Genomic DNA, 139,155 nt, shown 5'->3' with positions numbered 1-139,155 from the left:
CCATGAGCTGGTTTCCTGGAAGGAGCCACCAGTAGTGGAAATCAAAAGAATCTAATACGGGGGGAGTGTGCAGGGGGAGAGAAGGGCTGCCCCTTCCCTTGGAGACTTTCTCTTGGGTTTTTCACACCTGCCCGGAAGGGGAACTGCTTGAGCTGAGGACTCAGGAAAACGGAGACCAGATGGACAACAGTGTTGCCTCCCCACCCAATGTGGGCTTGCTCTTGTCCAGCCACTCCGAGCCATTGGCCAGGTCAGGGCACAGCCAGTTCATGTGGAGCCTTTGTCAGTTAGGAAAAGGATCCCTTTCTCCAGACGCTTTTATCTCTTTCTGCCAGAAGACGGTCCTAATAAATACAAAAACTGTCCACGTTCTACAGTGTGAACCATGATCCCTGCAGGCAGTGCCCTTGTGCAGTGCACACCCTGCACGAACCTACATGGCAGTCTTGGCTGGGCTTGGATATGACAGGCAGGCCCCCTGCTGCCCTGACCCCTGGCCTTCTGCCAGAAGCATGGGGTCCAAGAGACCCTTGGTGGAGCAGACTGATGGCCAGGACAAGAGGAAGATACAGGGTGGAGGTAGAGATAAAACAGAGAAAGTGAAGGTTGGGGGAGTGGAAGGAGGCAGTGAATGCCCAGGTCACCATCCGTGTCAGCTCCAGAGCAAACTTCGTTTCTAACCCATCTGAGGGGGCACCTGGCCGCCTGGTGCTCGGGTCACGCCCACCCAGAGGAGTCCACACCGTCAAAGATCTCAGGTGTGGAAAACAAAGCCACGGTAAGCAGAGGCGACCAGGGAGAAGTGACTGGGCCTGGGCGCCGTGGGAGGGCTTTTCTCCAGTTCGCGCTCCCCCGTGTGGTCTCAGCCACAGGAGTACGAGGTACCCTGGCCTGCCTGGGGGGTTCGCTTCAGAGCTGGCCGGGGTCCTGGGACCAGGTAGGCCACCCACATCTAGAGGGTCTTTGGACCTTGTGCAGGGCTTCGGGCCAGTCCACAGCACACAGGTGTGACCCGGGCGGGGAGCCGGGGAACAGCGGGCCGCTGGTCTCTCTTCTGCTTCTCTCCCAGGTGGTCGGGCTTGGCGGAGGAAGACATCCGCGGAGCTCAGGTCCTCCGTTTCCTTCTCGAGCTGCTGGGCAAGGCGCTGGAGGCCAATGAGTGGACCCGCTGGTGGGTGGACGGACGCGCGGAAGGGGGGGAAGCACCATTGGCCGTCCGAATCAGGCATCGAGACAGACGGACGAGGGGAACAATATTATCACTCCAAGGACCCCATGGGGGCGATACAGCAAATACCATATTAAATAACCCTGTGGGCCAAGCAGAGGGACACGGGGGGGTCAGAGACAGCCTAAGGGTTCCATCCCACGCTCACACGCCTCTCTTGCTGGAGATGGGGAGCTGATTTCCAGCAACACTCAGGGCTGGGGGAGTTGAGGCTTAGACTTCTCATTCTCATAGGGCAGCTGGGACACATCTGGGCTGGGGTCCCCAAAGCCCCTCACCCAACTTCCTATGGGAAAATTCAGTTGAAAATGGGCGGAGGGGATCCAGGCTGAGAGCTGGGATTTTGTGTGGGGGAAATACCTCTCCCTGTCCCTTTCCACAGCCCAAGCCTCAGGCCAAGGAGAAAAAATGCCAGGGGTCCGGGGCTCAGTTTCCCCACCAGGCCTCACCTGCCCACACTCTCCTGCAGATGCCCCTAGGCTCCGAGGGTCTCCTTCAGTGCCTTCTTGTCATGCGTGTGCTTGAACTTCCGGTGCTTCCCCTTGGGGGGCCGGCGGACTCGCACTGTCCGAATGGTCACCCGAGTTTGGGATGTCTTGGCTGCTTGAGAGAAAGAAAGGTCTTGTCAGCAGGCAGACAGCCTCTGGAGAGTGTCTATCGCTCTCAACTGACACCTGCCACAGACCTCTCCAGATCTTCTGGGCTGAAAGAAGGGGCAGCAGCCTGAGGCCAGCCCTCCTTGGGTTCAAATCCCAACTCCGCTGCTTACCAATTATTGAACCAGTCTGCGCCTCAGTTTCCCCACCTGTGATATGGGGATAGTAAGACCACCCCCTCACAGGACTGGTAAAATGAATAAATGGCAGTTCATTGGCAAACACAGAAGGGAGTAGATTGCTATGGCTTCAAGTTCTTTGTCCTTATCCCACTGACCTTCCTAATTTCTATGCCCCTTGAGCCTGGCGTGGACTTGGATCTATTAACGAATAGAAGCAGGCAGAGTGCTGCTGTGCTGGTTCTGGGCAAAAACCTTAGGAAAGCTCGTTGGCAGCTCCTAGAGCGCCTGGATGGTTGAGTTGAGGCTCAGTTGGTTGAGGCTCAGATTTCAGCTCAGGTTATGATCTTGGGGTCCTGAGATCGAGCCCTGCGTGAGGCTCTGTGCTCAGCGGGGCGTCTGCTTGACAGTCTCTCTACCTCTTCCTCTGCCCCTCTCCCTGATGACATGCTCCTTCTCTCTCTCTAAAGTAAATAAATACATCTTTTTTTTTTTTTTTTTTTTTTAAAGAAGACTTGGCAGCTCCCCTCTTCTTGCCTTGGGGAGCCCTGCGCCACTGCCTAAGAAGTCTGGCTACTCTGCTGGGGAAGGCACGTGGGAAGGAGACGCCATGGACTACAGGGAGAAGGACATGGGCCCAGCTGCCCCGCTAGGATCGCAGGAGACACCAGTGGAACCGCTGGGCAGAGCCCAGTCAACCCAGCATCAGGGAGAGATGATAACGTAGTGGTTGTGTTAAGCCACTAAGATCAGACTAAGGAGTCTGATCAGCAAAAGGGGGCTGCTCTTACTCACTTCTTTCTCATTCCCTCGCTGGACTCCTGTTGAGGTTTCCTCCCACCAGCCTCCCAGCCCCTTCCAGTCCTGTGATGGGGGAGCCGCTGGGCATCGGGCCAGAACCACACACTCCCACCGTGGAGCTGGGCCTCCTCATCCCTGTGCCTGTCCTCACCTGGCCCTCACCACTCCAAGAAGAGGGTTGGTGGGGGTGGACCAGGGCTCTGGCTGTGGGCCATACCACCTGCGCTTGAATCTGAGCTCTCCCAGGTATTAGTGGCGTGCTTTGGGACAAGTCACATAAACTCCCTGTGCCTCGATTTCTGTATCTTTAAAACTGAGCGGGCAGCAGCGCTGGTCCTCGGGTTAGGTGATAACATGCGGAAATCGCCAGAAAGCCTTGGGTGGCCCTTCCCGTGCACCTGGCAATGTTCTAAACTCATTTATCCTCACAGCAGGTACAAGTATCTACATTTAACAGATAGGGAAACTGAGGCAGGGGCACTGGGATTTTAACTTAGGAGTCGGCCTCTGGAGCCCGTACTTTCAACCACTGGCCTGTAAATCACAGCACTCATGAGCCTCAGGCAAGGTAAGCACTTACATCTCTTCCTCCTGACCCCCCAATGTCAACACCCTGCTACAAAAGCTTTTTCTGCCAATCTCAAGGCCCATCTCTTCCTGGGAGCCTTTCCCAGCACCCCCAGCTCTTCGGGGCCAAAGCCGGCTTCCCATCTTCCAGACACAAGCTCCCATGAGGCAGCCCATCTCTGCCATCAGGCAGTATAAGGATGCAGACAGGTCTCAGATCTCCCTTGGAGGAGGGACACCTACAAGGGCCATTAAAGGGCCTGGAGTTTGGGCTCCAGAGATGGGAGTCATCAGCAGGACCCAGAGCTGGGCAAGTTCTGACCAGGCTCAAGGTCGTCATGCAGCTCATGAGTGACAGAGTCAAGTCTCGAGCCCAGGAGGTCTGACACAGGCATCACACGGGCAACAGTACCAAGCCAAAGCCAGGCTGGGGCTGAAATGCTGAAACTGACACGGCAAGACTTTACGTAATCTACATATCGATCAGCTGAACATGCCTTCCAAAATCTGGCTTGAAAAATCACATGAAGCCCGGGCACACGAAAGAACACCATCCTAAACACAGAGGAGAATATGATCTTTCCTGACTAAATGATTCCATGTTCATTCTTATTATTCCATGCTATTCGCTACCCCATGTGCTCTGTGTTAACTGTATTAATTACTGTATTAATTATATGTATTATTATAACTATATTAAATAGCTGTATTAATTAACTGTAAATTTACAACCGGTCAGTTTGGAGCTGCCAAATTATCAACCCTCCCAGGGCATCCGGGCCTCAGCTTGGCTCTCAGATCAGGACAAAGAGGCTAAGAGGTAGGCCTGCCTTCAGAAGACTTCTAAGGTGTTCTTTCCTCTACCAATAGAAAGTAACTGAAAATCAATAGGTGATTTTTTTTTAATGTTCATCTAAGCATACTAATTTGATAAGTCTTGATCCTTGGGGTTCTTGGCTGGCTCAGTCAGTAGAACATGAGACTCTTGATCTCAGGGTTGTGAGTTCAAGCCCCTTGTTGGATATGGAGATTACTTAAAAATAAAATCTTAAAATAATAATTCTTGATCCTTATTGCAAACATTCGAGGGAGAAAAGGCAGCAGGACAGCCTAAAGAATGCAGAACTAGACAGTACAAGATCTAGGCTCTGGGCTAGACTTCACCACTATGCAACCTTCATTAAGTCCCTTAACCTCTCTGGGCTCTAGGAGCCCCATCAAGAACACTAAGCAACTGACTTGTAGGGTCATTTCTGTGGACCGTTCTAGCTCTAACAATATTAAATTCTTTAAAAAAAAAAAAGAAAATGACAAGGCAGGTAAGAACTGGTGACTGCTGTCAGTGTGAGGGAAGGGCCAAGAATAGAACTTCAGGATCCCTAGACTCCCGCTGCACCCCTGCCTGGGACTGGCTGTGTGACATTGGGCAAGACCCTAGCCTCTCTGAGCCTCAGGCACCTCCTCTGTAAAATGTGAACCAGGCCATTGGATCAGATCATTTTTGGGGTCCCTTGAGTCAAACTATGCTCCTGAAATTGTGAATTCATGAAGTGTAAAGAGTAGAACAGAACTCCATTTCCAATTAACCATCTAGTGTTTGAATTCACATCACTGCTGCACAGTTGCCCAGTCTCTACCTACACATCTTCAATGACAGGAAACTCACTACTGCACAAGGCATACAATTCCATCTTGGCCCCCTGACTGATCAAGAGCTTTTGGTACATAGAGTGAATCTCTCTCCAGTGGCTTTTCCCCACTGGTCCTAATCCCCTCTGAAAGCCACAGGAAATGAGTTTGATTTCTCGTCCCCAGGACAGGTTGTCAAATATCTGAAGATGATGTCCGTGGAGTCTTCTCTTGCCCCATAATTTCATGTACTCATTCAACAAAGTAAGGGGCTATGGTAGCAAGACAGGGATGGGAGCCACTCTGGACTAGGTAGTCAGGGCAGACCTCTAGGAGGAGGTGACTTCTGAGTTGAGACCCAAATGAACACAAGTAGGCTTTTGAAGAGTTGAGAGAAATGAATTTCAGATGGAAGGTGACATGTGCAAAGGCGCTGTGGCAGAAATGTATCTGGCCACTCAAGGAGGTCAGGCTGGTGAGGGGGAGTGGGTGGGCAGCAAGGCTGGTAGGCCAATCAGGGGCTAACATCTTTGTGTAAAGCCTTGCAGGCAGGAGAGGAATCTGGATTGTTCTCAGTGAGATAGAAAGTTCCAAATGAATGTAACCAGGGGCATGCCTGATCCAATTTCCACCACCACCACCACCACCCCCGCCTCGGCAGCTGCCACAAGAAAAGGGAGCTGCCCGGCTGAGCAATTCAGAGGCAGACCTTGGACCAGCGGTTACCTCGCTGCTCTTGGGTACTCCCCGGGCTTCTGGTCACGGGTCGAGTAGCCACCACTGTCTCACACTTGCATGCCAGGTGGTCCTCCAGGGTCACCGTGGCCTTCTTAAAGGTTGGCTTCTTCCGTACAATCTCGATTTTTCTCACCTGGAAGACAGAACCATCCAAGTGCCTCTGTAAGACCACACAGGCAGGGGCTGAGGGAGCCTGCCTGCCTGCTCCTCCCCCACCCCACTGTCCCCCTACAGGGATCTTTCCTCGAAAGCCAGGAGTAGAGAGGCACTGGCCCAAACAATAGCAGGACCTTGCCCTCTGCCCTTCTCGTAGCTTTTCCATCAAAACAAGCCCTCCCGACCTGGCCTCCAGCTTGGCCCCATCCCCCTTGGAGCTCCCAGAGAGGGAGAAAGGCATTTCCGGGTTGAGTCTAGGGCTTGTGGTGTCCTCATTCCCAGAGCGCCAGCCAAGGTCAGGGACTATGGCAGAGGCGGGAGATGGTTGTCTGGAAGGAAGTAGGGGGAGGCTTTATCCAGGAGGGAGGCGGGAAGGGGGAGGTCAGCTGTCAGGTGTCCGTCCATGGAGCTGGAAACACTGCGGACAGGAGATACCCTGACAGTGGGTGGTGTGGTAGCCGGTGACACTTGTGATCTCGGGCACAGGGCCCAGGCCTGCGATGGATGGTGGGCATGGGGAAAAGCCACAGCTGACCTCAGGGAGGGGAGCGAGATGAAGCAGGTGGAGCAGGTGGCGAGAGCAGGGCTCATCAGCCGGTGCTGAGCCCTAGGTGTGCCCAGCAGCTCTGCCCCTCCTGAGTTGCTGTGTAGGCGAGGCTGACCCAAGGGGCACAAAAACCTTTCCACATGAATCAGAAGACAGCTGAATCTTCTCTGGCCGGGCCCTGCCCAGCATGAGACCCGGAGCTCCCCAGAGCAGCCTCTATTCTAGAATTTGCCTTGAGTCAGACTGCATACCCTATCTCTCCAGAAAGGAGGCAGGATTCCGCATTCTGACCCTTTGCTAGGGACTGCTCCAGCATTTGCTGTGTCTGTTGCCTGGAGGGACTCTGTACCCTCCTTGTTAAAGACAGAGCAAGGAACCCAAACCAGTTTGGAGGAAAACCCGAGCAGCCCAGAACATTCTGAGTATCCAGTAAATGTTTATAGAAAGGTGTCTTCAAGGGACATTTTAGGGTTTGATCCCGGTAAAAGAGGAGGCTGCACCCTTCACTTAATGTTCCACACCCAGCCCTGCCTGGGGGTCTGTATGCGGCTTTAGCGTACAGCGGCCTGGGTGGTCTTGAGGACTCACAGGTGGCCTCGCACCTGCCCAGAGAGCCCTAAATGGACAGAGCCCAGTATCCTGCCAGGAACGCCTCTCCACCCCTGCGGCAGCCGGGCCAGCTAGTCCGGGAGGGGAGCGGGGCGGGGCCCGAGGGAAGCCCCGCCCACAGCTCACAGCCGGGGCGGTGGCGCGCCTGCGCACCTGGACGGGCCGCAGCTGCACCTGGGTGGGGAGGCACTGCACGTTGCGGTTGTTGCAGCAGCCGGAGCAGCGCTGCACCTCCACGCACGGCGGCCACACCAGGAAGTTAGCGTTCGTGCGGTCTATGAGGCGCCGCGAGATCTCGAACACCTCCGTGCGCGTCTTGCACTCGGCGATCATGGCCGGCTCGGCGACTGTCGGGGAACCTGAAGGGAGAGGGGACCTCCATCAGGAGGGTGGGCCGGCCCGGAGCCCCCACCAGGCCCGATCCAGCAGGGCAGCTCGGGCACTGCTCTCCCCGACAAACGGCCGGCCAAGTCCCGCTTCCTTCCACCCCCTGGGTAGAGAGAAGCGTGGGGCGGGGGGGGCGTCTGCGCGTCCTGGTTGTTATCAGCTGTGGGACCGGACAGGTAGGTTGCCGATGTGCCCTGAGCCTCAGTTTCTCCATGAGACCTACCCCCAAGAACCGCTGTAAGGATCCAGTAAGATCACTGAGAAGGCTGGTCTGTCGTAAATGTCAGTTTCCTTCCACCTGCCCTCAGGTTCATTTGCGATTTCACACATTTCTGGGCTCCCCTGACCCCTGGCTCCTACTGGCTTATTATTTTGTAAACAATACAATGTTACCTACTCTTACATCCTTGCTTCTTTCAAAGACTGTTTCCTCGTCAATGGCCTGGGGGCTAACAGCGCCTATACCCTGCACTTACAGATCTGAGTAATGGGAGCGTCCCACAGCAAGCCTGCTGTCCATACTGGGGCTCTGCCCTCGTTCTCCTGGAGAGACACTGAGGTTCGACTAGCTGCCCAAATTCATAGACGTCCCCCTAGCCACTGTCTACAGTGTTTGGGGGAACTAGAAGTGGGCAGAGAGGAGGAGGGACTTAGAGCAGGCTCTGGCCTTCCCTGGGAGGCCTCCATGGGACCCAAGCAGGTACCAAGCTTTGCTTGCCATCCCAGGCTGCAGCCCTAAGCCACGGAAGAGACACACACCCCACCAGGATGGCACTGGGTTCAAGTGAGAAGAGCTTCTGGGATCCCAGCCCTGCCCCTGCTAGCTGTGTGACTTGGGCCATGAGGGCTTCACCCTCTCTGGGCCCCACTTTCCAACTGTATAAAATGGGGCCAACAATCTCTATCTCTAGGGTTGGAGTAACGCACAAATGAGTTTAAAAGCACTATATTTAGGAAACTGTGTCGGGGGATGGGGCGTGATGACTCAACTCCTCAATATAGTGTTTTGAAGGACAGTTCTACTCTCTTGAGTTAGACTCAGTCCTCAGTGTGGGACGAATGGGACGGCCTGGAGCTGGGGGCGGGCGGCCGCCCCAGGTCTCCTACTCTGGCTCCCGCCCTGGGGCCATCATCATTCTCATTTGCAGCCTCACCTAGGCTCCTTCTCCCTCGGGATAAGCTCTCCTCCAGCTCGCCACCAGAATGGGACTGGGTCAAATTCAGGTCCAACTCGGCCCCGTCTTCATCTGTAAGAGAAGGCACAGTCAGATGCACTCGGTTAGCCATTGGCTGCTCCGATTGCGGGGTGGAGGCTCCCATGGAGGATCTGGGGCAGGCAGGAAGGCGGCCTCTCTCCCTCACTGGCGCCCCACTCCAAAGAACAGACTCTCCTTGCAGGTCCCTATAAAATGGAGGGTCCTCGCTCTGACAAGGGGCCCTCCAGGCAACCCCAGGGTGGTATTGGGGCTCAGGGGGTAGCGGGGCCTGGACTGCATCCTGGGGCGGCTCTCAGCCCCACTCTGGGCTCTTCAGCCACATATTTGGACAGAACCCATGTCAAAGGAGTTAAAAATAACCCTTCCCTTTTGCTACTGTAAGCGAACCCTCCTTAGCCTCCAGGGCAGGGCAAAGACCCAGAGCTCGGAAGGCCAGTTTCCAGTGCCCCTCCGCCCAGCGTTCCCATAGGAAGTGCTGAATGGAGAAATTCCCAGAATCCCCGGGGGGACCAGCATGCCCTGGACACAGCCCCTCTGGAGCCCCGGACAATGGCCCAGCTGAGCTGGAGAGAGGGAGGAGGGACAGGAGTGGGGGTGGGGGCTGAAAGCAGAGAGGGGTGGGGAGCCAGCCTGCTGGGATGGGGGCGCCCATACCCCGAGCCCTTCCAGGCCTGGGTCTTGCTCCAGCTCCCGGAGTGTCACGGTGTTTGCCTCTCCCCTCTAATCTTTGACCCGGTACCTGCCCTAAACCGTCCGTTGCACCCTCAGGTCACAGACTACAGCTCCCTTCTCCAGCCCGGGAGGCCCTCCTCTTGGTGTCATCCTTGGTGCTCCTTGGAGCCATCCCTCTCTCTAGAGGCAGCGGACACCACTGTGGGAGGTGAGGGCCAGACCGGAAGACTTTGAGTTTGACACTGAATCCTGGAGAGACCCTTCCAGCTCTCTGATGGCTGAAGAGGGAGCAAATAGACCGAGGGATGTTGGGGACAGACTCCCGCCCCCTCCACGCAGCCCTCCCGCAGCTCTTGCTGTCTCCCCTTCCCGCTGGCCCTGCCAAGGACAAAGCTCCTTCTCTTCTGTGTGGGCTCCCAGGGGTCCTGTCTGGAGGAGGACGGTCCCCACAACGGGTGCCTTTCCGTCCAGCCTACTGCTCCCGCGTCAGCGTGTCCGTCTGTCCCTCTCACTCCCCTCCTTTCTCCCCGTCATCTCTGGAATGTCTCTGGTGGAGAGGAGATGGGGGAAAAGATGTGCTTTGTGGAAAGGTTAAGTTGATTAGGAAAAAATAGCCACATGGTTGCCTCCAAACAGGCCCGCTATTGAAAACCTCTGTCTCCAAACCCGACCCCCAGCCGGGGTGTGTAGGGGCTGTCCGAGGGTGGGGGCCAAGGGCCTTGGAAAGAAACTGCAGAAAGGCTAAATTTGGAAGTTGCCCCATTGTGTTGGCCAGGGCTGGCCAGTCGGGCATGGGGTGGGGGGTGTGGGAGACGTAGGGTGGGGGGCCTAGTGAACAATAGGGGGGCCCAGCTGGGGCCCCCTCCCGCCTGCCTCGCCAGCCCCCGGCACAGGCGGGTTTGAAAGGGCCCGGGAATGCTTTTGAGAGGGAGCCAGGGGCCCAACGGGGAGAGGAAACAAAGACAGGAAATGCTGTCCCCCGTAGATAGGAGTCTGGGCAAGGATTACAAAGTGACAAAGAGACAAAACCCTAGAGGGAAGGGGAGCTGGGGGTGCGGGGGTGGGGGGGGGCTGCTGACCAGGGCTCCAGGGAACAGGCCAGAGGTTAGAATAGAATGGAATTTGCTCTGAAGACAGCGTTTATAAATACATTCCCGACCCAGCCCGCCAGCCCTGCCACGTGTGTGCCACCAAGCACGTGCCCATTCGCTGAATGCACTCTTAGGCTAGGGCATGACTGCCTGCTGGTCTGGGCCAGGTGTCCCCGGGAGACCTTACAGACCGGGCGCTTGGCCAGAGGGGCCAGGATATGGCTCCCTCGCCACCACCCTCCCTGGCTGAGTCCACACCTGGATACACTTTCAGCCTATGCCCTGGGCACCTTCTCCCTGCCCCGCCTCCTCCCGGCACCCCACCCCATGCACCAAGCCAGAGCCACGTGTGGGTACTTCTGCCACGCCCCACGTCCCAGGTACCAACCCGTCCACCTACTCAGCCCTGCCCTGGGCAGGTGTGGTCGAGCCCTTCTGGGGCTGCCACAGGCCTCTAGTTCTCTGAAAGTCAAGAAAGTGAGGCTACCCCTTGCTGGCCCCTCCCAGCTCCCCCAAGGACTTGGTGGAGGCCCAGAGCCCTGAATGAGGGTTCAATTTACCTACGGAGGCTCCGTGCAGCAGGCGCTGGAGGTCATCAAAGGAGCGGATCGAGTGGTCACTCAGCATCTCGTAGAGCTCCTCGGGAATGGGGTCCCCCTGCCAGGCAGACACCGTGAGGTTAAGTGAGCGGGAGTCGAGGCCTTTCCAGCCACGGTCCTCTTCCTGCTGCACACGCACACCATCCCACGGAAAAGCCCCACAGGGCCTCTCGGCAATGGGCAAATGGACAGCCGGGCAGGGGGCAGATTCCATGGCAACCAGAAGCACAAAGTTCTCAAGCCTCTAAGACCCAAATCAGAGGCCCATCTCCCATCCCAAATGAAGCTGCGGCTTGTTCCGAATGAGACCGGCTGGTGGACCCCCGTCTCCCGATCGCATCACAGGCTCCTGGAGACTCCAACACCGTCTTTCTGCTTTTCCTCCCTACCTGACAGCCAATGACAGCCAGCATCTGTCATAGGAGATCTAATTGTCCCCATTTTACAGATGAGAAAACAGAATCCTCTAGCCAATTATCGGCAGAAGCTACACTCAAATCCAAGGCTCTCTGATGGCAGAACCTGTGCCCCTAGCCTCCTGGGTACATGAGGGGGTTCCTAAGTGCTTGTGGAGCAGGACAGGCTCAGGGGGCCCCAGGTACTGACAGATTTATTTAGTCTCTTGCTCAAAAGAGAAGAGAAGGGAATCCTTGGATGCAGACACGAAACCTGAAAGCTTACCCATGCCCCATGCCCAACCAAACCCTATTTTTAGAGCCCCTCTGGCCTGTTACCAAAAACACTTGAAACTTAATAAGTGCTTTAACAGGCCCCACTCGGAGCCGGGCTTCCTCCAGGGAAACCGCAGGCCTCACAATGACATGAGAGTGGCCCGATAGGAAGGTCACGGCCACATCCCTCATGGTCCGGGGAGACCTAAGGGGCTGATGTCAGAGGTCTTGAGGAGGGTGGCCCAATCTGGGCACCCAGCGCCTCGGGGCAAAGGAAACGAGTGAGACCCTGCTTCATGTCCGAACTCACAGCCGTGCAAACACACACACACATGTGCCCACACAGATGCAGGATGGCGCGGTCCTGGGGAGGGAGCCCTGGAGGGGGCGCCGGCAGACTTGACTTACTTAACTCTGCTTCAGTTTCTCTGGGTGAGGAGGCGGGAGCTCCAGTTCTAGTGAGTTCATGGAACACTCCAAAGGGCCGGAGTTCTGACTGGTTTTGCAGGGGCTGAGTCTCTGCCTGATGGAGGGGGTGGTGGGCAAGGAGGTCATCTGCCCCAGAGCCAGCCCCGGGGTTCTCCCCAAAAGCTGTTTGGAGCTTGGGCATAGATCGGTTTCTGGCTCCCCCAAAGGTCCGTTTCCTCAATGGTTATCATGGCATCTGGGAACACCTCCTCCAGGGGTTCTAACCCGCCCAATCAACCCTGGCCACCTAGGTCGGCCTTAAAGCTGGGGTGGAGTGTGGGTATGTCCACTTTTAAAACAAATTCCTTGAAAGCCCTGAGCTCAGTTTTATTTGTTTGTTTGTTTTTTCATTTGAACACAGAGCTTGTGATCCTGCCTGGTGTCTAGACCTGCTGGCAGGTTCAAGGCAGGAAGGCTGGGGCCCGAGCAGTAAGCTTGTAAGTAAGCAGCAAGCGCCCTCCCCCCACCCCACCGCCAACCCCAGCAGCTGGGAACTTCCCTTCAGGGTCCAAGTCTATGAAGCTGGGGAGTCAGGGGCTGTGGGCACAAGAGGGCAGGGACACCAGCTCAGCTGCCCCTCGCTTTCCTCCCCCATGCCTCTGGTGTCCCCAAATGTGGGCACAGGGCCCTACCCACAGACAGGAAAGCAGGCGGCTGGTCCCCAGTTAAATCCAAGGCAGGCTACTTCCCCTGAGGGTTTTGCCAAGCCCAGAACTGGTAGTCCAGGGAACTAAATTCTACCCTTGTACTTACTAACCACCCCACAACCTCGGGGGGCTCACTGCCCCCTCTTTGGTCCTGGCCCTCATCTGTGCATCGGGGATCACAGACATTTGATTCCATTCTAATTCTGCCTGTGGTGGCAGGAGAGGCAGCAGAGGAAAGCCAAGGGTGACGGTGCCCAGCCCTGGCCCCCAGGCTATCTGTGTGTTAATGATCCAATTCACCACCCCCAGGAGAGGGACCAGAGGCCCAGTACCAAATGGCATAGGGCACTCATGCCAAGACCTCCTTGCCCATTGGAGAGCTTGCTGCAGCTGCCAGCCGGGGCAGAGGAGGCAGACCCCCAGACAGGATGAGCAGATGCCCCAGACCCAGCCTGAGATCCAAGAGATGATGTTACCCTCCCAAGCTGAGTGGCGAAGAGCCCAGGACAGCCTGGGAATGTGGGAGAAGTACACAGTAGGTGCTCAAGACATACTCATAAAATGCATGAAGGACTCTGCACTTCTCCCTGGGGTTCTCTCCTGTGTGGTCCTCCTACCTCCTCTACCAGGAAGACCTCCTGGGTTCTCCCCCCCCCCAACCCTCCAAACAAACTGCCTCCTCTTCTAAGCAGAGAGGCCTTCCCTGCACGTGTTTCTAGTAACTTGGCCCCTGGCTGCCCAGACTCAGTAAGAGCCATCCGGATTCGATAATGAGACCATAGCTAACTTTTATTAAGTGCAGATTATGAGCCAGGCACTGAGCTAAATGCTGTACTGTCAGTCCTAAGCAGCTGGCTCTCTATTTTTGTCCCCATCTTCCAGGTGAGGAAGCTAGAGGCTTAGAGAAGGGAGGAAAGGGTTCCAGGTCTATGCCACGAGGAGCAGAGTCGTGCCCCTCCCTCCTCCAGCCCACCATGGAGCTTTCTGGTATCAGGTGTCCCAGAGCAGGGGCTAGTCTGCAGGGGACACGGGCCATAGCTGAGGAGGTCACTACCAGAGCATAGCTGGGGTGGTCACAACCATCTAGTAGGTGGCAGCCAGTGGTCCTAATGGGCACAGGACAGTCTTCCACCATAAAGAATTAGCTTCCCAAGATGTCCAAAGGGCAGATGTTGAAAAACTCCAGAAAAGCAGCAACTTAAGCTGCCAAGGAAACCTGGCCTCTTAGATTAAGCCTTTGAACAACCTTAGCCTCTTCATCTTTTAAATGGGGCGAAGAACACCTGACCTGGGAGGTATAACTGCACCTAGCAGAGCAGCGGGCAAGTAACGGGTGCTTAATGAGCTGTCACTGGCCAATTCAGTCCTGCAGCGGCTCCTTCCTCGAGGACAGCAGCAAGCAGGACAGCAGCAAGCAGCACACACGCCCAGGGCCAGCAGGCAGGGCATTTTTGAGGAAGACAGTTGGTGGGTGGAGAGCCGCCTGCCCTGGAGAGCCTGTGGCTTTGCATTAGCCCCCCTCCCCCCCCACCCTGTGCTGGGCCCCAGGAAACGGCGCCCTAGCCCCCACTGGCACTGCCCAGGGCCTCGTGGGCTGGCGTGTCCCTTCCGGGGCTGGGGGCGGGTGAGGGATGGGGGAAATTCAGCCTGTGCTCGGCTCCAGGATGCAGCCCCCTGGGGGAGACTCGCCTGGGCACCTGCTGGGGGTCAGAGGCTCTTCTTGGTGTGGGAGGGTAAGCAGCCCGGGCCCGGGTTTCCTGGGCATACGTTCTAGAACCCTCCTTAGGTGGGCAGGGCAAAGAGCATGGCATCCAGATGAGGCTGCCCCAGATCTCAGGCCTGGGGTTCCTGACAGGGCAAGGGCGCGGTGAGAAGGCAGCTGGGGCACAGCCAGCGGTGGGAGCCAAGGCAAACAGCCTCCTCCCCAGCCCGCCCCACCCCCGACACCAGCTGCAGAAGGTAGGGAGGGCATGAGCTACTAGCGTGAGGCCAGGTGAATTACCTGCTCCCAGCTAGGCTGGCAGATCAAAGGGGCGTGCACCCCACCCTCCCCCAGGGCCCCAGCTGCACACACAGATACGCACTCCCCAGCCCCTGCTCCGCGGAGGGAGATGACAGGCTCAGCCCAAGCAGCCAGGGGCGGTGGCTGTGGCTGGCGGAGAGAGAAGCCGGCAAGGCCTCCAAGCGCCCGCCCGCCTGCCTGACAGTCTCGGGCCTGATTTAGATTCAAATGCCAAAGCCAAGCCCTTTGAAGAAGCCTTCTCTGGGCAGACCACAGAAGCCATTCAGAACCAGACTTTCCCACCTAGTATTTCCCTTCCCTGTGGCTCCTGGGACCCTCCCGCCCCTCCTGAATGTTAGCCCAGCCCCACACTGGGCTGTCCACCTCTCCCTGGAGCAGAAAAACTCTTAGTGCTGGAAAAGGGGTCAGTGTGGCAGTTACCACTGGGGCAGACCATCTCAGTCACTGCCCCCCCGCCCCCCGCCGGGGGTCCTACCCTCCACCCCAGGCTGGCCCAGCTCCCAGCACCGGGGCAGGGCGGAGCAGGAATCTGCATTTTCGAGAGGCCAGGGAATTCCACTGCACCTGGGTAACTCTGAGCCAATCCAACCTTCACATTTTGGGGAGTGGGAGAAACTGAGACCCAGCGCAAGACACACAGAATCTGTGCAGTCCGATTTCCCTTCTGTTTCTTCCTCTGTCCTGTCCGGATCTTGACAGTCCAAGCCCCAAGACATGGAACCGAAAGACAAGCTTGTCTCTCAAGATGGGGGGAAGGGCTCAAATGAGAAAGTCGGCCTGAGGGCAGAGCAGGCTGCATTGCCCTGGGGCTGACTGAGGACTAAGTTAGGCCATGTTTATAAAGCACTTAGCAAGCGCTAGACAGACGTCTGGTCTGGTCCTTCCTCGACACCCACCCCTCCCCACATCGACTATCCTTTCCCCAAATATTTACAGATTATCCACCTTGGACCAGGCACTGTTCCAAGAATGGGAGACGTGGTGACCAAGATAAACTCTCTGGAGGAATATAGACCAGTGAGGGAAGACGGACAATAAATAAACCAGAAAATGGAACAGCTGTCCTAGATGAGGCATGGGAGGAGGAGGAGACTGAAAGGGACCCAGGACGCCCATGGCAAACACCTCTTTACCACTATCACTGAATCAACCCCTCCTCCTCACACACACACACACACGTATAGGCACCCAGTTTAGGTCTTGCCCCAGAGCCTCAAAATTCTGTTCAGTCCTAAACTTGCAGACATTTCTAGGGCTGGGAGAAAGAACCCAGCAAGCTGGTCCCGCACCACTTTAAGGCCATTAGCAAGCCACTCCTTCCCGGCAGAAGGGTGCTGAGGCGGGAGGCATCACATGACAATGGGAGTTAACCTCCCCGAAGCCAGCTCAGCTGATGGAGATAGGACCTCCTAGGCCTCTGCAGACCCTCTGCCAGGCCCCCCATCAGAGCTCCCACCACTCCTGTGCACCTGCTCGGGCCTCTACCTGAGGCTCCTGCCAGGGACCAGACCAGCCCCAAGGCCATCTCCACAGCAAGCTCTCCTGTGGTCTCCCCTCCCCGACTGGCCCCCATGTTGATGGGTTTCCCCTTTATGTCTCCTCCCCCAGAGCCCCGCCAAGGCTTAGCTCGAAAGTGCTGCTTTCGGAAATTGTGGCTTCCGGAGGGCCTTGTGTTCCAGGCCTTGTGCTCCAGGCCACTGTGATTACAGTGGGGAGCAAGGCACCAGCTTCGGTGTCACAGCGTTTCCCCAAACATATCCATGGAGTTGGGGGAGGAAGCTGGAAATGAGGAGGGCAGGCCTGCGAAAAAGACTCATCCAGCTGTCATCCAGCCTCTGGCTGGGATCCGCAAAGGAGACAGAACAGCCAGGGGGAGCCCCTTCAGCGGAGAGGGTCCTCCAGTCTTGGAGACTCAAAGAAGGGCCTATAGGAAGGGAGACTGCTCTGGACATCACAGCGCCCCCAGTCGCATCACTACTTTCTGCCTCCCGGGTAGTTGGAAAAAAGCAGTCACGGAGTGGTAATGCTGGAGCGGCGGCAAACTGACCTGAGCCAGCAAAAAACAGTGGGTGCTACGGAGCCAGGACCTGATGGGAGGGTCCCGGTTTCCCCTCTCTCCTAGGGCCCAGCAAGGAGATGTGGTCCCCACAGAGACGACGAGGTTTCAGGGCCCACGGTGAGCCCACCTGTTGCGCGGGGGTGGACTCCTGGTGCCGGGTGTATAGGAGCCGTGCGTGCCCGGGTGCGTGCGTGGGTGTGCGCGCACGTGTGTTCAGGTCGCGTGTTCGGGGGCCAGGCGTACGTGTGTGTGCGGCGCGCGCGCGTGTGCCCCGCGTGTGCACGGGCGTGGCGGCGGCGGGCGCGCGACCCGGCCGCGGTAGTGCGTGCCCGTCGCTCTGCGCGCCCGCCCGCCGGAGCGCAGCATCGCCTCTGGCCAAGAGTGTGCGTGCGTGGGGTGAGTGAGCGAGTCCGGGGGCCGGGCGGGGTGGGCTGCGGAGAGCAGCGGCGGGGGCGCCGGCGTTCCCAGGACGCCCTGGCACCGGCCCCAGCCCCCAGGCCCCGCGGCAAGGCGAGGCGGCAGCTGGGGCCGGCCGGCGCCCCCCTCCCCAACAGCTGGCCGCGGCCCGGGGGGCTGCAGAGAGGAGAGGAGGGGGCGTCGGGAGGCGCCTGCAGGCTGCTGGGCCGAGCCCTGCGGCCTCCCTCCCGGTGCGGACCGCGGGGGGTTGGCCGCGGAAGGGCGGGGCCCCAGGGCGGGCGGCCGGCGGCCCTCGAGGAGCCCCGAGAACAAAAGGAGACGGCGACGGCTCCGCCGTGGTCAAAACAACCTGCGCTGGCGGCGGCCCAAGGTCTGGCCGCTGCCTCGGAGCCCTTCACCTTAACCCCTTCGCCGCCGCCGCCGCCGCCTTCCTGCGCCTCGCTGGACGTCAGGAGGGGCCGGCCCTCCTCGGGAGCCGGCGAAGTGCCGGCTCCCAGCCGCCGCGGAGCGGAGGCGGGACGGGACCCAGGCTCGCCGCGCTCCCGGCTGCCCTCTCCTCCCCCCAACCTCGCGCTTCCTCCCTGCCCCGCCCCCTTTCCCACCTGGATTCCGGGTGGACTTGCCAACTCACTGCTACGTGAGGCTGGGAGGGGTGGGGGTACTGATCCGACCTGATCGCTCCCGCAGACGCTTTTACACCCCACCTGCCTTGCAGCTACGCTTTTCCTGGCGCGCTCCGCACCCCGCAAGCGGGGGAGAGAGGCGCTCCCTCTTGCAGGGCGCGGGCGCAGGTATGGCGGAGCCTGGGGCACACACCGCCCCGAGGGCTGGATTCTTTAAAAGCCTCTACTCCTCCCCAGTTCCCGAGTGCCCAAGACCTCTCTCTGGGCAACCCCCGCACCCAAGACACAAGCTGCTGCAGGACTGCGCTCTAGGGCTGAACATGCCCTGCGCTGGCCCGAGGGCGCCCGTCCCGACCGGGAGCCAGAGCCTGGGAGGGGAGGCAAATCCCGGCGGAAGGCTGGCGTAGCTGCCGCCGGTGCGCGAGCTCACACCTCCCATGCAAGCCGGCTCCTGGACAGAACGAAGCTGCAACCAAAGTGGGCTTGGGAGAACGCGCCGCCTTCTGCACCCCGGGCGCCACCCCCACCCTCTCTCCCTTCGGGTTCCTGAGGGGTGGGTGACAGGGCCACACACACATCCTACCCCGACGCTGAAAGGGCCGGGGATCTGGGATCGCGCCCTCGGAAAGAAAGCTGCCCCTGCCCCCTCCCCTTAGAGCCTGGCACCTCCCGGACCTCGCGTCCCAGCCCTCGGAGGTCACCTCGCGCCCGGCGCTAGGCCCGTGGGCTGCAAAGGTCCGAAGTTCACTGCAGGGAGGGGAGAGAACGACTAAGGGGCGAGGGTGGGGGTAATGAATGAAGCGAACCAGCCCTGGCAGCCGTCGCAACTCACCTCGGCGCTGACCAGACGCAGGTAGCAGCAGAGAGACAGGAAGAGCGCCCAGCAGCGATTCATGCCGACTCCGGGCCCGGCCCCGCGGGGCCCCGGACGAGTGGACCGAGCGCGCCGCCCCCGCGGCCAGGGTTGGGGGCGGGGGCTGGGGAGGGAGGTGGGCTCGGCTCGGGTCTGCGGCGATCAGGCGCTCAGGCCGCTGCAGCCGCCGCCGCGGCTCACCCGCATGGCCCCCGGGCGCCGCCGCCCCCGGCCCCGGCTCCGTCGTTGAGGGGCTGGGGAGGGCCTGGGCGCGGGACCAGGGTCCGAGGCCGCTACCTGGGCGGATCCCGAGCCCGAGTGAGCATCCACGGCCAGGGGTCTGCGTCGCCAACCAGCCGAGGCGTCTAGCCGTGTGGGGGCGCCCAGGGGACTCCAACCTCCAAGAGGAAAAAGAACACGGCAGTCGATGGCTCGTCTTCACTCGCCGACTATAGGCGTTTTCCTCTGCCCGCCGGCTTAGCTTTTTTGCAACATTTTCTGGAAAGGCCCCCGAAGTCGAAAAGTGCAGAGTTGGGCACCTCACGGCCAAAGTCTCCCCCAAAAAACTTTTTCCAAAGTTGGCTTTGCAGCGGCGGCCCGAGTACCCGGGCAGGGAGAGGTGCAAACTCCCGCCCGGGCCGGGTTGGGGGGGGCCGGAGCGTGTGCGCCTTGGCGCGGGGCCCGCGCGGCGGGCACGGCTGCTCCGCGCTCGCGGCGTGCCCGCTGCGCGCAGTGCCGGGCGCGGCAGACAGGTGGACGCGGCTCGGGTCCGTCGGTCCGTCTGTCCGCGCGCTCGCCGCTCTGGGCGTCCTCTGCGGGCTCTGAGCTGCGGCTGCTCCGGCTTCTCTTTGCAACGAGGCTGGAGGGTGGGCCTTTTATTTCCCCCTTTTTTGCGCGTGTGTGTATGTGTGTGTGCGCAAAATATCTCTATCTCGGGAATGAAAGATGGGCGCGGGCGGCCAGAGGGGAGCCCTCAGGGAGGCAGCGGGGGAGGCTGCGGGCGCGCGGGGAGACAGGCGGGCTGCTCCCGGCGGCAGGAGGAGAAGTTGCCACCCTTTCAGCTGTTCCGGCCTTTATAAAGGAGAAGGGAGAGCGCTAGAGGTGGGTGGAGACTGCCTTTCCTCTTCTGGCCCAGAGTCAGCACCGGGAAGGGGGGGGAGCTCTGGGAGGGCTTGGGGTGGGGGGCGGGGCGTTCAGGGGTCTCTAAGAGCCCCGCAGCCCCTCTGTCCAGGATCTGGCCCGTGGGAAGGGAGAACTAAGGGCGACCGAGCGCCCCGCCCCTTAGCACAGTGACCGTGGCCTGATTTCTAGCCCACGTGGTTGGGGAGTTGTCTCCGGGACCACCCCCGGGAGTCCAAACCCGCAGCCCCCCAGGGCAGCACTTGCACCCTGACCCAGGAGGAGCGGTGAAGGATTCAGGCTCTGCAGCCTGGTTCCCATCCCGCCCTGGAGCTGAGCAGCTGGGTCACCTTGGGCAAGTCACTTCCTTTCCTCGCTCTTCCCTCCAGCCTCCGAGTGGCATGAGGTTCTTGGGAGGACCTGGGGCCAGAAAAGGCAGACAGCACAGAGCTGGGAGCCAGCCACAAGGTGATCACACAGACCCCGCAGCCAGTACCATTCAGCAGAAAGCTGGGTTGGTGTCTCCGCCTCCTCGCTGGTTGCCTGGCACACCACAGGCACCGCCAGTGTGTTGAACTGCAAAGTCACACAAACCCCCACCGCCCTGCAGCATCCTTGCAGGGCCGCCATCGCAATCCCACAGTCCCCCTGGTGTTTACTACCTCCCTCAGCCCCCAGGTTTTGAGGCCCAGGGCCAGGGGCGGGGTGGGGGGGGGACACCCACCGGCATTCACACGGTTAACGCCTCCCACCCCCAGCGCCAGAAGAGCTGTGGTGGCCCCGCAGTCACACGATCACAGTCACAGAGTCACACACACACGCCCGCCCAGCCCAACACCCACCACGGGACCCGCAGCCTCATTGTATCACTGGGCTCCTGGCCATAGGGCACCTTTCTCTGGTCCCCTTGCACTCTCTGTTGTCTGCCCTTGGGACCCAGACATCCGTTTGGGGTGCCAGCCTGCTCCTCACGCCTCCATCGCCCAGACAGGCACACCCGCTGTCTCTTCAGAAGCCGTCTTCTTGGACCCAAGCGAGGGGGGCCCAGAGGAGGGAGGATTTTGCCAGGCGAGCCTCTTTACAAACAGCTACAAGCACTCCCCTCCACCCACGACCACCTGGGCAGCCTGGCACAGGGGCTGGGAGGCAGGCTGGGGGCAGGTCACCTTGGTTCAAATCCTGGTGTGGCCACTTGAGCAGGTCAGGTGTCTTTGGGAAGCTTCACCTCTCCGTACCTCAGTTTCCTCTCCCTGGAAACTAGAAATAAATCTAGAATTGGACGGAGAGAAGGATTTCAAGGAGGCCTGGGAAAATGCTAGGGACAATGAGGATGTTTGTCAGCTTTGCTGGCAACAATGAGTTCACGGATACCTACCCACATCAGAACTGATCTATGCATTTTATTATACCTCAGTGCAGTTGTAGAATTCTTAGCTTGCTCCAGAAGCGGTCTGGAGGCTCAGAGGAGATAACGCATCTGGAAGGACTGAGCACGATACCCGACACATGGAGTCCATCGTTCCTTCAACACGGAGTCTGAGTGTTCCCCGGGGGCCAGGCATTATTCCAGGCGCTGAGGAGAACACACAAGGCTAATACAGGCTCCTGCCCTAGCAGAGTCCCTATCCAGAAGGACAGACAGAGGCATAGACAGATAAATCAGGAGACAGGGTGACAGGGAGATTGAGGTGTAGGGGTTTGGGAAGATAATCCCAAAACACAAGACTTGAAGTCCAAAGACTTAGACATAAAACCACAGGACACTAGGTGATGTTGACCTTGACCTTGTGGATCCTTATCCATAAAAGAGATGCGAACAGCTCCCATTATCACTGAGGGGACCGCGTCATAGGAATGTTCTTTTTACTCCGCATGTAGCCTCTCGGTGCTCTTGTTAGGTGTGCTGCTCCTATCTTAACAAATGGGGAAATTGTAGCACAGAGAGTTGAAGCAATTTGTTCAAGGTCACACAGCCAGTACAATGGTAGAGCTAGACTCCAACCCAAGCATTCCAGCTGTGGAGCCCACAGGCTTGAACCACCACGCTATGCTGCTTCTTGGCAGGTGATGACTGACGATGAGAATTAGGACACATTTTACACTTTTGTGAGCATCAAATCCATGAATATATGTCCAAGTGCTTTGCCAACTGAAAGTGCTGTACAAACAGCAGTTCTGACTTACACACATAAGTGCCGGAGGAGCACAAAGGCGGGGAGCACACGGCTCAGCCTCAGGGGAAGGATGTGAGGGGGGAGGGTATGGGACCTGCACCACTGAGCACACACGATCTGCAGGCCCTAAGAGGACATGTAAGAAAGCAGACCCAGAGCTGGGACTCTGCGACCTACCGGGCTCTCGAGTGAGCCAGACACAGATCATCACAGTCCAGACGTCTTCATTCGCTGGTTACAAGTGGCAGGACAGGGACAGCAGAGGCGGCCAGAACCACAGGGCACCCAGCCTGAATGCCTTGCTCAGGAGAACGCCTTTCCTGTGCCCACTCCTCAAGGACACCATCCCAATGCGGGGGGGTGGGGGGTGTCTTTCCACACCAGCAATTCTCTAAAGAACACCTCCTCCTCTTCCTCCTGTGAGACTTGACTTAACACCTCCTCCAGGAAGCCCCCTGGGCTTGGAACTTGCTCTGGGTTCCCACAGCATGTGCCGCATGGTATTGTCATTGCCCATTTATCGGTCTAGCTCTAGACTGAGCTCCTGATGAGCAAGGGTCTCATTCCAGCTCCCACAATACTGCAGTTGCTCAATAAATATCTGCTAAAGAAAAGAATAAATGAAGAAGTATCTTGCCTTTTTGTTCCTCTGAGTCCTGGCCTTGTGGTGCAAAGATTCCATGCCCTGCCTGAGGGGGTGGAAGGGCTTGGGGAGGGGCTTACAATGTGAGCCTCTAAACCAGACTCTACAGGGGCACCTCACAGACCTGGAAAGACCCCTGCACATCTTTTGGCAATGGGGCCCTGAAGAATCAGGCTTTCCAATAGTTCTGGAAGCTGTTTATGTGGGCTGGAAGCCACACCCCATAACTCTCACCCCCTACCCCCTTGATAGGTCTGAGTCCAGCAGAAAACCAAGTGGCCACAGCCCTCCACTAATTGCTGAGGGCCCCCCCACCTCCAAGGCCAGGCCTTTTTAGACTGTATGTCTAGAGCAGTCTAAGCTCTCCTCCATCAAAAACATCTCATACTCTGGGAGTGGGGGCTCAGGGCCAAGGAAGGAGCTGGCTTCCATCCCGGGGGCAGCGTTGGGCCCTCAAGTCCAGAGTGGGTATCCCCATTCTCCTGAGAGAGGTCTAGCAGGCCCCATGCCAGGCATGTTTGCTTTTTCCAGCTTGATGGGGGGCAGGGAGGAGGTCAGGCTCCAAGTTGGGGACAGTCCAAGGCCAAGCCACAAATGGCCTGAGGCCCCAGCCTGAGGCTGTATGATGGCAAAACAGGCATCTACCCCCACACCAGGTAGCTGCACTCAGCTGCCCCCTCACCCCTACCTGCCCTGCCCTTGCCTCCAGACCCCAGCCTGCTTCACCCTCCCCCAGGAAGGGAGCGATTTCTGCGTTGGTGCTCCTATCGTGGGGAGGCTTCCCAGCAAAGGCAGCAGGGCTTCAATGCCTGCTCTGCCATTTACTAGCCCTGTGACCTTGAACTTCACCTTTCTGAGCCTCGGCTTTCTCATCTATAGAATGTGGATAACAGTAGTGATCACGTCACGGGGTTAACACATCCTCAGTGTTGAAAGCATGGCGGATGCGCTGCACACATGTCGGTTCCTGGTGCTGGGCTGATCCTTGTTACGGCTCCAGCCCTCCAGCCCCAGGCATATGTGCACACGCACACACCCACCTGTGAGCTCCGGAGACAGGTCTTGGGGTGGAGCCCAAGGCTACTGGTCAATCACCTGGAAGGGGGGGGGTCTTCACAATGAGCCCCCCACCACTTCTTTTGGAGACGCCCACACACTGGTGAGGCTCTGGCCATTATGGATGTGAAGACCAGAGAGGCAGGAGAGAACCCCAGGAAGGCAGACAGACAGACCCCTCCCCCCCAGGCCGAGGGCAGCCTGGGGGAGCCCACCACACTGCCTCTGCTGCCTTGGGCCTCGTGTCCTGTATACAAAGGCAAGGGAAGCTCGGTGTTTGTTTTGCTGGGGCTGAGTTATGCATTTTTAGCTCCTCTAGTCTCCAGACAAGGAAGAGGATGTTTGGACGGGACAGCTCAGATCTACCTGTCCTGAAAGCTGGCTGGAAATGGAGCAAAGTCCCCCCACCCCCCCCAAACATGCTGGGAGATGACTCCGCCCCGGAGCTGGTGTTGGGCACCCCTAACCCCTGGCTGCTCCCAGGCTGGACCTCTGGTAACCAGGATGCGCTCCCCTACAGAGCATTCACCCTGAACCAAGCGCTCTGCCTGAGGAGAGCATAGCAACCGTCACCATTCTACCAGCAAAGGAACAAGCCACTTCCTGGAGGGCTGGTGCTCTTATCTTCTTCATCCCTGGGGGAGGGGGCACTGAGGCTCAGAGAGGGACACTCGCTGGCCCAGCATCACCCAGCAAGGAAGCAGCAGTGTCAAAATTTGAATCCAGAGCCCTGATGCCAAAGCCCAGACTTCTCCCGTCTCCCCATTACATCATGCCCGCTGTGGGGCCTGGATTGGAGCCGCCCAGCGTTTCATTTCACTTTCCATACAGAAAATTCAACAAATTAAGTGAGCTACAGAGAGGAAACTGAGCAGGGCTGGAGGCAGCGGGCCCCCAAGACCTGCCCACCACCTCAGGGCGGGGAGCCATTTGTGGCCCCACAAATGGGAAGTTGTGTGCTAGATCCGGGTTAGCTGGTCCTTTCCAAATCAGGATGTCCTTGCTGCCCATGCTCTGAAGATTCGACTGGGATGGTGCACGAGGGAGAGAAGGGCCAGGAGGTAGCAGGCAGCCCCTCTTGGTGGGGCTACAGCAGCCCACAGACCCTCCCCAGCTCTCCGGAGGAAGATATTTGTAACCGCAGGAAACATGATGGACCTGTCCAAAGGATGGGAAGCTGACCACAGTGACAAAGTCACAGATTCGTCCTCAATATTCCTGAGAGCAGATGAGCCCAGGTTTTTAGGAATATTCACCCAGTTAAGCTTCACAACCTGCCGAGCTGGAACTTGAACCTGGGCAGCCAGCCTGGTGCCAGCATCATCCTCTGAACATCTGTCCCTGCCTGCCAGGCCGGTCAAAGATGAAACACAGCTGCCCAGCCCACCTGGACACTGCCCGCCCTCAACACTGGTTTTGCCTTCACTCCACCCTTACATGGGGAAGGTCCACTGGTGGGCACTGGGCTGGACCCCTGGCCAAAGGAACCTCCTTTCTCTGCCTTGTGTGGTGCCGCACCACGGTGGGCTAATGCTGGACAGGGGAGGCTGCTCGAAAGGAGACACAGATGGCAAGTAATGGAAGGTCATTGTCATCCTCACTCCTTTTCCTCACCAGAGTCCCCATCTCCTCCCACTGCTATTTAGGAAGCCCTCCTTGGGGAGAAAGTCTGACACAACATCGATGTTCAAGCCCCGTCCCTGCCATACAAGCCAAGGCTGTTCGGAGGGGATACCTGAGGTTCAGAGACAACATGTGACTTGCTCAAGATCACACAGTGAGTCAGGGACAGAAATGAGCGATCGTTTTGCCAATGGCAGGGACCCCCAGCCCTCTCCTGCTGGTGGGGAGTGGGGAAGCAAGGGCTCCAGGGTGGTGAGTCTGGAAGTGTGGTCAGTGAGAGAGGGAGGGAAACAGATGGACATGAGAGAAGGTTCTGGATGAAGCTGGAGTTCACAAGGGAGAGTGGATGGCTAATTTTTACCCCCAACCACACTTTTGCTTGTGACGATGCCCCTCTCGGTTCAGCCTTCACTCTCTTCTCCAACCACCTCTTGCCCACTTCCTCACCAGTCCTGCCTGCCTGCTGGGGAGCTTTCCCTGGAGTGAGTTCCCAGAAGTAGCAAGCTGTCCCTTCTTGCCACTACCAAGAGGCTGCTTGAGGAGGCTTCCGCGTCCTGGATGTATCTTGGGACCCCACTCACCACCCCACCCCACTCGAAGACCTGTGAGCTTCTCCAGGGCAGGGACTGTGAACCTGCGTGGGGGTTTGGATCCATGGACAAGGCCCTTGGTAGGTAAGCCCTGCAGTCCTGGCTCAGAGACCCTGCTGTGCCAGTCCTGGCTGTGTGTCTTTGGGCAGGACACTGACCTCTCTGAGCCTCACTTTCTTTAGCGGCGAACTGGGATCACTACATTTGCCTTGCGCAGTTGCTGAGAGACCAGGTGTGGGGATCGGTGCCTGTGGCACCCGCCCAGGGCCTGGTGCACAGTTGCTCAGCCTACAGCTCAGCCACTCCCTTTCAATCGTTGTCCACACCCCCACCATTGCTCCGCAGTGTGGTCCCCTGACCAGCTGCTGCCGACCCTGGAGGCTTGTCAGGAGTGCATGGTGCTGGGCCCTCCCCAGACCTGTCAGCTCATCATCTGCATTTTAAGAAGACTCCCAGCGATCCATGGGCACAGCAGTTTGAGAAGCCCTGATCTAAAAGGAAGGTCAAAAATGGACAAGCTGGGGCGCCTGGGTGGCTCAGTGGGCTGAAGCCTCTGCCTTCGGCTCAGGTCATGATCCCAGGGTCCTGGGATCAAGCCCCACATCGGGCTCTCTGCTCAGTGGGGAGCCTGCTTCCCCCCTCTCTCTGCCTGCCTCTCTGCCTACTTGCGATCTCTGTCTGTCAAATAAATAAATAAAAATCTTAAAAAAAAAAAAAATGGTCAAGCAACGTGATTTCATGTGGACCGAATGAATACGTCGACCTCCTTGAGCACCCAATGATCCAGAGAGAACAAAGTATTTTATCCCCATTTTATAGACAAGAAAACTGAGTCCTCGGAAATCACATGACCTCCCTGATTCACATGATCAGGGGGGTCACCAAGCCAGATTTGAACCAGTGCCAAAAGCTTCGGAGCTACGACTCCCTGCTTGGCCGTCCTGGGCTGTCCAGTGTGGAGCCAGGAGGAGCAAAATCTAGGACCCCAGCGTCCTCATCTGTAAAATGGGGTCCCAACACAATCTGATTGCGGGCAGGGTGTGCAGACAGGCCCTGCCCAGTACCCCAGACTTGTCCTCATGAAGGATTGGGTGTTAATTGCCAACTCACCTCTCTGGAGCCCCCTACCCTTGAGGGGTATACAGGCTGAGGCAGGCAGGTGGCAGACAGACAGAAAGACGGAGAACTGTACAAACACCTTCAGGCGGTGCTTACATAAGTCAATAAGCAAACAGGGCAGCCCAGTGGGAGTGACTAACCGTCTTAATGGAAACCACCACCACAGCGGGCGTAACGCTCGTTCGGCACGGATGCGTCCCCTGACCACCAGGGCACGTCCCTCCTGAGGACACGGCGTTGTCATCAGTGGTCCCAGGTGGGAGCACGAGGCCAGAGAAGCGAGATCTCCCTCTTCCACCTCCTGTTCCTCCCCTCCCCCTCCTCCCCTCCCTCCTCCTCCTCCTCCTCTTCCTTGGGGCTCCGACGGCACCTCCTTCATTCTTCCTTGGAGGAGCCCAGAGTTCAAAACCAACCCCCACCACACCCCAGCGGTATAACCCTGGGTGAGTCCCTGCTCTCTGGGCTGTAGCTGAGGATAATTCTGGAACTAGCACATTGGGTGACGGGATTAATCTAGCGACTGATTGTAGATGCTTAGCACACAGAGGGCTCTCAGGAAGGGGGAGCTCTGGCTCTCCCTAGACTGTTCCCACTGTTGGCCCCCCGAGGAAAGCAGCACGGGAATGACCCCTATTACGGATGAGAAACTGAGGCTCCAGAGAGGAACCGTGATCTCCCTAAGGTCGTCCTGCCGGCCATTGCTGGAGCAAAGTCAGAGGCGAACTTAAGTTGTAGGACTCCCAGAGCAGTGCTCCAGGGGAGGCAAAAACAAGTAAGTCAGGAAGGCAGACCTCCCAAGTCCCGCCCACCCAGGGTGAGATCTTTTCTCCTGTGGGATCTGGTGGTGGCACGTGGGGGTGAGCAAGTGTGTCTGTGCGATGTGCGTATGAGAGGGATGGTGATGGGGAGGAGGAGGGACATGGGTCTGTGCGCGCGTGGGCATCTGTGTGTGTCCGTGAGCGTACACGGGCCTGGGAGGGAGGGGACGAAAATGTCCCTGGGTGGCCAGGGATACGCACAGCGGGGGCACCCAGGGCCAGCCGAGGGCCCGTGGGCCCTGCGTGCCGCTGCCCTGGGCCTCCCCTCCCTGAAGACCACCACAGGGGAGAGGATGCATCTCAGCCTCCACCCGTCACCTCCCCATCCACCCCCCCACCTCCCCCAGCTCCTTCCTGTTTTGATGGAAGGAAAAAATTTCAGCTTTTTCCTTCTTTATTTTTCCAGACGGGTGACTCGCTCGGGAAAGGAATTCCCCCCTCCCCAAACCATCATAATACCTATATATCGATGCCATAGATCCAGGCCCATCCTGTTGTGCTGGGATAGTCACGGTTATTTTTGGGTGTTTTACGGGGGTGGTACCCCAGGGGAGGTGATACGGGGGGTGCTCAACTGCCTTCTCCCAGTCCACATCCCCCCCCCCTGAGATTCCTCCCTACCCCCTCCCAGTCCTCCCTGCCTGAGTTCTGGGAGGAGGGAAGGAAGCCTGCTAAGCCAGGGTATAAATAACTCAGGTGGTTACTCAGCTCCTGAGAACATGATAACATGAGTCATGATGTGAAATCAAGAGGAGCAGCGAACAGCCTTGGGCCACCGCCCGGGGCAGGGCAGTGGGGCTCCAGGGAGTGGGGGTCTGGAGCCCGGGCCCTGGCAGCAGGCAGGGCCCAGGAGGACAGGCGAAGCTAGAGCCCCATGTATGTTGTGAGACAAGCCTCATCTGGGCTCAGACACTCTGATTGCTCACCTGGAACTGTGAGCGGGGGGAGGGGGTGCCAGGGGGACCTGGGCTTTGTTGCCAAGGCCCTCCCTGAGCCGCGAAGAGGAAAGAGGGCTGGGCCCACAGTGAGCATCCTTGGTCCTCTCCTCGTGCCTCTCACAGGTCAGTGGGAAGGTTGGGTCCATGGCAACGTCTAGTACCTGCCCCCATGTCCAAGGGCAGGAGGCCCAAGGAGTTCCCTGGGCCCCAGTGGGACTTGCAGGAAGGACCCACAGCCTGTAAGGTGGGGGAAACAACTTCTTCTCCGTCCGGGGAGAAGGCCTCAGATCTAGGACGATCCCCACCCTCTTTTGGCTGCCTGGCCGCTGTGTGGGCCTGAGGTGTGGGTGTAGAACCAGGACACCATCAAGGAGCACTGGCCTAGCGTAGGCAGCTGCACAGGGCTGCTGACCCAGTCTTGGGCTCTGGCAGGCAAGGGTCAGAAGCCCGCTCCAGCCCCTGCCCACTCGCCCAGGGAAACCCTCTGCTTCAGGCTCGCCTCCAGAGCAGGGCAGGCTTGGACCCCGGGGTTGCTATGGCAACGGGTTCTGGAGCCTGCCTGGGCGGAGCCACCCTCCCGTCGTGTCCCCCTGCAGCTGCCTGGCCTTGCAGGGAGCAGGCTTTGCCAGGGTGAGGGCCCGTAGCACCTGTCCTGGTTGGGAGGGTGCAGGGCTCCAGCACAGCTGACAACTGCCGCCCAGAGCTGGGCATCAGGACACGGGGCGTCTGTGTGGCCCAGGGGTGGCTCAGTGTGCTGGGTCTGAGCCTCAGGCTCCTGGCCTGTAAAATGGTAGACCAGGGAGGGGGACTAATGGCTGTCTTGGCCATTGTGAGGGTCACACAGCTGAGCAGTCACCGCCCAGAGCCCCGTTCTTTCCCTCGAAGGCATCCTCCTTCCCTCCTTGGGCCTTAATCCCAAGGGCAAAGCCCTCAGAGCTGGCACCCACTCCGCCAGGCTCTGCCCCTGGGACCCTTGACCTGGCTTCTCCCCCAGCAAGGAGTGGGTCACCCCCCCATCACCCTCCCACCTCCCACCCCCCATCTTGGCTTGCCCAGACAGCCTGGCACGGCTCAGACCCAGCCATTCAACGGACAGCCTGCCCTCTGGCCCCTCACGAACAATGGGGACTCCAGGAATATTGTCCCGCCTCAGCTGAATCAAACGCTCTAAATTTAGCCCATCTGATGCGTCCTCGGCTTCCTGCCCCTGCTGCCCTCCTTTCAAGGCGATGAGGTCACCCCGGAACTGCCTGCCCAGCAGCAGGACCCAGGGGGTTTCCAGGTCCAAGGCCAAACTCCTGCTCTTGGGGTGTGGGCGGCCCGGGACTCAGGGCCGTGGGTCTTCCCGCCCTGCCTACCCTGTCCCTCGGGCTGCTGGGCCCTGAGCTGAGTTCCTGAGAACTTCAGCACCGGCCTGGGTTCTGGGTTCGGGGAAGCCGCAGAGGCAGGGGTGGGCCAGCTCCCAGGGAAGAGCACATGGTGAGGAACCCGGGGTCTGGGACGTGTAGGAAGGTGCACGAGGTCTCTAGTCGGTCACTGAGAAAAAACAGGCTGAGTTCGAGCTGCATGTCCGGCCCAGCGCTGGGGACAGAGTGGGGCTGCCCTCCCGGAGTGGACTGTGCCGAGGACGAAAGATAGTCAGCAAGTGAGCAAACAGTCAATGACCAAGATCGCGTTCGTTCTGACACATGTTATGAAGGACATAAATCAGAGAGACGGGATCACGACACCGGGGTGGGGTGGTGTGGCTGGCCCTGATTTAGAGAGAGGGTCAGGAGAGGCCTCTCCCAGAGAGGTGACATTTGAGCTGACACTTGGATGGCTGCAAAGAACTATTCGAAGGGTTCGGTGTGGCTGAGCCCTCCAGGCCAGAGGAGGGGCAAGGGCAGACTCCAAGGAGAGAAGGAACGTGTCAGGTTTGGGGGCAGTCTGGAGGTCAGGAGTCCACTCCCAGCAGAGAGGGGCAGGAACGGGGGTCAGGAGGTGGCAGGGGCCAGATGGGGAAGAAGCCAGGGTAGCATTCCCTGAGCGAGAGGAGGTGGTGCCCTCCCTGGGGGGGTGGGGGGGGCAAGCAGGAGAGTCCCAACCTCCCTCAGATTTTAGAGGCTCTGTTGGCTGCTCTGTGGAGAGGGACCCACAGGGAGCCCAGGGAGAGACTAAAGTCACAGCACCTTGGGATAATAAACACTGTTTGCTGGAGGGCACCTTCAAGATTTTCCCACTTCAGCCCTCTCATGAGTCTCTGAGGCCCAGAGAGGGCACATGTCTGCCCAAGGTCACACAGCGAGTGGCAACTCTGCCTGGAAATCCTTTTACAGAAGGTAGGAAGAGGAACTTTGCCACGTGAAAAGGATGTGTCTTTTCAAGAAAGCCGCGTCTGAGATGCTGCCCTCAGGGTGGTAAGCAGGCCAGAGATGCACAGTCCCTGGGAAGTGGCCAGGGGCGGGGGGTCCGCCGTGTTTCTGTTGCGGGGTCTGCCCTGTCTCTGGGGGGGGGGGTGTCTGCCCTATCTCTGGCCTGGTTCCTCTCACCTCCTGTGGACAGGTGTTCTGACTCCGGCCCCTCCCACAATTTTCCCTGACCGCAACCTGCACCCCCCCCCCAACCTGGCTCTGCCAAGAATCTGAGGTTGGCAGGGAGTTGGGGGGGGGGGGTGGCCTCTGGAATGTCGCTTTCCGGAGCCAGCGCCAGAGTGCCAACCTCGCCAGAGGCCTGGGGGGCGGACGGGGGATCACCGGATCTTGTCTGGAATGGTGAGGCTGGCTGCCGTGAGCCTTCGGGGAAGGGCAGGGCCCTGCCAGTCCCATCTGAGGTGGGGGCACCCTGGACTATGGGCCTGCAGTAGCTACTGACCATCTCTCCAGGAGGGGGGAGGTGGTTCCCTGGCAGCAGCGCCCCCCCCACCACCACCCCCATCACGCTCTTCCCTCCAGCTCCTCAAACCCTCAGTGCCTCCTGGTTTATAGTGGAGCCCTGCTGGGGGTGGGGGGGAGGTAGGGCTCTGTGCTGGAGATTCCTATTAACCCTTCAGGCACTGAGTGTGAGGAAAAATGTTTTGGACTGAGGCTGACCCAAGTTCAAATCCCATCTCGACCATGACTGCCTCCCTGGGCCTCAGTTTCTTAATCTACAAAATGGGGATGTTCCTCCTATGCAAGGGCTTAGTATAAGAATTGAATAAGGAGGGGCGCCTGGGTTAGGGCCTCTGCCTTCCGATCGGGTCATGATCCCAGAGTCCTGGGATTAAGCCCTTCTCTGCTCGGCAGGGAGCCTGCTTCCTCCTCTCTCTCTCTCTCTCTCTCTGCCTGCCTCTCTGCCTACTTGTGATCTCTGTCTGTCAAATAAATAAATAAAATTAAAAAAAAAAAAAAGAATTGAATAAGGAAACACCAAGCCCACCCCCGACCCAGGCCCTGGCACACCCCAGGGCTCCTGTCTGTCGGTTGCCTCCTCCCTCTACTTCTCCCTGGGAGAAGTAGACTGCTTCATGCTTCTGCTGCCCAGGATGGGGGGTGGGGGGCCTGGAACCTGAGCCTGGGAGGAGGTGGAGCCCTGGAGTGGCGAGGGACAGTGAGGCACCTGCTTAGGACCCTGACTGAGGAGTCAGACCTGGGTTTGAGCCCTGACTCCTCCACTGGCCAGCTGTGTGGCCTTGGGCAAGTGACTAAACCTCTCTGAGCCTCGCTTTTCTTAAATTTCTCATTTGCTTAATGGTAGTATCAGTGCCTTCCCCACCAGGTCTATTGGGACACAGCTATTATTGTTAGTATTATCAGCTGGTGGGGTAGAGAGGTTGCTAGGAGGAGACTTGGGTCTCCCCAGGGGCCCCAGGTTGTTGGAAACTTCTGCTAAGTGTGATGGGCAGCCCTGAGTGGCCGAACTGAAGACAGGACAGACAGCACCCAGGTATCCTCTGCCTGTGTCTCGTTACAGAAGCTGAGGAGCTGGCAGTTCTCTGGGGACCCCCCCCCCACTCCCAGCTATGCTGGTGGTGAGCTGGGTGAGGCCTCCTTTTCCAGCCAGATGCCCTTCAGGCCTGGGGCAGGGCCACCCCCTCCCCTGCTCTGCCAGCAGGGCCCAGGCCAAGATGCCTTTATTTTTAAACCTGCGAACAATGCCTGGCCGTGCACAGCCTTCTACAGAGGATGGGGAGCGCGAGAGGATGGGCTGGGAGCCACACTTCCTGGGCCGACATTCCTCATCTCCAGACAGGTACCCTGCTTAAGGTTTCCCTCGTCCCTGGCCTTGACCCTGCTCTCCCTGGGGTTGTGCGGGCAGGTCTGGATGCTAGGATCCCTGTCCTCTGGCTGGGACAGGCACGGATGAGGCACGCCTGCTGTCCTCAGCCCCTTGGAGGGGACAGTCCCAGAACACCGGGCCCCTCAGACTGCCCCTCCTTCCCCTTAACTCCTCCAAAACTAGGTTGGCTCTTCTGCCTCCTCGGGAAGGCTCCTGGGCCTGCACAGTGAGGCACTCTTGCCTCCTCCCACCTCCCCCTTGTTCACGGCTCTCCAGAAAATTCCTGAGTCTATGCAGCAGGAGAGCAGTGACCAGCAGCTCAATATCCCTGGAGAGCAGGGCAAGATGGGGAGACTGGGAGTCACAGATATGGGGTCTAATCCGGGTTCTGCCATCAACCCCTGTGTGACCTTGAGTGAGGCCCATCACTATCGCATCTCAGGAGGGGAGAGAGCTGGGTCAGCTCTGAGGTGTTAGGCACACCTGGGGCACGGGGCTCCCCAAGAGCAGGAGACACTGCAGACAGGTGTCCCCAACACCTGGTGATCTCCATGGAGAGCCACAAACGTCAGAGTCCAGAGCCAGCCAGCCTGGCTCCAGATCCCGGCTCTCCACTGTCACTGCAGTTTTGGGGCAAGATAACTAACCCCCCTTAGCACCTCTGTGTCCCCATCTGTGAGATGGGGTCACGATGGTGCCCACCTCGCAGGGCTGTGGGGGAGACAGAGACAGAACTTGGGGCAAGTAAGCCCGCAGCAAGCAGCCGCACTATCCACGTGTGCCACAGAGCCAGGAGGTCCGCGTGCGCGTGCACCCACCTGTGTTTGCCCAGAGAGCACGCTCCCGAAGAAGGTGGAAGCCGTCGAATGGGATCGAAAAAGAACAGACACCAAAGTCGGGGTGTGGACTTACACGCAGGCCAGAGTCCCGTGTTCGGGTGTGTGCACCAGTGTCCAAGGACAATGTGTGCGCCGGAGCCTGGAGCATGTGTGTGCCGAGGGCGTGCTTGTGAGGACTTGAAACGCCTTATGTCCCCTTGTCCTGCCATTGAGGTGGGAGCACCAGGACACGTGTCCCATTCCACTGTCCTCTGCTGGGGAGACAGGAAGCACCAGCCATCAGGCCCCCCTCTCGCAGAGCCTGGCCCCACTGGGGCTGCTGGGGAACAGTCTGAAAGGGAGACCTCTGGGGGGGCGGCGGTGGAGAGGGGACAGGTCGCTGAAGGCCTCCAAATGAGCTTGGTCCCTCCTGGTTCCTTGGCCGCTTTGATTCTCCCCTCACATTGCTGCTTGTTATGTCCCCTGTAGTTCTAACCCGTCTGCCCCCAACCGGCGCACACCCCCCCCATGAAGATGGGGATCTCCTCTGCCTCGACCCCCACTTTGTGCCCCGCGTCCAGAACAGTGCCGGCCACACCGCAGGGGCTCGACAAGCGCTCAGACAGATGAGGACCCTGGGAAGGTTTTGCTGTTGTCGGCTTAGCACGGTGGAAAAGTCAGCAGGTGTCAAAACTTGAACAGATGTAGTCGTGTCACTCCCCACCCGGAGGGGACACGGGGCGTGTTCTCCACCCCAAACATTCCTTCGTGCACCTGGCCCTGGCCCTGGCCCTCACTGACCTGACTTCTAGCTCCACAGTGTCGCCCTTTCTAGAATTCCATGCCTGCACCTGGGAGGGCTCTGTGCCCACATGGGCCCTGGAGAAGAGGCCCAAGGAGGATGGAGGGACCCAGTCAGCTGGAGGTGGCGACCACGACAGTGCTGGCCCAAGAAAGGTCAAGGGGGGCGACCCTGAGAACTGGCTTTGAGAGGAATTTTCAGGACCAGATGAGCATCTGGCCACGGCAGACAGGCAAGTTTTCCCGCTGGAGCAGCGGCTAGAGGCTGAGATGCCCCCACAGCTGGGCTGGGAGAGGGACGCCCTCCCAAGCACTGAGCACATGGGTGTGCATACACAAGCACACCCGTACACATGCACAAGCACCCCCGTGCACATGCACGTGCACAGGAGCACACGCGAGGAAGGTGGTCCAGGCCCAGACAGGTGGCGTGGGGTCAACAGCCGCCCCGAGGCCCAGCCTCTCAGTGTCTGCTTCTGTCGTCTCCGTGGACCGGAGCCTCCCTGCGCGGCAGAGTGGAGCCTATGCGGCCGGTGAGACGTGGGCAGGAGAAGCCCACGGTTGCCGAGCACATCCCTGGGGGTGGGGGTCCACGGCTCGCATAGAATCCCAACCTTGGGGTGTCTCTGGTACTCACGCCCCCTTACAATCGAGGAAGCAGAGGCGTGAAGAGGCCGAGCACTTTGGTCACGTCACCCAGTGACAGCACCAGATCCTGCCTCTGCAGTCTGTGACAGGTTGCGTTTTCCAGAGAGAACCACAGCGGTGTCTCGCATCCTACACACTCTCAACAGCGCCCTGACAATGCTCGTCCCGTGTTCCTCTTCTTAAATCTGGATAGACTTGATTTTGCAAAAGGGATGCTCTGTGGCTTCCGAGCTAGGTTAGAAAAGGCAGCGGAACTTCCGCTTGGTGTTCTGGGGACCCTGCCTGAGGGCTCTGGGCCGCCATGCTGGGAGGAAGCCCAATGAGCCCACAAAGACCCGACAAAGAGGCCGCGGCTGGACCAGAGGAGGGGACCGACGCCCAGCCCGCAGACGCTGCCTCCACCCTGCCATCCCAGATCCAGCCGCTGACTGCAGCTGCACGCGAGACCCCAGGCCAGACCACCAAGCCGGGCCTGTCCCGAATTCCTGAGGTACAGAAACCATGAGAAATAATGAAATGGTTCTGATCGTTTTAAGATGCTTTGGGCCTTTGGTTGGTTAGACCACGGTAGTTCACGGGAACATAACCCATTACAAATCCTGCTGGACCGATATTCAGAATAATCTCAGAAAAATCCAGGATCTCGCACGTCCACCCCCGACCCTAATCCGGGCCACCGTGATCTCTTGCCTGGATGCCTGCAGTGGCCTCCTGACCCATCTCGCTCCTTTGGCCCTTGAATTGTGGTTCGTCTCTGCACAGCAGCCAGAGAGAGGACTGTGTAACAGAGATGCCTCTGTTCAAGTCCTCCAGGGGCTCCCGTCCCCCCCAAGTCCTAACAGCAACCCACAGGCCCTCCACGATCTGCCCCAGGCCTCTCTGAGCTCAGCTGCCTCCACTCTCCTCTCGCACGCTGCTCTAGCTGGTGCCCAAACTCAGAGGGCTCTTACCTTAACCAATGCTGTTCCTTCTGCCTCAGGTTTCTTTTCCCTGCACACCTGCCTAACTCAACCTGGCTCCCCTCAGCGTCCAGCTCAAATGTCATCGATTCAGTGGGGCTTCCCCCCACCCAACTCCGTGCCCCACAGACTCCCCCATCCTCTTCCTGTTTTATTTTTCTCCACTAGTTCTCCCGCTCCTGATGCTGATGACCTGTTGTATCTCTCACCCATTCCGTTCTGTGGGTTGCCGTCTTCCATTGTCAGGCAAGCTTCCTCCCGACAGACATGCTGTTTTGACTGCTCTGTCCCCAGGGCCTGGCCCATAGTAGAGCTTCAGATGTCTCTTGAATGAATGAATGAGTGAATGAATGATGCCAGTCCAGTAAAACCCCTGATAGGTGAGAGAAGGGGCCTCTCAAAATGGGCTGCCCTCCAGCCTGTTCAGGGTACCTCTTCATGCTCCAAATGGGGGAAACTGAGACCCCAAGAAGGTAAATCATTTGTTGAAAGCTAACCGGTCATTCACATATTCGACAGATGATTTACAACATGCAAACCTTGCAGTCTTTTAGCTTGAAGCCCCAGCCCCACTCACGCTCATATCCATTCCAAGGCCCATGTAAAATCCCTATTTTATATTCTTAAGCATATGTGTTTTCCTTAAAGGTCCCAAGATTAATTCAGCTTCAGGCCTCACCAACCCAGGATTGGCCCCTGCCCACAGGGTTTCCAGAATTAAGTAAGTTACTGCCCATAGAGCTGTGTCTAGTACATAGTGAGTGCTCAGTGCCATGCTGTTGGGGGCCCCCTGGGTGCCAGGCACTGTCCCCAGGAGCTGGGATTCTGTCATGAACCAGATCCACCAAGCCCCCGATCTCTTGAGCTTATGTCCTGAGATGGGGACAGACAGTGAACAAGTAAGCAAGTGGGCATGAAATGGCACACGGTGACGGGCAATAATGAACATTGAAGTGGTATTGGGGACAGGAAGATGGACAGGGAAGGTTCAGTGTGGTTTAGAAGCCTCAGGAGACTTCTCTGGGGTCTGCCATTTGAAGAGGTAAATGATTAAAAGAAGAGAGCCACATCAGGTGGAGGGAGGAGCAGGTACAAAGGCCCTGTGGCAGAAATGAACTGGGTATATTAAAGAAACGACAAGGCCAGTGAGGAAGTGAGTGAGGAACAGAGCAGGGAGAGGTGGTCAGAGAAACCCAGAGGCTACATTTTCTTCCTTCTCCCCCTTCCTCCCTCTGAGGGACTGGCACTTTGCAGAGCTGCCCCCAGGCCACCGCTGGGATGCTGCTCTACACCACCCCTCCTGCCTTGTGACCTCAGCCCCAGCCAGCCCAGCCCCAACCCTTACTTCCCCTTCTAGTTGTGACCCAGGAAGTCAGGAGCCACATCCTTTCCCTAAACTGGACCTCCACTTCCTGCACTCCCTCCCAGCGGGTGGACCTCAGACTCCTGGCCTGGACTCTGGGTCAGTGGCTGACCCCCTTTGGACTCCCAGCTGCCTTCCCCCATCACCCACCCTCCGGCCCGGCAGTGTCAGGCCCTAGCAACCTCCTCCCCTTCCCCTTCACCAACCTCCCAGAAGCCATGGGGTTTCCCCGAATGCATCAGCCGCTCCCTAGTCCAGAACCCCCTTTCTTCCCTCCTGCCTCTGACCAAATCTCAGCTGTCACCTCCTCCTGGAAGTCCCTGGGTTATGAGCAGCAGATGGGGCTTGCTCATCGCTATCCCCCCATGGCCAGGCATAGGGCTTGGTACCAGGAAGGATCGCAGTGGATGGACGAATGAATGGAGAGTTAATTGGGTCCAGTGGGCCCATTATCCACCGATCTGCATGGCAACAACCACGCTGGGCCCAGGAGCCAGGAATGACAGACCCGCTCGCAAAAGAGCTCTTACCCCAAGTTCAGGGGTCTGAAGCAGTTCTGGGCTCTGCACTAGTTTGCTGTGTGACCTTGGGAAGTCACTGACCCGTGCTGAACTTCTCATTTGGCAAAGCAGCAGCTGAAAGAGACTGCGTGATCTCAAAGCATCACAGTCACAAGTGTGGACTCTGGCCAGACGGCCTGGGCTCAAATCCCGGCCCTGCCCCCCCACCCAGCCGACTGCGTGACCTTGGGTGAGATTTTTAACCTCTCTGAGCCTCCGAACCCCCATCTGTAAGTGCTGGACTGCCAGGACTTTGTGGGAAGCCTAGTCTGGGGGGGAGCACCAGACACGTGGGAACCTGAGGGTAATTAGATCATAATGAGGTTTGTGGTCCTCAATCTGCATCTTCTGGGGACATGATTGGTTCGTGTGAATGCAGCCGCTATGTGTCAGAGCAGAAGGCCAGGAACGTCCAGGACTGAGGTTCTGAGGGTCCTTGTGGCACCAGGACAGGGAGACTGTCCCCCCGGGGCTGGGAGTGTGGTGCAGGCTCCATGTGATCAGGTGCTCTGTCTGGTTACACACTGTCTGCCCGGAAGCAGCCCCACTGCCCTCCACCGGGGGACCCTCTAAGGAGCCAAAGGCAACAGAGAATGTTGAGGGAAACTGAGGACTATCGTGTCACGGCAGACTGAGCTTCCAGAGACCAGCTGGGAAATGTCCTTCCGACTCCCCACTCCCCTGGGAAAAGACTGTAAGAAATGAGGTCACAGGTCACCCATGGGAGCTTCTGGGGACCCCGGGCTATAGGGGCTGCTTCTCAGACTTTAGTGTCCTTGCTTCAAAGGTCTGGGTTCAACAGAGAGAGGTCAGGAACTGTAGTATTCTCTGGGTCTAGAGCCTAAGGCACAGGGGAAACTGAGGCCAGGAAGGCTGAGCGACTCTAAGGTCACCCAGCTATGGGGGAAGAGCTGGGACCAGATCCTACACCTCTAACCCCCAGCTGTGCTTCTCTCCCACTTGGTGATGCATTTCTGGAAATCACCCCAGTTCTACTTTCCAAAGTGAGTCAGGAACATCTGTACCTCTGGGGGCTGAAAATATTCCCAGGGGCTCCCCGGCAAGAATGCTAACATTTTCAAAGGTATCTTAAAGCAGAGCCGGCCTTCCCAGGAACTGATAAGGACGGTACCGTTCCTGTTCATTCAGTGAGAATTCCCAAAGGCTTTACAGGGCCTTGTTCTTGTCCTGTTCTCCTTCCACACCTATGAAGCAGGGGACAGGGCCCTATTTGATGGGGAACACCACTGAGCTGCCAAAGGGCAGAGAGATTTGCCCAGGGTCACACTGGTGGCGCTGGTTCTGATGCTCAGGGTGCCAACTCCAAGCCCAGAAACCTCCCTGATACCCAGGAGGCGAGTTTGACCTTCCCTGCCAGAGACCTGGGCTGATCTTAGACAGCATCAGCTCCCGCCCCTGAACTCTAATTCTTTCTCATTTTTTTATCCCCTGACTATAAGAGCAACAATACATGTTCACTTACGAAAATCTGAAAAATGCAGAAAAGTCAAAATAAGGAAGAAAAATCACCACCCACAGCCCCGCCACCCAGAGACAATCATTGTTAAGGTTTGATGTATTTCCTTCCATAGTTTTTTGTTTGGGGACTTTTTTTAAACGTGGCTGAGATCATTCTGTATATTAAAAGGAAAAAGAAAAACAAAACGGTAGTATCCTGCCTTTCGGACCTGCCATTAGAGCGTGGGCGCTCCCGGGCTAGTTTCCCTCTCACCTTTCTGTTCCCTCTCGCCTGACCTCAGTTTTATTGGCCGCCTCAGTATTTTGTCCGGTGGAAGTTCCATAGTTTACTTAGCATTCCTTTTATTATTGGGCAGCTCTGTGATTTCCAGTTTTTCAGCACCATCTACCATATATTTTGGGAGATCTTTGCACAGGAAGCTTTCCTTTTTTCCGTATTTAGGGATATCTCCTTGGCTGGAATGGAATTACTGGGTCATTAAGTCATACACGTTTCTGGCATAGTGGAAAGGGCCTGTGCTGCGCCCACTCTCCAGATGAACAAAGAGAGGTCGCAAGAGATGATGTTGAACTGTGCAGTCAACTGAGCCGGCCCGCATGCCTTCCTCTGTACCTCACTGACCTCCGTTATTACGGGCCCCTCTAATCACTCCCTCCTTCATTCACCCAGGTGCAGGCCAAGGGCGCGGAGATCCTGAGATGAACAAAACGGATAAAACACCCCTCCCGCAAGGCGACTCCATCCCAAAGGCATGGAGGGAAGGGGCAAGCAGGAGGAAGGGCAGACCTACTGCTCAGGGGCTCTATGCAAATCAAGGTGCTCATCTGCATATCCGAGCCTTGGGCAGGTGAGAAGGCAGAAGGCAGAGAGCGGTGACATCGGTGACATGGGGCAGCCCCTCCAGGCCCGTCTTCCTGGACCCTCCTTCGTTTTCCAGAATTTGGCCTTCCCTTAAAATGTGGGAGATTTCACAAAAGTCTGGATTCCTGGCATCTTCCGAAAATGCTGCAGATCTAGCCAATTCCCAGGTGCCATTGCTCAACCCAGCGCACCCACCACCACCATCCAGCCCCTTGGTTGTGCTGCCTGAACACACTCAGTCCATGAGCCTTGTGTGATGTGAGCCCAGCTGGAAGCATTCAGCCATGAGACCAATGACAGTAGTAAGGCTGGGACACTCAGGCCAGGTGTCAGAGCCGCAAGGGACAGAGGCCAGATCTGAGCAGGGCAGTCAGGCTCCTGAGTTCAGTGGGGAAGACCAGTATCAGAAGGCCCCCGCAGTTAAACAGACAGCCCTGCCAGAGGAATTTTGGAGGGGCTCCCCGGGACAGCAGAGGCCCAGGCAGCCTGAGAAAATGCACCGGGGAGCTGGAAGTAAAAAGTCAGACACTAGAGAGCTCCCAATTCTATGCGGGTTTTTATTTTGTTTTTTTCAGTAGGCTCCATGCCCAGCCTAGAGCCCAACGCAGGGCTTGAACTCACCACCCTGAGATCAAGACCCTAGCTGAGACCAAGAGTTGGACTTAACCGACTGAACCACCCAGGCATCCTTGTGTTTGCAGCTGGCCCTGGAGCCCAGACCATCCAGAGCGGGAGGGAGTAGAGCTCAGCAACATCCACGTCCTCGATTCTGCAAGGAGACCCTCGCTCCTCAAGCTCCAATCTCTGATCCAGCTGTCCCCCCTCTGCTGCTGGGGCCTGGGGTGGGGGTTAGAGGGCAAATAGGAGAGAAAGGGAGAGTAAGCACTGAGACAGGACTGTGGGTGTGGCCGGAGTGTTGGGCGCCCAGCAGTCTGATTCCCGGGCATACCTCCCAGCTTCGTGCTCGGTTTGGGTGACCTCGGGCATTCCTGAAGCTCTCTGTGCCTCCGCTTCCTCACCTCCAAACACACTGTAAGGGGGTGCCTTGCACGCCTTCAGGAGCAGACCTGGCGTGGATGCCCCGTGAGCATTTACTATGTCTTTGTGGATGAACAGGGCAGCGCGTACCTGCCGGGTCAGAGCTCCCTCCCACCCCCGAGAGTCCCCCCCACCACTCTCACTTTACATGCAGAAAACCCAGCCCAGAGAGGGAGGAGGCCAGACCTTCAACAAGAGCCCCTGATCCCCACCCCAGGTGCTGACACCAGCAGTCCTTGGTCCTGGGGTACCCCCACCCCGAAGAAAGGGTTTCTGATAAGGAAACCCCTAGCACTCCGCCCCACCCCAGCTCCTCCCTTAAAGGACCAGCTTGTGCCTTCTGGCCTGGGCCCAGTAGGGGCCTGCTCCCTGGGCATTCACCGATCAGGGAAGGAACTTTCCCCCCATAGACCGCCTTCCCTGGCCATCAAGGGAGGGGGTGGCTTCCTGGCCTGAACAATGGGGCTGGGATATCCCTTGGCCTCTGGCATGCAGGGGTGCGGGGACAACTGAGGAGGACGCCATTCCCATGCTGGGAGCCCAGAGAATGTGGACACGAGGGCAGGAGAGGGGAGCTGGAGGCAGCAGCCGCATGGGAGAGCATTCCCCACCCTCGTCCTTCTGACCTCGGGCAAGGACGGCGCCTCATTGTGCCTCTTTTTTCCCTTCTGTAAGATGGAGAATGACAAGAACATCTAGTCTATAGGGTAGTTATGATGTTAACCCACTCGTCTGTGTAAAGGGCCTAACACGGGCTCAGCCCTGACACACAGGGTGAAGCGGGCAGTGAGGGCAGAGGCCACACACGTGTGCAGTCATCGCCCGCCCGGCTGAGCGTCCCACTCTGCCCCATTCAGCTGTGTGGCCTCGGGCAAGTTATTTAACCTCTCTGGGCCTGTTTCTTCACCTAAAAGGGGTGAAGTTATCTCTCCGATAATTGTCTGTCTGCTAGGTGTTTGAAGAGGGGTGTTTGAACAGTCACTGAGTTAATGTGTGTAGTCCGCTTCAAGAACGCTGCCGGGCCCTTTCTGAGGGCTCCTTGGCGGTGGCAACCGTCACTGCAACCTCCTTACCGTCCCCATGAGTCTCCCGTGGCCGCTGTAACGAATTCCTACAAGCGTGGGCTCTTAAAACAACACAGTTCCTCTTTTGGAGATGCGGATGATGGCAGGGTTGTGGCCCTTCTGGAGGCTCTAGGGAAGAGTCCATCTCCTTGCCTCCTCCAGATTCTAGAAGCACCTGCAGGCCTCGGCTTGTGGCCCCTTCCCCCCTCTTCAGAGCCAGCAACATAGCCTCTTCTGAGCTCCATCAACAGTCAAGTGCTCTACCCCTGAGCTATGCCCTCACTGACCTCCTTCTGATCTTCTGTTGTCACGTCTCTCTGACTTTGGCCCTCTTCTCTCCCTCCATTCTTTAACCTTTTCATTTAGAACTCATTTGAGGCTTCTAGAAATTATAAGGGTAATTCCAAGAGCTCCCACGCGCTCTCCACCCAGATCCCCCTAATGTTAACATCCACCATAACTGGGCTGCGTTGGTCAGAATGAAGACGTTAGCAGGGGTACAACCCGGCACACCACGGACGACCTCAGATGTCACCAGCTTCGTCACCGATGTCCTTTCCCTGCTCCAGAACCCATCTGGGATCCCACGGGGCATTTGCCCTTCGGTTCACTTTAGTCTCCCCCATTCGTTGACGGTCTTCGGTCTTTCCTGACATGGTCTCTTCGTTTGGTTTTTTGAACATTATTCAGGTACGATTCACCAGCCATACGATTCCCGCAGCTGAAGTGTGCAAGTCACTGATGAGGGGTTGATCACATTGTGAATTTCCTCAGATTGTAATAAAGTATATCTAACACAACATGTGTCATTTTCACTAGTTTGACGTCTCCCTCTTCTAGAGCCCCTGAGCTGACCTGGGCTCCACCTGGGCGATCCAGGCTAACCCCCCAGCTCAAGAACCCCCACTTCGGCCCACCAACTAAGCCCCTCTTGCCCTATAGGATGACACGGTCACCAGGTCCAGGGCTTTAGGACATGGCCATCCTGGAGGGGGGGTTCTCTTATTCATGTGCCACGCTTCCTGTGGAGCCACCAGCCGCCACACGCCAGTGGTCACCTGTCTTCCGCCGGACAGGGGCTCCCTGTGCGGGCCTGGCCAGCCCTGCTCCCTGCTATGTCCCTAGTGCCTAGAAAGAGGCTTGGGAAACCCAAAATCCCCCATGCATCTACGCTCACTGCAGCCAAGAATGAGAAATGGCCATTTTTATCCAAGCTGGTCAAATAGCTGCACTTCGACCCTCGCTAGCACTGGGAGCTTCCTGGTCTTTGTTTCCCCCTCATCGATCTGCGCAGCAACAGTCACTCACAGGCCCATTTTCCAGACAAGAACTCCAGGCGCCTCTGTCCCCAGGCCCCTTACCACGACCCAGCAGGCCGGGAGGTACCAGGACTTAATAGGAAGCTAAAATCCTGAAATAAACCCAAGTCAACATACCTAGCTTCTGCTCCGGGCCTCCAAACGCCCCCTACCTGCCCAAGCCCTCTCTGGGGACCCCAAGACCTCCTCATGACTAGTAACTAGTGTACACCCCATGTTCCAAAAGAGGATCCCGGGTCCCTCCCCAGCCCGTCGCCTGATTGGCCAGTGCCTGGACCACACGGGGTATGAACTGCTTTAACTTCCCCCCACCCCTGCTCTGGCCCATGGCGAGTGCCCGGTGAGTATGCAGTGATTGAGCGAAGACTGAGGTTTGAAAACCCTCCAGGCCCCCCTCGTTTCCTGCCCGGTTCTCTGGTCTGGTCCCGCTCGGCTTCATTTCTTCTCCCCTCCCTGCCCATGGCCTCAGGGCGGCATCGGTGCCTCCCGGCTTTCCCAGGGGCGGGCCAGTGGGTGTGAGGGGGGCCAAACAAGAGGGTTTTGAGGCAGCCCTATCTCCGGAGGGAAGTGGAGGAGATAACACAGCTTCTCACTTTCCCGGCCTGTCCAAGACCAGAGATAACCCTGGGGGAGATGGGGTACCCGAGCCCTCCTAGCAGCGGGCCACCCACCTGCCCCCCGGGTCTCCCACGATCCCACTATCAGAAACCCCAGGCCGAAATCTGAGAAGCCGCTCGGAAGAGCTGCCCGAGAAGGCGGATGATAAGTGGGGCCAGAGCTGACTGGGGGGGGTGGGGGAGGACAAGTCTCCAGTGTCCCTGGAAAGTGACCCAACGGCTGCAGCCACCCTTCCCCAAGCCCGGTTTTACCCATACCTCGTCAAGGAGCCACCTCAACCCAGTCCATGCTCTCTAGAGCTGCCCTAAGACAGAGCGCCTTCAAGAATGTCCAGCCCAGCCCTCTTGCTGACCCAAGGAAGAACCTGGAACCAGAGCAGTTGGGGGCCTTGCCCAAGTCACAGTGAGGGGTTGAACCTGGATCTCCAGGCTGCTGCAAGTTTCTCGGCAACACACCGGACAGCCATCTCAAACACTGGTCAGAGACTGTGAGGTAGGGGGCAGGGGGGACAAAGCATCAGGTCCGAGTTCTAGAGGGTGGGGTGGGGACGAGAGGAAGGGGCTGCAGGATGGGAAAGGGACCGAGAGCTGGGAGCAGGACACCAGGTTTCTGCCCCCAGCTCAGCAACTAACTCACCGGGGCCCCTTGACCCAGTCCCCTCCTCCGCTCCTAGCCTCAGTTTCCCCATCTATAAACAGAGATGATATTGGGTTTGTCACAGAGTCCTGCATCGTGAATTAAATGACTTTACTGGTTCAAGCGCCGTAGGGCGGCACCTGGCCCCAGCAAACGCCGCAAGGAATGGCTGTGATCCCACATTGGCTTCTCTTTCTGTCTGTCCTACTCAACCAGAGCTCCGGGGTACAGGGCTGGGGGTGTGTCATGCACAGCACGGGTCCCAGGCTCGCGGGGTCCAGCCCCTCTGCAAGTCTGAGATGATGACCGTACCATGCTCAGACTTCCAACCAGAAGGCACCGAGGAAGGCCGGCACCCAGGGCCGGACAAAGAGCTGATGAGTGAACGAGCAAGTCCAGCCTGACCCTCCTCCTCCCCTTCCAGCTTCCGGCCTCACCCCCGCCCCCCTACCCCTCCCCAGGTGGAAGCAGCAGGTGGACAGCAGGGAGGAACATTCAGCCACAAATGTGCTGCTTCCCACAGACTAGAGCCCAGGCACCGACCACCTGCTCTCGGCTCACCACCAGCCTGAGCAAGGTCTTCCCTGCAGCCCCAGACCTCCCAGCATCTGCAGCCCAAGGGCGCGGGCTGGCCCAAGACCCAGAACAGAGGACCCACACGCAGCCAGCCCCAGCAGGCCAGGGACTGCGGGTGACGGCCCTGGGGGTTGGAACCTCCAAGCCCCTCATGTTGTTCTCCATGAATTTACCTGTAGCCCTGAACCTGGTTCTCGCAGCAGAATAAATGTTACATAGGGAAACTGAGGCCCAGAGCAGGAGGTGTCTTGTCCAAAGCCACAGAAGGAAACAGACAGAAATAGAACTCAGGGCTGGGTTCTTTATTCTGCAGCCCCCGGGTGCAGTGTGCGGGGAAGGGAGATCCTAATATGCCTTATCCCTACCATCAGCTCTGGCCTCCACTCCAATAATTTTGTAATGCATGAGGCCCTTCTTCCCCAGACTCGGTACCCAGCATGGTGACCCAGAGCTTGCCAGCCCTGTCCCCACCATCTCTCACGAGATCCCCTGAGTCACAAATCTTGTGATGTCGTCATGAGGGTTAAATGAGATCCTGCCATTTGGGTGGACGCTTCTCTGAAAAATAGGTATGAAAGATGACCACCACGATTCATGGTTAGGGAAAGTGAAATCAGAACCGGGGGTGCCTGGGTGCCTCGATCCGTTGAGCATCCCACATTCGATCTTGGCTCAAATCTTGGTGTCAGCGCTGTGGGTTCAGGCCCTGCGTTGGGCTCCGTGCTGGGCATGGAGTCTGTTTAAAAAAAAAAAAAAATCAAAACCACAACGAGGTACCGCTTGACACCTGCTAAGATGAGTGTAATCAGGAAGACGGACTGGAAACAAGTGTTGGTGAGGATGTAGAGAAACGGGAGTCCTCGTGCATGGCTGGTGGAAATGTGAAATGATTCAGGGGCTTTGGAACATGATTTGACAATTCTTCAAAATGTTAAACACAGTCACCGTCTGAGCCAGCAGCTCTCTGCCTAGGCAAACACCCAAGAGAAATGAAAACATATGTCCACACAAAGCCTCGTGCGGGAATGTTCATAGAAGCATTCATCATAATAGCCAAAAAGAGGGAACAGCCCAAGTGTCCACCACGGATCAACGGGTAAATCCGATGGGGTCAATCCATGCAATGAAATATTATTTAGCCATAAAAAAAACACAAAAGGAAGGGCTGACCCATGCCACAGCGTGATGCTCAGTGAAAGAAGCCAGTCAAGGGAGACCTTCTGCTGCGTCCGGAATAGTCCAGAAGTCCAGAATATCCATAGAGAGTATGCAGGGGGCTCCCGGGCCTGGGGGAAGAGCAGTGGGGTGTGCCTGCCCGAGGGGATTGGGTTTCTTTCAGGGACGATCTAAAATTAGATTCTGGTGATGGTTGTACGACTCTGTAAACACCCTAAAAACCATTGAATGACACGCTTTAAATGAGTGGGTTCTACGGGATGCAAGTTAGGTCTTCATAAAACTGTTTTGACAAATGATCGGCAGCAAAGGGTTGGAGCTCAGGAAGGGGTAACCCGGGTTCGGATCCCTGTGATTGGCAACGGCATCCCTTTCGCCGCTCACAGCAACCCTGGGAGGTGAGCATTTGGTAGGTGCTGCTCAGTGAGGTTTGGAGAAATGGGGTGTCCAAGTCCGACCCAGGAAGCAGGGAACAACTCCCTGGCCTTCTGGTCAAACGAGAGCAAGAGGGGGTGCTGTCGAGGTTGGCTTTCCTGGGGAAGAGGGCTGGGCCACCGCATGCCGCATTCTCACATGCCAGGCTCTGGTGTAGACTGGAGATGGGGGGTGGTGATGACAAGGTTGCCCCTGCTCTGACCCTCCCCCGGCTTCCTCACCCCAGGCCTCTGTTTTCCATTGGTTCAAAGGGCTCCGTCTGTGGTTTTCAAACTGTATTTCAAGGCACCGCAGGGCCGAGAAGAGATTTCAACTGCCCTGGAGAAAGGATGCCACGGAGGTCCCCCCGGGAACCCACCCACGTCCTGCCTCCCCTTCAGGCCGGGCCCAACCTACAGGATGTGGCTGCCAAACGTAGGTGGGGAAGAGGAAGGCGTGGGGGGCGGCGTCCAGGAATCTGCATCCTGGGGACCAGGAGATGGGAACTCCAGGTGCCTGCAGCCTAGGGAAGAAGACTTAGCCGCTGCCTCTTGGGACACAGCTGCCTGGCGCGGAGCCCGGAGCCGTTCCCAGACTTGGTGCCAGCCCTTCCTCTTCCCTTCTGCTGGGGGAGACGCTCTGGAGCCTCCTGCTCAGGGCCTGGGTCCCCGGGCCCCCACGAGCCGAGGCTCCAGCTACCGAGCCCCAGACACTTTGGAGGAAGAAGCTGGGCCTGTGGAGAGTGCCGACGACCTTGAACTTGGGGAGTTCACAAAGTCCCCATCATGCTTGCACAACTCTAATGCCAGCTGCCAAAGACCACCCAGCCCCTGATGGAGGTCGCTGACAAGATCAGGCAGGAGGGAATGAAGTGGGCAGTGGGGTGTGGTGGGGCTTGTGGCCAAGCAGAGAGCAGCTTCCCCATCCAAAGCGCCCTAGCCCCCCAGTTGCCGGGCTTGAATTTTCAAAAGTCAGGACTTTACTGTGACATCTCCAGATTTTGGAAAACTTGGGGGAGCCAAACTCTCCACAAACAAGCCACCAGTTAGCAAATTATCTCAGTGCCGGATACAACCCCCATCTCGCAGACAAGACAACTGAGGCCAAGAGAGGAGAAGCAAGCCACCAGCCCCCCAACCCTGCCACCCACGTGGTGTGTGGTGGAGTCCACACTCAAACCCGGGGACCCCACAGCGGATGCCAGGAAGGATGCTTTCCTTAAGGCCTTCCCTTGCTTTCCTAAATAAATAAGTAAATAACACTTGTGTCCACAGTCTTGTGAAAGAAACGATGGGCCACCTTATGTCTCAGCCGTGGAGAAGGATGAGGAAGCCCTGTGGGTATTGGTGGGGGCCACTCTCCAAGGCGCAATGAAGAATCTGCCATTTAGGGATATGGGCTTAAGGTGGAGAACAAAAAGATAATATATATTCAAGTGTATCTGCATAGGCCATCGCTGGGAGAAGCTTCCAGAAGCCGACTGAAGGGGTGGGAGGGAGACATTTCATTCCATACCCTTTGATGTATTTTGATTGTTGGACATTCGTGAGCCTGTTAGCAAGCATATAGGATATTTGTTTGTTTTAATTGTCCCCTCTTCCCCTCTTTGTGTCATTCTCTGAGCCTGGGACCCAGGAGGCATTTGCAGGTGTCCTGGGGTCTGGGAGGCAGAGAAGATGGGGGAGGGGAGGTGCCCCAGATGAGGCCCACTGTGCGCCAGACCGCCATGCGCACGACCCGCTCAGTCCCCCAACAGCTCTCCGAGGTGAAGCAGTTTTGACCACATTTTACAGATGAGGAAACCAAGTCACGCGACCAGAAGTTGGGGAGGCTGGCTCAGAGCTCTGGCCCAGCCAAAGAGTCCTTGCTCCTCCTCTAAGTCCTCCCCTTTCTAGGCTGAGTATCCACAGCCTGGGGTATGTTAGGGCTCCTCCCACACCCCAGGCCAGAGGCTCCTTCTCTAAGTTCCTTCCTGAGCTCGTGAGGCAGTTCCCGGTCCCCCGGCCATACCCTCACTCTCTTGCCCATCCCAGCTGAGCTCAGAGCAGCTGGATTCCTTCCGGGAATGGCTCAACCCCAGGTCCAGAGACCATCTGGGTTCCAGGCAGAAGCATTTCCATCCCTGAACCTCCGGTCCAGCTGGGGGCCTCAGAGCCCCCGATAGAGCCCATGTCAGGGGATCCCCCAGTCCATACTGCCCAAGGTGGGATTTGCAGTATATCTCAAGATTTCGTGGTGTCCCCTTACACAACACACGGCATCACCAGGAGGAGGTCCGCGCCCCGCTGAGCCTTCTGAGAAAGAAACCAGAGACGTTAGGCCATTAGCCTAAAGTCACACAGTAAGTGAGGACTTTGGACCAGTCACATCTCTTGGCTTCCTCCCCCATAGAGGACGGAATGATACCTCCTCCCAGGCCGTGATGGAGAAGGGTTGAGGGACCACAATGTGAACACAGAGATGGAAAAGGCACGCTTCCCTCCAGAGAGTGAGCAAAGGGCTCCGAGGGAGGGAGCAGGAAGCTCAGATGTGCCCCCAGGGCAGCCCGGGGGGTCAGCGAGGACTTCCGGCAGTGGGGGGGGCGGTGCAAGGCCCACCCCCGCCACCCCCGCTGGGGCAGCGCAGCTAAACCAGGAAGCATCCTTGCGCAGGGTGGGCTTCCGCCCTGTGGATGCCGAGGGGTATGACCAGACCCAGGCAGGAAGCCCACTAGGGGCCTCCGAGAGGGGCTTTCTGGGTGGAAGCGGAGGCGGCGTTCGTCAAGATGGAGAATGAGGTCAGGGCTTGACCGACACCGGCAGGTGATTCCTCCTGGCCAGTTCCTGCCCTGCCGGAGGAGGAGAGCCTACCCCCAGGCCTTCCCTGCCGCCAGCCTGTGGTCGGGTCTGGGCTGCCCGATGCCCCCCGCGCTGACTCATGTCCATCCGGCTGGCCCTGGCCGGAGTGAGGGGGCGGACCCCACGCCATGCTTGACCTTATCAGGCCTTGCTGGAGTCCAGCTGCCCAGCCAGGGACAGGGCCTCTGCACCTCCCCGCCTCCTCCCTGCCCTGGGCTAAGCAGGGCCTGCATGAGCTCATGGGGGCCTGAGGCGGGCCAGACGAGGAGAATGGTGGCCCAAGAAGGGAGGAGGCAGCCAGCCGCCTGGCTCGGGTGCCTGGTGGGGCTGCCCATCGGCCCCCTGCCCGCCAGGACAGAGCTGGACACAGGCTATTTTTAGTTCTCAAATGAGGAATCGTGGGATCTGGGTGCAGCAGCTGCTCAGTGAGGCTTTTCACAGCAGCTGCCTGGCCTGGAAGCTTGCTCAGGGGGGCGCACACACGCACACGCACACAGACACACCCATGCACACGGCACTCATGCAAATCCATGAATGCACGCGAATGAACACGTCCCCCCGCCAGAGGCGGGTACGGGGGCGCACCACATACAGAGAGGTGCCCCCGTCCACCTGCAGACACGCACGCAGGTGTTCACGTGCACACAGACACGCACACACACACAGCACACAGGCCTGCCCAAACTCCCAGCAGCCTGTACCCCAGACCCGCCCAAGGGCACAGCCTGGCTGCATTCAGCCACAGAAGCACCCCAGAGCCCCCCGCCCGTGTGCATACGGACCTTGCCCTGACACTGGACCCTTCACCACTCGCTGGCCCTTCTGAGGGTGCCCTTGAGGACCTTCCAGCCTGGCAGCTATGGACAGGCAATGGTCACACAGGGAGGGGGACCCACACTGTGGCGGGTGTGGAACAGGGGGCTATAGCTACACAGAGGAGGTGGCGGCTTAACCTGGTGTCACCAGGGAAGGCTTCCTGGAGGGGGAGGCCCTGGAAGTAAGACACCTTGAACAATCTACCTGTTTTACTAAAGCCTGGAGGAATCTTCCAGTGCCTACAGAAACAACAGTAGCCGCCAACAGTCTGAACGGCTACCACCGTTCACCGGGTGCTCACGCCAGGCCGGGCCCCTCCCTGCATCAACCCATTTCACCCCCTCAGGGCCCCAGGGGGCGAGGACCAGTACAGTCACTATCTGCAGAGAGAGGTCTTAGCACATGGCTGGTGGGTCTGAGAGCAGGGCTGTTCTCAGGCACTGGCAGTGACTCTCTGGGCCCTGGGGAGGAGGGGGGGGTTCCTGCTCTCTGCCACTCGGTAACAGATGACGCCAGAGTTCAGTGGCTCGGACAAGAGCAAGCACTAGTTTCTCTCACACGCTGCGAATTAGCAGAGCTCGGCCGGGAAGCCACAGCCCCGCTCTCGGTAGCATCGGCTGGGCCAGCTCAGCTGGGACCTGGGTGACATGTTAGCTCCCTCATGCCGAGAGCTGGGGCCTCTGCTCCTCCCCGCGTGGCCTTTCTGTGGAGCGGTTGGGCTTCCTGACAGCATGGTGGCAGAGTTCCGAAAGCAGGTGTCCCCAGACATGTGCGTGGAAGTGGTTGTTTCTCCCCGGCGGGGTCGAGGCTCTGATGTAGCATCACTTCTGCTATATTGGGGCGAGCAGATCGGACTCTGGAACAGAGGGCTCTCTCCTCCTCCAGCCCATCCTGCCCTCTCCACGCACAGCTTCTGAGCCGCATGTGCAGAGGGGTCATTGTGTGTGGCTCCAGGGGCCCATCTGGGCCAGGCACCTCAGCTTGGAAGGTGTGGGGCTGGGGGGCTGGGTGCCCAGGCTGGGCACTCCATGCCAAGCTCCCCTGGCCCCCCGCCCCGACCCAGGGCCCCAGGGCCCCAGTACTATCTCCGAGGTTTTCTCCTGCCCACCCCAGAGGGAGAGAGAACCCACAGAGGGTTTGGGAGAGGTTACTCAAGGCTCCCCCTGAGTGAGACCTCAGCACAGATATCCTTTCCAGGGCCCCTCTCCCAATGCCTTCAAGCCTCCTCATTCTGGGTTGGGAGAATCCAACACCATAAAATCCCAAAGTCTACTTCCAAGCTTCTCTCCTTCTCAAGTGTTCCTTCCTTCCTTTCTTCCCTTCTACCTTCCTTTCTTGATTTTATTTATTTATTTGAGAGAGAGCAAAAGAGAGAGAGAGAGAGGTTGAGCACGAGCAGGGCAAGGGCAGAGGTAGAGGGAGAAGCAGATTCCCACTGCGGGGGAGCCCAATAAGGGGCTCGATCCCAGGACCCTAAGATCATGCCCTGAGCCAAAAGAAGACACTTAACCCACTGAGCCACCCAGGCGCCCCAGGAGTCTGCGCTTCTACTACATAGTCGTAGTAACTCCCCTTCTAAGGAAACGTCTGTGCTCCAGGAACCACCAAGCAGGTGCCAAAGGGACGGGGCAGAGACGTTCGTCGTGGCATTGCGTCTGAGGGAAAAGTGCTGGAAAGGCCCCGCGTGCCCATCAGCCGGGCTCACTGAGGGAAGGACAACAGAGTCTCACACGGACTAGTGGAAAGGATGGAGTCAGCTGGAGAGGAAGAACCTGGACCCTCTCCCAGATACACGTGGGCGGGTGAGCGAGTGCCATTTACGGAACATCCCGTGGGGCGTGTGCTTATTTGAGTTTTAAGGGCACAAGCTCTGTCTACACGAGACAGTCATGTGTGGAGAGCAGACAGAAGTCCCGTGGGACAGACAGCAGACTGTGAGCGACCCAGGGACCCGGACATGGACCCTGTCGCTGCCGTAACACAGCGCCACAAACTGGGTGGCCTAAGACAGCCCATAAAGCTTGGCGCCCTCAGTCCCGGAGTCCGGAAGTCTGAAACAAAGGTGTCATCAGGGCCACGCTCCCTGCGAAGGCTCCCGCGGAAGATCCCTTCGGCCTCTTCCGGCTTCTGGTGGCTCCAGCCCGTGTGGCCCGTTACCTGGTCCCCTCCGTCTCTGCTACTGTCTTAAATGTCTCCTTTGCTCCTGTGTCCTTATTTCCAAATGTTGTTCTTTCTGGAGCAAAAACACTCTTGGTGGGTTTAGGACCCACCCAATCCTGCTTTGATCTTATTTGAAATCCTTATTCCAAGTACATCGGCAAAAAACTTTATTCCAAATAAGGACACATTCAGAGGTTCTGGGCGGACCTGAATTGTGGGGGGACTCGGCGGATCCCCGACAGGGTGGGAAGGCCAATATGCCTTCCTACGATGAGTGTGTTTATGGATATATGGATTAATTGTGTTATTTCCTTTTAATTTTCAAGAACTTCTAAAACCGCAAAGACCGGGACACCTGGGTGGCTCAGTTGGTTAAGCAGCTGCCTTCGGCTCAGGTCATGATCCCAGCGTCCTGGGATCAAGTCCCACATCGGGCTCCTTGCTCGGCGGGGATCCTGCTTCTCCCTCTGCCTCTGCCTGCCATTCTGTCTGCCTGTGCTCGCTCTCTCCCCCTCTCTCTCTGATAAATAAATAAAATTAAAAAAAAAAAACTGCAAAGACCATGTGTCTTCAAAGACCACTTGCCTCCCGGGGTCAGGGTCTTGGGCTCTCAGGGAGGCCTGAGAAATGAGGTAAAAATGGTCACCATGAACGGGGCTGATGTTTCTCCCACATGCCTTGGAGGACCGGCTGAAAGTCACCTGGGGTCCTCAGAGATCTGGATAATGGGTCGTCCCCATGTCCGTGGAGAGACCTGCTGACATTCACAGCCCAGCACCCCCCTGGGGGATTGAGCTGAGCACCCCGGGACGAGCTGGGGACAGGGAGGGAATGGTAGGCAGGGGCTCTTCATGGCACCAACGACCCATTCACCCATTAGTGACCCCCCCCCCGCAAGGTCCTGGGCATTCACTGATCCCAGCCCCTGGCCCCCCAGATGTGGAAACAGAGACTCAAAGAGAAGGGAGGATTTGGCCAAAATCACTTCCTGAATTAGGAGTCCTGTGTCCTGTTCTACTGCTTCTCAGCAAATCTCCTGCCCCCATACCTCCTCCACATCCACCATCTGCAGCCCCAGCATTTCCACTAGAGAATCATTCTGTTCGGTTGCACCCCAGGAGGCAAGCAGGACAGTCAGGCAAGTGAGGGAAACTGAGGCTCAAGCTGGTGAAGGGGTAGAGGGGTCAGAACCCACCCTGGGCCTGGCCTTTCCTGTCCAGTCAGCAGGCACCTGACAGGCTCAGAGGGTCCTTGGAGCCAGTGCAGTGCTGGACACCAAGGGCACAAAGATTCGGGAAGCTTCCAACAGAAGCTTCCAAGACCCTATGTAACTGAGGCCAGGAGGAGGCCCCAGCAGCCCTCCTCCCCCTGCCTGGCCTCTCAGGCTCTGTCTTCCTTCTTCCAGAGGCCCTGTCCCCTGCCATCTGCAGGCCATGCTGCGGCTGGGGCCCAGGACAGAGCGGGTTTGGCCCCAGCTGTGACAGGGCTGCCCTATCTGCATCGGGGAGTCCGACAGGCCTCACCTGTGCATCTCTCTCCCCACACTGTGGCTGGGGGACAGGGGGCTGGGGAGAGGACGCCCTGGTCCCAGGCAGCAGGTGCACTCAACCGAGCCCCCATGGGTTTTGGTAATTAATTAATCATTGGGCTGCTTAAAGATTAACAACAGCAGAATGTTGGGGAGAAGACTTAACCCGTGTTGGAGGCAGAGAGGAGGAGCTCACTCTTTCCCTGGTGACCCCTGGACCCTGTGACACAGGTGGGGGGTGTTTGAAGGGATCTGGCTCTGTACCCCCCACCCCTCCCAACCTCCCTTGGTCTCAAAGGAAGTCAGGGCTGAACTCTCAGTGGAGGGTTGGGAGTATAAGATGGGGTCAGAAAGTTCCTCCAGAAACAAATTTCCCAGGCTTGGGTCTGATCTCTGTCCACGGGCACTTCCCCAGACAGTGTGACCTAACGTGAGTGACTCCCGGTGCCGGGCCCCAGTCTCCTTATCTGCAAACCTATAGTATTTACCGACAGGTTGGCCTGAGGATTCTCTAAGCTGATGTCTGCCAAGAGGATGCCAAGAGCCTGGCACTTAGTAGGTGCTTGGGGACTTCCTTCAGGGACCTGACTCCCTAAATCCTTATGTTATATCTGCCCCCCCCACACCCCCAGGGTCAGAGTCACTCTCTTCTGCAATTAACAGTCAAATTCAAATTTGATTCCAACCCCCAGGGAAGGGAAAGTGGCCCTTTCTCCAGGGCCAGGTGGGAAGGTGAGTCAGCTTCCTCATCTGGGCTGATTCACACCTGTGTTGGGGGCGGAGCCGGGAAGAAACAGACAAGGATGCTTCTGTCCCTTCACTGTACGGCAGCCACGTCACAGCCCCAAGCTGGTCAGTTCTCCCAGGCCCGAGCTGGAATGGGGGGCAGGGGGATGTAGATGCACCCCCCCCAGAGGGGGTGATGTTGTCCCTGAGACCCCGGAGAGGGGCTGAGATGCCCCCTCATACAGCACACCAGAGACAACCGCACAGCCTTCCTCCCCACTCCTTCCCCTGCACCGTTAGGTAACAGAGACCAGCCCTCCCCACCAGCCCCACCGCCCCCCTCCTCCCTCCAAAGGTGCCCAAGGGGTCACTGAGAGAGTAGTGGTGACTCAGGATCGGGAAAGGCCCATGAAGTCATCCAGCGGCCACCTCAGGAGTTGGGAGTTCAGGAGGCTGTCTGGACCCTGGGCTCACCGGGGAGTTCCCCAGGGAGGGGCCGTCTGCTCCCCGGGCTGTAGGACAAAGATGACCCACTGACAGACAGAGACAGGGAAGCTCCCAGCCCTGGCTCCTCCTGCCCTGACTGCAGGCTTTGGCAGAGCCGTCCCGGCCCACCCAGCCACCATTCCCCACAGCCCGGCCCCAGGGAGGAGCGGAGGAGCGCCTGCCCCAACCCGCTGGCCCGGAGCCCGGGGCCTGGCCGGACGGAGCTAGCGGGCAGGACTGATTGCTCTTATTTCTTGCTGGGCACGCCACCCGAGCATCCCAAGCTTTTAACACTGTGGCCATCAGAAAAGCTGAACATCAAGTGTTGCCCAAGACCCAAGGCCCCGGATGGCAAAGTAACAGACCAGGGTTCCAGCTTGGACATTTCCCCGGTCTCAAGGCTTGGAGCCGTTCACAGAACCTTTCTGGGCTTCAGTTTTCACCTCTTAAAATGGGGATCATGAAAGCCACCCAGATGCTGGCCCAGTGGTTGGGAGGTTAGAACGAACACATGGGGCAGCGTCCTGGCAGGAAGCAGAGCTGGGAGGGGTGTTAGGAGAAGCGAGCCTGGACAAGGGCCACTCTGAGCTGGACAGATGAGCTGTGCAGAGGTGCAGGGGAGGAGCTTGGAGTGTCCCCAGAGCAGAGGGACAAGGAGGGGCTGAGGGGGAGAGCCAGTGAGGGGGCTACAGGAAGGAAAGCCACATGGACAGGAGCGGGGCGGGGGGGGGGGGTGTTGGTTGGAGAAGGAGAGCAGGGGACAGACACCCTCTCATCAGCTGAACCCACTAGAAGCTGCTGGAAGAGAAACCGCTGTCCCCAAAACCCGCGAACAGGACAACGGGACAGGCAGGATGAGAAGTGCAGAGAAAGGACCTTGGGGGGGCGGGGGGAGGGGCAAGCCAGAAAATGATCCGAATGATAATGAAAATGACTTCATTCAGCAAATGTTTACTGAGCCGGAGCCATGGCCACGCTTTGTTCTGGGCCAAGGGACAACATGGTTGACCCAGACAGACCAAGTCCCCACTCTGTGGAGGGAGAGGGAGGCAGAGACAGGGAGGTGATGGGGCCACGAGAGATGTTTTAACGCAAGAAAGTCCCCACAGGGCCATCAGAGACTATTTATACACATGGGGAAACTGAGGCCTGGAAGGAGGCAGGGACTCGCCCAAGGCCACCCAGCGAGCCAACAGCACGGGAAGCTCTGCGCGCCCGCCCCCACCATTCCTCCAAGGCCCGGGAGGTTGCTCAGGCTTGCAGGGAACGGGGACCCAGGAATTCCCGCTCTGCCCGGGCCCTCCTTGGCCTTTCCAGGCTCCGCCGAACCACGTGTGGCAGGGTGGGCGCGAGGCCACGGTGGGGGAGCAGGCCACGAGGGAAGCGATGGGCTCACACTCCCAGACAGGCCAGCACATTCCTGCTGGGGTGCCACCGGGCCACCCACGCCGCCCCACCCCGCTCCCCCGCACACAGTGCCCATTGTCTGCCCTAGACACTTTGAGCTGCCGCTGCCCCTGGCCTCCGACACCACCCCACACCCTCCTGTTGCCGGGGCGGGGGGGGGCGGGCTCCACAAGCCGAAGCACCCCTGTCTCAGCCCCCAGCCCCCCAAAGGGCAGCCACACCAGCTCTCAGGGAGCCAAGCAATGACCAGAGAGGGAAGGCAACTTGCCCCAAGTCACCCAGGCCAAAATCCAAATCCCTGGACACCAGCCCCCATGCATTTCTCTTCCCTAAGAACTCCCCTTCCAAACCCCTCTACCCAGGGAGGCTCTGGACACCCCAGCTCACAGCTCCTCCCTCGGGCCGGGCCTCTGCTGGCCCATTGGCGACCCCTGTCTTCACGTCACCCTGCCTGGGTGTGAATATCCCCATTTTACAGTCCAGGAAGCCAACTCAGGAAGGAAGGCGCTTGCCAAGGCCACCCAGCGAGGAGCAACCGAGATGAGATCTAGCCCAGGTCGTGAGTCCCAGCCCACGCCCTCCACCTCCTGCAGGGAACAGCTTGGAACAGAGCAGGCCTGGTGGGCGGCACGGAGAGAACATCCAGGGGGAAAGAGGAGTCCAAAGAAATCACAGCAAGGGTGTGTTTGTGGTGAACAAAGGCAGGGCCGTCATCAAAGACGTTCACGCGTCCCTCACGCGGGTCCCCATCCCACGATCCAGGCCAGGCAGCCGGGAGCTGGGACGCAGGGCGAGGGCTGCGTCGGGGAGAGGGGAGCGTGTTCCAGGCGGAGGAGTAAATGCAGGTTGGGGACATAGTAGGGGCTCTGCCGGCCATTAAACCAGGGGCCTTCCATCTAAAATATCAGCCCCCAAATATTTCAACCTCCCTTATCCACCGCTAAAATGACAACTTCTGATCTCCATTTTTCTGCTTTCTCTTTCTCCCTAGCCCCCACGGTGACTTCTTCTAACCCACGACAGTACCAATCTGTCTACCGGTCCTTGGTTCCCTCCCGAGGGTGCTGACACATGCTGTCGCTGCCGGAAACACCTCGTAGGAGCCTTATGACTCCTTCCCTTGACGGCTCACTCCCTGGCCGTGTCCTTTGGCTTCCTTGCCACCTCTTCCTGCTCTCAATTTACAACACATTTCCGTGTTTTCTGGTTCAGCAGCCGCCCACCCCTCCACACCCCTGCCCCGTGTAGATGGGAAGGTGTGCCACAGCTGGGATTTTGGTCTCCCGCGGTACGAAGTAGCCAAGGGAAAAGAAGAATCCAGACTGATGACTAGAAGTTTTAACTCAACATACCTGGAAAATGGGCTCCAAATCGAGCGCCAGATTGCTTCTGGCCCCGAGAAGCTCCCGTCTTCTCCTTTGGTCAGCACCCAGCACCCCCACCGCCAAGGAGGACCATCCTGCCGCCTCGCCCCTCCCCGCACATGCACGTGCAGCCGTGGCCCCGGGCTCCTTTGCGTGCGTGACTTTTTGCTCCCAATGGGAGATTTGTCCGTGGTGTTGTGGGCAGCGAGGAAGACCCATGGGTTTCGAGCTTAACAAACTAGGTGAGCAGTGGTGTCCTTTGCTGAGCTGGGGATGACCAGAGAGAACATCTTGTGGCGGGGGCGGGGGCGGGGGTGGGGTCTGGTGTTCTGTTTGGAGCCACAGGAGAGACCGCTGAGCACAGGCTGGTGATGAAGGCAACGTCAGCTTGTTGGCACCCTTGAGGCTGGAGAGTAGGGGCACGTTCGAAAGATCCACACGACGGAAGTCCTCTCCCTGCCGCAGACCCAGAGCCACGTGCTCTGGGTCAGGCCCGCCACCTGCTCTCCACTGACTCGCCAACCTGACCTGTATTTCAGGGGCGGAGTTGAAGCCCAGAGAGAGAGAGTGACTTGCCCAAGGCCACACAGCAGGTAGGGTTGGGCCGAACGTCCCTGCTCTGCCCTCTGGCCTCTGGTCCTGCCAGCTAGGCTGAGAGAGACCTGACTCGTGCCCCGACGAGGGTCTAGCCCATGCGGAGGGTCCGGGTTAGCTGCGAGGAGTCCGGAGTGCAAAGTAAACTGTGAAGGCTCCCCAGGCAAAGCAGGGCTGGCAACAGGCCAGAGGAGCCTGGGGCAGGGTAACCCCCACCTGAGGTCACCGTCTCCCCAGCAGTGACATCACTGCTCTGGGCCGCACAGCTGGAGGACCAGGCAAGCCGAGGCGGGGCCGGAGAAGCAGCTGGAAGGACGTCACAAACCCTGGGGCGACACCCCAGCAGCCAAAGCCCCCTGGAGCATGACTGGCCCTCGTGTGCCTTGGAAACCAGACCGAGAGGCTGTTGGGGTGGGCGCCCACTGCCTCTGGTTCCGGGGGAATCATCTTTGCAGATAGGGAAACTGAGGAACGCCTCACCCAAGGTCACCTAGCAAGGGAAGGGCACATGCCCTTTGGCTGTGTTCCCTGGGACAGTGCTGTGCCCAGCCAAGGGCCACAGTCCTGAGAACCCTGCGGGGTGAGGGCCGGAGAAGCCAGAGCAATGGGAGGGGGCTGTGCTCGGGAGGAACCACTGCCTCCAGATGCTCACAGGAGCCCAGCTCAGATGGGATCTGTGTTTATCCACTGTCGTTGCACAGAATGTTGACCTGTATTTGTCCCTGCCCCACATGGCTGTGTCCCCAGCCCCTAGCATGATGCCTGGCACATGTTAGATGCTCAGTAGACGTTTGAATCAGCAAACCAATCTATATAAGGGCAGAGAAGGCCGCTAAAGCTGTCATCACTGGCGCCCATGACGGGACCTCAGACAAGGTGGGAGGGCGTGGTCGGAGCTCAGCCACGTCGAGTCTCCCCCTCCACCTGCCTGTCCTACCTTGGGTGTCCATGGGCCGGGGCTCCCTCCCAACCCCCCACTCAGCCCCGACTTCCAGTATGTTCCCTGCCCCTTCCCACAGCTCCTTCTTCCCCGGGGGCTTGTTGGGAGCCAGCGGGAGGAATGCCTGGCCCCTAGTCAGGGGAGGTGCCCCGGCAGGCGGGAGGCCGTGCGCACACGCCGGGGACTGCTCCGAATTCCAGCTCCCACGAGCCTGCTGGGAGCATGCCAAAGCGGGGCCGGCAGCCCCGGGGAGCCCCTTCACAGAAGCCAGGGGAGCTACAGGGGGAGCCTGGGGAAGGGCTGGTGTGGGGGGTGGGGTCCCGCAGCAGCCGACGGGCAGAGTGGACGTGGGCGGGGTCCAAGGGGCAAGAGCTGGCCACCTCCGTGCCCAGATGGGAAGACTGAGGCCCCCTGGTGTCAAACTCCTGACTCTTGGCAGGCGGCAGATCCGGGATGGCCAGTGTTCTAGGGGCGGGAGGTGGGGGGCTCAGCCTGTGAACAGACACCATACGTCCAAGGAAGAAGAGGGGTGTCTGAGCGGCCGGTTAGCATGAGCCCTTGTAGAAAGAGCCCTGGACCAGCGGCGGGCGAGAGGTGGACGGTGCCTGGGGCTGTCCCTGCCCTCTGTGGGACTGGCAAAGCCCCTCCCTCCCTCTGTCTGGAGTCTCCCCTCATTCCCTGAGGAGCGGCCCTAGGCGGGCTCAGCACCCTCAGCCCCTGGGAGTTGAGTGGGCACCAGGAGGGAGGCCCAGGAGGGAAGGAGGTGGCAGAGCTTGTAGAAGGTTCTCAGCCTGACCTCTTCTGGCTCCCCTTGTCCCATTCCATCCTCTCCTGGTCCTGGGTCAAGGCCAGGTATCAAGAGCTCAGGCTGCAGCCCCTGCCCAGCTGTCAGCGCCCGAGCTGCCGCCAACGCCCACGCTGGTGCACCTGGCCTGCCACTGCGCCCCCTGCCACAGCCCCCTCCCCAGGCTCTCCCCCCACCCCCGGCTCCAAGCTCCCGTGGCACCGGCAACCCACGGTGTGACACTGGGACTCCTCCAGACAGCTGGATCCAGATTTCCAGAACCACAGAGCCTTTGAACTAGAAAATTCTAGCGCCACGGGTTCTTACAACCGGCAAATTCCAAGGCCATCGAATGTTGGAACATTTTCTGTTCCAGGCCCAAGGTTCTTATAACCAAATAATCTCAGAAACGCAGCGTCTCACAACCAAAGATCATAACCATGGAAATGGATTTAGGGCACAATGCGAGCGGGCTCTGAGAAGCAGATTCCCAAACAAAAGTCCCATTGTCCCAGAGGACACCAGCCCGCGATCTTCCCACCCGCCAGACACACAGACATCCCGTAAGGGAATGAGCCCGGCCCTGGTGGGGGTCGTTCCTCTGGCTCCTGCCTTGGAGCTGTGTCTCTGGGTCTGAACAGCAAAGGCGGGAAGGGAGAGGGCGCTTCTGAGCAAACATAAGGAGCTGAGGACCTCACCTCTGGGCCCTGGGCACGTACCTTTGCCAAGAGAGAAGAAGAGAAAGAAAGCCGTTGGTGCCCCAGGTTTGGGCGGCGGGTATGTGGTCACAGGGGGTGGTGGCAGGACCTACCCCCTCCCCGGCTGCCAGAGCTTGGAATTTTCTCCTGGCAGGAAGGGCCCACCCTCCTAGGAATGGAAAACAATCCTTGGCATCTGGCCCCTGAGGCATGCAAGGTCCTTGACAATCAAGCATTATTATCCTCCCTGGCTCACCCAGGGAAGAGGGGAAACCGAGGCAGGTGGGGGTCTCTGTTTAAACCAAGAACCTGAATGACCTCTGACAGATTCCATGGTCCTCCTCTCTGATGGAGGAATGTCAGAGCTGAGAGAGCCGCCGAGGAGGGGCCCGGGTCAGCCCAGGCAGGGCAGATGGGACCAGAGACCAGAGAGAGCAGTGACTTGCCCGAAGTCGCCCAGCGCGCCACAGCAATCTCTTTCCCTCCACAAAGGCTCACTTCCAGGACCTCCTCCTCTAGGAAGTCTTTATAGATCAGCTCTCCTGAGCCCCTATGCTCCTTAAGATTTTACCACTCCATGCCAAGCAGTGTGCTCTAACTTCTGTGTTGTTGTTGCTTTTTTACAGGTGATGTTTTCTAGGTATTCTGTGGGGAAACGTCTCAGCTTTCTAGCCTGGTGCTATGGTAGTTTCCCCTTATTGTCCTGGAACCAGAAGCCTTGGGTTGAAGCTTCCATGCCGCCGCTCAAACACCAACCACGGCTCCCCGCTGCCCCGACAAAGGCAGGAAGGCACTTCCGGGGCAGGGGTCCGGCGGCCTCATTCCTTGGTCCCACTGGGCAGAGCTCTCACCAACTTCCTGGCAGCCGCCCCGGGTCATCTCTCTCCCTCAATCCCTGCTCCCTGGAGCCCCTTACCCACCCACCCCCACCCCCCGCCCAGCCAACCCAACCCTCATCCCCCAGGCCTCAGCTGAGACCACCTGCTAGGGGCACAGGCCTCCTCTGGGCCACCTTGGACTTCCCTCTGCTGCCCTCACTCCTTGGCAGGGGACGGCCCCACAGTGCCTGGAAGCTTTGGGGCGTCCAGGACCTCCTAGCTCAGCCCACTGAGACCCCAAGAAGGCCAGTCCCCTGTTACAGGACCCCCACAGACACCATCCACACCCAGAGACACACAGCGCCTCTCATTCTCTCTCTCTCACACCCACACGCACACACAGTTCACATGTGCACACATGCTCTGGTGCACACGTGCTTGCAGACACACATGCGCAGCTCAGCTATGCACACACGCACAGGTGCACACGTGTGTGTGGACGCACATGCGCAGCTCAGCTATGCACGGACGCACATGCGCAGCTCAGCTATGCACACACGCACAGGTGCACACGTGCGTGCAGACGCACATGCTCAGTGAATGCAGGCACACACATATGCACACCCGCACACTGACGCACACCCACGCGCCCAGATGCACACGCTCATGTGCGCACACACGCCCGCCTGCCCCTGGCCCCCGAGACCGGCTGCAGGAAGCCCTCAGCTGTCCAAGCCTTTTTCACTTCAGCTTTTCCTAAATTTGCTCTGAGGAAGTTGTGGCCGCCCCTGGGTTCTCCTCTCTGTCTCATGCGCTCCAGACCACATCCCTTCCCTCCCTGGCTTCCCTAGAACCTGGAGCAGGACGACCAGAATAAGGTCAAGACAGTCAACGTGATGAGGAAGACCATTCGACCTATGGTGGCAAGGGGTAGCGCCGAGGGAAAGGGAAGAGGTGGGCGCAGGGGGACATGGGGCGAGCGGGCTGCAGTTTTTACTACGGTGCTTGAGAGAGGCCTCGCGGGGAAAGTGCCATTTCTGCCGACTTCTAGAGGAGGAGCATTCCAGGACACGAGGAGAGCCGGTGGAAGGGCCCTGAGGCAGCAGTGTGCCTGCCATGACAGAGGAACAGAGAGAGGAGGCCAGTGTGGCGCGCAGGAGTATGGGGAGAGAGGGAGGTGAGGTCAGGGACGGGGCACTGGGGCGACGCGGGCTGGTGTCTGCATCCGGTGGGAGCTGTGCAGGGTTTGGAGCTGAGAAGGGAGGCACAGTGTTTTATTACTGTGGTAAAATCCACATCCCATAAAATTTACCACTTTAAGGATTTTTAAGTGTACACGTTAACGGAATTAAACTCCTTCACCTTCTGTAGCCCGCAGCCTGCAGCCCTGCTCCTCTTCTGAACTGGAGACTGCCGGGAGGGGTGTCGTTCGACGGGGGCTCCAACAGGATCACCCTGGCTGCTAAGCGGAGAAGAGACACGAGCCTCCAGAATGGAAGCAGGGAAGCCAGTCAGAGCGCATGCAACCTCGGGTTCCACCACGGCCACGCGACCATGACCATCTGGGTGACTCTGGCAAAATCGCTTCGTTCTTCAATTCGCGCGTTCAGTCAGCTCCTTATTCAAAAGGTGTTTATTGTATTGAACACCTACTATGTGCTCAGCGCTTACTGGGTGCACCGGGCACGAGAGGAGCAGAGCAGACAGACACAGGAGATTGCCCTCTGGCTGAGAATTGGACATGGAGCCAAAAGAAGCAAGAATGGGTAATGTGATGGCCGTCGTGAGTGGTGGTGAGCGAGAAGCTGAGACGGCGGGAAGAGCCGGCATCAGGGCACCCTGATGGTCTGGGGAGGCTTCCAGGAGGAGGTGACTTTGGAACCCAGCCTCGAAGGGCAAGTTGGGACTACCCTCTGCAGAAAAGAGGGGAAAGCATTCCTGGTAGGGGAGCAGCCTATGCAGAAGCCACCTGCTTCTATGAAAGGCTTCCTCCCCGTTCACTCCTCCAGGTAAAGGGGTCCAGAGGAGCCTGTGGGTTAAGCCTGGGTTCCTCTTCCATGAAATGGGTGTCCTCTTAGCGCCTGCCTCCTGTAGATGGGAGGAGTAAATGAGCCAATGTTTGACAAGTGCCAGATGTGGTGCTTGGGACACAGTGCGCGGATGGACCAAGGTCGTTAATGTTCCCGAACCCACCCGCCCCATCATGGTCTGGAGAACAGGGGCCCCTGGTGCAATGGAGGGTCTCAGGGAAGACCTCCCCAAGACCCCCATCTAAATCTCTCCCCAACTTGCTTCTTGCTGTGCCTGACATTTCTCTATCAGAAGCTCGTTCCTTTGAATTATGCTTTCCCACCTTCCAGAACAATCCATTCCATTGAGGTGAACTGTGGGCAGGTTATTGCTCAGCCTTCACAGCTCATCGCAAGCCTCCCTCTTTCGGAAAGCCCTCCCTGATTGCTACAGCCAGGGAAGTCCCCCTCCTCACTCTGCACTGGCCTTTGGCCTTCTGAGTCCCAGCCTCAGAGCTGAAAGGGCGCTGAGAAGTCATCCCTCCCTGAGACCCCAGCTTCAGAGGAGGAAATGGAAGCCCAGGCCTCGGGGGAAGCAGGGACAGGAGCTGGGCCACCACCATCGCCAGGCTTGTTGCTGTCCAGGAGGCCCTGCGGCCTGAGCAGATCAGATTTACTACTTGCCTTTTTTAAGTCATTAATCTGGGATGCCTGGGTGGCTTAGTTGTAAAGCATCTGCCTTAGGCTCAGGTCATAATCCCGGGGTCCTCAGATCGAGCCCCGCATCGGGCTCTCTGCTCAGCGGGCAGCCTGCTTCCCCCTCTCTCACCCCCCTTGCTTGTGGTCCCTTTCTCGCTGTGTCTCTCTGTCAAATAAGTAAATAAAATCGTTTTTTTTTAATTTAAAAAATTTTTAAAAAAATAAATGAATTATCCAATCTTTCACCCAGACCGCAGGAAACGTGAGGGCGGCCTCCGCATCACCGGAGGGACTGCTCGGCGGCCCGGGTGCCCAGAGCTCCTTCATCCCCCGGGGAGGCCTCACTTCCCATCAGCGCCTCTCAGGCCACTGGCTCTTCAGACCACTTCCAGGTTTGTGCTGTTGATCGGATTTTAAAGACGAAAGCCAAGCTTTGAACTCCAGAAGTCAAAGTCTCCATGAAACAAGCCCACTCAGAGGCCACCCCAAAGAGCTGGGGACTGATTTGGCCCTTGGAGCGGTCACTTGTCACCTCCGGCTTAGTGGTCCTTGGGGACCAGAACAGGCAGAGCCATGTGGGGCAGCGGCCCTGTCTGAGCCCTGGGGTTGCCATCTGTGAAATGGAAGCAATATTGCCTGGTCGCACATTCAGTATTTACTGACCGGGAGCGCAGGCCAGACACTGAGCGAAGACTCGGGTCTGGAGCCAGGCGGGGCACATCCTCCACCCAGTGCTGTCGAATCTTCGCTGTGGCCCTCAGAGGGCTGTCACGGCACTGGAGAGGAAGAACCAGGATCCAGCCCTGGCCAGCTCTTTCCTGTGTCCCATGTGAGGCCATTACAGCACAGTCAGAGGCCTGGGCCACACGACTCCGGTGGTCCCCCACTGCCGAGACACAGCAGCCTGTGATGAGCTGGAAGGCAGGCTGGGGCCAATTGCTGAAGAGCCTTGAATGGCACACCAAGGTGCCCAACACATGGTTCCTAATATGTCTGACATACGAATAGGCGATTGTGCCACGGGGAGCCATGGAAAGCTTTTCAGCAGGGGTCGGCCGGCCTTTGATTGACTATAAATGTTTGGGGCTTTAGATAGTGCTGGTCCCAGGAGCAAAGCGTTAGGCCCAGAACCAGATCCCTGTGCTCGTTCCTCCAAAGCCTCCAACCACCCTCCACCCCCTGCTCTGGGCCCCAGGACTCTGACGTCTGGGTGACGTCTGGGGACAGCCTCAACCCAGCGTCTCTGCTGGCTTCCCCTTGGGTTCGGCCGGCAGGAGATCCAAAGGTTGAGGATGGTGGTGTCCTGGCAAATGTTCGGCAGCCAGCTCTCTGGGAGAAAGGCCCTGATTTGTGGTGGTTACGGATTTCCCTGGTGTAAATACTCGCAAGCCGGTGGAGATGGACAGACAGACGGATGATGGGCAGTGTGTGTCCTAGTGGGCCCCGGGGTTGTCACACCAGTGTGATCACGGGCCTGGCCAGGATGGAATGGTGTGGTTGTGTCAGTGTCGAGGTGTGTCGGGGGTTCAAACGAGGGTGATGACAGCATCCTGCCTCCTGTCGAGGGGACTTTCTAAGTGGCACAAGGTGCATCCCTGTCTTACCCAGCGCCCCTGCCCGGAGGTCTTCCCGGGATGACCATTGCCCGGGTCCCTGTGTTGTGCCTGTGGCTGGGAGACCAGAGGAGTGGCCTGCCATGGGGCCGGGGCTGGCTGAGAGCCCTCGGGGTCGAGGTGGTGGCCCACGAGGATGGGGAAGTGGTGAGCCGGCTATCTTTAGCGTCCTCTCTCGGAGCCCTTTTCCTCTGCGTGCTGCTGGGGCTCCGGCGGCAGGCGGGGCGGGGGGGAGGCACTTCTCCAGAGTCATATGAAGCCTGGGCGCCCGGAGGCCAGCCGGGGGGCCAGGGGGCCCTCCTGTCTGCCGTAGACCTGCAGCAGCATCTCCCGCACTCCCATCTGTCAAGGGCTGCGCTGGGAGTCGAGGGGTAGGGGTGGCTGCCAGGGGACAAAGGGACATGAGAGCTGCCGGTGCTGCTGGGAAATGCTGCCCGGCCCCTTCCTCACCTGCAGCCTCCAGGCAGCTGCTCCAGACGGCAGTGCAGAGGCAGGTGCTCAGGTCCTGGATCCTCGGTTTGAACCCCTCCTTCGGCACTCCGGAGAGTCCCACGCGAGGGTCCATTACCCAGCTCGTATTTTCTCATTGTGAAAACAGGAGTGAGAACAGGAGCCATGGCTCCCAGCTCCCAGGGCTGTGACGACCCCGCAGGGACACAGCGTGTCAGATGCCCGGCAGAGAACAGCCCAGCTCTGTGACCCCGCCGGATTCCCTGAATGTCTCCAGCCCCCCAGCTTCCCATCTGTACAATGGGAAGAGTGGTTGTAAGGATTGAAGTACTTCAGAGGGTCTAACACAAGCCTTGGCACGAATGGGGCTATCGCCAGGCCTCAAATCCCAGCCCTCCCCCTTATCCACTGTGTGCCCTTAGACAAGCTGCCCAGCCTCTCTGAGCCTGTTTCGCCTCTGCAAAATGGAGTAAAAAGGGAAGTTGCGCAAGGGCCGATCCTGAAGACTGTTTCTCTGTGTAAAGTACTCAGGACAGTCCTGGATGGAATAAGGTACTCACAGCTAGTGCCACCTGTCCCCACCGGCCAGTGCCCCCTAGAGGCAACATCTGAGGGAGCATTGCTCACTGTGGGCCCTGGGGGCCGCCGAACCTGGGCCCTGGGCCTAGCTGTGTCGCAGGTCCATGAGACTGATGGACGAAACATGGTCAGGATTCTGCATTTTTGGAGTTCTGTTGTGTCCACAGGACTTGGAAGGTTCCTGGAGGCTGCCTCACTCACTTCTAAGCCCAGGGCTGTTATTTCCTGCCTCCTACGGAGTCTGGGTCTCGCCCCAACCCAGGCTTCTGCACTTACTGGCCAAGGGGCAGGGGAAGCTCCCTGGGCTCCTGGGAGCAGGCCAAGAGTCTGGCCCCAGGGGAGGGGACGTGATGCTGGAGAGGTTGGCAAGCCTCGAATACCAGCCTATGCAGTGTGACACCGCGTGGAGGGCAGGCAGGGACCCATGGAGCTTCAGACAAGTAGCTGCATGCTGAGAGCCCATGGGAGGAGGGCGAGGCCACCGGTAGCGCAAGGGTGGGCTCCCAGGGCTGGGTCGGGGCTTGGGGACAGGAGGACAGAGGACCCAGCCGTGTGGCCTCTGCTGGCAAGGCTGTCTGTGAGGCTCCGGGGTTGAGGGGGGGAAGGGGGCAGAGTACCCTGGGGGCGAGCCCAGGAGGCGCAGTCAGCTCCCCCCCACCCCCGCCCCCTCCAAGGCCATCCCCAGGTGAGCTCAGCAAAGTCACTGGCTCTGTCCTGCCTTTTAAGGCAATGGTGGCTCCCACCACCTCCCTGTTCCCACTTGCTCAGAAATTCTCAGCAGGTATTTTCTTTTCTTTTTTCCTTTTTCTTTTTTTTTTTTTTTTAGGAGGAATGGAATGAGACTCCTTGTTCTGACACCACAGGATTCCAGCAAGGCCTGAGGGCTCTGGTGACAGGAAGGGCATGGCGACAGACAGCAGGCACAGATTGCAGGAGACCGAGACGGCGGCCCCACCCACCGCAGGCCCACAGCAAAGCCTGGAGACCCCTGGCTGGGGCATGCAGACACACACACACACACACACACACACACACACAGGCATGGGCATGTCTCAGAGACACTGGGCACATTTACTGAGCATCTACTCTATGCCAGCCCCTGGTTGGGTAGGCAGGGAGTATCCAGTCCCAGCTTCACGGACCTGCCTCCCTGAGGAGTGCCAAATCCAAGCATGTTAAGCCTCCCCTACCTCAGGGTCTTTGCACCTGCTGTTCTGCTCGGCCATGGGTGGGGTGGTCCTCTCTGTAGAACTCACTTGGGCTGGATTTTTAACACTGTCTCCTAACGGCCCCCCATTGCTCTGCAGCCCACTGGCTGGTTTTATTTCTTCATGGCATCCATCGCTTTTTTTTTTTTTTTCTTTATTTGAGAGAACAAGAGCTCAAGCAGAGGGGAGAGGCAGAGGAAGAGGGAGATGGGCTCCCTGGGAGCCTGACACAGGGCTCGATCCCAGGGTGCTGGGATCATGACCGAAGCAGAAGGCAGACACTTAACTGACTTGAGCCAGCCCCACATCCGTCACTACTAAAACTGCCTTGTTTACTCCCGTTTACCATCTGCGTACCCACCTAGATCAGCTTCTGGAGAGAAGGGCCATTGAGCTCCCCACTGCTCCCCCAGCCGCTGGAGGAGTGCCGGCTCCGCAGCAGGTGCTCAGGATTTGAGCACAGTTGACCCCACGCACTGGTGGTTGGCCTTTCCCGCTGCCCGCCCACCCCCAGGAAACCCTATTATTCGTCCTGTCCTAACAACCCCAGCTGTTCTGTGCCCCCCGCTGGGGAGGACTTGCTCATTTGGTCCCACTGACACCAAGGAGGTAAGTGTGTTGTGTGTCCCCCCCCCACCCCTCCCAATGAGGCTGAGACTTGAAACTGCTCAAGGTCACTCACTGGCCAGAGGCAGGCAGAAACAAAGAGGATGGGAATGGGAGGGTCAACAGCCAAGTGCTCGCTCCTATCAAGCAAACCTGCCCCTGAAAAGGGCTGTGTACATGTCACGTGGGTGGAGACAGAAAAGGGAGTGGTGACCCCAGCACCTGGAGGTGTTTCTGTGGCGTGGGAGGCTTGTGTGCAGGTCAGCCTGGGGGCACACAGAATATGCTTTCCTCCCTTAGGAGTGAGCCTTTGTCCGCTGGACCCTACATCCCATTATTCTGGCCATTACCAACTGACTGGGTGGGGAGACAGCCAAGAGAATCCCAGAGGTAGTGCCCAGGTCCCATGCCTGCCTCTGCCAGAGATGCCTGGCACCTCTGGTGGCCCTGGACCAAGTCCTGACCCCTTCTGCCTGTGGGCTTGACCTCCAAGATCGCAGGGAATCCTGGTTCGGAGAGCCCAGTAGGAAGAGGGAGAGGGAGAGATGTCACCACCACTCAAAGCCTGGGGCCCTCCAGCAGGATGCTGCCCACCCACCCCCTGGTGGCCAGGGCCTGAAGTGCAGCTCCAAGCAGCTCCGGAATCCAAAGGACCCAAGGTTGGGGAGGCACTGTGGGGGCCAACAGGGGTCTTCTGCATTAGCCCAGAGCCAGCTTTGAGAACCACTCCCCCCAGAGCCCAGAAGAGGCTCCAGAAATGCTAGTGTCAGACATCATGGGAGGGTCCCCAGCTTGGGACTCCTCTGTGCACGCCAGACCTCGCCCTGCCTGTCAAAAAGCAGGACCCTTGTCTAACTTCAGCAAACTGTTCTGGGCTTCCAACCTGGGCATCAGTACCCCAGCCCACTCACTGCGGGGACCATGCTAACTGGGAACCAGAGGGTCTCAGGCCACCTCGAATGTACTTGGTATCCACACCAGCCCATCCCCAGCTAGCGTGAACACCGCACGGGGTGCCAGAACCAGGCGGCCAGTGGCTCCCCAGCTGGGCTGGGAGCACCTAGAGCCGCCCTGGCTGCAGCCTCAAGGGCTCGGAGGCAGACCACACTACAGAACCACAGGCTGTGTGATGCCGCTCCCGCTGAGGATGGGCGCCGAGTCTACAAGAGCATCAGACACCTGGAACACCAGGGTTGAATCCCACTTGGTCTCAAGGGCATCAGTGGGTCAGGCTGAAATCAAAGGCTGGGGTGTTGAGCTAGGAGCGATCCAACCACTCAGCAGCATCACGGTTGCCCAGGCCCAGAGGACAGTAGATGCCCCCTATGCTGGCCAAGAGAACACAGGGTAGAGGCTGAACAGTCCCAACCCAGATGGGAAAAGGGGCCCAACGGCTTCACCCGCTGGCCGAATCTCACTGGTGCACTCATGTCCCCAACCTGTGATAGCTCCGAACTGGCCCCTTCCCGTGTCAGCACCCCAGGGTCCTCGCAGGCCCAGGTGCGTCTGCCAGGCAAGCCCACCCTCTCCCAGTGTCACTGGTGGCCAACAAGCCAGCACTGGAACCCAAGCCTATGTGGATTAGTGACTCAATTATTCTTCCATTGAACAGACCAGGGTTGGTCCTGCCATGCCCATCAGCAACTCCAAAGACCACAGGAACAGGAACATGAAATCCCCACTGCCTCCCTCCAGCCGGGCTGCCACCCACCCTGTGCAAACACACAGGAGCTCTACAGCAGAGCCAGCGCCGCCACACCCCCTCCGCCAGGACACACGCCATCCGCACAAAGCCTGCTGCTCCCAGGGCAGACCAGGGCAGTTCGTGCTGCCCTTCCACCCCATGGGCTCCGGGCACTGAACCACACAAGTGGGTGGGGGGTGGTAGGGGGAGGAGACCCTTAGCGAAGCCAGAGGCCAAGGGCAACATCTCTCAAAGAACACGAGGCCCCTGTGGCCATGGCGGCAGCAGCCGGGACCAGGAAGCAAAACCAGAAGCAGACGTCACTGGAAAATAGTTTTTATTGAGATCCCACCAGCTACACAATCTGCTCCTGACATTAAGCTCCTTCTTCCTTTGCAATTCGGTCTTTCTTAAGTGGTCCCTGTGGAGAGAGGGCAGAGGGCAAGGTCAGAGGGAGGAAAGCAGCTAGGCACAAAGACTACCCTGCACCCCACTGGGAAGAGAGACTGTGTGGGCTCTGGAGTCGGCACAAGCTCAGCCCCCCTCTCCTAGCCAGCCAGGCTGCTCACCATGAATGCTTTCTTCTCCTCCACCGTCTGGAATCGGCCATGGCCAAACTTGGAGGTGGTGTCGATGAACTTAAGGTCGATCTTCTCCAGGGCCCGCCGTTTGGTCTGCACCAGCAAGGACTACAAGCCAAGAGAGGAGGGTTAGTTACGAACAGCCGAGCCTTCCTCTGCCTCATCTTGGTTCACAGGCTGCCTCAGCAGAGGACCGGCAACCTCCATCAGCCCCTTCCGCAGCCCCTCCAGGCTGGCTGCTTCCCCAAGGATCTCGTCCTACTGCCCCCCTGAGCGAACAGCTGGAGCATGCCAGACAGGGGATTTCCTCTTCCCAGGACTTCAAAGCCATTGCTGGAGCGGCAAACACCCCCCTCTTCCTCTGAACTGCCCTCCACAAAGACCCGCCCTGACGCAGAGGGCCCCAGCCTCACCTTGCGGAGCGTAAGCACTCGCTTCTTGGTTCCCACCACACAGCCCTTCAGCATGACGAAGTCATTGGTCACTTCACCATAGTGGACAAAACCACCCTGGAAAAACCAAGGTCAGGTCAGATTAAGCACGGGGCCAGAGATCGCTCAGAAACACACGAAAGACCCTTCAAGTTCAAGGTGGTCCTTGCCACCTGATGACCACCAGGCTGTTCTCAGAAGGAAGGCAGCAAGGAATGTTTCCGCAGTGTGACTCGGGCGCTGTGCCCAGCGCTCATTCCAGAGCCTCATCACCGAACAGCTGGGCCCGAGACCCCACTTCTCACCCATCAGCCCCAATAGCTGGACTGAAGACCCAGCATTTCCAAGCGACAGATGACCGACCAGGTGCAGTCTATGCAGGGCAGTTAACAGACTCTGGAAACAGCCTCCATGTGTCAGCCAGGACCCAAAAGCACTAGGGTCCCAGCCCACAAGGGAGGCCTGGCACAAAATCCTGCCAGAGCCAAGAACTTGGAAGCTTGCAGAAGACGGCTCTCATTACTCACCAGGGGGTTGATGCTCTTGTCAGACAGATCGTAGTCGGTGGAGGCATTGTTCTTAATCAGCTTGCCGTCCTTGATGAGGTAGCCCTGGCCAATCTTGTAGATCTAAGAGGGGGAACAACCCTTTCAACACTGGGAGGGCACAGTTGTACATGGTCCTAGACGGCAGGCCAGCCAATGGGGGCAAATAAAACCTCAGCTCAGGGGAGGGCAGAGGGCTCTGGATGGAAAGCAGCTACCAGTCCTACTGATGGGGTACCCCAGGCCGGGGACCAAAGGAAGCCGGCTGGGCCTGAGAAGCCTGCCACTTGGCTGAAACAGGGCAGAGGCCTCCCCCAAACTCTCAGAGAGAAAGGAAGGGACAGACAAGGCTCCAATCCCGGGTCCCTCTGGGAGTCAGCTGAACCACAACCTCCTTCGGTGGCACCTTACAGATCATACCCCAAGACCCAAACCATGCCTGTCAGACCAGATGAGCACCTTGGATCCATACGCTTTCCAGAAGCGCCCCCACCGCAGTAGCCCCAATAAGAACCAGAAACCGCACTCCCCACAAGGGCTTGTGTCTCCCTTCCCCGCTTGTCTTCACAGGGGCCCCCTTGGCACCTCACCTTCTTGTTGATCTCCGTGCGGTGATGGTAGCCTTTCTGCCCAGCCCGAGCCACAGAGAAGGCCACGCGGGCAGGATGCCAAGCCCCAATACACGCAACCTTGCGCAGGCCCCGGTGGGTTTTGCGGGGTAGCTTCTTGGTGTGCCAGCGGCTGGTGACACCTGGAGGAGATGTGAGCTTGTCACAGGGGAGTCTGGCACTCGTGCCATCAGCCCCTTTCCTGCTGAATGCCTGATGGGAGTTTACTCATTTGTGGTACATGCACAGAACAGCATTTGACAGCCACTGAATCTAAGGAACGGGTGGGTTTAATGTCCTCTCCCCACTCCTATGTCCTCAGGCTGACCACCAGCCTAGACATAAAGAACAGGTTTTCTCAACCTGTAAAACAAGGTCTTGGAGAATCGGCCCTGAACTAGAGGGGGACCATGTGCATTTCACCGCATGCAGAAGCCCGCCCAACTTCCCAGAACCCTCTGCCTTCTGCAGTGGGCGCCAATGGGGAGGGTTCAGACGGACAGTGAGGGATATCCCCCACTCCTTCGTGCACTACCCCCCAACCTGACCACAGGGCTGTTCTCAGAAGGCAGGGAAGCAAGTTTCTGGAATCTTACTCAGGCCATGTGCCCACGCTCATTCCACAGCCTCAAAGATCTGGCCCTGAAACCTCTGAGTTGTACAACTTGGGTCACTGCAAAGCTCACCTTTGTAGCCTTTGCCCTTGGTGACACCAATGACATCGATCATCTCGTCCTGACCAAACACCTGGTTCACAGGCACCTGCTGCTCCAGCCTCTCGCGGGCCCAGTCCAGCTTCTCAGCCACTGTGCCTCCGTTCACTTGGATCTCCATGAGGTGGGCCTTCTTCTGGCGCAGAGGAAGCAGGCGCATCTAGGAGGGAATCAATACAGCTCAGATCCCGAGCTCCAAGCTCCAAGCTCTCCAAGTTTCCTTCCATTGCAAGGAAACTCAGGGTGGAAGTCTGGTAACTCTGAACCTCCTGTCTCCCTACTGGCAAAAATGAAAAGACTCTTTTCCGTGTCCTAACTCCCCACTTGGTACAAGTCCCCTTCTCAATTCTGATGCCCAAATTCACCATGAGCTGATCCTTTAACAGACATGTAAGGGCCACGCCAACACAAGCAGACTGGAAACAAATCCTAGGACCAACAAGCCCCACGTTCCTGATCATCAGGGTTTTGGCCGGTCCCTTTGGGGTACTGCCTTGGTTTATCCTGGCCATCTACCTTAGCCTACTCACTGTCAATAAGGCATTTACACGGTGGAAGAGTAGAACAGCACCTCAGTCAAGGGCAAAAGCTGCAAAGATTAGGGCGAAAAAGAATTTAAGGCAAAACTTCTTAGAACAGCCCAGCACTGTCCTACAGAACTTTCTTCAGCTTCAGTAATGGGCTTACTACAAACGTGAGCCGATGGTCACAACTAACCACAGGGAAACTGAATCTAACTAAGCAATCAACTAAAACCCTAGGATGGCGGCTCAGAACAACTGTACACAAGAGCAACTCTGACCAAGTCAAGAAAAGGCTCATTCAATTCACAGCAAGTCAGATTTAAGCACAAATGGCCAACATCTCACTACTGACTACGGTTTTCAATTAGATATTTCACAGCATCTAAGACTCACCAGTTCCTTCCACTGCTTTTCCTAAAATGGGGCAGTTTTCCTAATACAAAGCGCATAGAAACCGGGCGCCCTCTGCTGGCAACAGATAAACCAACACCAGACTGGAGGCACTGCCTCCTCAGACCAACGAAGGTCTTAACCTGGTCTTCCCCTGCCCCCAGAAATCAAGGAAGTGCAGGTTCCCCACTCGGCTCGCTGGCCCATCCATTCAGACAAGTAACCGGAACCGGTCTTACCACCCCTCTAAAATCCTGAGACAAAGTCAGTTTGGGCTGAGGATTAACTCAGCAGGTAACAAGGTAAGCACCTGATAACGTGCAGTGGGGCAGTGGCCCACCTTTTGTGCCCCTCACTGAGTTCTCACCTGGGTGTGGGCGATGACCCGGATCACCTGGCAGTACTTCTTCATGCTGTTGAAGTCCTTTTCGAGTTGCTTTTTGCCATCATCATCCTGCCACTTCTTGCAGTACTTGGTGAAGGCCTTCTTCTTAGACTTATGCCTTCAGGAGCAGAGCAGAGTTGGGGAGGGGGCCGGGTGCAGGCCTTCATCACCCCTCCAGGGGGTGAGCGGAAGGCACACTGGCACCACTTGGGGATGGGGCTCATTGCCGGCTTCTAAGGAGCCTTTTCCACCGGCAAGCGGAGCCTGGATGGAGCTCATCGGGCAGAGCCGAGCGGAGCTGAGCAGAGGTCCACAAAATTAATGCAAGTCACAAGCATTCAAATACACACTAATTCTTGCTCCGGCTGAGCCATTAACCCAACCACACTCCCGGGCAGGACTGGGGGAGTTACACTGTTCTCTCAGGTTCTAATCAGACTCCCAATACTTCCTAGCAACTAAGAGAACACTGAATACTGAGTCCTCAGCCAGCACCAACTAGGATCAACATGAAGGTCCAGAGGTGCTCAAGGTGTGCCCTCAGAACTGTTTGTTCAGGAGGCAACAATTAAACCAGACACCAGAGCAGCTCTCCCCCAGCTACAGGGGCCCAGCACAGGGTACTACTCTCTTCCCTGCTAATCCAGAGTGCATGGCCTCCTTGTCCCTTACCAGTTCTTATAAAAGCGCCTTTTGCATTCATCACTGATGTGCTCAGCAAAGATGGTCTTAAAGGTACGGAGGCCTCGAGGGGTTTCCACGTAGCCCACGATGCCCACAACCACCATGGGTGGGGTCTCCACAATGGTCACAGCCTCCACAACTTCCTTCTTGTTCACCTCTGCCAAGAAGAGAGGGGTCAGACTTGAGTGGGATGGCGAGAATCCCCAACAAGGAATCACGATGTCTTGCAGAAATGTGAAATGCCCGTTTAGTTCAAGAGGACAACCTGCTTCGGTAACAGGCAACTTTGCAGAAATGAGGCCTTATCAGCAGTCTGGACTCCCAGGCCTGTCCTTACCACACACTGCAATTCTTTTTTTTTTTTTTTTTAAGATTTTATTTATTTATTTGTCAGAGAGGGAGCGAGCGAGAGCGAGCACAGGCAGACAGAGTGGAAGGCAGAGTCAGAGGGAGAAGCAGGCTCCCTGCGGAGCAAGGAGCCCGATGCGGGACTCGATCCCAGGACGCTGGGATCATGACCTGAGCCGAAGGCAGCTGCTTAACCAACTGAGCCACCCAGGCGTCCCGACCACACACTGCAATTCTAACTCAAAAAAATACCAGGACTCTAATACACGCTTCAGTTCTCACCTATCATGAATCTTTCTAAAAGCAAATTCCTGTTGCCTAGATAATACAAGTACGACATATAATGGGATGTGCTAACAGATCTGAGCACAAGGTAGGTGTTCGATGCCTACATTAGAATGTACCGTGGCGGGGGGGGGGGGGCACCTGGGTGGCTCAGTGGGTTAAGCCTCTGCCTTCGGCTTGGCTCACGATCCCAGGGTTCTGGGATGGAGCCCCATATCGGCAGGGAGCCGGCTTCCTCCTCTCTCTGCCTACATGTGATCTGTCAAATAAATGAATAAAATCTTTAAAAAAGAAAAAAAAGTACCATGTGGTACAGGAACCAGTGCTGTTTTACTGAGTAATTTTTTTTTTTCTCCATTGCACTTCATAACCCAGAAACATGGACAGCATTAAAGCTTTCAGGTTAAGGTACACAAATACTCATTAGAGCACTCTTCGACACTTTGGCTCGAATAATTTACTCAGGTAATGCCCTGACCTCGATACATTCCCCCCACCTAAAGCAATAATGCCAGCCACCTGTAGCCTTCACTAGTCACCAATCCTAATGGAGACTTCCATTCTGTCAGGAGGCCAGCCTGCCCTCTTCTGACCGCAGTCCAGTCCAGTCCACCCCACCCTCAGCTCCTCACCACCACCACGCCCAACCAGCGTGAAGGGGGCTGCCTGTACTCACTGGATCCTGGCCTGTCCACCTCCCGCACGATGTGAGTCATGCCGGCCTTGTAGCCCAGGAAGGCTGTGAGATGAACAGGCTTGGAAGAGTCATCCTTGGGGAAGCTCTTCACCTTCCCACGGTGCCGGCTGCTGCGTTTCCGAGGCAAGAACCCCAGGGACCCGTGCCTGGGAGCGGAGAATTTCCTGTGAGACTGCGAGAAAAGGGTCAACGTCAGCACTCAAGCTTGTCTTAAGGAGCTCACGTCGGATGACCGGCTTGCCTCAGTGGTGCAAAGGTCCGCCACAACACGGCGTCCACACCAGAAACCCAGCAGCTCAGCCTACATGCTTACGTGCTGGGCTGGGTTCGGAGATGGGTCACTGACCCTTAATGCCTTGAACCTTTGCCTCAAAACCTCATTTTGTAACCAAAAAAACAGCCTCTCCTTTCTTCTCTAAACAGAACAAAAGCACACCAGGTGATGTCCTTAAAATGACCTCACAGGTGGCTGTCAAGGCCACATTAGCACAAAACGGGCGCAGGGACCAAGAACTGGGTAGCAAAGGCCACCACACCACAGGCTCCCCGGCTGGACGGACACCAGAAGGCCCCTAGAACTCGACAGAGCCAAATCAGAACCTGACAATCAGCACGGAGCCTCTGTCCGCCCGTCAGTGAGTTCATCATCTATGGTTCCTGGGAACTCCAGAGGCCTTACGTGGGGCACCGACGTGCCACCCAGGTCAGCCCAGGCTTCCCCACCCAACCCCGCGCTGGTTTTCCGAGGTCAGCACAGGAAGGGGCCTAGCGCCCCCACTCAAGCTCCCCCTGGCCCAACGCGCTCGCGTACTCTCATCTAGATTAACACTGAATGGGTGAGCTCGAGACCCAGAAGTGATCAGTGCCTCGAAAATTTCCGGGCTCGGGACCTCCAAACCGGAGCCCGCCCCACCGGCCTTCGCCAGCCGACCCGCGGGCCGCGGGCCCCAGGCCCCCGGCCTCCCAGATTTTTCAGAAAATAGCCCTCGCTGGGGATCTCGCTAAGACCCCCGTGCTCTCGGAACAGGCTCCGGCGCCCGCGGAGTTGAGATGGCGCCGATGGGCCACGGATTGAGCCGCACCGCCGCGCCAACAACGAGAAAAACACCGTAGCAACACATACCATTTCGCCGCCGAATCCTGCCGGTAGAGGTCGGAACAATCGCGACGAGCCATTTATAAAGCCCCACCTGGGCCCGCCCTTCCGGCGTACGAGCGCGCGCCCGCGGTGGACGACGGGTCATGGGGCGGGATCGGGCCGTCATTTCCACGCATGCTCATCCTCGCCGAGCGATTGCTCTGAGCGGGACGTCACCTTTGGGGGCGGGGATTAGAGACTAAGGCGAGCGACTGGGCTCAAAACTTCGTACTCTGGCAAGAATAGGAACGCGGTGGCTGGCTTTTGGGACTTCAGGTAGCTGCCAAATGTGCTGGAAGACGCCGTTACGCTGAAGCTAAATAGCTATGTCTTTTTTCACGTGAAATGCAGTCACCTCCAGGATTGAATAACCCAGCTGCGGGTTTCAGATACAACGCGCCTTCGCACGTGGTGTCCCATTTCCGTCCCACTCAGTAAATCCGCGGTGTTGCCATTTGTCGGGCACGCCGGGTTGGGACGAGTTGCCCCGCTGCCACCTGCGCAGAGTTGGAGAGAAAAGACCGAAAGCCTGGTTTCCTGGCTCCCGATCCAGAGCCGCTTCCACATCAACTTGCCGTTAATGCATTGTTTTCGGACGTGCCGTCCCTTAAGCCTCATTTCAGCCACTTCTCCCGGTGTCCAGCTGCTGTGGCCGGGCTTCTGGCTAGCTGCCCAACCTCGAAGCCTGGCCCTTCTGCCTCGGGGACCCTCGCTGATCTCTGCTTACACCCCTATCTCCCACCCCCACCCCACCTCCGTGACCCAGGAGGCTCCTAAGTGCTCTCCCTGCCTCCAGGCTTGCCTCCCCAAATCTTTTTAAGAATCAAATGGCCGGGGCACCTGGGTGGCTCAGTGGGTTAAGCCGCTGCCTTCGGCTCAGGTCATGATCTCAGAGTCCTGGGATGGAGCCCCGCATCTGGCTCTCTGCTCAGCAGGGAGCCTGCTTCCTCCCCCCTCTCTGCCTGCCTCTCTGCCTGCTTGTGATCTCTGTCTGTCAAATAAATAAATAAATCTTTAAAAAAAAAAAAAATCAAATGTCCTGGGCGCCTGGTCGCTCAGTGAGTTAAGCCTCTGCCTTCTGCCTTCGGCTCAGGTCATGATTTCAGGGTCGTGGGATCAGGCTCTCAGCAGGGAGCCTGCTTCCTCTCCCCCCCATCTCTGCTTGCCTCTCTGCCTATTTGTGATCTCTCTGTGAAATAAGTAAATAAAATCTTAAAAAAAAAAAAGAATCAAATATCCTGTTACTTCCTATAAAAGTAACCCCCTCACTGAAAAGACAAGGAGGTCGCAAGTCATTCACATTAGAAATTCTTACTGGGAGGGACGCCTGGGTGGCTCAGTTGGTTAAGCAGCTGCCTTCCACTGGGGTCGTGATCCCAGCGTCCTGGAATGGAGCCCCACATCGGGCTCCTTGCTCAGCAGGGAGCCTGCTTCTCCCTCTGCCTCTGCCTGCCTGTGCTTGCTTTCTCGATCTCCCTCTCTCTGATAAATAAATAAAATCTTAAAAAAAAAAAAAAAAAAAAGAGAGACAAAGAAAGAAAGAAATTCTTACTGAAGGCCTGCTGGGTGCTGGGTGCTGGTTCCTTGGGATTAGGCATTAACTCCCGTGGCTGCCACCCAAGGCTCTATTTTAACTGGCTACTCCTCCACTGTTTTTCCTGTGTGAGGGCACGCACATTCTTTCCCATATATCACTTTGCACCTCCATTCCACCCAGTCCTGTTGTTTGATTCTGGGCCTGGCCATTGCTCCCACCATCGTTTTAAAAAAAATTCTTTTAATCTTCCCACCATCCCTTGAGGGGCAGCGCTGATGGGTCCTCAGTCCCTTACTGGAAATCTTTGGGGCCAGATGTGTTTCCAAACTCAGTGTTTTTCATGTTTTAAATAAATCATGCAATATGGTGCACACACTTATGTAATCCTCCCCAAACTCTTTAATGAAACACATTAATTCTGTTAAAATATATATATATATTCTCATGGAGTGAGATAAATATAAACGTCTTCACATCAGTGCCAGGCTGACTTTGCTGCCTAAAGAGTTCAGATCAGTTTGATTCTTGCTAACAAATGATTTAAGTTTTTAATTTCAGAATTGCAGACAAGGGATTATGGCCCATATTGTCTGTCCCCTCTTACGGAGAAAACAAACCCTCAGACCAAGAGGAAATAATTTGACAAAAGTCACACAATCAGTGAAGGACAGAGCTGACTCTAGCTTGGATATTCAACTCGGATTTGGTGTTCAGTAACCACCCTGCCCCCAAGAAACGCTTCTGGGGTCCCAAGTCATTCACTCAGTAAGAAATTCTTTGGGTGCCTGGGTGGCTCAGTTGGGTTAAAGCCTCTGCCTTCGGCTCAGGTCATGATCCCAGGCTTCTGGGATCAAGCCCCACATCTGGCGCTCTGCTCAGCGGGGAGCCTGCTTCCTCCTCTCTCCCTGCCTGCCTCTCTGCCTACTTGTGATCTCTGCCTGTCAAATAAATAAATAAAATCTTAAAAAAAAAAAAAAAGAAAGAAAGAAAGAAAGAAATTAATTCTTACTGAAGGCCTGCTCTGTGCTGGCTTCTGCACCAGGCTGTGGGAGTGCAGAGAAGAACAAGACAGCCACTATCACCCACCAAATAAGACTATTTAAAACCAGGAAGAGAGTTTTTAAAAGTTTCACAATGTCACTGAAGGTGCTAGCCAAAATATTCTAAGAGAAACTCCCTCTTTACCATCCAGAGAAAAAAGAGCAGGGCCGCTTAGGTGGCTCAGTCGATTAAGCATCTGACTTGGGCTCAGGTCATGATCGCAGGGTCCTAGGATTGAGCCCCACAACAGGCTTCGTGCTCAACAGGAGTCTGCTTGAGATTCTCTCTCCTTTCCCTCCGCCCCATCCCAGTTTTTGCACACTTGCTCTCCCTCTCTCTAAAATATATACATAAAATCTTTTTTAAAATTAAAAAATAGGGGCGCCTGGGTGGCTCAGTGGGTTAAGCCTCTGCCTTCATCTCAGGTCACGATCTCGGGGTCCTGGGATCGAGCCCTGCATCGGGCTCTCTGCTCAGCGGGGAGCCTGCTTCCTCCTCTCTCTCTGCCTGCTGCTCTGCCTGCTTATGATCTCTCTCTGTCAAACAAATAAATAAAATCTTTTTAAAAAATTAAAAAATAAAATGGAACTTCTAGTAAGGAGCAGAAAAGGGTCGCAGGCTTTGCTCAAATACCTAAAGGGCAGATGTTCTCTACAGCAAGACAAAACCCAAGGTGTGGAAGGTTAGGAGGACGTGAGGAGGAGCTGAATGGGGATGACATGAGGATGTTTCAACGTTCATCTCTCTCACTAGACTGGAAGCTTCTTGTAAGCAGAGACCATGTCCTGTTCCCATGTGCTCAGCATCCAGTGCAGGGCCTAGCACACGAGGTTGGGGCACATTTGTCAGATAAAGGCATGAACGCTAGGGACCCAAACTAGAACTCCACAGTTTCACTTTCAAAGGCTGCCTCCCTTGTCCTTCTGAAGCAATAATGCCCCCTCTCTGACATGAATTCACATCTTGATCTTTTGTGCTGTCATTGACTGCAAAACCACCTGGCCCAGATGACAAGAGTACTGGGGCCAGAGGATCAGTTAAGGTGAGCTTGTGGCAGGAGTGCAGCCCAGTGCCCCTGGGCCAGGAGCCTGGGCCGGAGCCTCTGGGTCATGAAAGCCTCCCATCCCTGCTCCCCCACCACCAGCTGCCGGGACGATGCCCCACAGAATGGGAACTGCCTGGCCAGGGGTGCATGGCAGCTCCTATTCCTGATCCTGTGTGGCCCAGGCCTGGTGAAATTCTCTGCCCCTCTGTTGGGGCTGCAGGCGGCCATAGCAAATATGGCCTCCCACTGCCTCTCAGTCTACATACGGGGCCTCTGTATCCTGTGGTGCAGCAGCCTGCCGGTGGGCAGAAGGATCCCCCTCATCCTGGCAGGGAAGCTGTGCACAGAGGCGCTGCTGCCCATCCAGCGGGCCTTGTGGCAGCCACTGACCATCACGTGGGGCTGGGCCTGCAGCAGCTTGCCACCCTGAGGCATGGAGCCCACCACTGCGTCCTGCAGCGGCTGTGGCCCTTGAAGTGGGAGGCAAGCCTAGTCTTGCTCTCCATGGCCCAGTGGGCATACCACAGCCTGGCCGTCTTCCACCATGAGCACAGCAAGGCCGTGGAGCTGCTGCTGCAAGCTGCCCTACAGGAGGTGGCTGTGTCCCTGCTACTCCGCCACCTGGATAGGCTGTGGGCAGCCATGCGATGGGCGGCCAGGGCTATGTGGGGCAGAGGTCTTCAACCCCCAGAGTGGGCCAGGCTGTGCTGCGCAGACTCCAAAGACCTGGACACAGTCACCACCAGCCTCCCAGTCACCACCACCCCTGTTAGCCGACACTTCCCTGGACCGAGCTCAGTTGCCCTGAGCAGGGTCGCCCCAGCCTCCATCAGCCGGTGCCTTGTGGCTGGGGATAAGGATGCCAACGAGCAAGAAGGAGGTTGGGGCTGTGTGGCCACCGAGGTGCCCATCAGCATCAGGTTCCAGAGAAGCAGCACAAACAAGATGACCTTCAGGGGTTCATCCAAGCAGGCCCTCGCTCTGCAAGTCAAGGTCACCTGTATTCTCATCATCCTTCTCTATATCTATGCTGCATCTCTCTTCGCGCAGATCTTAAAATAAATGATCAGGTGCCAGCCAGCCTCTCATACATCCTCGGCTTTGCTTTGTCCATGAGAGATTGGATGGTACCAGGTCTGTCCACCTAGGTCTCTGCTGTGCTGGGGGCAAGGGTCGGTGAAGCCACATGCATACCTGGGACTAGGTCCGGGGACCCAGTCTCAGCTCCGTTACCACTGTGTGTCTCTGGGGAGGTTCCTTTATCTTTCTTAGCTTCAGCTTCCTTTTTTGTAAAATGTAGATAATCGGACTCCAGGGAGAGGGATTACATACAATTGTGCCATCTGTAAATTGCAGAGTGCTCTTCCTTCTGTACTTAACCCCCAGAGAGTGTATAAGACCTCCTTGGAGAACACTCTCATATTCTATTAAAGGATATAAAAAGAAGACCCAAATAACAGAGGGACATTCTGAATTCATGGATCAACCAGCCTTAAAAGTGTCGACTGTCTCCAAACTAATCTATAAAGTCATTAGGAGTCCAACCAAAATCCCAAGGGATTGTGGCAAGGCATAACGGGAACCTGATTCTAAGATGTATAGAGAAAATCAAGATCCTTGAAAATTTAAGGCATTTTTGGAAAAATGGAACCAAGATGGGGACTTATTCTGCCAAATATTAAGACCTATGCATTACAAAAGCACAGCAGTAAAAACAATGTAGTAGTGGCAGGAAAAACAGGCAGGTGAATGTCTGTAGAACCCTGAAGTTGTCTACAAATGGAAACTTAATACAGGAAGAAAAGGGACATCCCAAAGCAGTGTGAGAGCATGGCCTCATTAGCGGATGGGGTTGGAGAAATTGGTTGACAATGTGAAAAAATGAATACGTGTGGGTCCTGTAGTGAGTTGAAGGTGTTCCCTAAAGACACGTCCACCCAGAACCTGTCAATGTCACCTTATTTGCGAAAAAGTCCTTTGCAAAGGATTCTTTGAACCCAGGGTCTTCAGACTAGATCATCCTGGAGTATGATGGGCTCTAAACCCAATGACGAGTGTTTTTATAAGAGCAACTAAGGGATGGAGAAACACAGAGAAGGCCATGTGAAGAGGGACACAGATTAGCCAAGGCATGCCAAGGATTGCCAGCAGCCACTGGGAGCTGGGAGAGACGCATGAAGAGTTTCTTCCTCAGAGCCTCCAGAAGGAGCCAACCCTGCCAGCAACACCCTGATTTCAGAATTCTCCAGAACAGTGAGAGAGAAAAATCTCTGTTGTTTGAAGGCACCAAGCTTTTGGCAATTGTCTACAGCAGCCACAAGAAATGAATACAGTTCCTTACTCTGTGTCTCAGCCCTGTACCTAAGGTCCAAAAACATTTGAAATGCTATATCAATGCAAATTGGTACTATCCTATTATTACAAGAATCCCTATGTGCCCAATGAGTTTAGTATCCTTTGGGAAGTAATCTTAGCGGCCCTTTATTGAGGGCAGAGCAATATCGGGCAGAGCAATCTTCTATTTCATTCAATCATCCAATCAACACTTTGAAGAAAGCACTCTTTTATCAGAGCCATTTTGTAGCGAAAGAAATTGTCTCTGGCACCTGGGTAGCTCAGTGGGTTAAGCCTCTGCCTTCGGCTCAGGTCATGATCTCAGGGTGCTGGGATGGAGCCTGGCATCCCATCAGTCTCTCTGCTCAGTGGGGAGTCTGCTTCCCGCCCCGCCCCCTGCCGCCTCTCTGCCTGCTTGTGATCTCTCTCTCTGTTCAAGAAATAAATAAAATCTTAAAAAAAAAAAAAAAAGAGAAAAGAAAAGAAAAAAGAAAAAGAAAAGAAATTGTCTCAAAAGAATTTAGGAACTTCCTGAGGTCACACAGCAGAATTCATGCCTTCAACCACCAGCCCTCACATCCCTGCTGAGAATGAGCTCTTTCCAGGGTTTTAACTCCTTTCCTGCCCCCACTAGCACGGAGATGGCAGGAAGACAGGCTCTACTGAATTCCCTGCTCTGTCTCCAGGCCAGGAGCAAGCACAGATCCTATGAGTGACATCAGATGCCAGGGTCCCCTTTTAGACTTTTGCCCGCGCTATCCCCATCTGTTTGCTGTTCACAGAGACTGTTTGCCTCCTCAGTCCTCAACCCACAAGTCAAGGCAACAGTCCCCTCTTGCCTGAATTGCTGGACCAGCCTCCAGGAGCATCCGTTCGTCCCCCATCCTGGGCCCGATATCTGTTCTCTGCCTAGCAGTGGGGTAAGATCTCTCACACCATGAATCAGACCAACTCATTCCACTGATTAAGACCCTTCAATGGTTCCCCATAGTATGAGATCTGAGGGGAGGGACTACGACCATGATCCCGGCACATCCCTGGGTCCCCCAGGGAGCCCCCCATGAAGACCCCTCCCATTCCTCATGTGGTCCCCCCTGCGACAGAGCCTTGGCACCTGCTTATCTCCCCGCCCGGAACACGGGTTGATTTCTACTTATTCTTGTTAAAGCATAAATGTTAAGAGAGGATAAAATCACAACTCTTGTACAGATACAAAATGAACATATGTCAAAGATTTTATTTAGCTCATTAATTAATGAGAGAACTAGACAGATGCCACACTGGTTCAAAGGAAAAGATGCAGAACCACACATTTAAATGGAGCAAAGGAATGTCAAAATGATTTTAAACAAGTAGATATCAGACTGGCTTTTTCTGTTGGGGAGGAATGTGTCCTTCCACCAGAGACAATTTATTTGTGTTTGGATAGATTAGGGTTGTTTGCATGGCTACACTTTATCTACAATCCACAAAGCAGTAAAACAGTTTAAGGGCAAAGAGGAATCTTTTAAACTACGCCCAACTAGATAATCCCCAAGGTTCCAGCATGTGGGCAAAAAGAGAGCTCTTCTCCTTCTTCCAAAATCTTCCCCTCTTCAGATTGTACCTTATATGTTACCACTTGGGAAGTCTTCCCCAGTCGCATCATAGTACAAACTGGTCTCACTCCCCTCCTCAGGTCTTATGCCCCATTGTGGAATGTATGTTATGTATGTATGTATGTATGTAAGCTTTATGCCCAACATGAGAACTCCCAACCCGGAAACCAAGAGTCACCAAGAGTCTCATGCTCTACTGACTGAGCCACCAAGGCATGCACCACCCCCCACCATTGTGAATTTTAAATTGTCAATGTCCGTTGCTTTAAAGAAGGGACATCTATCTCTGATTTACATAGTGCCAACCACATAGGTGGGTTTCATAAATATTTGTGGGTGAAGGTAAGGGTGAGCCTGCTTGTTTGGGGGGATATGTAAATATTGTCAGTGGAGCCTCAGGTTTGGACCTTCTGGATCTCTCTAACCAAAATGTGTTTCTCTTCCCTGGGGGAATGTGAAGATGAGAAGCCCGTCCTCCCAGGAGCAAAGGTGCAATTCTGTGCCCTGAACTTCACGTCTCTGGGAAACTTTTTCTCTTCCTGTCCATGCCAACACCAGGCCCAGAACCCCCAGCATTTTCCTAGTTTGACCGACTGACCTAATAGCCACCTGAGCCTTTGTTTCCTTAGGTGTAAAGTAACAATCACATCTTGGTCAAGGGTTCATTCATTCATTCATTCATTCATTCATTCATTCATTCGGTAAATGTGTAGGATTGCCTACTCCATGCCAGATTCTGTTATGCTGATGCAAATCAAACAAACCTTTTAAAATCTCTAAGACTCAGAATTTTATTTGAGCCCAAGGTAGGACAGGTACCGGGGAAACAGGCTTTTCACAAGGAAGAAAATGTTTCAGAGAATGAACAGTTATTGCAGGGTTACATACTTTCTTATATCTTGTAAAAGCTCAAAAGATTATAGGTTAGCATGTCATCAGGAATCACAGGTTTTATCAGAAAAGAATGCAGAGAGTAGGAGCATTGATCAATATCTCAAAGACAAGATGGTTTTCCTTCAGGCGACTCATTCACCACGCGGCTGTCCAACGCATGTGTGGCGAGCCTTAAATCGGGCTTCTGGCTTGAACAAAGTTTATATACAGTCATGATGGCTTGAAAGGAAATCTAAATGGCTTCCCTCGTATCTCAGGCCTTCAGAGAGTTTTTCCTCTCATCAGTTATAGTCATGACATATAATTTATTCTATAATTATAATATCCATTATCTCAGTCAATCCTCAAACAAATCACCAGGCAGCTCCCTAGAATGTGACTCATGAAGACTGGATCTGCTACTGGTCCGCCAGAGCACCCTTTAAACAGCAAGGCCCTAAACACACCTTATTAACCACCCATTATGTGGCGCAGATCAATGAGGCTCTGACAGATCGAGAGTCCCAAAGCTGGCAGATGTTGGAGGGGTTTCAGGGACAGAGTAAAGAGGAGGTTCATCAGTGTGGGCCGTGCCTTAGAATCACCCCAGGGAGAATTCAGAAATTCTGACTCCCAGGCTGAATCTCAGAACTGTTAAAAAGAAAACCACAAATCCAAAATGGCATCCTTAAGTCACGTCACCAAACTTGGGTTTAATACCTAAGCTAATGCAGTTTCAACACCCCCAGAAATGCAGTCTTCACTGGTCAGGGATTTTCTGATTAGCACCAATGAGGTAATCTATGAAATAGGCCCTCTCCATTCCGCAAAGGAAGAAGAGGTCATCATCCAATAAGACCTCTGCCCTTCCAACTAAAGGAAGATGATCTTTCCTGGAACAATCCTTCCATTTCTTTTGCTAATAACTTCCTTGACTTGTCCCCCTTCCTATAAAACCTTCTACTTCGTACAGCTCCTTGGAGCTCCCTTCTGCTTGCTAGATGGTATGCTGCCTGTTTCATGAATTATTTCAAAAAACCAATCAGATCTTCAAATTTACTCGGCTGAATTTTTTTTTTAACACAACAAATTGCAGTTTCTGGGGTGAAACCCAGACATTAGACATTTTGAAAAAGGCGCCAGAGGACTCTAAAATGTAGCCAAATTGAGAGCTAACAAGACTAAAGATTTCTGTATGAGAGTCGAATTGGTTGGTTTCAACGTTCACCCATCCAACCAACCTCTTCTAGAGTTGTAAAGTGTGCCAGGTTCTGCCCTGGGATTGGAGGTTTGGAAATGAATCTGTTTGGTGTTCATTCAAGTTACCCGAAAGGTGGGAGAGGGCTGGAGATGGAAGATGAGTGTCTTCTAGAAGGAGGCAGCTCTCCTCTGAGGCGAGAAGGTTTCTGTGCCTGCCTTACAGGATCCTGGGCTGGGTGACTTCTGCTGCGGTAGGTCTCCTCAGGACCTAAGGTGACCCTGGTATTCTTCTTGGGCACAGAATCTCCTGAAAAATAATAAATACATGTTAGTCATGACCCACATTATCTGACATTTAAATCCCACAGTCATTCATTCACTGAACATTTATTGTGCACCTGTTGTTTGCAGGACTCTGTTCCAGGCATTTGGGATACATCAGTGAATGAAACAATGTTTCCTGCCCACTGGGAGCTTATATTCTAGCTTCATTGATAAAAAAACAAAAACAAAAACAAAAACAGCATGGAAGAGAGGCTGGCACAGAAAATAGACCAAGGAAATAAAGAAAGAGCGCAAGGGGCGCCTAGGTGGCTCAGTGGGTTAAAGCTTCTGTCTTCGGCTCAGGTCATGATTCCAGGGTCCTGGAATCAAGCCCCACATCTGGCTCTCTGCTCAACAGGGAGCCTGCTTCCCTTCCTCTCTCTGCCTGCCTCTCTGCCTACTTGTAGTCACTGTCTGTCAAATAAATAAATGAAATCTTAAAAAAAATAAAAATTAAAAATGATAAAAATTTTAAAAAGAAAAGAAAAACATGCCTAAACTTCTTTGCTGCCTGACGAAGGACTTCCCGAAAGAAGCCACCATAGATCTTCAGTCTGGGTGACTCACAGCCAGAAAGGAGACTAACCATCGTCACCTGAATAATTGCGTAAACAAACTTGATCCTAAACTGTCACACCTTCTATCCACTCTTCCAGGGAAGCCCTTTCTCCCTGCTCCCTATCCTCTTATCAAGTGGGTATGGAAACACTTATCTTCCTTTTCTTTTCTTTTTTCTTTTAGGATTTTTATTTATTTATTTGACAAAGAGGCACACAGAGAAAGAGGGAACAGAATTAGGGGGAGTGGGAGAGGGAGAAGCAGGCTTCCCACTGAGCAGGGAGCCGATATGGGGCTCGGCATAGGGCTCGATCCCAGGACTCTGGGATCATGACCTGAGCCAAAGGCAGACGCTTAACCAACTGAGCCAACCGGGCACCCCTTTCTTTTCTTTTAATACAGTGGTTCTTGAAGCAAATGAGAACAGTGGAAATAGAGCAGGGGTTGGAGATGGCTCCAGTGCCCATCGCCCTCCGGATGGGTAATAAAATGTGGCCATGTGCACAATGAGACACTGGGCACTACGGGGAAAGAACAGATCAGATGTTCCTATCGTAAGTGGATAAGCCTTAACACCATTAGCTTGAGTTGAGAAAGGGAAGAAACAGCAATATTTACGGCCCGATGCCATTGACTATTTAAAAACATAAACAGGGGCACCTGCCTGGCTCAGTCAGAGGAGCTCGTGACTATTGACCTCGGGGTCATGAGTTGGAGCCCCACATCGGGTGGAAAGATCACTTAAATACTTTTTTTTTTTTTTTGAGAGAGAGAGAGAGAGTACATGAGCAAGGGAGATGGGGCAGAGGGAGAAGGAGAGAAGAATCCTAAGAATACACTGGGCTGGATTTCATGACCTTGACATCAGGACGTAAGTTGAAATTAAGAGTTAGATGGTCAATGGACTGAGCCACACAGACACCCTGAGAGATTACTTAAATAAATAAATAAATAAATTTATTTTTAAAAGTAAACATATTTTAAAAAATAAAAACACAAAGAGTAAGGCATATGTAATTAATTTACAATGGTGGTTTGCACATTCGGAGAGATCTACCAGCAATGGGCAGCAGAATCAGGTGGGGAACTTGGTAGAAAAACAAGCATGCAGGCCCCACCCGTCGTCACTCTGGACCTCCATGTTCTTTCTGAGGGCTCCCTGGGACACTGAGGCACACCAGCTGAGGGAAACTCTGCTTTGAAAACGGTCATGAGGAGGGTCCTGGGAATGAGGGGCTAGGGAGAGGGAAAGGAGATAAGAGAGGAAACAAGAGAAAAGGAGACAAGAGAGGGTGTTTGTGGGCGTCTGGGTGGCTCAGGGGGTTAAAGCCTCTGCCTTCGGCTTGGGTCATGATCCCAGGGTCCTGGGATCAAGCCCCGCATCAGGCTCTCTGCTCAGCAGGGAGCCTGCTTCCCTTCCTCTCTCTCTGCCTGCCTCTCTGCCTACTTGTGATCTCTGTCTGTCAAATAAATAAATAACATATTTTAAAAAAAGAGAGAGAGGGTGTGAGATCATAACATGTTCCAAGCTGAGGAGACCGATAAACTCAGCCATTTGCACTTGAGGTGCACAAACAATAATTAATATTTATCATGATAGGGGCACCAGGGTGATTCAGTCAGTTAGGCATCTGCCTTTGGCTCAGGTCATGATTCCAATGTCCTTGGTTCAAACCCCATGTTGGGCTCCCTGCTCAGCAGGCAGCCTGCTTCTCTCTCCCCTCTGCTCCCTCCATGTCCCACTCATGCTGGAGTACTCCTTCTCTCTCAAATAAATAAAATATATATATATTTCAGATTTTTTAGATTTAGATTTTATAATATATATTTTAGATTTAGATACATATATCACTTATAATATTTATATATACATAATATATATATATATATATATATATCGCAATGATAATTCTTTTTCCTTCTATCTGCCTTTCTAGGTTCTCAGCTGGATCTCTGTAAGAAATGACAAATTAACAGGAGAAAACAAACAGAAGTCTGTTAACACTGTGTATTTCATACATACATGGGGGAAATCCGGGGATGAGGAGCTCAAAGGGGTGGCTAAAACTTGGGCTTATTTGGCAGCTTCCGCAAACAACACATTTGTAGAGAATGACAGGGCAAACATGACAAAATGACAGACCCATTTTAGACTTCCAAGGATGGCAAACTGTGTGAAAGTAAATAGATGGGGGAAAACTAACAGAATGCATTTGTTTTCAGACTCCTCTGGTGCTGCCACTGGGCTTCTTAGAGTCTAGAGTGGTCTCCAGTAAAGGAAAATGTAAACCCTAGAAAGGGAGGAAGGAAAGAGAGTTTTTCCTACACTTGCTACTTTTTAATTGCCTCCAGCTCAAAATAATTCTTATGTCAAAGAAGCATATTTTGGGGTGTCATATTCTGGTTTCCTTCAATGATATTTCTGTACAGTGAAATAGTTTGCAGTCTGTGAACCAGAATTAGGTAGGTCTATATATAGCGACATGAAAAGACTTTCAAGACACATCGGCAAGTATAAAAAGCAAGTCACGGAACAACACAAATGCTATAATCCTATTTATTTAAAAATCAGATGCGTGTCCACACATGCAAAATGAGTAAATTCATAGACAGTCAACCAGAAGGTGGCTGAAACTGTGGGTACTTTTGAGGAGTGCAGGGGGCCTGAGGGGTAGGTATGAAGGCGGTTTTCCCAGATGGTTCTCTATAGCCTGCTGGATTCTTCACAAGAATGTACTCATTGTTAATTACTTGGGCAATTTTTAAAAATAAAAATCAAAGTGAACTTCTGAGAAGAAACAAAACGGGAATCATCTGGACTTTTTTCAAAATATAGATACCACCCTGGGGCCTGCTGGATCAGAAGCTGGGGGAAAGGGAAGCACAGCCAGCCAGAAAGAACCCCAGGTAATTCTGACGGGCACAAACCCCTTAAGCACCACTCAGCCAGGGAAAGTTTGGGTAAATCACTTGAACTTGAGATCCAAGTAATTGTAAAACGTTTTCTCTGTGCCCCCAAAAGCTCTTCTGGGACATGACAAAGCTCATGTTGGAAGGCTTCGAGCAAATCTCTTTCCATCTCTGGGTCTGAGTCCCTCCTTTTTGAAAATGAGGAGGTTGGACCAAAATCTCTTTAACAGATAGTCCCAGGTCCCTTCCACTCACTGTTTAGGATTCAAGGTGGGCTGTGGTTCTAATCCAACCAACCAAGACCTACTACTGCCTTGTTAAAGACAAAACACCAGGGACGCTTGGGTAGCTCAGTCCATTAAGCGTCTGCCTCTGGCTCAGGTTATGATCTCAGGGTCCTGGATCAAGTCCCGCATAGGGTTCCTTACTTAGTGGGGAGCCTGCTTCTTCCTCTGCCTACCACCCCCCGACCACCATGCACACTGCTTGTACTTTCACTCTCTTTTTGGCAAATAAATAAATAAAATCTTTTTAAAATTAAAAAAAACAAAAACAAAAACATCAGATAACTGTCCTGCTAATGAATACAGAATAAAAGTAGAAAATCAGGGGCGCCTGGGTGGCTCAGTGGGTTAAAGCCTCTGCCTTTGGCTCAGGTCATAATCCCAGCATACTGGGATTGAATTCCACATTGGGCTCTCTGATCAGCAGGGAGCCTGCTTCCTCCTCTTTCTCTCTCTGCCTGCCTGTGATCTCTGTCATGATCTGTAGATCTCTGTAGATCTCTGTGATCTACTTGTGATCTCTGTCAAATAAATGAATTAAATCATAAAAAAAAAGAAAGAAAAAGTAGGGGCGCCTGGGTGGCTCAGTGGGTTAAAGCCTCTGCCTTCGGCTCAGGTCTGATCCCAGGGTCTGGGGATCGAGCCCCACATGGGCTCTCTGCTCGGCAGGGAGCCTGCTCCCCCACCCCCACCCCGCCTGCCTGTCTGCCTACTTGTGATCTCTGTCGACTAAAGAATTAAAATCTTTATAATTTAAAAATCTTTTTAAAATTTAAAATCTAAAAAAGAAAAATAGAAAATCCCTCCTTTGTCATCCTTAATTGAGTCAGGCAAAGATTTCCAAGAGATGTTAAAAACATTGGATGAAACATAGTTAGAAAACAGTATAGTCGTGTATCACATACAGATTACTAACTAATTCTGAAGGGAAAGTGTGCTTCAACAGTGGGGAGACCCCTTCAAGCAAGCAGCAACACTCAGAGTGGGACAGCCTGGCGTGGTGTCCCTCCCCATGGTGTACTCACTAAAGTGTATGACATCATCTGTGAACTAAGGTCCAAATATTCACTGTAAGTGCAATCTGTGAGAAACAGACACATCAGGCCTCTCTGGCCCCCACTTTCACCCCGTCTCTCCTCCAACTGTCCCTTTCAACCCCTCTTGATTTACTGCGACTCCCACAGCTGGGTTTCCACCTGATCCAGGGGTGATAGTATAATTACAGCATAAAGCAGGAGGGGGCAGGGAGAGTTCATTTTCCATGACATTAGTCAGGGTTCTCCAGAGAAACACAACCAGCAGAACCAATCATGTGTGTGTGTGATACATATGTAGGATATCTTAAGGAATTAGTTCATGGCCAACAGGTTTGAAACTCAGGCAAGAGTTGATGTTGCAGTCTTGGGTGCAAAATCTGCAGGGCAGGCCGGCAGACTGGAACCTCAGAAAGGAGTTAATGTTGGAGTCTGGAGTCCACATTCTCTCCATTCTGGGAGGATTCTTTTCCGACTTAAGGTCTTCAACTGATCAGGTGAGGTTCACCCATATTCTTGCTGGTCACAGCCTTTATTAGTAATCTTTTTTTTTTTTTAAGATTTTATTTATTTATTTGGCAGAGAGAGAGAGAGGGACCACAAGTAGGGAGAGTAGCAGGGAAAGGGAGAGGGAAAAGGAGGCTCCCCGCAGAGCAGAGGGAGCCTGATGCAGGACTCCATCCCAGGACTTCTGGATTCATGATCTGAGAGCGACGCTCAACTGACTGAGCCACCCAGGAGCCCCCATATTTTTCGTTTCTTCTACCTCTGCTTGATTCATTTCCTTATTTCTTTTTCTTTGATATTGCTAATATCATCCCTTATCTCCACATCATGCTTATTTCAAATTCTTGATTTGTTTGTCCTAATGCCCCTACTTCAAATGGCATATGTTAGGCGGTTTATTGAGTTTATTTTCAGGGAGTTTTACACCTCAGATATCTAGTTGCTTTAGCCCCTGAGCTCCTTTCCCCTCTGCACAGAGATCTCAATTATTCACTCTGGTTGTGTGTATTTTTTTTTTAAGATTTTATTTATTTATTTGACCTACAGAGAGCACAAGTAGGCAGAGAGACAGGCAGAGAGAGAGGAAGGGAAGCAGGCTCCCTGCTGAGTAGAGAGCCAGATGGGGGGCTCGATCCCAGGACCCTGAGACCATGACCTGAGCCGAAGGCAGAGGCTTAACCCACTGAGCCACCCAGGTGCCCCATGGTTGTGTGTAGTGAGAGAAGAAAAAGGCCAGTTCCTGGTGTGTGTTAGTCCCAAGAAATTTGAGTAGAGGGGAGGAGGAGCCCTGGGGACAGTGGGGGACAGAAAGCTCCAGGGTCCACCAGACAGCTCCAACTACTCCTTCTGGTTGCCATGGCCCCCAGTTAATCATGGTTTCACCTTGAACCAGCTTTAGTAGTCTCCAAGTTGGCTTCCTGATTCCTGCTAATTTGGAAAAGTGGGTGGATGAGTGAATCCTGAGCGCAACTGTCTTCGACTTCTAGCCGGCCCATGGAATTCATTTGGGTGAATGGTGTGAGGTAGGAACCCAACCGCATTTCTTTCCCCGTATGGAAAGCCAATGTTCCCGGCACTGCTTAGTTACTAAATGGCTCATCCTTCCGTTTGCAATGTCACTTCTGTATTTCACATTTCCAAATGTTTTTCTTTCTAATTCTGGGCTCTGCATTCTGTTCCATTGTTCTTTTTGTCTATAATCTGATTTACTACAGCTTTATAATGAATCTTTACATCTGCTACGTCTATCTGGTAGAACTCGCTCTTTGTCCTCAATTTTGGATTGGCCATTCTTGGCCCCTTCCTTTTCCCTAAGAATTTTAGAATCAGCTTCTAAGCGAAATAAGTCAGTCAAAGAAAGACAAATGCCCAATGATTCCACTCATATCTGGAATTTAAGGAAAAAAAAAAAGAATATAGGGGGGAAAAAAGAGAAGGAAACCAAGAAACAGACTCTTAACTATAGAGAACAAACGTTCCTGGAGGAGAGGTGGGTGAGGGATGGGTGAAATGGGTGATGGCGATTAAAGAGGTGCCGGTGGATGGAAATATTGAGTCACTGAATTCTACCCCTGAAACTACTATTGCATGGTATGTTAACTAACTGGAATCTAAACTAAAACTTCAAAAAATAGGGGCGGCTGGGTGGCTCATTGGGTTAAGCCTCTGCCTTTGACTCAGGTCATGATCTCAGGGTTCTGGGATCGAGCCCCACATCTGCTGAGCAGAGAGCCTGCTTCCCCCTCTCTCTGCCTATCTCTCTGCCTGCTTGTGATCTCCCTCTCTCTGTCAAATAAATAAATAAAATATTTTTTAAAAACTTAAAAAAAATAATAGATAAGTAAATATTTGTTTTGTTTTGTTTTAAACAGCATAGAGAATTTTTGTAACGATTTTATTTATTTATTTGCGAGAGAGACAGAGGGTGAGCTCGAGCAGGGGGAAGGGAGGAGCTGCAGAGCCAGAGGGAGAAGCAGACTCACCACTGAGCAGGGAGCAGATGTGGGGCTTGATCCCAGGACCCTGGGGTCACCACCCAAGCTGAAAGCAGATGCTTCACCGACTGAGCCCCCCAGGCACCCATTGCAGTAGCAATCTTTTTAAGATTATGGTTTTTCCACTCAAATCCAATGAAAGAATTGCCCCTCCTCCCAGGCAACCCCATGCTCTCGGAGAAAACAGACCTAACACCTTCCATATCAAAGCAGCCTCAAGGGGGCAGGAGAGAGTGAGCAATGGCGAGTTACAGCTCAGCTGGGACCGGAGCTCAAAATTACCGTGCAGAACCGGGCAAGATCAGGCAGCTCCGGGTCGCAAAATCTTGACCTACAAAACACAGTCTGACTTCCTCCTTTGGCCCTGCCATTAACAGGGAACACATAAACACAAACATAAAAACAAACAATCTATTTTAACTGATTTAAAATAATTGAAATTGTTGGATACCAGTAGAGAGGAGGTTTCTATACACCTGCAATGCTAGGTATTAAGTAGAGGTTCTTGGGGAAACCTGGACACCTCTAAGAAAATACCTCCACCCCCTGCTGTACATACCTACCTTGAAAACCAACCGGGGGGCGCCTGGGTGGCTCAGTGGGTTGAGCCGCTGCCTTTGGCTCAGGTCATGATGATGAGGGAGCAAGAGGCTGGCTGAAGACAAAGCAAAAGCTGGCGCCTTGCACCCCCCCCCCTTCATCTGTTCCCCTCCATATTTGTAGCATTCCTCAGGCACCCCTGACCGCCATAAAACGATAAATAGTTAACTTGCAGAGATCACAGTCCTGCAAGGTAGGAGTCTCCTTTGGTTTGCAAATGTCCTTGAGATTTAGAACAAAGAAGTTACCTTATCAATAGCCCTAATGTCACCCTCCCCTCCATGAGAAACGGAAGGAGGCGGAGGTAGAAGGAAAAGTAAATAAAGTTAAATTTCTTCTAAACCTAAATCTTATTAACAAGGATGCTTGATAGCAGGAATGGAACATTCCACCAGACTTCCAATTGTCTTTACTCGATGACAACTAAGCCTTCAATATCCTGATAGTATTCTTTGCCCCAATAGCCCTTCTGAACACCCCTTTGTCCTCACCTACCCAACCGTGGGGTATATAACATGCCCACCTTCACAACCCGGGGCGGCCGCATCTCTGCCTGCCCACGGGCCCTGTCCCCGTGCTTTAATAAACCACCATTTTGCACCAATGACGTCTTAAGAATTCTTTCTTTAGTCGTCGGCTCCGAACCTCCTCACCCCACCGAACCTGACTTAGGTTCTGGGACTTCATCAATGATCTCAGGGTCCTGGGGTCGAGGCTTGCATCAGGCTCTCTGCTCAGCGGGGAGCCTGCTTCCCTTTCTCTCTCTGCCTGACTCTCTGCCTGCTTGTGATCTCTCTCTGTCAAATAAATAAATAAAATCTTAAAAAAAAAAAAAAAGAAAAGAAAAAAGAAAAAAAGAAAACCAACCGGAATGGGAAGGCCAACAATGTTTACTAAGCTCATTCTTTGTATCAAGCACTATTCTAAGTACATTTTGTGCATTCTCTCATTTTAATCCTGACTATAATCCTCAGGGTTTTTGTTGTTGTTGTTGTTGTTTTAAGAATTCATTAATTTATTTATTTGGTAGAGAGAGAGAGGGAGAGAGAGAGCAAGAGCAGAGTGGAGGCGCCGAGGGAGAAGGAGAAGCGGGATCCCAGGAGGAGGCTGATTGGGGGGGGCTGCATGGGGAGGAGGGGTTCAATCCCAGGACCCAGAAATCATGACCTGAACCAAAAGCAGACATTTAAGGGACTGAGTCATCCAGGCACCCCCTCAGGTTTCTTTATAATAAAGTACTATGCTTATTTCTATTTATCATATGAGGAAGCAGGCCCCAAGAGGTGAAGGCATTTTGTCCAAAGTGATTCAGTGACTGTCAGAAGGAACCAGGACTTTTACGCAAGAATGTCTCCGTCTACAGCTCAGGTTCCTGAACAACACCCTTTTTGAGATTTAAATTCATCGGTGTGATCAAATCTTAATGCTAAAGGCTAGAACATTCTCTAAATTCTTTACCCCTTAGGCCCCCATGTCTAGCACAAAGTCTTAGGTAAGGTGGGTTTCAAATAAAGATTTATTGAGGGGTCCCTGCTTCTCCCTCACCCCCATCCCCTCCCCACCCTGCTCATGCTCTCTCTTGCACTCTCTCTCTCTTCCTAATAAATAAATAAAATCTTTAAAAAAATGTTTAGGGGCGCCTGAATGGCTCAGTGGGTTAAGGCCTCTGCCTTCGGCTCAGGTCATGATCTCAGGGTCCTGGGATGGAGGCCCGCATCGGGCTCTCTGCTCAGCGGGTCCCCCACCCCCGTCTCTCTGCCTGCTGCTCTGCCTACTTGTGATCTCTGTCTGTTGAGTAAATAAATAAAATCTTTAAAAAAAATTTTTTTAAGTAAAGATTTATTGAATGAATATGTCAATGAATATTACTGTTCAGCCCATCACACTCACACAGATTTATTTTCCATTTTTAAAAAAATGTGTATAATTAATATACAATGAAAATCACCCTATTTTTTTAAAGCTTTTATTTATTTATTTGACAGAAAGATCTCAAGTAGGAAGAGAGGCAGGCAGAGAGAGAGGGTGAAGCAGGCTCCCCGCCGAGCGGAGAGCCTGATGTGGGGCTTGATCCCAGGACCCTGAGATCATGACCTGAGCCGAATGCAGTGGCTTAACCCTCTGAGCCACCCGGGCACCCCAAAAATCGCCCTTTTTTTTTTTTTTTAAGATTTTTATTTATTTGTTAGAGAGAGAGAGAGATACAGAGCGCAAACACAGGCAGACAGATTGGCAGGCTAGAGGCAGAGGGAGAAGCAGGCTCCCTGCCAAGCAAGGAGCCCGATGTGGGACTTGATCCCAGGACGCTGGGATCATGACCTGAGCTGAAGGCAGCCGCTTAACCAACTGAGCCACCCAGGCGTCCCAAAAATCGCCCTTTTTATGGACAAACATATATTGTCAATTTTATAACTGTCACCACAAACAAGAGAGAAAAGGATTCCTTCATCCCCCAAATTTTCCCATGCTCCTCCCTAGGAAATCCTCCAACGTGCCCTCCAGCCACACTCTCAGTCCCTAGCAACCACTGTATCTGTTTTCCATCCCTATAGCTCTGCTTTCACAAGGACCCGTAAAAGGAATCAAGCTGTCTGTAGTCTTTTGAGCCTGGCCTCTCTTACTTAATATAACACATGCTATGGAGCATATCCATTGTTCGTTCCTTTTCATTCCGGAGTAGTAACCCATTGCAGAAAGGGTCCCACAATTTGTTTCTGCATTCTCCAGTTGAGGGACATTTGGGTTATTTCCAAGTTTAGAACTATTACAAATAAGGCTGCTATAAACATTCTTGTGCAGGGTTTTGTTGAAAATAACTTTTAATTTCTCTAGGGCAAATACCCAGAAGGGAGATTGCAGGGTCATATTGTAAATGTATAAGCTACCTTTATCCGAAGCTGCTAACCTGTTTTCCTAAGTGGCTATACTGTTTTGTAATTTCACCAGCAAGGGGCAAGAGCTCCAGTTGTTCTAAATCCTCTCGAACACTTGATATCATCAAATTAAAATTTTTAACCATTTTCATAGGTCTGTGGAAGTGTCTCATCCTGATTTGCATTTGCATTTCCCTAGGGACTAGTGGTGTTGAGCAACTTTTCACGGGCTTAGGTGCCATCTGTGTATCTTTTTTGGTGAGATATATCTGCTCAAGTCTTTCACCCATTTTCTAAAAACCAGGTTATTTTCTTATTATTGACTGTAGAGTTCTTTATATATTTGGGTCTTTTTTTTTTAAAGATGTATTTATTTATTTTAGAGGGGGTCATTGAGAGCACGCAAGCAATGGGCGAGGCAGAGGGAGAGGAAGAGAGAAACTTCAGCGGACTCCTCCTTGAGCTCAGAGCTCAACTCGGAACTTGACTTCAGAACCCTGAGGTCATGACCTGAGTCAAAACGAAGAGTCTGACACTCAACCGACTGTGCCAGCCAGGGGAACCTGGAAGGCAAATTCTTCTTCTTCTTTTTTTTTTTTTTTTAAACAAAAGGTTTTTTTTTTTTTTTTTAACGATTTTATTTATTTATTTGACAGAGATCACAAGTAGGCAGAGAGGCAGGCAGAGAGAGAGGAAGGGAAGCAGGCTCCCTCCCTAGAAGAAAGCCTGATGCAGGGCTTGATCCCAGGACTCTGGGATCATGACCTGAGCCTAAGGCAGAGGCTTTAACCCACTGAGCCACCCAGGCGCCCCGAAGGCAAATTCTTTATCAGTTGTATGTTTTGTAAAGATTTTTCTCCCACATTGTGGTTTGCCTTCGTTCATTCCTGTTAACAGTGACTTTTGAAGAGTTTTGACGAACTTCAATTAATGGATTGTTTTCTCTTAAGGATCATGGTCTTGGCGTTATATCTGAGAATTCCTTGCCCAACCCAAGGTCACAAAATTTTCTCTTGTGTTTTCTTCTAGAAGTTTTATATAATCATAGCAGCTAGTATGAGGTTGTTGTATTAAATAGGGATAATATATGCAAAGGACTTAGCACAGGGCCGGGCACAGAATGAACCTTCGGTAAACAGCCTACAATGGACATTTGCCAAGGTGATATTTCTAAGACGTGACCTCACACCCACCACACATTTCCTCTGCACAGACCTGTGTCCTTTCGTCACAGAATGACAACACAGCAGCAAAGCATATCCTTGTCCAACCTGATCCTGGAACCAATGGAGGTACCTGGGCCATGGAGAGAGGGCCCTAATGACTGTAGGTCATGTCAAGGGCCAGACCTGGAAGGTGTTCTCCCACTGCAACTAGCACTCCTCCAGCCTACCTGTTCCCATGAAACCTGGTGGCCTCGCCCAAATTGTAATGCGGTTCTGGAGAGTAGGGTGTATTTATTGTGCACCTACTGTGTGCCTGGCCATTGGCGCCACAGACTAACAGAAGCAAACAATGAACAAATAATGATGTAATTAATTACTGAATTAAGGAAAAGGGTAGTGGGGAGGGGGAGGACACATTCATTAAATTTTTTTTTGCTTTTCCTCAGCCTCCTCCTCTGTACCAGATGTCTTGGGCCCCTCCAGGCGGGGGGGGGGGGGGGGGGGGATACGCAGACACAGGCGCCCACGGCGTGATGTCAACCTAAAAGCAAGGTGGAAACTGAAAGGTCCTTGGGGAGGTGGATGCTTCGGAGGTTCCGGAGAGAGGGGTTATTCATTCGTGGTCCATTCATTCATTCGAGAAATCTTCCGGTGGCACCTACTGTTTAGGAAAACAAACACGGACCCTGCCCTACTAGGTTGGGGGACAGACAGCGAGAGAAAAACAAATAACGCAGACGGTTTCAGTCAGAGCCTCAGGCACCGCCGGGCTGTGATGGGGCCGGCACGGCCCAGGAGAGCGACCGCCCAGGGGTGGGGACGTCCTGTATTTGCGGCACCCGCCCTGGCCCCGCTCCGCAGAGAGGTCACCACGCCAGCGACGAGCGCGCCCTCCACCCGGTCCGCAGCACGCGCGCCCCCGAGAACGAGCGCGCGCGACCCGCCGCCCGCCTGCGCCGCGGCGCCCTCCGCGCACGACGCCCCCTGGCGGGAGCCCTCGACCACACCAGCCGCGCGAGCCGGGGAGGGGGGCGGGGGCGCCGCGCACGCGCAGGGCCGGCGGCGCGCACCGAGCGGGGGGCACCGCGCGGGTGCAGCCACGATGGAAGGGGGTGCGTACGGAGCGGGCAAAGCCGGGGGCGCCTTCGACCCCCACACCCTGGTCCGGCAGCCGCACACCATTCTGCGCGTCGTGTCTTGGGTAAGGACGGCTGGGGTGGCCCGGCCGCGCTGGGGGTGGCGTGTCGTGGGGGCGCGGGCAGCGGCGGCGCGCTCGGACTGACCCCAACCCCGCCGGACCCCGGGCAAAGGTGCCGCAACCGGCGGGGAGCCTTCCGGACAGGGTGCCGGCGGCCGCCACCCCCCCCCCCCGCTCCTTCCCGGGCCCCGGGCGGGGGTCCCAGCGCTGGCGAGGGGCTCCCGCTCCTGCTGCCGGCGCCCTTGCTCCCCGGCGTCCCCGTTCGCGTGCGGCCCCGCATCGCCGTGACCTCCAGGCCGCGGCTATGCAGCTCGCGGCTGTGGTTGCGCGCTGCCGCCGGGCGGATCAGCGGCGGTGGGGATTGAGCCCGGGTCTCAGGTGGCCTTTTTTGGGGGGTGGATCAGGGCGTAGATCAACTCACGAGTGCACGCCACGTCTGCCGTGGACGTTCAAGGAGGAGAGGGCCGGAAACCAGGTTTGATGGCTTAGCCCGGAAGGTATGGAGCGATGCGCCGGGAGCCGGGGACCTGGCTTCCCCCGGGGAAGTGCCTCTCCTTCGCGGCGTGACCTTGGGCCGGGAACCACCCAAGAAATGTTTATGGGAAACGAGGAGTTACATTCGGAGGTGGGGAGAGGCAACTCTTCTCTCATGCCTCGGTTTCCCGATTTGTAGAGAGGTGGGAGGAGCTACCTTGGGCTCTGATATTTCCTGAATCCATGACTGCCCCCCAAGTACACCTGAATGCTTGTTGGGGGAGGGGGTTTGGACCTCAACCTGGTGCGGTCAGAATCCCCCAGCAGTAGGGGGGGTCCCTGCTCAGACCTGGGGCTCTGGGGGAGGAGGATGGGACAGAGACAGTGAGCACGGGGTGGGGGGGGGGTTCAGATGGTGTGGGCAGCACCCCAGGAGAAGAAGGCCAATGCGAAAGTGGGTGCCTTTGGCCCCCATAGGGTTTGCTGGCCATTGCCCAAACACCCTCACTGGAGGGTTGTGCCTCTGTGGGCCTGGGGCCTATTCCTGTGGGCCCACAGGGGGCTAGGACTGGAGACACTGGCCAGGGTCACTATCAGCGACCCCAAAGGACTACACCTAAGGCCAGCCACAGCCTCAGGGTGCTCAAGTGTTCAGGGTTTTCAGGGCAATATTAGGATCTGATGGGTGGGACAGCTTGGGTGTTTATCTCTGGCCTCCCAGAGAGAAAGGAAGCTAACTGTCCTTTGTCTGAAAATGTTAAAACCTCCTCCTGGCACCACAAGAACCCCCTTTCTTCTTAAGATGGGGAGCTTGCTGAGGGCAGGGAAGCCCCACTGGCTACATAGGGCCTGGCAGTGGGCCTGGCACCCCGGGCACATCCAGAAGGGTTTGTGGTACTGGATTCATTCATCTGTGCCAGTCTACAGCTCCCCAGCAACCCTGACTGGCCCTTGGCAGAGACAGAACTCCGGTGGTGGTGGTGGTGGGGACACACCTGCCCCATCAGGCGAGCCAGCTGTGTGCTCTGCTCCCCTTTGCCAGCCCCACTGGCTTTGTGAGGGGGTGTGGGCAGTTTGCCTGCTTGGGACACTTCTGCCTGTGATGGCTTCATTTAGCAAAGGTTCACCAAGTCTGCTGGGCGCCTAGGGAAGGCAGCATGACTCAGACGCAGCCGATAGTGCTCGGGGATCACACAGTCCCACTGGGAAGGGAGCCAGGTACCCCCCGGGCAGAGGCCGTGAGAGCCAGCAGAGGGGTACCCCCTGCCATGGGAATCAGAGAGGCTTCGTGGAGAAGCCTTTGATATCAAATTGGGCCTTGAAGGATAAGCAGGGCTTACCTCTGTTCATCACGTCTGGGTGCCAGAGAGACATTCCAAGAAGGAGGAAGGAAAAGTAACTATGGAGAGGCCGCTGGGTGCAGGGGGCCCGCGTGCAGTTACCCACCACTCATTCCCCTACGGCTTCTGCATCACTTGAGGAAGCAGGCTCAGACCCAAGGTTACTGAGCAAGTAAGCAGCAGACAGAGGATCTGAACCCAAATCTTGGAGTATCCAAAGCACATTGATCGCTTCTCCGGAAGCTGGAAGGGGTCAGAATCCTGGGTTTCAGGACTGGCCAGGATAAAGGTCATCTGGGCCAAGCACCCATCTAATCCCCAACCCCAACGGCCTCCTAGCTGTGCTTACTGCCTTTGTGTGAGCAGAGACAGCTGATAGAGGCTCATTGTCACCTTTAAAACATATATATATTTTTTCTGATCACAAAAGTAACGCCTGCTGATATCTGGAAGATAGAAACATCACTTGTGATGGTCACACAATATTAATGTACTGGGCATAATACCACCTCGTACCTAAAAATGGTGATGATGGTATATTTTATGTCCTGTCTATTTTACCATGATAAAAACAATCAGGAAAAAAATCACGTGTGATCCCACCTCTCAGAGAGGCCCAGTGCCTGCCTTCCAGTCTTTTTCGGAAAATGTGTGGTGCGCCGACATGTTCTAATGCGTTCGTGAGTGTGCGAGGGATGTAGCTGGAGACCTGACCTTGGCCCTGGTGTTCCATGGCGCCCCAAGAGGTCAGGGAGGCCGTGGACTTCACCTTGAAGCTAAGGAAGCCTGAGCTCCGGGCTAGGGCGACTGGTTCAACCTGGTTTGCTGGCACTTTCCCAGCTTTAGCCCTGAAAGTGCTGTGTCCTGGGAGCCCTGTGAGTCCCACACAAACCTGGACACCTGGTCCCTCCATCCAGGACCACATCTGGGTCCCTCCCTTGCAGCTGGGATACAGCCCTAACCCCATGTGTGCTCGTGGGCTGGGGATTTTGTGCCATTTGTTTCTGAAAGAGGGACCCCCCTACCCGGATCTACCCTGGAACCTGGGGTGGAAGCAGGTCCCCCAGCGCCTTCTCTTTGGCTTCCTCAACTGCCCCCTTCCCCACCCACTGGCCCCCAGGCCCAGGAGGGTGATTAGGCACAGCAGGCCTTGAACGCTTTGGCTAAATGGGGAGGAAGCTGGCAGCTGGCTGGCCCAGCTGACTAGGAGCCAGACTAGAACCTTCCATGTCTGGGGTGAGGCAGGGGATGGCCGAGGTGGGGCAGCGTTCAGGGAAAGCTCTGAGGGGCTGCTTCTGCCCCAGTTGTAGGGAGACAAGGCCGGTCCGGCTGGCGGCCAGGAGAAGGCTGCCCCACAGACCAGCTACGACCACCCCTGTGCCTCAGTCTCACCAGCTCATTGAGGAGGCTGAGCTAGGTCATAGGTGACCCAAGACTGCGGCCTGTCAGGGGACACCTTTCTTTGTTCTGGGCCCAGGTGGGGGCCCCGGAGCTCTGGCGGGGAGCTAGCTGATTTTATATAAAGGATCCCTCCTCTGTGGCCTTTGCGGTTTTACTTTTAGTGGGTCCTACTGCCGTGCGGGGAAGGAATATTGGCACTGGTGGAGAATAGGGTGGTTCGTGTTCTCATGTTCATTTGGAGCAAAACAGAACGCTAAAGTGTTTGAGATGTTGGTGTTTCTGGGGTTGATTTCCTGAACAGGATTCTGTGAGTAGGGCGGGTATCACCCCCCCCCAAATGACAGAATAAGGCACAATCTGGAGGTCTGTGGGGTTCATATTCAGTGTACCCCTTGTGGTCCCCCATCTACATTGCCATGGCACAAGGGGGGCTCGACGGGTTCTCGTTTTCATCCACACCCTCAATCACCCCAGTGAACGCTGACAGTAAAAGCTGAACTTGGTTTGGAAACACAGCAGCTTCGAGATGAGACACCCCCCCCCGTCCCCCCTCTGGTCCAGATCACGATTCCCTAGCCATCCTGCATCAAAATCCTGGAGGTGTGGAGTGGGGCAAAGGGGTCCGGGGTGGAGATGGAGCCTCTGGCCAGCTCTGGCATTCAGTAATTCATTCCGCAAATGCCAAGTCCCTGCCTGGTACCAGCCTGTGTGTCCCACCAGAGACACTCTCAGTCCAGTGACACGTACTCCTAGGAGGCCCGAGACACCACAAGAAGAAAATCCAGTAGCGGGTAGCTGCCTCTGCGAGTGGGATATGGAGGACTTCCAGGGGGAGGTGACTGCTGAGTTGGTTCTGATAAAGATGCTGGGAGGGAACATTGCAGGTGGAAGGAGCAGCAGGCGCAAATGTCAGGAGCTTGAGGTCCGAGTGGGCTTTAGAAATGATGGGGAGCTCTTGGGGGTCCCCGGTGTGCGAATGAGAGTGCCATCATACTCTGTGAGCAGGCCCTAGGGTGGCAGGCAGGGGGTGCTCACCAAAGACCTCGGGTCACAGAAAGGGATTTCAAACGGAGAAGAGCTCCCCGTGGCTGCCAGGGGGAGATGGGGCTTAAGGTTCTGGGAGCGAGTGTTCTCATAGGAATTGGGTGGCCTCATCCCGCCTGTGCTCTCCAAGCACCTGGCACAGCCGGGTCACTAACTCAGGGAGCGCTGCCCGGCCAGAAGTAGATCACATGCTCCTTTGTCCTTTATCACTAGCAGTCTTGGAATCTTCCTTATCTTTTAATCTGCTTGTGGCTGACCTTTGGCTAGTCCAGCTGTCTTAGGTCTAGGAAGGAGGCAGGGGCAAGGAGGTCTTCAGGAGACGTTGGCTGGTAGGATCCTGCCTTGCATCTTGGGCATTTCCTCATGCACAGGGGCAGTGCAGGAGCTTGGGAGCCTGGGGGAGCCTGGTACTTGGCGTGGGGAGCAGGATTGCCTAAGCAGGACGTTGGAAAATCCTGGCCTCTCCGAACCTCATCTGTGACCTGCCATTGGAATGATTAGCTTTGGGGCAGACTTGAAGCTTTGCAAAGATGGATATTTAAAGGGCCTGCCACACATCCGTTCTTTCTAGGCCTGTAGCGTCCTGGTCAAGTGAGTTTTGTTACCCCACTTCAGGTGAGAAGCTGAGGCCCGAGAGGTTAACTGGAGGGGCTGGGATCACGGCCAGCAGCTTCTGCTTCAGGGAGTCCCCAGCCACATGGGGGGAGCCCCATGACTGGCTCCTGCAGGGCCCTGCCCCTGCTCCTGAGAAGCTGTGAGGCAAGCCCGAGGGGGGGGGGGGGCGGCGGCAAAAGCTGGGGGAGGAGGGGCGGAGAGGAGGAAAAACCAGGAGGAGAGGAAGGGCAGATGGCAGAGCTGGCGAGGGAGCCGCGCTTGGCAGCCAGACCTGGAGAACCGGCTGTCCGGTGGGAGGAGAGGCAGGACAGGCCGCTGGGAAGTGCCTGCAGCCTCGGGGCCTGAGGCCACGTTCTGCACCCCCTCTGACCCTGACTGGTGGTATGACTTGAGCAAGATGCTATATCCTCTGGGCCTCAGTTTCCCCACCTGTCAGATGGGAAAAAGAGAGTCAAATTTGGCTCGTGGTTGCCAACCTTTCTATCCTCAAAGAACCCCCACTCTTGCTCCTGGTGGTCTTCAGGTTGGGGACTTTGGGACCGGTCAGTCTTTGAAGTGATATCAAGAACCACACCCCCATAACGCTTGTGGGGGTCCTGGGCCCCGGGTCCGAGTATGTGAGCAGAGCGTCGATTAGATCCTGGCCTAGTGGCTCATACCCCTGTGTGTCTGGAGGACGCCTCCCTTCCAGGAATGGAATTATGTTCAGCTTCCCTTGTGGGGGCAGGGGGCGGTGTGAAGGGGACCGTGGGGAGGGTGGGTCGCTGTTTGGCTGGGGCAGCCCTAGGCTGCCAGGCCCAGACTACTTAGAACCCCAACAAGCCGGGGCTCCCAGCTCCCAGTCCAGGGGGGAGCGGACATGGCCCCGCTCTGAACATCCCTAATTGTAAATTGCAGGAACCCAGCCTCCCCGCCTCGACCCTGCTCGCCTGGCAGCCTTCTTAAAAGAGCTCTTCTTTCCCTCATACCCACCTCTGTCGAGCCTGGAGGCGGGACATGGTCCTCCTGGCTCCCGAGGCTGCCTCTAGACCATTCTCCCCCAGCTTTGGCTTCCGTGCCGGGCTGGCTGCCCTCCTCTTAGGCCAGCCCCAGGTTGCCCCCCTATTCCGCGAAGGCGCCCACCACCCGACACTTGCTCTGTCTAGCACAACCGCCGCCTTCCTTCCAGGCGACTGTGGCGCCCACTTCTGTGACCCTGCTCCCGTCGGGCCTCGCCTCCTGCCGCAGGCCTCTCCGCGCGGCCCGGAGCCCCTCTGGCCTGGCCCGCCTTTCCCGCAGCCGCCTGCTCTCCCCCGCTCCTGTCTCTCCGGCTCTCTGTTCACCTCCTGACCCCAGCATCTCTGAGCTTGGGACCTCTGAGCCGTCGACCCTCGGGCTGGGCCCTCGCCCCGTGCTCCCTGTCCCCTTCCAGCTGAGCTCCTCTGGGTCTCACCCACCTGGCCCCCTCCCCAGCCTCCTGGGTCCGGCGCTCACCCGTCCCGGGTCTCTCCGGTTGTGTGGCCCCGGCCGGCCTCACTGCAGCCCCTCACTCCTGTCTGGCCACAGTCTTTAAGGGGTCTCCCTCCGTTTCTCACCTGTACCCCACTCAGGCTTTCTCCCCCTTCTCTCCGCCATCTGTGACCTTCTTGCCAGACCCAGGGTCGCTGGTCATTAACGACCGCCTCAGCCGAACCTGGCCAGCTGTGAGAGGCTCATCCATGCTCCCCTGGGCCCCAGCAGCCGCAGGACACACACACTGTCGTCTCCCGTTTAACACACACGCAGCGCGTTGCTGGGGGCCTGCTCCTTGCCGAGGGCTCATGGTGGGAAACAGTGGAGGGAAATGTGATGATGAAACCAGTAAAAAAACACAGAGATGAGCACACAGCCAGAGTGAGGAGACGCTGAGGTCAGGGACAGGGAGGGGACAGGACAGTGGAGATGAGAAGGCTGGGGCCAGCCAGGCGGAGAGGCGGGGAGGAGGGCTTCCCGGCAGGAGGAGTGTCATGGTAAAGCCCGACAGGTGCAGCAGGTCAGCGAGGAGGCTGGGTTGGGGGGAGGCTGTGTCTGTCATGTCACTGTTGTGTCCCTGGTGCTTGATGGTGCGTGGCGTCTTGTAAAGGCTAAACGAGGTGCGGAACTGCGCTGCTCTACCTTCCTCTCTCCACCCTCCGTCCTTATTCAGGGTCTCCCACTCGGCCTTCAAGGCCCAACTCAGATAGCGCCTCCTCCTTGAAGACTTCCAGGATCTGCACCCCCCCCCCCCCCAGCTTGCTGTCTCCTCCCTGCTTCCTTTGTGCTCTCTGTGAACAGCTGTAAGAACTCTGAGAGCAGAAGGCATTTCCCCCTTTGTGTCTTTCTCCTTCTCTAGAAAGTGAGGCAGGGCCTGGGACACGATTACCTCTCTGAAGACCTGGAATTGCCCCAGAGGGGAAGAAACTGGACCTTGTCAGGCTTGTAGGAACTGGCAGGGCAGAGGCAGGCACTGAGGTGAGGAAGAGCTCACGAACCGGGGAGGGAGGTTATCCCCATTCTTCTTAACCAGTGGAGAGACCACAGAGAGCCTTGGTTTCCCCATCTGCGAAATGGGGAGAGCCGTGCCTGCCTCCAGGGGCCACTGGGGCAGAGCGCGATCCTGCCTAGGAAGGGCCCCTGGTGCTTGGTTGGCCTTCACAGCACTTTCCCAGGGGTGGCATCGCTCCCCTCCTGACCTCAGAAAGTTCCGAGGGGGCGGGACCCGGATGAGGAAGGACCTGGGCTGTAGAAGGTTGTTGGTGGAGGGGGTCCTCCGCCCCCCCCACTCCCTTGGTTGCACAGCCGCAGGAGGCTGAAGCTCTCAGTGCCTTGGGGACAAGGGTCTGCATGCTCAGGCCCCTGCCCCATAGAGCCCCCTCCCCACCCCCACCTCTGAGAATGTGAGGGACAGCTTGCGGAAGATTATGGCCTAATCCCCTGCAGGTCACATCCAAGGCTTCGGAACAGGGTGCCCGGGCAGGGGAGGAGAGAAGGGACCCTAGGAGCACCCCGACCTGACCCTGCCTCAGCCCTGCGGCTCGACACGAGGCTCTCTGGGAAGCAGAGTGGCCGCCTGGTGCTTGTCATGTGCTCCTGCGTTGGCTTCAGCCATTTTCCTCATATGACCCCGTGGGAGGCAGGGCCCCACTCCCATGAAACAGGGGAGGGGGGGCTTGGCAGCCTGACTCATCCCTCAAAAGCACAGCTCCTTTTTTCCTCGCAGCCTTTGCCTGCGGCCCAGGGGCAGGAGCAGGGACTTTGGTATGGACACTGACAGGAAGGCAGGTTCAGTCAGGGTAAGGGAGAGGACGCAAGAGCCCCCCCTTACTAGAGAGTGAGCTCCCCATGTTCAGAGGTATGCAAGCAGAGGCCCAAACTAGGGGTGCTGAGGAGAGAATGCTCCCTTCTCTTGACTCCCATGCTGCCTGTGCCCCTACCTCTCTCAGATTTGCTGTTTTCTCCCCTCTAAGCTTTTCCTGACCCTCCCTCTGGGTCCCAGGAGGGAGATGTTCACCCACAAATGAACCAATAACTAGGGACATTTGTGTATAATGATGTTATTGAGGAAATGAGGTGGAGTATCAGACTCTTAGTATAGATCTGGGAGTCAGGTCTGGAGGGTTTCTCTGAGTAGTTTGTCTTGCCCTGAGGTTTGGATGTTGAGAAGGAAGCAGCAGGAGCCTGCCTGGGAGATCTGGGGATCTCTGGGTATTCCAGGCAGAGGGAACAGCCAAGTGCAAAGGCCCTGAGGCAGGAACGAGCTTGGGGGAGAGCTAGAGGACCGTGGTGAGAAAGGAGTCTGTGAGGAAGGCAGGAGACCTGGGTTGCAGTGGGGGAGGGATTCACTGTGGGGGTGGAGGTGAGCAGGACAGAGCAGAGCAGTGACAGTTCTGAAGGGCCCCCTCCAGCTGCTGCAAAGGGGAGGGTGCAGGAGCGGGAGAGGACACAGAGAGACTGGGAAGCTGCTGTCATCGCCTGGCAGTAGGTGGTCGTGGCCTGGGCTGGCGCGGGGGACATGGGGTAATTTGAGTTACTGGGGGGCAGGAGGAAGCAGTAGGCCCAGTGCCCCGTTGGATGGACTTTGAGGATGAGCCCGGTTTGGGGTTTGAGCTCCTGGGTGGGAGCCAATGTGTGGAGGGAGGAGGGGCACTAGAGGTCACCGGAGGTCACTGGAGCTGGAGAGGTCAGATGTGAACCAGCAGCCCAAGTAAGGGGGACCGCAGAACCTGCCTAGGGAGGCAGTCCTCAGACTTGGGAAGGACTAGGAAGAGTTGGGGTGGGGGAGCAGCCACCGGCAGAGGGGAGGAGGCTGGAGAGGTGGCTGTCCTGGGCCAGGCAACGTTGCAGCCTGGAGGTGGGCAGCAGAGACCGTGGAGCAGAAGGCTACATGGGAAGATGTCCCAGTAGAGGGTGAGACAGTACCATTCACAGCTGGCAGGACCCAAGAGCTCCTCTCTACAGTTTCTCTGGGGGTGGGGGGAACCCAGCAGGTGCCTAAAGATGGTTAAGGCCACCCTCTGGGGAGTTCCCAGCAAACAGCAGCGACCTCTGGCCCTCAGGCTGGCTTGGCCCAGCTCTCCTTGGAGCCGGCTCAGCCTGATGCCCGGCAGGGGTCCAGACACGGCCTGCCTGCTCTGGGTGTGGATGTGGAGTAAAATGGGTCCCGCTGCTCTTGCCCTGTGGGGTGGTGACACAGCTCCGAGGGCAGGTGTCCCTCCTGGAACTCATCCTTGTCCTAGAGTTTGGGATCTGGAATTCACTGTTGGGTCAGCAGCTGAAGGTAGAGATTTGGCTTACATTCTGGAATGGGGCAAAAGTGGGGGCAGACTTGGGCTGGGAGCTGGCACCCTGCTTAGCCGCTGTGGGCCAGCCCGTATGGGCCGCCCGCTAGAGTCTAGGCATGTCGGGCCTCAGCTTCCTTCTCTGTGAAATGGGCTCGATGAGCCTGATTTGTGGAGATGTTTTTAGGTTTATATTTTCTTTCAAGGTTTTAAAAATATTTTAATTTATTTTATTTTATTTCTATTAAAAACAGAGAAGGAAGGGCAAAGGGAGAAGGAGAGGGAGACTCTTAAGCAGGCTTCACATCCAGCTCAGAGTCTGACTCAGGGCTCAATCCCACGACGGTGAGATCATGACCTGAGCCAAAATCAAGAATTGGCCGCTTAACCAACTGAGCCACCCAGGCGCCCTTCCTTAGAGGTTTTGGTGAGGATTAAGTGATGTGATTTTTGTCAGGACCTCGCAGTTGATGCGGAGCCCCTGCAGAAGCTGTGGGGTTAGCTCAGAGTCTCCTGGGGGAGACAGACCCAGAAATGAGTTCCCAACAGGAGCGTGTGCAGGGTCGGGGTGGAGGAGAGTTTTGAAGAGTGAAGGATCAAAGGAGTTTGTTCCTATTTGAAAGATGGAAAAGGTGGGGAACGGGGCGCCTGGGTGGCTCAGTGGTTAAGCGTCTGCCTCCGGCTCAGGTCATGACCCCAGGGTCCTGGGATCCAGCCCTGCATGGGGCTCCCTGCTCAGTGGGAAGCCTGTTTCTCCCTCTTCCACTCCCCCTGCTTGTGTTCCCTCTTTCACTGTCTCTCTGTCTGTCAAATAAATAAATAAAATCTTAAAAAAAAAAAAAGGAAAGAAAAAGAAAAAGGTGGGGAAGGGCGTTCAGGGAGTGGGAACAGCAGGTGCAGACTTATCAGACAGCCTGTGACGATGCCAACGTGGCCCTCTGGGATGGCTGAGCCAAGTGGGGGAGGGGGAGTGGTGAGGCCGGCATGGGGGGGTGGGGTGGCCTGGCCCGACCTGGGTCTCCATTTCTATGCCTCTGAATCCAGTACCCCAAGATCCTGAAATTCTGAGGTACCCCTGATTTGTTTTTCTGAGTTCAACCTACCTCTGTTCCAACTGCCATCTGGAATCCATTTTTTTAAAATGCATTTTTAAAAAGACCCAGAATTGGATTATAAAGACAGCAAAAAAACAGCCTTGGCCCATTTACATTGGTGCCTTCTTTTTATAGCATTTTCTTTAGTTCAAGGCAGAGGGGTGGTTTATTTCCTGAGCCTTCCCTTGACCAGTGGCCTTTGTGGGACACCTCCCTCCGCCGCCACGCCACCTTGTCCTGTTTCTGAGGCACTAGTTCTGCCACCGTGGACCTGAATCCCATCACTTCAGCTGATCCGCCTGTCAGGAAGAGTTCAGCCACAGCAGCGTAGAATTTCATTCTGGTTTAATTTCCGGGCCGCTGGTGGTGGCTCTGTGTACTCTCGCTGCAGATCCAGCCTTAGCAAGTCCCCTGGAGGCCGCCTGACCTGATGCAGAGCCTGGCATGGGGCTCCGAGAGACTCGGGTTTTAGTCTGCAGCTGCCCCCACCAGCCGCGGTCCCAGGCAGGTCCCCGGACGCTGGGCTCGTCCAATTAGGAGGATGCATGTTAGTCACCTAGCAGTTCCTGAGGGGGCCCCCCCCTTCCTCCCAGCGGGACGGGAGCGCTGGGGGCAGAAACCTGAGGCCCATCCCAGCTCGTAGGGGGGCTCCCTCCCACTGGGGTAGAGGAATGGCGGCTAAATGGAGAAGTTAACCCAGGGCTTGCAGGGTCCTTGAGGGAGTTCGGCGGCCCCAGGGGAGCAGTTGTGTATCCTTGGCAACACCTTTCCATGTGTAGACTCTCCACCCGGTCTGGGTGAGGCTCCGTGCCCTAACCCAGCTCTGTGGCCTACAGGGGATGTGGTGTGCACATCTGTGTCCCCACTGGTCATCAAGCCACACCCCTACCCCCAACCCGCTGCCCTTTGCTCTTCTCCCATCCCCCACGGCACGCCTGTCAGCAGATGCTGGAGGCTTTACCTTCCACATACATTCGGGACCCACCCCGTCCCACCAACCCCCTGCCGGTGCCAGCCCAGGGCACCCCTTAGCCCCCGGAGGGTCTCCCAGCTTTCACCCTAGCCCTGCACTCTTCAGTGCAGGCAGCAACCAGGTCCAGAGAGGAAATAGTCTGGGGGAGGGGAGCGGGGCATGGGAAGGTGGGGAGGCACTGGCCGGTGAACCGTGGAGGGAGGTGAGGCCCCAGGGCCCTGACCACCAGCCCTGGAAGGTTGGATCGTGTCTGGAAGGCGGTGGGGAACAGCTTTAGGGCCCTTCGTGCTGCAGGGTGGGGATGGTGACCCACAGGTCTGGTCACCCTGCTGTGACTTCTCACCGTGTCCCACTGTGATCCTTCTGGCCTTGTCACCCCCCACCCCGGAAGTGCGCCTGCTCTCCCACCTGCAGCCTCTGCCTTTCCTGCTCTGCCTAAAACAGGCTTCCCCGCTTCCCCTCGCCTCGGCCGAGCTGGCTGCTTCTCATCCGTGCTCCGGAATCGCAGCTCCGCTCCCCGCGGCCGTGGCTGCCTCCTCCTGCGATGCCTCAGTCTCTGTCCAGCTGTTCAGCATCAGGCTGGCGTTTGGGGACGCCACCCCCACGACACGTACAGGAGCTCATTCCTTCCTTCGCAATGCGCCATTGCTTTACGGATGAGGGGACTGAGGCGCAGAGAAGGCAAATCACTTGCCTGAGGTGACTTTGAGCTGCAAGAAGGGCCTGAGCACGGAGAGCCCTGCCTGCCGGAGCCGTGGGCTGGAGAGGAGGACCAGAGCTGGCACAGAGCCTCCTCTCTCTGCGCTGCCCTTGGGCCCCGCCGGTTCCCTGGAGGATGTTGCGATCTTGTTCCTTACCCTGTTGGGGACACACTGTCTCCAGCACGTGCCTCCTGGCCTCCCCAGGGTCTCCCTGCTTCTCTCCCCAAAGAGGGCCCTGTCTTAATGGTTCCTCCTCTACTGTCCCCAAAGCCCCAGCTTCCGCCCGCCTGCTTCCCCACCCTGGCCCCCTGGCCTGCGGGCGGGGGTCCACCCTTGTCCCCACCCATGGTGGAGCCTTTCAGGAAGTGCTGCCCAAGAGGACCTTCCTGGTGCTCTTCCTTCTTTCCTGGGGCCTCTGGAGAAGGGAGTTAGTCCTTGCCAAGCCCCTCCTGTGCACTGCCCTGCTTGGGGAGCTTGCTTGTAGTTCTCCCATTAGCCCTGAAGGGAGGGTTAGTTTTTGCAGAGGACGGATCTGAGGCTCAGAGAGGTTGTCATTACCTGAGGCCACATAGCATAAGCCACAGGCCTGGGGTTTGACTCCAGCAGCTCTGTGGGACTCCTCAGTGTCTGGAGCATCCTTGAATCAAGAGGCTTTTCCATTCTGCTGGATTGGGGACAGTGGGTGACATCCGGAGCTGGGCCTCAGATTCCTGACCTGGCAGGTTCCTGGTAGGAACCGTGGACTTATCTTGGCGCACAAGTCCGAGGGGCTGTGTGAATGGCAGTCCCGAAATGGTGCTGTGCACAGCTCTGGCAACCAGCCGTGGGAGCCTGCCTTCGTCTCCCGGTGTCCAGCGTCTGCCTTGCTTGTTGCCCAGACTGTCGGTAGACCAGGAGTCCCTTAGACAATTCCTATGAAGTCCAGACTTCCTGCGTCTCCCCTCCTGGGCCCCTGAGTGCCAGATGTGGCACTCAGTTACACCGTGGGCCCCTCAGGTGTCTGGAAAGACTACCCATCCCTCAGGGCCCACCTTCTAAGGCTGAGAGTCAGCCTGGTCCGGGGGGAAAGAGCGCAGGGCTGAGAGTCGAGAGACTTGGGTTCAAGTTCAACCCATTCTGCCGACAACAGTCCCACCTGCTGTTTGAGGCTCAGTTTTCCTCCGCCGCTAATTGGGAGAAGCACCAATTGCCCTCTGTGCCTGGTGGGTTGATCCTAAGGATGCAGAATGTGTGGCATGCCTGCACGGGGCTGGACCTTGGCTGTGTGTACATGCTCGAGTCTGGACTGTCAAATGTGTGGCTCACAAGCTACCACAGGGTGGTCGTGGTTGAACCAGAACACAGCCCCACAGTCTCCTCTTCCTTCCTTTTTTTTTTTTTTTTTAATTGCAGAAAAACCCACATAGCACACAATAAACCATTTTAAAACACGTAGTTCAGTGGCATTTATGTTGTGCAAAGATCACCTCTGTCTAGTTTCAGAACCTTTCGTCCCTATAAAAAAACACCCCATGCTCATTCAGTAATCACTGCCTGTTCTCCCCGCCCTGGCCGCCTTGGTCTGCTTCTTGTCTCTGTTTTGCCTGTTGAGGATACAGGACATAAACGAAATTATGTAACATTGACCTTCTGTGTTTGACTTCCATCACCTCTTTTTTTTCTCTTGTTTTAAGGTTCATCCAGTTATGGCCATGTCAGAACTGTTGTGTTGTTTGTTTTAATGACTGAAAACTATTCCGTTATATGGAGATGCCACGGCTGTTTCTCCATTCATCCATCGACAGACATTTGGTTTCGAATTTTTCCTAACACACAGTGCCGGGCACCAGTGGTCTCCACACTCTTGGTCATGCCCTCCTTTAGGAAAAACTTCTGAATCATTCCTCCCATTAAATGTAGATTTCTTCATTTTATATACATTATTACTCCACAGATGCAGTACATTACAAAACCCACGTAAAGTATGGACATCTTAGGGACACCTAGGTGGCTCGGTTGTTAAACATCTGCCTTGGGCTCGGGTCATGATCCCAAGTTCCTGGGATCAAGTCCCACATCGGGCTCCCTGCTCAGCCGGGAGTGGGGGCGGGGTGTCTGCGTCTCCCTCTCCCTCTCCCTATGCCCCTGCTCATGTGTGCTCTCTCTCGCTCACTCTCTCTCACATAAATAAATTAAATCTTAAAAAAAAAAGCGTAGACATCTTAGGAAGATGAGATTAAAAAAAAATAATACTTCTCATATTTTTTCCCACACCTGGCATGGAGTTACTGCCCATCCTATTAGCTGAGGATGAAAATGTTCCTGAAATTAGTTTCTTCTTTTAGAAAAATTGGAAAACACAAAGAAGTGGAAAACGGGCAGTAAAAATCCTTCTGGCCTCTGCCTCAGGCTCACTGAAGGCCACACACCTGAGGCTCTGAGGTGAGAGGCAGGAGGAAGATGCATGAACTTCTCTTTTTTTAAGATTTTATTTATTTATTTGACAGAGAGACAGCATAAGAGGGAACACAAGCAGAGGGAGTGGGAGAGGGAGAAGCAGGCTTCCCACCGAGCAGGGACCCCCATGCGGGGCTGGATCCCAGGACCCTGTGATCATGACCTGAGCCAAAGGCATTTCCTGGTTTTATTTCCTTGGTTCCTTAGTTTCATTTCCTAGTCATTTCCTAGTTTCTGATGTCAGGAATCCGCTTAGCCAGGGACCAGTGCCTCGGGATCCCTCACAGGTTACCACATGGGTTCAGCCAGGGCCGTGGTCGTGTCTGAAGGCCGAGGGTGATTCCATTTTCAAGCTCACTCACACAATGCCAGCCAAGGACTCGATTCCTTGTGAGCTGAGGGGCTCCGGGCCCTGTTGACTGTTGGCTGGAGGCCTTCCTCGGTTCCATGCCACGTAGGCCTCTCCCCAGGGCGGTTCAAAACATGGCAGCTGCTTCATTAGAGCGAGCAAGTAGGGAGTGGCAGAAGAGGGCAAGCAAGGTGGAAGCCAGAGTCTTTGCAATCGCCTCACAGAGATCTTATCTCTCCCTTTTTGCAATATTCTGTTGGTTCGAAGTGAATCACAAGGCCCAGCCCACACTCAAGGGAAGGAGGTTGCACAAGGCTGTGAATACCAGGAGTTGGGGCCGGAGGGGAGGCGGCGTGGGGCGGAGGGCGGCCATCTTGGCTGGCTGTCTACCCCGCTGCGTAGACCCGTCACAGAGGGCTGCTGGGTTCAAGTAGGTACCATGTGCACTGCACTTGGGGGAGTACAGATTGCCCTATAATTGGTGGGATTGTGACTGGTGTTGCTTTTTTTTAAATTAATATATTTATTTGAGAGAGAACGAGTGATGGGAGGGGCAGAGGGAAAGAACCCCTGCAGACTCCCTGCTGAGTGCAGAGCTGGCCACAGGGGCTTGATCCCAGAACCCCGAGATCATGACCCGAGCCTTTAAAACCAAGAGTCGGAGGGTTAGGGGCACCTGGGAAGCTCAGTCGGTTAAGCGTCTGCCTTCGACTCAGGTCATGATTTGAGATTAGGCTGGGCATGTGCCAACATCTAGGGGAGTCGGCCTAGGGTCGGGGCTTGACAGGCCCACCTCCCAGGACGTAAGACCACTTGTTCTAGGAGGCCAGGTCCAGCTCTAGAGGAATCTTGGTGTCAGGGCCCAGGAAGACCTCCCAGGACCTGGCTGGTGGGATGGTACTGCCAGATCTGTGGTCAGAGGCTCCTTAGAGTCTGGGGCTGAGGAAGGAAGTGATCGTCCCCCCCTGCGCCATGTGACCCGAAGCAAGTTGCCCTCCCGTCTCTGGGCCTCTCCTCTGAAATGCCTGCTTCACAGCAGCCTTGTGGCTGTTTGGGGTGAAGAGGGCTCACGGGGGTGCGGGCAGGCAGCAGGCTGAGGGCAGTAGCCTCCCCTCCTCCAGGCCTGGTGCTGGGTGAGGCGGGCCTGGGTCTCACACCCGGCCCGGCCCCTCCCCCGCCCCACAGGTGTTCTCCATCGTGGTGTTCGGCTCCATTGTGAACGAGGGCTACCTCAACAACAACTCGGGGGGCGAGAAGTTCTGCATCTACAACCGCAACCCCAGCGCCTGCAGCTATGGCGTGGCTGTGGGCGTGCTCGCCTTCCTCACCTGCCTGCTCTACCTGGCCTTGGACGTGTACTTCCCGCAGATCAGCAGCGTGAAGGACCGCAAGAAAGCTGTCCTGTCCGACATCGGGGTCTCAGGTGAGTCCCCCGCCCCGCGGGTCCATCACTCCTCAGCTATGAGGCAGCTGAGGGGATGGACTTGGGGATGGACTTGGGGTCACCTGGCTGGCAACAGGGAGTGGTGGGACTGGGGCTGGGCCTGAGATGCTGCAGCAGCAGGGAGGGGACCCGGCTTCCCGCCCTTCAGAGGCCCCTTCTGTGCCCTCTCCCTTGGTAGAGCCTCGTGAGAAATCAGGCAAGCCTGACAGCCTGGTATGCAGTCCGGGCCTAGGGAGGGTCGGGGTCCGACATGACCTGATGCCCCTGCCCTCCAGAAACAGCCTTTGGCAGAGATGCCCTGACCTCTGTCACCAAGAGTTCTGAGAGTCTGATCGCTGGGTGCTATGGTTGAAGGGCAGTGAGACTTTGGCTGTGGTCTCAGGTCTCTGGCTGCGACCTCCCCCCATTACCCAGCCTGGGACTCTCAGGATGAGTCTGGCTGGCTGTAAGCAGTGAGGCCAGTCCGTTCGACCTGGAAGGGAGCATGAAATTATTAGTTCTCAAACTATATTCCACGGAGCCCCAGGGTTCCCCAGCAGTGCCTATGAGCCCAGCCCTTTGGCACACACACGCTTCATCGGAGCAGCTCTGGTTCTCCCTGGGTAGTCTCTGAGCACCCGCAGATCTCACTGCCACGAGGCTCCCGCTACTGAACTCCCCAGGCCTCTCCTCAAGAGGGCCCGCCCGAACCTCGGGCTTTATAAGGCTGCGGGTACGGAAGAAGTCAGTGCTCAGACCCGGCCAGCCAAGCTGCCCCCCTTGCCCAGCCTCCTCCTCCTCTCTCTACCCTGTTAGGCCACTGTGGGGCAGTGGTTGGGCTGGGGGTTCAGATCGCTGCCCCTCCCCCACTGCTGCAGGGGCGGGCGGTGGTCCCCAGGCGGGGATTCAGCTGGGAAATCTGTGTGTGGCTGAGGTGACAGAAATGCCCGCCCAGGCTGACTGACTTTTCTCTCTGTCTCTCCCTCCTTCCCTCCCCTCACCGCCCCTGGCTCTCCCCGGCTCTGCTCGTGGCTGTGCTGTCCCCACGGGGCCGGCTCCCTTCTGTGGTCTCTGTCCCACTCCGTGTCTGACTGACCTCCCTGCTCTGGCCTCGCCTTCCCTGTGCGCCCTTCTCTGCCCACCCCTGCCCCCGCCTCTCCCTCTGGGGGTGGGGGAGCGTGGGAGATGTGCTCCTGAACCCCTCCCTGGCCCTCCCCACTCACCCTCCTGCCTGGCCCCGCTGAACACCCCAGCCTTCTGGGCCTTCCTCTGGTTCGTGGGCTTCTGCTTCCTGGCCAACCAGTGGCAGGTGTCCAAGCCGAAGGACAACCCAATGAATGAAGGGACAGATGCGGCCCGAGCCGCCATCACCTTCTCCTTCTTCTCCATCTTCACGTGGGTGAGTACGCCGCTCGCCCAGCACGCACCCTCCTACCCCAGCCAAGGCTCCCAGGCTGCTGGCCTCAAAGCTTAGCCAGGGACTCCTGCTTCCTAAGGCCCAAACGGCCCCCTGCGTCTGTCCTTGACGCCCGCATGGGGCTGCTTCCTGAGGAAGGAGACTGTTGCCCGTGCCAGCGAGGACAGTCCCCCAGTGACGGGAGACCCTCGCTTTGGTGCAGAGCAGCCTCCAGGGATCGATCATGAAGGCCCTCCCAGCTGCTCTGGGAGTTGGGTCGTGGGCGTTTACCATAACCTTTTACAAACACAAGCAGAAACCTAGATGGAAAGACAAGGTTTGCAGTTCTAAGGGAAGGAGCTCAGGCCTCGGCGTCAGGAGACCTGGGCCACATCTTGGTGCTGCCTGGAATTTTCCGGGACTCTGTCTTCCCATATGTAAAATCAGGCGATTGGATTTGGGGTGGGAAGTTGTCATAAACTCAGATGCCCACGGGGCAGGCAGCACATGGGAAGTTCTGAGTGGGCGGGTGGCAGGTACGTGCTCTCCAGAAGGGCACCCTCGGCCCGTGTTCCAAAGCAGGAGTGGGGATCCACACAGGCCAGGTCTTCCCACTTTCCAGAGAAGACAGAAATCTGAATTTCTGTGTGAAATCTGATCTTTATATGTTAAAAATTAATTCAAGTTAAAAAAAAAAAAAAAGCCTACTATGTAGGTCAAAGAAAGCATGTCTCTGGGCCCCCCTGGCCAGACAGCACCCCTTGGCAAGCTCTAGACCTAGGCTGGGCCCTCTTTCCCACTGGTACCAGGTCACCTTGATGTATTTCTTCTCCGGTCGTCTCCCTGCTGCAGATGTCTGGGTCACGTGGGCTCCAGGTCCCCGTCCGAAGGGTTTCCCTACCCTGCGTACAGCTCCTTCCCCTCCATGCCTCCCAGGAGTCCTGGGGCTAGATACAGGCCACCTAGCCCCTCCTGCAAAGCGAGCTGCAGCCAGCCCTCCCTGTCCTGGAGTGACTTCCTGCTCCTTATGAGAGGCCTTGAATATTCATTTTCTCTAGGGACCCCCTGACCCCCATGCAATATTAGGAGCTACAGTTTGGAGGAGAACACCTGTGGTTCGGGCCCCAGCTCCCCAGCTGTGGTCACACCAGCCCTCCATGTGTCACACCACACCCTCCATGGGCACACCATGCCCAGGGCTGGGCAGGAAGAATCAGATGACCCCAGGGCATCTCAGACCAGAGAAGGTGCCCCGTGTACGGAGACAAGCCAGCCCACCCAGCCCTACAGGGAGGTGTTTGGAACAGTGAGCCCTGCCATGGGGATGGGGTTCACAGAGGAGGAATGGGTGATAGGCCGGCAGGACTTCTAGGGGCAGATCCAAGAGCCTGACTGACAGGAGCCCGCTGGCCCACTGCCGCCAGCCTCCCTGCTGGCACTTCTGCCTTTCCCATCTCATCCCCGTTGGCCTCACCCCTGCTCTCTCCTGCTCCTGGCAGAGCCTGACCGCAGCCCTGGCCGTGCGGAGATTCAAGGACCTTACCTTCCAGGAGGAATACAGCACACTGTTTCCCGCCTCAGCCCAGCCGTAGGCCTGCCCGGCTTCCAGAGGCTAAGGGGCGCCCCAGGTCATGGCCAGTGGCAAGGCCACGGGGGCGGCCTGCTGCCAGGCGTGGCCAGGATACCAGGGCCCCCAGGGCAGGGGAATGCTGGCTGGCAAGGCCAGTTCCGACCCTCCACTTTATCGTTTGTTGCCTCCTTTATGTTTCATTTGTCCGTTCATTCAGTAAACATTTATTGAGCTGTTTTGTGCCTGGTGATGAATCAGACGGGGTCCTTAGCATTAGGAGCCCACGGGCTGGGGAGGGGAGAACAAACAAATTGCAGTTTCCCCCAAATAGACTGCCGGGGACTCTCAGAGGACGGGAGGTGGCTCATACACGGGCTGCCGGGGTGCCGACTGTGGACACTGTGAGAGCCTGTCCCTCACGGTAGCACGAAGGCTGATCTTACTCCCCGGGGAGACTGGCTGCTCAGGAGCGGGGTGCGGGGGGCCTGCCCGAGGACGTCAGAGGACACCTCGCCTGGCTCTGCTTTCATATGCTGTGTGACCCTGGGCAAACCCCTGCACCTCTCTGAGCCTCCGTCCACTACCCAGTGGACCTACCTCTCAGGGCTGTTGTGCGGATGAAACAAAGGCTGACGCAGGGCCTGGCACAGAGATGCTCAATAAATGTAGGCTCTTTTGTTCTTTCATGCATGCATTCATTCATTCATTCTCTCCCAGGAGTCAGGGACACCTCCCTAATCTCTACTTTGGGGGCAGTTCTCATGGGGTGCGTCCTTGTTCTTCCAAAAGACTCTGGCCTCCAGTTCTTTGTAGCCTCCAGCTTCCTGGGCAGGAACCACTTTTCTCTCCACCCTCTACAGGAGCTGAGGGGGTATTAAAGCAAACAGGCCCCCAGAGCAAAGCACAGAGAGAAGGAGCTTCCTAACACTAGAGGCATACAAGTGCAGATGGCCGCAAACAGTGCACCTGCTCTGGAGAGGGGGCCGGGCACACCACCAGGTCCCTGGGCTCTGTGCACAACTCCCAGCATCCCCTTCGCACCCCAGTCCAGCAGGGTCCCCTGCCTTGTGACACAAATCAAAAGTCAGTGCCTGGTCACTGGGCTTCCAGAACGCTCCAGAATAAAATGCCAAGCACACTTCAGCCCCTGCCTCTCACCAGATGGGCCTCTGGGGTTCCTCGTTGGTTTATGGCCTTGTCAGGGGGCTGCTGAAAGAGTAGGAGCTGGAGAGGGCCCTGGCCAGGAAAGAGGAGCACCTCTGTGTTCAGGTCTGGCTTCTGGCACGAATTGCCATGAGGTCTCCTGTAACGAAGCCTTGAGGTCCCCTGTAACCCAGCCCAAAAGCGGGTTTTTTAGGGCATTAGCCTCTTTGGATCACAGACAGACTACCTGCTGGAAAGATCTTTGGAGGAGGCTTTCAATGTAAACCTGAAAACTTTTTTTTTTTTTTTTAATTTATTCCCTCGCTTGCTATGGTCAATGTCATTGTCCTTAATAACAATGCAGTAGTTTTTACTGAAAAAGAATTTCCCGCCTACATACATATGCTGTAGAAAAGTCGTTCCCAACAAGGTCTTGTGGGAAAAGGGCTTTGTTGGTCAGATAAGGTTGGCACATGCTGCTTGCCAGTTTTCCCCTTGGGGGATCCCAGCATACATTAGTCAAGGCTCTGACAAGTCCTGTGGCCCTGACACTATTTCACTCTGTTCCCAAACTTGTTTGATCAAATATTTGAGTTACAATTAGGTTCAGCAACAAGTGAAATTGTAAATTGCCGCCCAAGTCTGTGAAGACACTGCAGGACTGGCCTAGTGGCTCCAGAGGACTTTCATGACCCAGGCCTCTTCCATCCTTCCAGTTTGGCTCATGGACCTCATGGTCCCTTGTGGCAGCTAGAGCTCCAGCTACCACATCTGCATTCCAGGCATCAGGTCAAAGGGTGGGACAAAGGACTTGGGGTGACGTGCTGGCCAGAACTTCGTCACATGCTTACACCTTGCTGCAAGAGAGACAGGATGGCTTTTAGGAGACACCAACAGTTCTCTCTCCCACCGAGAACCTGTTTTCCCCATTCGACATAACACGCCTGAGGACACGGTTTGAGAAGGATGCTGTGGCCTTTGGGCCACTTTAACACTACCCCCAGGGAGGATGTTTGGTGGACCGTTGTGACCTCTGGGACATGGGGGGGGGGTGACTTCTGAAGGTTTCTGTAGCTAGATGGACGGTGTGGCTCTGGCTCTCTTGAGGGCTGGCCGCCAGCACAGACTCCCCCACCCGCCCAGGCAAGCTTAGTTTCGTCCTTGGTGCTTTGAGGGTACTTAACCCCTATTGCGTGTGTCGCGTGAACTAACTGCCACTAACCCGCTGTTCTTGTCTGTCTGTCCCCTAACCATCCCTTCCCTCCTGTCCTCGTCCTCGCCGGCACCCGTCACCAGGCGGGCCAGGCCGTGCTGGCCTTCCAGCGGTACCAGATTGGCGCCGACTCGGCCCTCTTCTCCCAGGACTACATGGACCCCAGCCAGGACTCCAGCATGCCTTATGCCCCCTACGTGGAGCCCAGCGCCGGGCCGGACCCCACCGGCATGGGCGGGACCTACCAGCAACCGGCCAACGCCTTTGACACCGAGCCCCAGGGCTACCAGTCCCAGGGCTACTGAGCTGCCGTGACCACCTGCCCCTTGCCTGTCCCCGCCCCAGTCCCAGCTGCCCCTCCCCTCCCTCACCCCTGCCCACACCCAGACCCTTGCTCCCTCCCAGACTGCCCTGCCCAGCGCCTTGGCAGCCTCTGCGTTGTTCTGCTGTGGTCCAGGGCAGCTCGGTGGGATGGGGCGGTAAGGTGTTGGGGGTCTGTCTCCACGTGTGTGCAAGGCTGTGTGGCAGGGGCTGGGGGGCGTTTGCACTCGTGCGTTGTGTCACTGAGCGTTCATCACGTGCCTACTGTGTGTCACGTATGGGCTTGACACAGGTAGGGAGAGACCAGTGGTCCAGGGAAGGGGGATGACAAGGTGCGGAGGAGCCCCGCTGCTCCCGGAGGTGGGAATTGGCGTGAAAGCCCGGGATGATGCCAGGAAGGTTTGGCTCCGGCGTGTGTGGGGACATGTGAAGGACACTGGGGGCTGTCACCCAGCCCTACTACGAGCGTGGGGGCGGTCTCCGTTTTATGGTTGAGAACACTGAGGCCTGCAGAAGTCAAGGTCCCTTGCCCAGGGTCACTCAGGCAGCCAGTGATAGAGTTGGGCCCAAGCCCAGGCCACCTGACCGGAGAGCCCCTGCTGTCTCCTGTCTAACCTGCCTTCCCCGTCCCTGGGGCGCCACCACTCAGTGTTCCTATCACTCTGGGAGGCCTTGGGGACCTTGGCCCGTGAGAGAACCCTGATTCTGCTGCAAGCCAAGGGCCTGCTCTGCCTGGCTGCTCCCCACAGTGGGACAGCCCAGCCTCCAGGCCCTGCTCCCCACATCCCCACGGCCCCTCGCCCAGCCTCTGGTCAGGGTGGGGGGGCCAACGGGGCTCACCTCACTCGCTTGTTTCCCCATGTGCTGTTCCATGCTGTGTGTGCCCCACAGGGAGCTCTAGCACCCTCTCTGTGGCCTCCCAAAGGACTGACCATTGTCCCTGCCCAGGGCTGGGTGGATGAGGAGGCCCAGAATGGGGAGTGACCGGCCCAAGGACACAGTGACTGAGTGGCAGAGCTGGGCTTGCTGCCTGGGTTTCTTGGCCCCAGCCACCCAGCAGGTGCCCCGATTCCCTGCCCTGCCCTTGTGACCTCCCAGGAAACAGAAGTGATCTGGGACACTGTGTCATCTGTCCCTCAGCCGGGGTCAGCCAGGGGCTTGGAGCCTGGAACACCCAAGGACATGGAGAGTCCTTCCACTGGCCTTCCAGAAGGCCCAATGAGAGGACCATCTCCCTGTGGGAGCAGGGGAGGGGGGCAGGGGCTGTGGAACCCGCAAGGCTAGCCTTCAAGCTGCTGCCATGGGTCAAACCGCTCCCAAGATGAATGCTGAGAGCCCCTGGTGCGTGGTAGGCTGGGGGAGGCAGTGGGCTCTTGGAGACGGTAGCAGGTGTCTCCAAAGGCACAAGGAGGATTGGGAGGAGGAAGGGATTCTTCACTGAACCTTAAAGGATGGGGAGGCCTTAACGGAGAGAGAGAGGCGTGGGGGTGCATGGGGCCCCGCATCCACTGGCCCGTGCCCCAGGGAGCAGGACTGGGGTATCGTGGCCTGGCACCATGCTGGCTGTTCCTACCACTGGCACCCCATGCCCCCACAAGAATCCTCAGAGGCAGGTCATACCCACCTGCCCATTGACTCAGCAGCTGTCTCGTGCCAGGGTTTCAGAAAACATGCGAGCTGGCCGTCCGGAGATGTGTTCCAAGCCAACCACTGTACCCAGGGTCTACCAGGGGGGCAGAGTGCTATCCGAGTGCTTGCCAAGGGATGCCAGGGCGGGGGCGGGGGGGGGGGCTCTAGGAGGGGCCGGGAGGATGGGCAGCAGTTAGCACGGTGATGGGGGAAGGAGGAGGAATCTCCTAGGTTGAGAAGTAGCATCGTTGTCCCCACTCAACAGAAAGGGAAACTGAGGCTCGGAGTGTAAACAAGTTAGCAGTGGAGCAGGTATCTGAACTCGAGCCTGTTCCAAGTCCTCGGGAGGGGCAGCAGTGACAGGAGAGATCCCCAGACAGCCAAGCAACAGCTGGTCTTCATAGACTCCAGTTTCCCACATCTGAGGGAGGCGCTCTGTCTCTGGTAACCCGCCAGTGGTGTAAGTGGGCATGGGATGGAGTGGTGGCATTTACCAGGCCGAGCAGCGGAGCCTGTACCAGACCAAGTTTGAGAAGCAGGTAAGGGGCACGGGTAGTTGTGGGTGCGCTTCTGGCAAAGTGAGGTTCTGTACGCATGCAGGAGGATGAGAGAGGTCCTTCCCCGCGCCCACTCCCTACCAAACAGCTCCCCTGCTGATGGACACCAGGAGACCCCAGGGTGCTGCTCATCCATTTCTCCCTGGGCACCAACCAGCTGCTGTAATACGGAGCTGGAGGGCCGGGTACCACTTGAGCTTCGTTGATCCCCTAGGTGTTTCTTCTAGACTGTCCCTGCCACCCCAGACTGGGGAATTTTACAGAACCCCTGCCACGAGGAAGGGGCGCAGAATCTTCTCACTTTGCATTCTTCACTCGACCTGGGGTACAGCCCAGACATGATCCCACCATCAAGCTGGGTGTTGGCAGGGGCCCAAAAGTGGTTCAGGTGAGAAATGGGGAGAGGGCGGGATTCGGCTGGAACCCAGGGCTCCTGACTCCCCTTCTGGGGGGTTGGTAGGGACCCCCTGCTTCTTCCACTGACCGAGGACAGCACCCAGGAGGTCCCAAACTTAGAACCCGTGTTCGTGGACCAACAGTATCCTCTGTCTCCCTCCCTGCTGCCTCCCTCAGCTTCTCCCTTGCTTCCAACCCTTTCTTTGGAGAAGGCTGCCCCCTGCAGCCTAACCTTGCCGGGTTTGGGCTCCCTCCTTCCACCAAGCACAAGAGAGGGCTCAGGAAAACTGGGTTCCACACAAGTTTAGAGTTGCAAGGACCCTTAAGAGAAGGTAGAGTAGGCCAAGACGACAGTCATTTGTCCAAAGTTATGCACAGAGAAGTTGAGGACCTCGGTCTCCTGCCTCTGAGTTAACACTCACCCTGCTCAGTCATGAGCTGTCTGCCTGGGTGTGGCGTCTGGTACCTGGGGGTGTGACAGTCAAGGGTCTAATTTCCCAGGATTTGGCATCTGCTCCCCTACTCCAACCTCGCCTGTGATTTTTGATCTTCAGAGACTCTCGGGGGCATCAGGCTCCCCCCATGTAACTAAGAGCCCCCACTTGTTACCCCTTGAGGGCCCCCAACCTTGGCCCAAGACCCCTTTGATCCTCTAAGGAGCAGGAAGGGGGAGCACCCCTCCCAAGAGTTTGTGGGAGGATGGGCTGGTCCAGCCATCTCCCAGCGCTGCCCCCTGATGTGACATTCCCCATCCCCTGGTGCCCACAGCCCTTGTCTGGGTGTCCCGGCCCTCCTGCAGCGTAACTGCCTGTGTATAGTATAAATATATATATTTTCTATATATAAGATGTATAATATAAGGCTCCACAAATATATCTCTGTGTGTGTGCGTGTGTGCAGTGAATGGCGGTCCCCATCCTGGGCCCCCACTCTGGACTCCCCCACCACCTGGTTAAGTCTCAAGAGTGAATCCAGTGGCCCCGTGACACCCTCCATTATGACATCTGTCCATTTGTGGTGAACCAAGTGAAGGTGGTGACTTATGGTGACATAGTAATAAAGTGAAGACAAACCCAGCAGCTGACTGCCGCGTGTCCCGACGTCTTTGTTCTTCCTGGGTGTGGCTTGGGGTCGCATTCCCTCTCCCCCCTGAATTGGCACCTGCTTTTTTTGTTCTTACTGCTCAATACAAGTGAGGTCATGACCGTTGAAGCCAGTGCTCCCCAGCTTTACATGTATGCGTGCAGGCACACAGGCCTACATGTGCACACACACCCCTGTCACCATTCCCTACCCTGGTCCCTTTCCCAGTCCCCAGAGGTACCTAAGCTTCCGTACAGACCTACACGTAGGTTTGCAGGACACTAATTAAAGGTTATGGCCCTGGTGCTGGGCTGTAGGAGTCAACACTGAGCAAGGTAGTCAGCCCCCGTCCCCAGAGACTAGTCCTCCAGCAGGAGGCATGGATGCGAAACCAACATGCAAACAAAATAAGTTGTGACAAGTGCTGAAAGACCATTAGAAGATGCCGTCTAGACCTGGGCTCAGATCCAGACCCCTCTGAGCAGATGACCCTTTGCCGCGATGAGCAGGTGTTCAGCAGCAAGGGGGTGAGCGATCTGAAGAGAGGAACTGAAACGCAGCGGTCCCTGCCCAGGAAGAGCTGGGAGAGGCAGAAGGCAGGCGAGGCAGACACACAGGAGGAGAAGGAGGAGGGACAGGCCACAGGGTGCTCAGGGGTCCCACCGCACAGGGTCTCCAGGCTTCCATCAGAGGTCTGGTTCCTGCTGGGCGACGTAGAACCCATTGAAGGGCGGATGACCATCCTGGTACGTGTTCAAAAAAGACCACTCCTGGGGTCAGATGGCAACCAAGAGGTGGCTGCCCATTGTTCAGACAGGAAGGTCACCAGGGACATAGGGAGAATGGAAGAAATCCAGATATATTTGAGGAAAGAGCAGATCGGTAAGGGATGGCTTGGGTAAGAAGGCCTGAGGTGGGTGTGAGGACCACCCCCCAGCAGAAAAGCAGGAGCTCAGGTGGAGGAGGAGGAGCAGGGGAGTTCCGGTCTCTGTGTCGGCCTGTCCATCACAGTGCTGGCCACGCCCACACCATGACCGACAACTCTCGCCTTAGTCCAGCTGCGGGGCCTCTGAGTGGACAGAGGTGAGCACCTGATCCACGGGCCGCCCCTCCATAGGCTGAGAGGTCCCAGAGCCGAGGTGCCAAGGCCGCACTAAAAGGCACCGCCCTCCCTCCATAACTAAGCCAATCAGATTGCCTCCCTCCACGATGGGGCAGAAGGATTGGTCAATCGGGAGGAAGCTGGAGGAGACCCCTAAGGAGGCGCAGTTAAGAGAGAAAGTGCCGGGCAGGAGTGCCGTACTACCTGGGTCTACCTCCCTCCTCTTGCTTTAAGGAGGCCTGGGGGCTGCAGCTGCTTCCAATCACAAGAGCTTCACTACCTCCAGAAGGCTGCCTCACCTGTAACCCCCTCCCTGCCAGGCTTCCAGAAGACTAATGAACTGTGAACCAACCGGACAGCAGAGCGCATGCGCGGAGTCACTGCTAACAAGACCGATCACCTCGTTATTATGACTTAAGAGTCACGCGGCCCTGCGTTTGCCTTTTCTGTTTTTGTTATCATTATTCACCTATTTCCTTCACTCTGGAGTAACCAAAGTACTTGCCACATACCTTACCTACCAAAGGACTTCAAAAATTAAAATCTGAATCCAAAGGACTCGGATCTGCCGTAGGGAGTGGGAGCCAGGGGGAGGACTGCTCAGAAGAATGACCCTTAGCTGGAGAAGATGGGTCCCAGATTAGGATAAGGAGGACATCACAGCGGTCATCTCTGCCCTCAACAATGACCAGCCTTCCATGCTGTGATGTGGTTTTCAAAACGTGATAACATGATGGCTTTTCCTTGGACTTGACAGAAATCAGTAAAAGCCTCAACAGGCTTTAACAGGGTAAGAATAATTTGGGGAAATAGGAAAATCCTTTCAAAGAAATACTAGCTTTCAGAATCAGAGCCCCTACATAATTTTCAGGCCTCTTAATTCAAAAAGCAGTAAAAAGGAGTGCCTGGGTGGTTTAGTTGGTTAAGCACTCAACTCTTTTTCTTTTTCTTTTTTTTATGGCACCATTTTATTTTATTTTATATTTTTTAAGCTTTTATTTATTTTTTTAAAGATTTTATTTATTTATTTGACAGACAGAGATCACAAGTAGGCAGAGAGGCAGGCTCCCCGCTGAGCAGAGAGCCGGATGGGGGACTCGATCCCAGGACCCTGGGATCATGACCTGAGCTGAAGGTAACGGCTTAACCCACTGAGCCACCCAAGCGCCCAAGCTTTTATTTATTTTGACACCACACGCAGGAGCAGAGCGAGGAGCAGAGGCAGAGGGAGAAGCAGGCTTCCCTCTGAGCAAGGAACCCCCTGCAGGGCTCAATCCCAGAACTCTGAGGTCACTACCGGAGTTGAAGGCAGATGCTCAACCGACTGAGCCACCCAGGCACCCCATAAGCACCCAACTCTTAATCTCAATTCAGACGTTGATCTCAGGGTCCTGAGTTCAAGCCCTGAGTTAGACTCCATGCTGGGTGTGGAGCCTACTTATACAGACACACAGAGATACACACAGCAGTAAAGAAAAAAAAAGTAATTAAAGGTACTAAAATAATTTTTTTCCTTTCAAAATATTTGATTAGTTATAAAATGAAATAAGGGGGAGGGGTGCACCTGGGTAGTTCAGTGGGTTTGAGCCTCTGCCTTCAGCTCGGGTCATGATCCCAGAGTCCTGGGATCAAGCCCCTCATCGGGCTCTCTGCTTGGCGGGAAGTCTGCTTCCTTCTCTCTCTGCCTGCCTCTCTGCCTAATTGTGATCTCTGTCAAATAAATAGAATCTTTTACCAAAAAAAAGAAGAAGAAGAAGAAGAAGAAGAAGAAATAGGGATTATACAAGTGACATAAACTTAAAACTGCAAAAAAAATATTTTATTATTAGTACATTCAGAGCTGATGATTCTTGTAGAACAATTTGTCAAAAGATATAAGTCTTCAAAAAATCTATTTCACATATGCCTGAATTTAATTTTTTAATTTTATTTTATATGTAAGTTTATACAGTGGCATTTTAATATTTCCTCAAACATTTTCTGTACCTTGTGTAGTTGTACAAGAAATTGAAAGTTTGGGACGCCTGGGTAGCTCAGTCAGTCCTGTTAGATGTCTGCCTTCAGCTCAGGTCGTGATCCCCAGGTCCTGGGATCCAGCCCCATATCGGGTTCCTTGCTCAGTGGGGAGTCTGCTGGTCCCTCTCCCTCTGCCCTCCCCTCTGCTCATGTTCTCTCTCTCATTCTTTCCCTCAAATACATAAATAAAATCTTAAAGAAAGGAAGAAAGAAAGAAAGAAAGAAAGAAACTGAAAGTGATACTCACCTGGCATGAGAGATGCTAAGCGATCGCCAAAGTGGCTCTCGCAGTGTGAGGCTCATACATTGCACTTAGGAAACGTGGGAAACTCGACTGGGCAATTTCTAATGGGCGGGGCGGTTGGCCTGCATTCGTGTTCTCCTCTGGAAAAAAAAAAAAACTGAAAGCGACCTCATAATTTGTCTATAATTTTAACAACCTATTTATGCACCTGGTTGCACTATGTTTGATTACAAGAAATATTAATTTTAAAATTTCCTTTCTCAAAAATAAAAATAAAAAATAAAATAAAATTGTCTTTCTCATGAATAACGAAGCTTCACATGAAAATAGAAGGATTTTCTTATAAAGTGTGACCTTTAAATTTGAGTTCTTGTCGTAAGCCTCTGAATATTTGCTTTGCAGTGTTGCGGTGGTTTCCAAAACCAGGGATACTAGACTCTGAAGAACTGACAACTCCCAGATACCCTTTATTGCCATGTCCATCCGTAGGCTTTGGTTTTGTGATAGTTTACCGACAGTTCACTTCCCAAGTGCGCACAGGTCCCACCCCAGACTTAGGCTGCAGAGCTTCTGTTTCTGTAGATGTTCTGGACGGGCTCTTCTGTGGAGGGAGGGGGTCCCTTCTCTCACCCTGGTTTGGGTGGACTGCAGGCATATTCTGCTGCTGCCAGTCTGGGCCCAGACCCCAGACTGCCCCGCCATGTGGGTGCACGCTGGGTGGCCAGGCCAGCTGGCACAGCACCTCTGCTGCCCACAGCCCGCCAGACTTGCTGGCCAGGGCCGGCTCCCCACCACCTGGTGTATCTTCACATGCGTGCGTCCCTGTCCCGTTGGACTTCCTTTACAAAACACAGGTTCGAGGAGCAAATCAATACGAATTTCAAGATGGGGAGAGCAGAGTGTTAAACCAAGAACCGGGTTCATTCTGAGCTGGGAGGCCTCTGTAACTGCGCGGGTCCTACACTTATGAGCTCAGCCTTGCCCAGGATACTGATTCCAGTTCCCTCTCTACTGCTCCTTCATTCTATCCTGTTGTTGTTTTTATTTTTTTTTTAAGATTTTATGTATTTATTTGACAGAGATCACAAGTAGGCAGAGAGGCGGGGGCGAGACTGAGGGGAGCAGGCCCCCCGCCAAGCAGAGAGCCCGATGCAGGACTTGATCCCAGGACCCTGAGACCATGACCTGAGCCGAAGGCAGAGGCTCTAACCCACTGAGCCACCCAGGCACCCCTTGTTGTTGTTTTTAAGATTTTATTTATTTATTTATTTGAGAGAGAGAGAGTGCATGAGCAGGGGGCAGAGGGAGAAGCAGGCTTCCCACTGAGCAGGGAGCCCAACGAGGTGCTTGATACCCTGAGATCAAGACCTGAGCCGAAGGCAGACCTTTCATCAACTGAACCACCCAGCCGCCCCTCCTTCATTCTATTCTGAATCGTTTTTTTCTCCTTTTAGTCTCCTCGTCAATTAGATAGCAACACTTAACTGTGGGCATGTCACAGTGGCTGTAATTATGATAACTTTAATCACCCAGTTCTAGTTCCCAGCACAGAGCTGCGAAAATCCTCGGAATTTCTGAATGATAGAAGTGCTTGTTCATAACAAGCCCCTTACCGTCACACCTGCGTGTATGGTAATGAGGTAACTTTTGGAAAACCTCTAAGAATGAGAGGGGTTGCCAAGGAAACCAGCCTTGGAACGGGGGCTAGACATTTCAGCCCCACCCCCTGACCTTCGGGTAGAGGAGAGGGGCTGAGATTGAGCTCAGTCACCAATGGCCAACGATTGAATCAAGCATGCCTCCATATAAAACCCTAACCAAAGGGATTCCGAGAGCTTCTAGACTGGTAAACACATCAAGGTTCTGGGAGGGTGGTGCCCCCAGAAAGAGCAGGGAAGTTCTTCACGCCCCACCGCTCCAGGTCCTTGCTCTGTTCAGCTCCTTTATCTGGCTCTTCCTGAGTTTTATCCTTTCATAGCAAATAGGTAATAGAAAGCAGAGCATTTCCCAGAGTTTTGCGAGCCCTTCTAGCAAATTATGGACTTATTCAGGAGGGAATCATGGCAACCCCTGATTTCTATAGCCAGCAGATCTGAAGTAGAGGGGGCTGGGACTTGCCATTAACATCTAAAGTGAGGGCAGTCTTGGGACTGAGCCCTTAACTTGTGAGATCTGACACTAATTCTAGCAAGATCAGGTCAGAACTGAACTAACTACAAGACGTCCAGCTGGTGTCAGAGAGTGGGTCAATGTGAGAAAAACTCCACATGTTGGTGTCAGAAGTGTTGGCGCTAGCGGTAGTAGAGAAGAAGTGTGTGTGTGTGTGTGTGTGTGTGTGTGTGTGTGTGTGTGTGGTGTCCAGAGCGATGCTAAGCACTTAGTAAATCTATTTCACGTCTTTCAATGCCTGTGAAAGAGACATGAAGCTGAGCCCATTTTAGAGATGAGCTGGGCCAGAGAAGTGGCAGAGCCAAGGTCACACTGGGCAGAGCCTGAAGAGCCATAGTTCATCTGCCTTCAAAATCCGTGCTCTTGGGGCACCTGGGCAGCTCATTCAGTTAAGCATCTGATTCTTGATTTCAACTCAGATCATGATCTCAGGGTCGTGCGATGGAGCCCTGCATCAGGCTCTGTGCTCAGTGTGGGGAGGGGGTCTGCTTGAGATTCTCTCTCTGTCTCTCTCTCTCTCACCCTCTGCCTCTGCCTACCCCCCACCCCTCCCTCTCTCTCAAATAAATAAATTTTCTTTTAAATTTTCTTTTAAAAAATCCATGTTCTTAGCCACTGCCTTTTGTTAAATGATTTTTATACCAGTGTATGGTTGTGTCAGTAATGCCCATATCCTTAAAGCCAGTTTTACACAAAAATCACCCCCGCTCAGAATGTCTCTGGATCAGCAAAGGCTTCAGCTGTGGTCACCCACCCATCTTCCTCCCTGCTTACCCATCTCTGCTGTCTTCCCAAGCCTGTCCCAATTCTGTGTCCTAGAAAGTGCTACTTCGAACATTTGAGAGATTGCTGACAAAACCGAAAAGCTTTTCCTCAAGCTTTTCCAAAAATTTTCAGGCTTTTCAAAACTCACATCAGCTGGGTGGTGGCATCGGTCGAGCCCTTGCTGTTAGCATGGCAGACTCCCAGGCTCACCCTTGGCCCTCTTCTCCATCCACACTTGCTTCCTTGGTAAGCCCATCTGGTCCCACGGCTTGAAATAGCCACTGTATACTGATCGCTCCCAAGCAAACACCCCTCCAGCTTGGGCCACTTGCTTATCTGACCGCCTGCCTTTACCCTGAGATATCTGGTCGACGTCTCCCATTCATCACCCTCAAAGCCAGACTCCTGGTGTTGCCCCCCATCTCAGTAAATGGCAACTTTAGCTTCCTTGTGCTCAGGGCAAAAATCCTTGGAGCCATTCTGGTTCCCCTTTCTCTCCTATTTCATGTGTGATCTGCTGCAGATGCTATCAACTCTTCCTCATTCTGACCACTTCTCTCCACTTCCACCATAACCATTCTGGTCCAAGCCACCCTCCCCATTCTCCTAGGGCCCTGGACCACTGCAGGAGCTGCCCAGATAGTGCCCCTGTTTCCACTCTGGTCCCCTCCAGTCTGTTCCCAACACCAGCAGCCTTCATGATCATTATGGTAAGTGTTGTTCCCAGTCTATGGACTTTAGAATGCGCCAGACACTGTTCTGAGGGCTTCCTTTATATTAACTATATTTATTCCTCGTAATAACCATACAAAGTGATTACTGTTATTATCCCCATTTTACAGATTATGAAACTGAGGCACAGAGAAATTAAATAACTCATCCGAGGTCACCACCCAGCTAGGAAGTGACCAAGGAATTCTTATTCACTAAGCCTCTAAAATACAAGCCATTTACAGGGGCGCCTGGGTGGCTCAGTGGGTTGGAGCCTCTGCCTTTGGCTCAGGTCATGATCCCAGGGTCCTGGGATCGAGCCCCACGTTCGGCTCTGTGCTCAACAGGGAACCTGCTTCCCTCTCTCTCTGCCTGCCTCTCTGCCTACTTGTGATCTCTGTCAAATAAAATCGTTAAAAATAAATAAATAAATAAATAAATAAATAAATAAATAAATAAAATACAAGCCGTTTAGGATCCTCTTCTGCTCAAAACTCTCAAAAAGCCATTCTGGCTTTCTTAGCGTAAAAGCTGAAGTCTTTCCAAGGGCCTACAAGGCCCCACAGGACCCACCTCTGCTACCCCTCCTATCCCATCATCTGCCACTCCTCCCCTTGCTCTACCACACTGTTCCTCCTTGCTCCACCATACTGGCCTCCTCAGTCTTCCTCAGACCCTGTTCTTGCCTCAGGGCCTTTGCACATGCTCTTTCCTCTGCCTAGAATGTGCTCTCCCCTCCAAGTCTCTGTCTATATTACACCTTGTCAATGAGACCATCCCTGGTCATGTCTTTGAAAAACTGTGGACCAGGGCACCTGGTGGACTCAGTCGGTAGAGTGTGTGACTCTTGACCTCAGGGTCATGAATTCCAGCCCCACGCTGGTTATAAAGCTTACTTAAAAATAAAATAAAAATATTTTTTAAAAATTGCAGACCCCACCCACCCACTTTATTTTCCTCCATAACACTTTTTACTGCTTGACATATGTTTGTTTCTCCATTGTCTAGCTCTCCTCACGGAATTTCAGTCTCACGAGAGCAGAGATTTTGTTCTTGCTCCGTCCTAAATACAGTGCCTGGCATAGAGTAGGTGCTTAATTGTGAATTGTTGCCTTAATGAATGCATCTTCCCCCCAAACCTCCTTTCCCTGTGCTCACTATTCCAAAGACAGGCACTTTCAGGCGTGGTTCCCCTCCCTGGTCGTAATAGCCAAGCTTTGTCCCTCTCTTAAAAAAATCAAAGCATCTGCCAGATCCCGTTGACTCAACTTCCTAAATATTTTTCAAACCATCCCCTTCCCACCATCCCTCTGCCACCTCCTTGGTTCTGCCCTTCCGGAACAGATGCCTGGAGTGCCTACAAGAAGACACTGAGTTTTGCAGACATTGAATTTTTCCGTGTCTTCTCTAGCCCCAACCCTTTCAGTGGATTTCTTGTCCTCCCCAACCCCGGGCCCAAACGAGCTCCCCTTCTAGTGCTCCCATCTCAGTAAATCCTTCACCATCAACACAGCTGCCCAAGCCGGGAACCTGGGGTTCTCCTTCCCACCCCGCTTTCCACCTCCAACCCATTGCCAGTCCTTCTCTTTTTAGTTAATTAGATGTTTTTGAAAACTGCCCATTTCCTTTTATCCTTGAGGCCACCACCCTGGTCCTGGCTGCCACCCATCTTATCTGCCTTATCTCAGCAGCCCCCTAGGGCTCCCCACCTGCCATCTGGCCTGGGCTCATCTCCCTAAAATACACATGTGATCACGGGACTCTCCCACTTCAATGAATCCCTACCCTTTCCCGTGCACAGACAACACCCTCCCTGATTTGGCCCAGCCTCCTGCCCCTCTTGATTTCTACCAGGGCTTCCTCCCACTCTTGCTTTGATCTATTCCTTTGGCCTGGGATGCCCTTTCTCCCTTCTCCACCTGCCCGATTTCTCTCCCCCACTGAACCCAGCTCCAAGGTCACCTTTCCTGTGAAGTTTCCCTTGACTGCCCCTCCACCCCCACCAAGTCCTCAGCACTGGGTAACCACCATCCTCCTTTGGCAGCTCACCCACCCAGCCCTCCTGAGCAAGGTCACCTTGGCTGAGGCACTAACAGGCCAAAGAGAAGTTTGGGGGCCAAACGGTAAGGCCTGAGTAAGCACCTTCTGTGTGGCTGGAACCATTCCCAGAATCCCAAGGTCAAACCGTAGAAGCATATGGCATGAGGAGGGAGTAACGGTCTGGAGAAGGAGAAAGGCAGAGAACCAGCGCGTTTGGAACGGATTCTGTGTTCCCATGCTACAGGCTTTGAAAATGTGACTTCATTCAATCGTCGTCGCATATCTGGACAGCAGGGATTTCAAGAACAAAGAAACTGGTGCATAAGGGTCACAAAACTAATAAAGGCAGCATTTCAAAGCAGTGTGGGGAAAGAAGAGATTAATCAATGAAAGGCTTTCATGGGAAATTGGCAACATGTATGGAAATAACCAGGTTGGATCCCTTCCACTGCATTTAACCCCAAATGGACTAAACATGACTGCAGTTAAATGATTATTTACTTCCGTTCGGGGTCAGGTAGCTCTTTCTCAACACAACACAGAAGACAGAGACCATAAAGGAAAACATGGGGAGATTTCATTAGACAAAATTTAAATGTTTAGAACGTCAAAAAATAAAATTGAAATTGAAATAAAAAACTGGGAAAAGTGTTTCCAACACGTTAATAGAAATAGGTTCATGATCTAAATAGACAATTCACATAATAAGAAATAAATTGCACAAAAACATTTTCCATTTTCTGAGTAATCATAGTGATGAAATTCTAGAACGTAGGTGAGGTTCGGTGGGCTGAGGTCCGGAGCCGATGACCAAGAAAGAATTCTTGAGACATCTTTGGTGCAAAATAGTGGTTTATTAAAGCACGGGGACAGGACCCGTGGGCAGGAAGAGCTGCTGCCCCGGGTTGTGAGGGTCAGCATGTTATATACCTTGCGGTTGGCGGGAGGTGGTGAAGGGATGGGAGATTTCAACAGAGTTCTCACATGCTAGGGAGGGCCTACAAGGTGCCGGGGCAGGGGGGGTGGGGAGGCCTTGCCCTTATGGCTTGATCAATGTCGTCTTTAGGTCAGGCATTAACATCAAGATAGTTGGGAGATTCTTGGTGGGGTGTTATGATCCTGCTATCATTTACATTCCCTTCTACCTCAGCCTCCTCCAGTTTACGGTGGGGAGGGAGACATTAGGGCTTCAGGAACTGAGAGTTATTTGCCTCTGGAAATTTGTGCTATTGATCAGGTAACCTCCCTGTTTAGGTCTCTAGGACATCTGTAGAGCAAGGGAGATTCCTGTTCTGCAGGATTGTGATCACTGCAAGTTAACTATTTATCGTTTTATGGCCGTCAGGGGTGCCTGAGGAATGCTACACATATGGAGGGGAGTGGGTGAAGAGGGGGTGCAAGGCCCCAGCTTTTGCTTTGTCCTCAGCCAGCCTCTTGCTCCCTCATCAATAGAAACACAAATTAAATTGAATTACGGTGCCATTTTTAATCTACCAAATTATCAAATACTCGCTTTAATAAGATTATTCTATCACGGGTGCCACGGGAGAATGGGTCTTAAAAATGCTGATGCTAGTGGGGTGAGAAACAAAGGCAGTAGGAAACACAGAAAATTAAGCATCTCTACAACCTGCCACCAGTTGGCAAATACTTGAGATGGGCAGATTCCAACATTCTTCCAGGACCCTATTCCCCGCCCCCCCACCGCCGCCCCACTCCCTGAGTTTTAGAATCAGGTCCTGTCCACAATCCTGGGGCAGCCTGGGGCAGCCAGGAGTAGCAGGCAGCCCCCAGTCCTGCCCCTTGCTTTCATAAAACTATGCTTCTGCACCAAAGACGTCTCAAGAATTCTTTCCTCGCTGTTAGCCCTGGACCCCACCAACCTCACCAAAACAACATTATCCAAAAACCTGCATCACTAGAACCTGCCATTTTCAAGGTTATGGGGGCGCCTGGGTGGCTCAGTTGGTTAAATGTCCAACTCCTGGTTTTGGCTCAGGTTGTGATCAATCTTAGGGTCATGGGATCAAGACCTGTGGGGTGGGAAATCTGTCCTTGGCAGGGAGTCGGCTTGGGATTCTTCCCCTCTGCCCCTCCTCCCCAAAATAAATCAATAAATAGTAAAAAATAAATCAAGGTTATAAACAGGGGTGCCTGGCTGACTCAGTCGGTAGAGCATGTGACTCCTGATCTCAGGGTTGTGAGTTCGAGCCCCACGTTGGGTGTAGAGATGACTTAAATAAACTTTTTAACGATATAAACAGATATTGTGAGGCAGACCTTTCCTTTGTTCTAGATTGTTCTGGAACAATCTGCAGCCACGGGGCAGAATCAGCA

General features: G+C 55.4%; 3 protein-coding genes and 4 non-coding genes across 11 annotated transcripts; 1 reads left to right on the top strand and 6 right to left on the bottom strand.

The window, feature by feature from the left end:
- Positions 1 to 225: 225 nt before the first annotated feature.
- Positions 226 to 18,863, bottom strand: PDGFB (platelet derived growth factor subunit B). Of its 3 annotated transcripts, none has more exons than XM_032346236.1 (7): positions 18,757 to 18,863; positions 10,978 to 11,074; positions 8,592 to 8,684; positions 7,204 to 7,409; positions 5,727 to 5,871; positions 1,678 to 1,831; positions 226 to 1,311 (listed from the first exon to the last, which is right to left on the bottom strand). In XM_032346236.1, exons 1-6 carry the CDS (start codon positions 18,817 to 18,819, stop codon positions 1,704 to 1,706), a joined length of 732 nt encoding a protein of 243 aa, XP_032202127.1. In that variant the 5' UTR covers positions 18,820 to 18,863; the 3' UTR covers positions 226 to 1,311; positions 1,678 to 1,703. The 3 variants fall into 3 exon arrangements, with proteins under 3 accessions (XP_032202127.1, XP_032202128.1, XP_032202129.1); XM_032346237.1 differs by having other exon boundaries at positions 226 to 1,168; XM_032346238.1 differs by having other exon boundaries at positions 1,678 to 1,828.
- A 52,890-nt stretch (positions 18,864 to 71,753) lies between these two features.
- On the bottom strand, positions 71,754 to 78,844 carry RPL3 (ribosomal protein L3). Its single transcript, XM_032346235.1, has 10 exons — positions 78,748 to 78,844; positions 77,604 to 77,796; positions 76,283 to 76,451; positions 75,593 to 75,728; positions 74,285 to 74,471; positions 73,581 to 73,741; positions 72,973 to 73,074; positions 72,428 to 72,523; positions 72,003 to 72,122; positions 71,754 to 71,854 (listed from the first exon to the last, which is right to left on the bottom strand). The coding sequence occupies exons 1-10, from the start codon at positions 78,748 to 78,750 to the stop codon at positions 71,810 to 71,812; spliced, it is 1,212 nt and encodes a 403-aa protein (XP_032202126.1). The 5' UTR covers positions 78,751 to 78,844; the 3' UTR covers positions 71,754 to 71,809.
- LOC116594637 lies at positions 72,633 to 72,726 on the bottom strand. Its single transcript, XR_004287346.1, has one exon. It is a non-coding gene; the product is annotated as a small nucleolar RNA U83B (small nucleolar RNA).
- Positions 74,153 to 74,238, bottom strand: LOC116594638. Its single transcript, XR_004287347.1, has one exon. It is a non-coding gene; the product is annotated as a small nucleolar RNA U83B (small nucleolar RNA).
- On the bottom strand, positions 75,729 to 75,783 carry LOC116594642. The gene has a single exon (XR_004287351.1). It is a non-coding gene; the product is annotated as a small nucleolar RNA U82P (small nucleolar RNA).
- On the bottom strand, positions 78,214 to 78,277 carry LOC116594623. Its single transcript, XR_004287329.1, has one exon. It is a non-coding gene; the product is annotated as a small nucleolar RNA SNORD43 (small nucleolar RNA).
- Positions 78,845 to 101,577: 22,733 nt separating the features above from the next.
- SYNGR1 (synaptogyrin 1) lies at positions 101,578 to 127,772 on the top strand. Of its 3 annotated transcripts, none has more exons than XM_032346232.1 (4): positions 101,578 to 101,841; positions 118,226 to 118,463; positions 119,717 to 119,862; positions 123,935 to 127,772. In XM_032346232.1, exons 1-4 carry the CDS (start codon positions 101,743 to 101,745, stop codon positions 124,088 to 124,090), a joined length of 639 nt encoding a protein of 212 aa, XP_032202123.1. In that variant the 5' UTR covers positions 101,578 to 101,742; the 3' UTR covers positions 124,091 to 127,772. The 3 variants fall into 3 exon arrangements, with proteins under 3 accessions (XP_032202123.1, XP_032202122.1, XP_032202124.1); XM_032346231.1 differs by having other exon boundaries at positions 101,581 to 101,841; positions 123,869 to 127,772; XM_032346233.1 differs by lacking the exon at positions 123,935 to 127,772 and adding an exon at positions 121,359 to 122,115 and having other exon boundaries at positions 101,590 to 101,841.
- Positions 127,773 to 139,155: the final 11,383 nt, after the last annotated feature.

This window comes from Mustela erminea, chromosome 6, assembly GCF_009829155.1.
Source record: "Mustela erminea isolate mMusErm1 chromosome 6, mMusErm1.Pri, whole genome shotgun sequence".
In the NCBI taxonomy this organism is placed as follows: Eukaryota; Metazoa; Chordata; class Mammalia; order Carnivora; family Mustelidae; genus Mustela; species Mustela erminea.
This window is presented reverse-complemented; position numbering and strand designations above follow the sequence as displayed.

Coding starts and splice junctions, on each gene's coding strand:
- PDGFB (XM_032346236.1), bottom strand. CDS start 18,819: ATGAATCGCTGCTGGGCGCTCTTCCTGTCTCTCTGCTGCTACCTGCGT. Junction 11,075..18,756: donor TGCGTCTGGTCAGCGCCGAG/GTGAGTTGCGAC, acceptor TCTGCCTGGCAG/GGGGACCCCATTCCCGAGGA. Junction 1,832..5,726: donor GAGTACCCAAGAGCAGCGAG/GTAACCGCTGGT, acceptor CTTTCTCTCAAG/CAGCCAAGACATCCCAAACT.
- RPL3 (XM_032346235.1), bottom strand. Junction 74,472..75,592: donor GGGTCATCGCCCACACCCAG/GTGAGAACTCAG, acceptor ATTCCCTCCTAG/ATGCGCCTGCTTCCTCTGCG. Junction 72,123..72,427: donor GAGTGCTTACGCTCCGCAAG/GTGAGGCTGGGG, acceptor CTTGGCTTGTAG/TCCTTGCTGGTGCAGACCAA.
- SYNGR1 (XM_032346231.1), top strand. CDS start 101,743: ATGGAAGGGGGTGCGTACGGAGCGGGCAAAGCCGGGGGCGCCTTCGAC. Junction 101,842..118,225: donor TTCTGCGCGTCGTGTCTTGG/GTAAGGACGGCT, acceptor CCCGCCCCACAG/GTGTTCTCCATCGTGGTGTT. Junction 118,464..119,716: donor GTCCGACATCGGGGTCTCAG/GTGAGTCCCCCG, acceptor TGAACACCCCAG/CCTTCTGGGCCTTCCTCTGG.